Genomic DNA, 144,179 nt, shown 5'->3' with positions numbered 1-144,179 from the left:
AAACTGATACCTCTCGAGGAGCAGCGATTATGCGGGCCGGACTGCAACGCAATGACTACCTCCGACAATCAACACTCTCCCGCTGCTTTGCACCACATCAGGGTTTGCATTTCTCTGCTGCTTTCTTGTTCACCTCCCCCTTCAGTGGCTCACTCATAAAACAAGGAAAGAAGCAGATTGTAGTCACAATAAAGTCATGAGACAGAACCATCAGGTGTGACCCACACAGGGGTCTCTCACTCAGTGGATGGAGTCTGAGGACGGAGGGGGTATTTCACCCACACAGGGGTCTCTCACTCAGTGGATGGGGTCTGAGGACGGAGGGGGTATTTCACCCACACAGGGGTTTCTCACTCAGTGGATGGGGTCTGAGGTCAGAAGGGGTATTTCACCCACACAGGGGTCTCTCACTCAGTGGATGGGGTCTGATGGAGAGGGTATTTCACCCACAGAGGGGTTTCTCACTCAGTGGATGGGGTCTGAGGACAGAGAGGGTATTTCACCCACAGAGGGGTCTCTCACTCAGTGGATAGGGTCTGAGGACGGAGGGGGTATTTCACCCACACAGGGGTCTCTCCCTCAGTGGATGGGGTGCTGAGGACGGAGGGGGTATTTCACCCACACAGGGGTTTCTCACTCAGTGGATGGGGTCTGAGGAAAGAGGGGGTATTTCACCCACACAGGGGTCTCTCACTCAGTGGATGGGGTCTGATGGAGAGGGTATTTCACCCACACAGGGGTCTCTCACTCAGTGGATGGGGTCTGAGGACAGACGGGGTATTTCACCCACACAGGGGTCTCTCACTCAGTGGATGAGGTCTGAGGACGGAGGGGGTATTTTACCCACACAGGGCCTCTCACTCAATGGATGGGGTCTAAAGGAGGGGGTATTTCACCCATACAGGGGTATCTCACTCAGTGGATGGGGTCTGATGGAGGGGTTAATTCACCCACAAAGGGGTCTCTCACTCAGTGGAGGGGGTCTGAGGATGGAGGGGGTATTTCACCCACACAGGGGTCTCTCACTCAATGGATGGGGTCTGAAGGAGGGGGTATTTCACCCTCACAGGGGTATCTCACTCAGTGGATGGGGTCTGAGGACGGAGGGGGTATTTCACCCACACAGGGGTCTCTCACTCAGTGGACGGGGTCTGAGGACGGAGGGGGTATTTCACCCACAAAGGGGTCTCTCACTCAGTGGATGGGGTCTGAGGACGGAGGGGGTATTTCACCCACACAGGGGTCTCTCACTCACTGGATGGGGTCTGAGGACGGAGGGGGTATTTCACACACACAGGGGTCTCTCACTCAGTGGATGGGGTCTGAGGATGGAGGGGGTATTCCATCAACACAGGGGTCTCTCACTCAGTGGATGGGATCTGAGGAAGGAGGGGGTATTTCACCCACACAGGGGCCTCTCACTCAATGGATGGGATCTGAAGGAGGGGGTATTTCACCCTCACAGGGGTCTCTCACTCAGTGGATGGGGTCTGAGGACGGAGAGGGTATTTCACCCACACACGGGTCTCTCACTCAGTGGATGGGGTTTGAGGACGGAGGAGGTGTTTCACCCAAACAGGGGTCTCTCACTCAGTGGATGGGGTCTGATGGAGGGGATATTTCACCCACAGGGGTCTCTCACTCAGTGGATGGGGTCTGATGGATGGGGTTTTTCACCCACAGTGTTCTCTCGCTCAGATGGGGTGGGGTTTGAGGACGGAGGAGGTGTTTCACCCAAACAGGGGTCTCTCGCTCAGAGGATGAGGTGTGATGGAGGGGGTATTTCACCCACACAGGGGTCTCTCTCTCTCAGTGGATGGGGTCTGAGGAAGGAGGGGTTATTTCACCCACAGGGGTCTCTCACTCAGTGGATGGGGTCTGATGGAGGGGGTAATTCACCCACACAGGGGTCTCTCACTCAGTGCATGGGGTCTGAGGACAGAGGGGGTATTTCACCCACACAGGGGCCTCTGACTCAGTGGATGGGGTCTGATGGAGGGGGTATTTCACCCACACAGGGGTCTCTCACTTAGTGGATCGGGTCTGAGGACGGAGGGGGTATTTCACCCACACAGGGGTCTCTCACTCAATGGATGGGGTCTAAAGGAGGGGGTATTTCACCCACACAGGGATCTCTCACTCAGTGGATGGGGTCTGAGGATGAGGGGGTATTTCACCCACACAGGGGTCTCTCACTCAGTGCATGGGGTCTGAGGACGGAGGGGGTATTTCACCCACACAGGGGTCTCTCACTCAGTGGATGGGGTCTGAGGACGGAGGGGGTATTTCACCCACACAGCGGGCTCTCACTCAGTGCATGGGGTCTGAGGACAGAGGGGATATTTCACCCACACAGCGGTCTCTCACTCAGTGCATGGGGTCTGAGGACAGAGGGGATATTTCACCCACACAGGGGTCTCTCACTCAGTGCATGGGGTCTGAGGATGGAGGGGTTGTTTCACCCACACAGGGGTCTCTCACTCAATGGAGGGGGTGTGAGGACAGAGGGAGTATTTCACCCACACAGGGGTCTCTCACTCAGTGCATGGGGTCTGAGGACGGAGGGTGTGTTTCACCCACACAGGGGTCTCTCACTCAGTGCATGGGGTCTGAGGATGGAGGGTGTGTTTCACCCACACAGGGGTCTCACTCAGTGGATGGGGTCTGAGGACGGAGAGGGTATTTCACCCACACAGCGGTCTCTCACTCAGTGAATGGGGTCTGAGGATAGAGGGGTGTTCCACCCACACAGGGGTCTCTCACTCAGTGGATGGGGTCTGAGGACAGAGGGGGTATTTCACCCACACAGGGGTCTCTCACTCAGTACATGGGGTATGAGGACAGAGGGGGTATTTCACCCACACAGGGGTCTCTCACTCAGTGGATGGGGTCTGAGGATGGAGGGGGTGTTTCACCCACACAGGGGTCTCTCACTCAGTGGATGGGGTCTGAGGATGGAGGGAGTATTTCACCCACACAGGGGTCTCTCACTCAGTGGATGGGGTCTGAGGACCGAGGGTGTTAGACCTGGCACCTTGGCGTGAGTCTCCCTTCCACTTTTTGCTGATGTGCCTCAGAGGTTATGCTGGTATTCGATGCTCAGGGCACTGCGCCACGGCCAATCCGTGCCGCAGTGCAAGTGCTCCCAATGTAAAGTGTATCCGTAATTGAATTCCACGATTGGCTTATTTGGTTTACTGTCAGTCCCCAGTAACGTGCACGAGGAGTGCCGGGGCTTGTAGATACAAATGCCGCTAGTGGGCTTGCAGCGCTGGTTGCTCCCCCCACAGAAGCGGCCTTGTAACATGTGTCTCGGGTCCGCCATTGCAGACCCTGCGTACAGTCTGGTACTGTCACGCTGACTGTGCAAGTGCCCACACTTGCCAGTCCCTAAACCTTCCCTAACCTTCATATCAGTCACCCCTATGGTAGGCCTACGGGCAGGGTGCATTGTAAGTGTAAGGTAGGACAAGCCTAGTGTGTGGCATGTCCTAGTAGTGAATTACTGCCCTTTTCATTCTTCACTATTGGAGGGCTGCCTGTTCTCTTAGGCCAAGATGGGCTGCCGCAATTATTACACGCTATAGTCCCAGCAGGCTCAGGGAACACGGTGGCACGGCGAGTTTAGTATGCTTGAACTCAGAATAATAAAATACTTCCTTTAGTAAGGTTTATTTTAATATCCTGTGTTTGCAAATGCTACTTTTAGAAAGTTAGCATTTGCTCGCCTAACTATTTCAGCCCGCCTCTGCCAGGATGTGTATCTGCTGTCTGGGATTGTGTGAGTGACAGGGCTGGGAGATTCCCGGGGACAGTCGGGGTTACCAGGTGGTGAATGGGGTGCTTGCACCAGGATGGGTGGGCGGAGTAGTCCTTGACTCTGAATAGGGTTGTGCTCCACCACCACAATGCTGGCTCCACCTCCTACGGAGTATCTGATGTCTCTGCCCTGCACCCTGAAAGAAGACGGCAGCTTCCTGTAAACAGAGTACTCCAAAACCGGGTTGAACTAGGCTCAGGCCCCCTGGCCTACAAAGACAAAAGAAATGCAGTATAAATATAGGAGCTCCGCTCCTTACAAAACAGATCCAGTTTTGACCACAATGAACCTCTGCCTGACTAGAAGGACCAAGAGAAGCTGAAGGACGGAAACCAGTCTGTATCCTGTAAGACTGTCCTGCAGTGGTCCCTTGCTGAGAACGGAGAGGAAAAGACCAGAGAGGACTTTGTAGACTTGTGCCTGAAACGATCTCCAAGGGCTTGATCATGAGCTTGCCCCCTGACCGGAACCCCAGGACCATTGGGTTCCATTCTGCCTGTGCCCGTCTCCTGTTGGGCCTTAAGTTCTTATTCCCTCGCTGGAGTTGTGACTCGGGTGCCTTCGCCCCTCCTAAGGTCGTGACAGCTCGGAGCCTGGTCGCCCCGCCGCAGAGAGCCCCGCACATCCCTGAGTCGCTCTTCGCTTCAGTACTGGGCCGCCCGCTCTACTGTCACCTCGCCTGCTACGGAGCACATTTTGCGCCTCTCATCTTCTCCCGCCCAAATCTGCACGGAATGCATCTGATAGCCTCGGACGGTCCGTACGTCGTAACGTACCCGACTGTCTCGCTTTGCCCTCCTGTATACCAAGGCTCGTGCCGCACCTCAAGAAAGGCCTCCCCGTACAGTGGTACTGGAAGCCTGGTGCTGCATCCGTCTGCCCGAGAACGCGAGGCCCCTCACAGATCCACAGGTATGACTTGGCATGCTAAGAAGTAGTACGCCCCGCAGGCCTGAACGGCGCCTCACCCCGTGAGCTGCATCAGACCCCGGATCGCCACAACCCTCCACAGTCCTGCTCACCCGCCTCGCACCTCGAGGGGGCTCCGAGCCGGAGAGATCCTCTGGAGAACCGTCGGCCTTGTCCCGGGCCCGCCTTCACCAGTAGCTGCGCCTGAAACGCCTCGGACATCCACAAGCAAGGTACACTTGAACTCTGTCTCAAGTTCATATCGGATCCAGGGTCCGCAACGTTCTGTTTTCCCTGTCATCGTACCTTGCTGAACAACGAACATTTAAAGAACAATTGCCTATTTAAATCTGGTGGCCCTCAAATCGCTAAACGTTATATGGTCTTGTGATAACTCTGCATCTGAAGTATTTTTTATATAAAGTCTATGTATTTTTGATACAACTTAAATAACTGGTGTCCATTTGTGGTGGGTCAGTGGGTTTACTGTATGTGATCATAAATGCTTAACTAACTATCGCCCTGAAGATTAGCCTTGTCTGCTCGCGCCACGCAACCTAGAGGGTGAGCAGGGGTTATTCGAAGGAGTAGTTCCCTTGCCCACACTAGAGGAGGAGGCCTCTGCTTGTCGCAAGTGCATACCTGTGCCAACCAGAGACCTCTGATTCTAACAGAGGGGGTATTTCATCCACACAGGGGTCTCTCAATAAGTTTATGGGGTCTGAGGATGGATGGGGTGTTTCACCCACACAGGGGTCTCTCACTCAGTGGAGGGGGTCTGAGGGCAGAGGGGGTATTTCACCCACACAGGGGTCTCTCACTCAGTGGATGGGGTCTGAGGACAGAGGGGGTATTTCACCCATACAGGGGCCTCTCACTCAGTGGATGGGGTCTGAGGACGGAGGGGGTATTTCACCCACACAGACAATCTTGGCTCCTTTATCTCACTCTTGATTCCACCTCGTGGCTGTTTAATCCACCCCCAGACACTCTCAGCTCCTTTATCTCACTCTTGATTCCACCTCGTGGCTCTTTAATCCACCCCAGACACTCCCGGCTCCTTTATCTCAATCTTGATTCCACCTCATGGCTCTTCAATCCAGCCCCAGACACTCTGGACTCCTTTATCTCACTCTTGATTCCACCTCATGGCTCTTTAATCCACCGCCAGCCACTCTCGGCTCCTTTATCTCACTCTTAATTCCACGTCATGGCTCTTTAATCCACCCCAGACAATCTCGGCTCCTTTATCTCACTCTTGATCCCACCTCATGGCTCTTTAATCCACCCCTGACACTCTTGGCTCCTTTATCTCACTCTTGATTCCACCCCATGGCTCTTTAATCCACCCCCAGACACTCTTGGCTCCTTTATCTCACTCTTGATTCCACCCCATGGCTCTTTAATCCACCCCCAGACACTCTTGGCTCCTTTATCTCACTCTTGATTCCACCCCATGGCTCTTTCATCCACCCCTGACACTCTTGGCTCCTTTATCTCACTCCTGTAAGTCCCTACTTTCGGCTTTTGTCACTTTTTTCATCTTTCTCTTCCTCTTTCTTCCCGCTCGTGTGTTTTTCACTCCCTTGTTATGGGTAAAAGTCTGATGAGGGAAAATAAGTGCCGGCCTCAAAAACGAGAGTGCAGATGGGCCCCACCTGCAACCACCGGCTCAAATTAAGCTCTAATCAACATTATACCCCTTCTTTGATAAATTAAAGAATTTAGGACCATCGGGCCGGGTGGGGAAAGAAAAAAAACAGACTGGAAGGAGAGAAATGAAAAGAAAGAAAACACAAAAAAGAGAATGCTAGAGGAAGAGGATACGCGTGAGTCACTCCATGACCGCATCTCCTCGACCCACCACTGTGGACTTCTGATACAGCGAATGTCTGCGTCTTAGCTGTTGTTTCTTGCTCAAACGCTATGGAGGTCTCATGATCCTACGGGTGGTCTGGCTCATGGTGGTCTCATGATCCTACGGGTGGTCTGGCTCATGGTGGTCTCATGATCCTACGGGTGGTCTGGCTCATGGTGGTCTCATGATCCTACGGGTGGTCTGGCTCATGGTGGTCTCATGCTCCTACGGGTGATCTGGCTCATGGTGGTCTCATGATCCTACGGGTGGTCTGGCTCATGGTGGTCTCATGATCCTACGGGTGGTCTGGCTCATGGTGGTCTCATGCTCCTACGGGTGGTCTGGCTCATGGTGGTCTCATGATCCTACGGGTGGTCTGGCTCAGGGTGGTCTCATGATCCTACGGGTGGTCTGGCTCATGGTGGTCTCATGATCCTACGGGTGGTCTGGCTCATGGTGGTCTCATGATCCTACGGGTGGTCTGGCTCAGGGTGGTCTCATGATCCTACGGGTGGTCTGGCTCACGGTGGTCTCATGATCCTACGGGTGCTCTGGCTCATGGTGGTCTCATGATCCTAGGGGTGGTCTGGATCATGGTGGTCTCATGATCCTACGGGTGGTCTGGCTCATGGTGGTCTCATGATCCTACCGGTGGTCTGGCTCATGGTGGTCTCATGATCCTACGGGTGGCCTGGCTCATGGTGGTCTCATGATCCTACGGGTGGTCTGGCTCATGGTGGTCTCATGATCCTACGGGTGGTCTGGCTCATGGTGGTCTCAGGATCCTAGGGGTGGTCTGGTTCATGGTGGTCTCATGATCCTACGGGTGGCTCACGGTGGGCTCATGATCCTACGGGTGGTCTGGCTCATGGTGGTCTCATGATCCTAGGGGTGGTCTGGTTCATGGTGGTCTCATGATCCTACGGGTGGTCTGGCTCATGGTGGTCTCATGATCCTACGGGTGGCCTGGCTCATGGTGGTCTCATGATCCTACGGGTGGTCTGGCTCATGGTGGTCTCATGATCCTACGGGTGGTCTGGCTCATGGTGGTCTCATGATCCTACGGGTGGTCTGGCTCATGGTGGTCTCAGGATCCTAGGGGTGGTCTGGTTCATGGTGGTCTCATGATCCTACGGGTGGTCTGGCTCATGGTGGTCTCATGATCCTAGGGGTGGTCTGGCTCAGGGTGGTCTCATGATCCTACGGGTGGTCTGGCTCAGGGTGGTCTCATGATCCTACGGGTGGTCTGGCTCATGGTGGTCTCATGATCCTACGGGTGGTCGGGCTCAGGATGGTCTCATGATCCTACGGGTGGTCTGGCTCATGGTGGTCTCATGATCCTACGGGTGGTCTGGCTCATGGTGGTCTCATTATCCTACGGGTGGTCTGGCTCATGGTGCGCTCATGATCCTACGGGTGGTCTGGCTCATGGTGGTCTCATGATCCTACGGGTGGTCTGGCTCATGGTGGTCTCATGATCCTACGGGTGGTCTGGCTCATGGTGGTCTCATTATCCTACGGGTGGTCTGGCTCATGGTGCGCTCATGATCCTACGGGTGGTCTGGCTCATGGTGCGCTCATGATCCTACGGGTGGTCTGGCTCGTAGTGGTCTCATGATCCTACGGGTGGTCTGGCTCATGGTGGTCTCATGATCCTACGGGTGGTCTGGCTCAGGGTGGTCTCATGATCCTATGGGTGGTCTGGCTCATGGTGGTCTGAAGATCCTACGGCTCGTCTAGCTCATGGTGGTCTCATGATCCTATGGGTGGTCCGGCTCATGGTGGTCTCCTGATCCTGCGGGTGGTCTGGCTCATGGTGGTCTCATGATCCTACGGGTGGTCTGGCTCATGGTGGTCTGAAGATCCTACGGGTCGTCTAGCTCATGGTGATCTCATGATCCTAGGGTTGGTCTGGCTCATGGTGGTCTCATGATCCTACGGGTGGTCTGGCTCATGGTGGTCTGAAGATCCTACGGGTCGTCTAGCTCATGGTTGTCTCATGATCCTATAGGTGGTCCGGCTCATGGTGGTCTCATGATCCTACGTGTAGCCTGGCTCATGGTGGTCTCATGATCCTACGGGTGGTCTGGCTCATGGTCGTCTCATGATCCTCTGGGTGGTCTGGCTCATGGTGGTCTCATGATCCTACGGGTGGTCTGGCTCATGGTGGTCTCATGATCCTATGGGTGGTCTGGCTCATGGTGGTCTCATGATCCTACGGGTGGTCTGGCTCATGGTGGTCTCATGGTCCTATGGGCGGGGGGTAATCTGGTCTGGCTCATCGTGGTCTCATGATCCTACGGGTGGTCTGGCTCATGGTGGTCTCATGATCCTGCGGGTGGTCTGGCTCATGGTGGTCATTGATCCTACGGGTGGTCTGGCTCATGGTGGGCTCATGATCCTGCGGGTGGTCTGGCTCATGGTGGTCATTGATCCTATGGGTGGTCTGTCTCACGGTGGTCTCATGATCCTACGGGTGGTCTGGCTCATGGTGGTCTCATGATCCTGCGGGTGGTCTGGCTCATGGTGGTCATTGATCCTACGGGTGGTCTGGCTCATGGTGGTCTCATGATCCTACGGGTGGTCTGGCTCATGGTGGTCTCATTATCCTACGGGTGGTCTGGCTCATGGTGCGCTCATGATCCTACGGGTGGTCTGGCTCATGGTGGTCTCATGATCCTACGGGTGGTCTGGCTCATGGTGGTCTCATGATCCTACGGGTGGTCTGGCTCATGGTGGTCTCATTATCCTACGGGTGGTCTGGCTCATGGTGCGCTCATGATCCTACGGGTGGTCTGGCTCATGGTGCGCTCATGATCCTACGGGTGGTCTGGCTCGTAGTGGTCTCATGATCCTACGGGTGGTCTGGCTCATGGTGGTCTCATGATCCTACGGGTGGTCTGGCTCAGGGTGGTCTCATGATCCTATGGGTGGTCTGGCTCATGGTGGTCTGAAGATCCTACGGCTCGTCTAGCTCATGGTGGTCTCATGATCCTATGGGTGGTCCGGCTCATGGTGGTCTCATGATCCTGCGGGTGGTCTGGCTCATGGTGGTCTCATGATCCTACGGGTGGTCTGGCTCATGGTGGTCTGAAGATCCTACGGGTCGTCTAGCTCATGGTGATCTCATGATCCTAGGGTTGGTCTGGCTCATGGTGGTCTCATGATCCTACGGGTGGTCTGGCTCATGGTGGTCTGAAGATCCTACGGGTCGTCTAGCTCATGGTTGTCTCATGATCCTATAGGTGGTCCGGCTCATGGTGGTCTCATGATCCTACGTGTAGCCTGGCTCATGGTGGTCTCATGATCCTACGGGTGGTCTGGCTCATGGTCGTCTCATGATCCTCTGGGTGGTCTGGCTCATGGTGGTCTCATGATCCTACGGGTGGTCTGGCTCATGGTGGTCTCATGATCCTATGGGTGGTCTGGCTCATGGTGGTCTCATGATCCTACGGGTGGTCTGGCTCATGGTGGTCTCATGGTCCTATGGGCGGGGGGTAATCTGGTCTGGCTCATCGTGGTCTCATGATCCTACGGGTGGTCTGGCTCATGGTGGTCTCATGATCCTGCGGGTGGTCTGGCTCATGGTGGTCATTGATCCTACGGGTGGTCTGGCTCATGGTGGGCTCATGATCCTGTGGGTGGTCTGGCTCATGGTGGTCATTGATCCTATGGGTGGTCTGTCTCACGGTGGTCTCATGATCCTACGGGTGGTCTGGCTCATGGTGGTCTCATGATCCTGCGGGTGGTCTGGCTCATGGTGGTCATTGATCCTACGGGTGGTCTGGCTCATGGTGGTCTCATGATCCTGCGGGTGGTCTGGCTCATGGTGGTCATTGATCCTACAGGTGGTCTGTCTCACGGTGGTCTCATGATCCTACGGGTGGTCTGGCTCATGGTGGTCTCATGATCCTACGGGTGGTCTGGCTCATGGTGGTCTCATGATTCTACGGGTGGTCTGGCTCACGGTGGTCTCATGATCCTACGGGTGGTCTGGCTCAGGGTGGTCTCATGATCCTAGGGGTGGTCTGGCTCATGGTGGTCTCATGATCCTACGGGTGGTCCGGCTCATGGTGGTCTCATGATCCTACGGGTGGTCTGGCTCATGGTGGTCTCATGATCCTATGGGTGGTCTGGCTCATGGCGGTCTCATGATCCTACGGGTGGTCTGGCTCATGGTGGTCTCATGATCCTACGGGTGGTCCGGCTCATGGTGGTCTGAAGATCCTACAGGTCGTCTAGCTCATGGTGGTCTCATGATCCTATGGGTGGTCCGGCTCATGGTGGTCTCATGATCCTACGGGTGGTCTGGCTCATGGTCGTCTCATGATTCTACGGGTAGTCGGGCTCTTTCTTCCAAACATCTTGTGTCGGTGTAAATGTGGCCAAAGAATGTGATCTCTTCTTTTTCTAGTTCACGCTTGACTGGATTCAGTCGATCCAACGCCGTCCTGCTGGAGGTCTCTCCTCTTCAGCCAGGAAGCTCAGAGACTCTGGGCCTCATTTATGAGGTTTTGGGTAGGGCAGCACCACAAGGAATCTTGCTGCATTGCTCGACGTCAGAACAAAAGGGCAGGAATGCGCGTATCTATGTGATACAGCGCATTCCTGTCCTTTTCCCCAGCGCAGGCGCACAGTGGGCTGCCGTGCGCCAATACAGGCAGCCTTTCACCATGGTGCAATGCAAGGGTGCCTGCGTTGCAGGGTTGATTGATTTTGTGCAGGAAGGGAGACCTTCCTGCACAAAGTCAATCACAAAAGGCAATTTCCATTTTTCTGTGTGTGCAGCAGAATGCAACACTAATAGAAAAAGAAAAGCACAGGGAGAAATAAAAATAAATCTCCTTGTTGTGCCTCCCTAATGCACCCCCTGGGGTGGCTTTAGATTCTGACGTATTCCCAGGTTCACAATTTCTCGTAAATCTGAGAATGCGTCAGGTTCCATGAGTGTTGTGTGGGAGCACCCACAGTAACACCCACGGAACTCACGTTTCATGCAGTGTTCAGCGTGGAAGGGGCACATATATTTATAAGGCCATGAAAAGCTTCACGTGGCCTTATAAATATTCAGTGGTACATTGTGCCGCTGGAACATCAAAAAAGTGAAATTCTTGAGGCACAAAAGTGTCAGTCTCTGGGTTCTACTTGCACCAGCACGGGACCTGGCTAGGTGCCAACCATCTGGTCAGCTCTCAGCCTGAGTTGGCTTCATCTTGCCAACCACGAGCAGCATCTCCTTTTGGATTCTGGTGAAGAACGTGTTAGCCCTGTGGATCCTCCTCAGGTGGACCGATTTGCAACTTGTGATAACGCCCATTGTCCACAATTCTGTGCCCTCCAGTTTACACTATGGGAAATGTTGGGGGACACATTTCGGTTGAGGTAGAGTTTTCCACTTCACTACACCTTTCTTCCTATATCCTTAATTCCCCCAGTTTTCAGGAACATTCACCATGACTGGTGCAAAGCAATTCTTACCACCCATGACTGGTCAAAAGGCTGTTGTATGTGGACCATCTGCGCCTCTCTTTGTGCCACCCTCTACAGAGTGGAGCTTCTTTCTCAAGGTCCACTCTGAAAGGCAGATTGGAAAGTCTGGAGATGGAGAGGGGCAGGACCCGCACCTCCCCCTGCAGAGCCTCCATCTTCATGTCTGCAGATTGAAAGGGGCATCGGAGCTCCTTCCAGCTGCCAATGGAGGTGGTCGATATAATTTTATCAGCTTGTTGCCCCTCCACCTAGTCAGTCTATTCTGGAAGGTAAAACTCATACATCGTCTGACCTGTCAATCATAACGTGGACCCTTCGAAGGCTCTTCTTTCTCTCCGTCGCTGGTCCTGGAGAGATGTGCAGTAGACGATGTGCATGCAATCTCCAATCATAGTCAGATTTGGAAGGGACTGGCACATATCTTTGCACCTATTCCCTTTCTTATGCGTCAATGGACTTGTCTTCACATTTCTGAGCCCTTCCACAAATGCCAGCTATGGTTATTGATCCTGTACACCGTATTTTATTGCTATTATTTTGGTGATATACAACAAACAACAATGCTTCGCTGTAAACTTATTATGAACGAAGACAGTTTGCAAACCACAGAATGAAAATGGAGTGTCTATAGCGCCTGTAAGTCACTCGGGGAGTCGAGTCATACGTTTTCACTTTGTCTCAATGTACCCCTCACTTCTTTATTCACATGAGCACCTGCTCACATCTTGAGCACTTTATTTCACTATTATAGCTGATTTAATTTGCTAAATTCTGTGAATAGATTGAATCAAGTGTGATTGTTCTATCATTGCTTTTGAACTGTATTTTCCAAATTGTCGAAGTCAAATCAGCAAATGCTAAAACTGTACATTTCTGGTAAATTGACCACTCGTGGAGAGCGGCGTCATTCACACAGTCATCGGGTTGGTATTTTTCAGAAATCAGTCTACAGCGAAGCCTTGCTACTTGTTATCTGCTGTTCCCCCATGTTCCTGGTCTAGCAGTTTGGGTATACCTTTGTTCTCTTTATAGCATCACTCCGTTGCAGCGCATCAGTGAGTTACAGGCACTGAACGTGCAGCCACCCTTCACATGCTTCTTCCTGGAGGAATTATTCCTCAGAACTGTATCGCCTCTCCTTCCCAAGGTGGTGACCTCTTTCCATCTGAGGTGATCTGTCACCCTTCCCACCTTCTACCTCCAAAGGAGGCGAAATCAGATCAGATCGGAATACGCTTTATTTGATTTAAGAAGATGTTAAACCATAAAAGCACAATACATAATAATAAAACATGCATTTCATGTATATATACAAAATAAAAATTCAAACGAAATTTTAAGAAGGAGTGGGACCATCCATTGTCAGCCGTTGTCTAACCACCCCTTTCAAGTATGTAACAATGTGATCAGTCACAGATCTGTCATTCAAATATTGCAGCTTTAGAAGGGCGGGCGGCATTGTCTCAAGCCATAACTCGTTAAAATTGGTAAAATCAATTTTTTCCTGGGCATAGAGCAAAACTTGCAAAAAAAATAACATGAATTGTCGACTGAGCAGAGATGTTATCACACGGGCATAAACATAGGGTGCGGGACCAGTCATTCGTTTTTGGGAAGGTAACCCTAGTGTGAAAGCTGCCAAGGCGTAGGCAGGTCAATAACAATCTATCATAGGCTCCTGCAGTGTTTAATAAGTATGGTTGTATTCCTGGTTGAGTCAAGAGTAGTTGGTGTGCACTCACTGACGGTTTTACAATGTTGCTAGATAGATTAATGGACTCCAAATAGTCCAGACATAGTGATTTTGAACTATTTCTAGTAACATTGTCCAAGCTGTCAGGGTTGGAGAAATACTCAGGATCGCCTAGACTCTCTAAAAAATGTTTGACATAGGTCAACCAGGAAATTCGATCGGCCCCATCAAGGGACAGACAATCATTGATCAGGTCCCTGTTCAAGCCAGTAGAAGTGCCAGTCCAAACTTTATGCCACAACAAGATGGGCTGCAGTTTAATCGAGTCTAGGAGATAAGGCAACCCCAGCTCAGCATGGCATACGAATGCGGCTGTATTACTGGGTCCAGCTAAAAGATATCTCAGGAACCTATTTTCAACTATTTGCAGGCACTCAGCATTGGCATGACCCCAGATGCCTGCTCCATACATGGCAACAGGAATGCATTTGGCTTTATAGATTGTTATTAAATCTGCAACTGGGCACCTCCCCAATTTCCTGGCAAAATTAATTATGGCACCAGTGGCTTTACAAAATAATAACTTCCTGGATTCAATAGCTTTAGACCACAGACCCCTTTTTTCAAATACATTGCCCAAGTAGGAAAAATGAGCCGTGAATTCGAGTTTCCTGTCTTCAAAAAAAGAATTCACAGGCACTTGGTACTGGGCTTACAGCATTTCATTGTAAATGTTTTATTTATATTGACACGAAGGTCAAGATCTAGCATATAGGCAGAAAAGCTGGTAATTACATTTTGTTGGCCAATGGGGGTACGAGCCAATAGGACGGCATCATCTGCATATAATAAAGCTCTTATTGGCCGTCCGTTTATGCATGGCAAGTCCTGATAATCACTACATAATTTTGCTCCCAGGTTATTAATATAAAGAGTGAACAGGAGGGGTGCCAACACGCACCCCTGCCTCACCCCCTTCTTTACCAATAGGGTCTTACTGAGTTCACCACCCCTTCCATAGCGCACCCGGGCCCTAGCATCTAAATAAGACTGTTTTAAAAAGTTAAGAATGGGTTGATCAACCCCCATGGCGCCTAAATGCTCCATAGCTTCTGATGGTTAACACAGTCAAAGGCTGAACTCAAATCAACAAAGCATAAAAATAAATTCCCCCTTTTAGCCTTTTTAAATACTTTCCAACCAGTAAGTTCAGGTTTAAGCATTGTTCGATGGTTCCCACACCTTGGCAGGAAGGCATACTGTAATTCAGAAATGATACAGTTTTCCTCTGCCCATAACTGGAGGCGGTTTAAAACAACACGCCCAGCCACCTTTGCAAAAGAATCTAGTAATGAGATTGGTCTATTGCAGGACAGATCGTCACGATTCCCCTTCTTGTAAATAGGGACCAGTATCGATTTCGTCCAAGTGGCTGTAAATCCCAGGGCCAAGCAAGCTTTTAAGACCAGGGCTAACAGGGGTCCCCATTTCAGTGGATCTGATTTAAATAAGTCCACTGGTATGCTATTGGGGCCTGGGGCTTTGCCCTCCATACTTTCGTTGATTTCAATAGGAAGATGGTTTGGAGGGATTAAACGTATGGCCGCCTCGTTCTGCTGATCCACCTGATTATTATAAAGGCCAGAAAAATGGGACACCCATTTATCCATCTCTATTTCGATACTAAGCAGGTTACCCGAGGCAAGGAAAGGGGCATTCACTGCCTTCCAGAAACCTTTTGTTTCTTTCAAGGCTGATGCTCGTTTTAGATCTTGCCATAATTCGGACTTTATGTTTGCCTTGCGTTCCTTAAGAGATGTCTTATAGGCTAATCTTGCCCTTTTTATATCTGCTCGATCTTTTATGGGTTTATGTAAGGAGGTTATCAAGGCTGCATGGGTTTGGGAACATTTGGCATCAAACCAACCGCTTCTCTTGTCAGCCCATTCCTTACTTTTTGCCTGTAGTCTATTTTGTATAGTCTGAATTATTTTCCCAAAAGAACTAAGAATATCTGTTTTGTTAGTGTTTTCATCGAGATAAGCTGTAAAATCATCTTTGCAGATGGTTAAGAGGTGCTTACAAAGTTCAGATTGATTTACAGCCGCCCATTTGACTGTGTAACCATTTTGTCTATCAATAGCAACATCTCCTGCCAGGTGTGCTGCCAGTGTTTTACTTGTTAATGCTTTGGCAGGGAGTTTTAAAAGGACGCTAATCGGTTAATGATCGCTAAAAGCAACAGGATGTACTTTAAAATAGTGTAGTCTGTCCGCATATCTATTTGATACCAGTATATGGTCTATGGCTGAAAACAAGCCACGTCCGTTAAAGGTACTATTAAAAGGAATTAGGGACGAACACACACTATTTGCAAATCCCAAATCCATAGAATATTTTAGCAAATTAAATGATTCTCCAGAAGCAGTGTGCAAGAAATGGGACGCATCATTTGCATCATCTGGGTCTATACCACAAACATCTCCCATTGTATGTGGGCACGGTCCACAATTAAAATCCCCGCCAAGATTTGTCTTGTGTCCGCAATTGGTATATTATTATCAAAATTTGACAAGACTAAATAATACTTATTATCTAAGTTGATTTTTAACACCTGATAACAGGTTTTAGACTTCATGAGGTCTATCTTGTGAGCATTTTACCTGTAGGACACATAGATGCAAAGGCCGCCCTTATTCCTTCCCTTACTTGATGGCAGCGCTGAACTGGAAAATGTCTTAAAACCATTAATATGTAAGATGTTATCAGACCAAGTTTCTTAAATACTTATAAGGTCAAAATTATGGATGAATTCCAGCCAGGCAGCATTGGACAGTTTAGCTTTAAGACCTGCCACATTCCAGAACAGGATCTCTATTTCTTTCAGTCTAGGGCCAGACTGTGATATACAATCAGTGGGGGCAGGGACTACGTTGGGGCCACCAGAGCTATTTGGTGTTTCACTATAAGAAATGCTGGCCTTCGACTGAGTTATTTCACTCTGAGTATTACAGTTGTTACAATGATTAGCGGCATTTCTTTCCCTAATGTCGGGTTGTTCAGTATTTACAAGTAAAGCTGTACATTGCGAGATTGTTCCTATTGATTGACATTGTACCCTATTGCTATTAATGTTACTGAGTCAATCTTTATCTTCCAGGGAAGAAAGGGCCTCAAATCTATTAGTCAAAGGTATGCTAAATTGAGTGTGGTGCATGTTATTCATGAAATGGGCTGGGAGTTGCATCTTCTGTCCTGCATGTCGGAGGTAGTTAGTGGGGGGATACAAGTAACCCAACGGGAGTACATTTATTCCATGATTGGTCACATAGAGGGAACCCTGTAGGCTCAAAATTTCTTGTGTTAAACTTGGTGTTCTAAAAGTGAGGACTATGCAATCACCCGGGAGTCTCTTATCACATTTCCCCGCCCATCCCACTCTCCTTGCCATTTTAAATTCGCTAAATAGGGCATCAGTTAAGCCAATTTTAGACCCGAGCCTGCAAAGAGACTAATTATCTAAAGTCTCCCAGGATTCAATGGATTTGAATGTGGATTGTGGTACATTTGCCAATATTATTGTATATGGTGTGGCTTCTGGAGGTAGATTCAAGGTCAGGCCTTCTTCATTTACCCTGCCCCTTACTCTATATGTGATCTCGGGGTTGGGCAGTCTTTGATTAATAACGGGTGCTATATCAGATGGTGCTTTATTATAATCTAAATTAAGATGACTCGTATGTCCAACACCCCTCCCAGATTGTACGGCTGGTTGTGAGATGTCCGCCATATGGGGGTTGGCTTTATTTCCACCATTTGATGTGCTCCCTAGACACCCTAAGCAACTGGGCGGTATGTTATTTGTGCCTACACCCTGTATTTTGCTCAACAGTTCCTCGATCGCCAGGGTCATTGCCATTGCCAGCAGTTTCTCTGATGTGGCCGAGGCCGATAGTGAAAGTTGATGGTATGGGGCATTGCCAGAGCTCTGCCCCTCACTGGGCACCAAAGAGATCTCGGAAATGGAACAAGACTCCAGGCGCCCAGACAAATCAATCAATGTACCTTCCAGAAGCTTTAAACGGCCGTCCAATGAAGCAACATTTTTGTCTATAGATTGCCTGATCCGACCAAGGGCAGTGTCCAATACTGTCATATTAATGGCTGTGCCGTCCTCCTTGGGGCAGAATTGTGTAGACAATGAAACATCCATGGTCTGAGTACCTACAGAGCAACTCTTTACCGCTGTATTGGTCTGGGAGTCACACTCGGATTCCTTTTGAAGTTATTGTTTTGATGGACCCTTACCCTTCTTACGGTTCACGGATGCCTTTGCCTTCGGCTTAGCCTTTGTACCCCCAATAGAAGAATTGGAAGTCCGGGTTCTAGAGGCTATGCTTGACCCGTTAGAGATATCCATTTGTAGTGCTGGCGGCTCATCATGTACAAGGGCCAACACATCTGTCCCCAAGTTATAAGGCGATGAGCAGCATTGGGTTAAGTTTTGGGCGATACCTGCTGGAATATGTAATCCTAATGAGGTTCGCCTTGAATGAGATAGGGGGTCTAGAGACAGACGCCTCTCTGTTAGTTCTATCTCATGGCATAGTAATGATTCTTCCCTCGTTATAAATGCGTCAGATAATCACTCCACCACGACGTTAAGTACCAATCCCGCTTCACACGAATCAACAGAAAGTTATAATTAAAATCTGTACCTGAAGGTCGTTATAGAGGTGGTATAATGTAGGGCCACTTGTTAGAGGGGGGGCCCAGCCCAGCCTCCTCCGTGCTTCGACGGGCAAGGACGGGCCCGCCCTTGGCCCACACGCGTCCCGCGCTGTTGGATCCCCCCAGAGAGTTTTATAGACCCGGTGACTGGCTGGCGCTGCTCCTCACGCGAGATCGCACTGCCCTGTGGGACATGGAGTCCAGGCAGTCCGCGGTCCGTGTTCAGGAGCAGAGAAGAAATAATACGGGGTCCTGTGGTGGTGCCACAATATCCCAACAAGGGCCCAGGCAGCAGCACAAACAGCAGAGCAGCAATGCGGGCACGTAAGGGCATGAACATCTCAGTAAGAGCCCCAAAAGGAAGTCTATTTTTATATTGACCCTAGGTGTGGACTGTAGAGGCTGCAAGAAGGGCACCTCTGCCCAGAAGAGGACCTTATGTCATTGCATCATCTTGTGCATCACAAAGGAACTGACTGAGAGAATCTGCGCTCAGTCCCCAAGAGCAGAGTCCTCTGCAGCAGCACTTGTCAGGGGTGTTCCTGTGGCTGAGATTTACTGTGAGGTAACATGGGCTTCCCTCCTCCACACCTTCACTAAGCGTTATTGCATGGATTCAGAGGAGAGCAGGGATAGCCAGTTCAGACGTTCAGTGCTTCAGGGTCTTTAACAGCGTTATTTTCCATCGTAATGACTCTTGGTGTGGTTCCAGAATCATGAAAGTCTTCCATAACTGTGGTGATTCACAAGAAAGGGGGGAAGGGGCCTGTATCGAAGGCTATCCGGGGGCTTGAGTTTCCGAGGTACCCAGGTGGCAAGTGAACAACAATGGCTGGAGAGATACTTCCACTGCCCCTGTGGTACTTTCGGTTTCGCTCTTGGTCATTGTTGGCGCCGACTCGCTGCTGATCGACACTGCTGCCCTGGTCTAGTCGTCAATCCCACACTGGCCGTTGATCCTCGACATCTCGAATCTCTGCAGGCCTGCCACGGAGGGAATCATTCTGACCAGATCTCAAAGGTCCCGCCGGAGCTCGTTGCTCATCATGGCGGGCAGGGCGGATGCCGAGAAGCGCAACACCAGAGGCCCGAACCGAGGAGGGGTTGCCCACTCTCAGACCATAGATCGCTTTACTCGCCCAAAGGGATCCACAGGCCGAGCAAGCAAGATCCCTGAGGAGACCGTTGACGGTCCTCCCGCGACTGATGATCCGACTTTACAGGATGTTATGGGCGCCATTGCCAGTGTCCGGACTGCTATGGGCCAGCAGTATGAAACTTTAGCTACTAAGTTAGACATGGTGGCAATCGAGGTCAACCTTATCAGGACGGACTTGGGGAAAACCAATGAGCGGGTCAAATCCCTGGACATCAAGACCGCAAGCTTGACTTCGGACGTCTCGGATCTCCAAGCCGAAGTCCGCAATCTTCGAACGGCCAGAGACTTGTTTGCCCGTCGGCTGGATGATTTCGAGAGCCGTACCTGACGCAACAACATTCGCATCGTAGGTGTTCCGGAGAACTCCACAGACGTGCCTGCGGATCTTCTGGTGGAAGACCTTGTTCGGAACCATTTGGTACCAAAGGGTCTTAGTAATCTTTTTGCGGTGGAACGTGCTCATAGAATTCCAGGTGGGAAGCCCAAGCTTGGAGCCGCTCCGAGGCCTATAATAGCCAGGATTTTTAATTTCCGAGACAGAGACGCTATCCTGCAGGCCTCGCGTGCCAATGGTCCCACTAAGTTTGAGAATGTGTTGATCAGTTTTTACCCGGACTTTACACAGGTGGTACAGAAGCAACGTATGGGCTTTACGGGGGTGAAAAGAGGTCTCAGGGATATGGGACTGAAGTGCGCCATGCTTTTTCCAGCCCGCCTGAGGATTGAACATAACGAACGTACATTCTTTTTCGACCGCCCTGAGGGGTCCAGTGACTGGTTGGACACTTTGACGACGCACCTTGCCAGCCCGGAGAGTTCGAGGGGCGCCGAGGGTGGCTTGGAAGAACAGGAGTAGTGAGTCTGCGCCGGCGAGCCAGTTTATGGACGCTCTGCAGTGGCTCTGTGATAGCTATGTTTATATGGTGTTGATACCCGGGGGTAGGGGGATTCGGGACTCTTCCTCCTCAGGGGACTTCTTTCTCTCTCTTCTTGTAGGTTAGTTAAATGGGGCGACAGGCACACTGCAAGTTGGGGTGGCTTTGTGGTCTACCGCAGGGGTGCAGGGTGGGGGGATGTGTGTTGAGGGGTTCTTGGGGGGTGGTGGAGGGGTCTTTTCTTGTTTGTTTGTTTCAAGGCTACGATTTGGTCAGTATTTTATCCTATGTGCCTGTTTCGTGGCGGGGGGACTGTTTGTTCATTTCTGGGATGGGGGGTAGGGGGCTGAGGGTGCTGAGCTGGAACGTTAATGGTCTCGGGGATAGGATAAAACGGGGGATAGTTTTGCAGTATTTGAAGCGACACTCCCCGGATATCGTTTTACTCCAGGAGACTCATCTCGTAGGAAATACGTGCCATGCGTTGAATAGACGGGGCTACCGTTTGGTGGCCCACTCTGGCTTTACTACTGGGTCGAGGGGGGCGGGTATCCTGGATAGAAACTCCCTCCCCCTCGAAATAGATGACATGGTTTTGGATGATAGGGGCCGCTATGCCGCTGTTGTGGGCCGTTGGGAGGGGAAGACGATCTCCATTTTGTCTGTGTATGTTCCCCCTGGTCTACAATCCACCACGTTTTCTGATTTGGGCGGGGTGGTCCTGGGGCTCCCCGATGGTCTGTTGGTAGTGGGTGGCGATTTTAATTCAGTTGTCAGTGCGGAAGAGGATCGTAGCCCTCGCAGAACCCTCCCCACGTCGCAGCTATGGCTGGGGAATTTTTTGTACACGTTGGGTTTAGCAGATTGTTGGAGGCAGCTGCACCCTGGACAGCTCCAGTATAACTTCTATTCGGAGCGCATGGTAGTCTCTCGAGACTCGATTACATACTTGTACCAGCGGCACAGATGGTCTCTGTGAGGGAAATTAGGCATTTGGCTAGAGGGATCTCAGACCACTCCCCACTCTGGCTCACTATTGACGTGCGGCTAGAGTCCGGGGGTCGGGTCGCTCCAATTAATCCATGGCATCTTCGCAACCCCAACATTGGTACGGAAGTGGTTAAGTGTATGGATCTCTACTTTGCCGAAAATGTAGGGTGGGTGTCCTCCCCTGTTTCTTTATGGGAGGCATACAACACTGTGGTCCGGGGTCAGACTCTATCTTTGCTTGCCAGCGAGAGGAAGCGCAGAACTATGGAAGTGGTGGGCCTGGAAAATGACATCACTGAGTTGGAGGAACGGATGGGGTCTGGGACTACGCCTGAGGACTTGCACTCCTTGGTACTTAAACAGTCTGAATACAGAGCTCTGGTGACTGATGCGGCTAGGGCAATGAATCGTGAGCAGCAAGGTCGTCTGTGCTATGTGGGTGACAAGGCGGGAAAATTGATTGCTTGGCTGGACAAGAGGGATAGATTGAGTCGGGTGGTGCCTGTTATTGAGAGAGTGGATGGCGTGCGAGTGGTGGACCCGGTCGAGATAGTGGAGGTCTTTGCCCAGCACTTTCAGAAGGTTTACGCGCCGGTCTCTGGCAGACCGGAGGAGGATTCGCACTTGTTGCTCCGCGATATAGCGTTGCCTAGTCTGTCGGACTCAGACAAGGAGGCAGATTTTTCCACCGATGAAGTAGCGCTCGCTATCCGTTCGCTTCGTTCGGGCAAGGCTTCAGGCCCGAACGGCATACCGGTCGAGCTGTATAAGCTGAGCCCTGACAAAATGGCGCCGTATCTTCGCCGGATGTTCTTGGCATCGCGAGATCTCGGGCTTCTTCCCCGGGACCAGAGACTGGCGTCCATTGTGGTCATCCACAAGGATGGCAAGCCTCGTGAACTCTGTTCGTCATATCGGCCGATCTCGCTTTTTAATGTGGAGCCCAAGATCCTTGCAAAGCTCTTGGCGAGCCGGCTGATTACGGTGATCGGCGATTTGGTACACCTGGATCAGTCTGGTTTTATACCCCACCGCAATACCGCGTTGAATCTTCGACGTCTTCATGGTGTCTTGGCAAGGGCGGGGTCTCTTGAGGAGGCGGCCATCTTGGTCTCACTTGACGCCTCGGTGGCCTTCGACACGGTGGAATGGCCATATCTGTGGGCTGCCCTTGCCAAGTTTGGCTTTGGCCCTAAGTTCATTGGGTGGGTTAGACTTTTATATGAGCAACCGCTGGCTCAGGTGGTGGTCAACGGAAGGGCCTCGGAACCTTTTGTTCTTGGGCGCGGCACGAGGCAGGGCTGCCCTTTGTTGCCTCTCCTTTTTGCACTTTCTTTTGAACCCCTTGGAATCCGTTGGGAGCCCTCGCTCAAGGGCATACGGTGGTCCCCCGCCTTCGAGGATTGTGTGTCGCTTTATGCCGATGATATATTGTTGTATCTCACTTCTCCCCGTAAGTCGTTGGGTGTTCTGTTTGACATCCTGAGTTCTTTCGGGAGGAACTCTGGTTTGGTTATCAATTGGGCTAAGTCCTGCATTTACCCACTTAGGGCTGGACAACCTTCTCTGCCCCGCATTTGCCCTATACCTGTTTCCGAAGTTGGCTTCAAGTACTTGGGGATCTACATTTCGATGGACCCCACGGTGCGCTATGAGCGGAATTTACTACCTCCGCTTGTCCGGCTTAGGTCGGATGCTGCAGTGTGGTGTGGATTGCCTCTGTCCCCTTTGGGAAGAGCGGCCTTGTTTAAAATGATGTCTCTTCCCCGGTTCCTGAATGCCATTCAGAATACGCTCGATCTGGTTCCGGCCAGCTATTTCCGTGAAATTGAGGGCCTCCCGAGGAAGTTGGTTTGGGGCGGGCGGCCCCGCATAGCATTGGCAAAATTGACTTTGCCGTGGTATGACGGTGGTATAGCTTTGCCTGATGTCAAACGTTATTACTGGGCATCTCAGTTGAGTGCTATCAATCACGCCATGTATGGTCCTGTCCCGAATCCCGAATCCCACCTATGAGATGGACAGGTGGCAACTGCCGGGGGGTGATTACAATAGAGCGCTCTATTCCAGAACCGCCAGGAGGAATCTGACAGGCCCCACTGCTGTGGCGGTACGGGTATGGGGCAGTGCAACATCGGCCACGGGCTGGACGGATAAACTGACTAGGGCAACTCCCCTGTATGCTGCTGAGAGATTGGGTGGTCTGTGGTCATCGAAGGGATTCGATAGTTGGGACCTTATCGGTATCAGCAAAGTAGGCGATCTTTGGGCCACCAGCAGAGTCAAAACTTTTGACGAACTGAAACGGGAGTATAAGTTGAGTGACAGGGAATATTTTCGATATCTTCAGGTCCGCCACGCACTCGATTCGGTCTTCCCTGTTGGGACTACGATTCCTGAGTCTTCACCCCTGGAGGATAGAGTGCTGGATGGGCATGTCCCTGACAGCACCATCTCTCTCATATATAAAAAAAACTTATTAATGCCCGTTCGGACCTCCTTATACAGCTAAGAGATGCGTGGATTGGTGATGGTCTGGAGTTGGAGACGAGGACTGGCAAGCTGCAATATCCTCCCCTAAAGAAGTTGCGATTCCGGCGCGTCTCCGACTGGTGCAGCTGAAGATTCTGCATCGTGTCTATGTCACGGGTCCACGGTTGGTGCATTTGGGTTATTCTGTGGATGTGTCATGTCGGCGTGGCTGTGGTATGCTTGCTACCTTCCTCCACATTATATGGGAATGCCCGGAGGTAGTGGTTTTCTGGAATCGAGTGCATGCGGTCATGGGTGAAGTGACGGGTGTTGAGCAGCTCCCTGAGGCCAGACGCTGTTTGTTGAATGTATGGGAACCGAATGACTGTACGGTTGCTCAGACTCAGTGGGTCACGCTGGGTAACATGATTGCGAAGAGAGATATTGCTCAATTGTGGGGATCTCATAGGGCACCGTCGGTCTCGACCTGGGAGGAGAACATGGACTGGTGCATGTTTAGAGAAAAAATCGTGTACATATCTCGTGGTAGGCCCAAGAAGTGGGGCAAGATATGGGGTCAATGGAATTCATATCGAGGAGAGATCTGTGCTCCTCCCCTTGCTGAGCCCCCTGACATTCCACGATCTCCTTGACTGTACGTTCTGGTACTTTGATTTCCTGTTGTATGTGATGCACTGCTCACTCTCGGTCCCCACTCCCCTCTCCCGTGATTTCTTGATGCCTGATACTCATTTGTCTCCCCCTACCGTACGTAACAGTCCTTATATTGCTTGGTTTTGCCTCGACTCTTTTTCGTGTTTTTCTTTGTGGTGTTTATACATTGTAAAAAATGGAAACCTTTATTTATCCTCTCTTGCCATGGGCTCCGGATAGCATCGTGCTTCTACGCTGCCGGACCCTCGGGCTGTCGGCTGATGAGCTGTGTATAGAGTTGTTATTGTTATTGCATGTAACTGACCGGCCTCTGTGGTTGTAGGTCTGTAACTGTACTCTTTTTTATGAAATAAAGGTTTTTAAAAAAAAAGAAAGGGGGGAGAGATGACCCCCCAACTATCGGCTAATTTCCCAACTAGGCAACATCTGGAAAATCTTTGGGAAACCCTTACAGTCACGACTCGAGACCAGGACAGAGGAGGACAATATTGCCTCTAACTCTCAGGCTGGATCCTGAAAAGGCTAAAGTAGAATCGACCAGGCTCGGAGGTTGCACATGATCTGTATGAAGTTTGTGTCCCTGGAAACTACCTGCTCTACTTGGTCTTAAGAGACCTAAAAACAGCATTCGATTCTGTCGCCGCTCCGTCCTTCGGAGTCTTCTGGAGGAAGGAGGTTCCCAAGCAACTATTTGAGTACCCGTAAGGATCTGCCCGTGGCAATCATTCCAGAGTAAGATTTAGTGTTAAAGGAGAATGCACAGAGAAGTTTGAAATAAACATTGGCGTTGGGCAGGGTTGCGTACTTGCCCCAGCTTTATTCAACATTCACATCAATGGAACTGATTCTCTCGGGAATCTTCATCTTGATGTTCCGATATTGGAGAAGGAGAATATTCCGATCCCGGGGGTTGCAGATGATGCAGTAATATTAGCGCGAACTGAAAAATCAGTGCATCAACTTTTGGAAGGCTTCGAGCTATTCTGTAAGGTACAGAAGTTAATAATCAATAAAGAGGAAAATATATGATAATTATTCCTAAATCAAAGGTATTGTTGACATTCAGGATTAATGGTAAACCAACTAAGCGACTTAAAACATGACTACCTCTGCATACGAATGGATGACCATTTATATTGGAAAGCTCATGTGGCGAAGGCGGAAACAAACTTGACGCCACTATTCTACATTTTGCTAACTCAAGCAGCAAGAGACCAATAAAACTAGCACTGATGCATTCAAGACAAATGCACGTGTGGCCTGCCCTTATGGTGCTGAACTGTGGGATTTTACAAAAGTTCAGGCTCTTCTTAAACTGGGAAACATCTTCTTGTAACATGTACTAAACCTGGGTCCTGGAATCCCACTGACAGTATTAAGAGCTGAGCTGGGGTTCACTGGAGGATCTCACCCCGTATGATAATGGATGCGAGTGTGGTCAAATCTATCCTTTGCATCATATAGTATGGTTCCGCAGGAACTGCAACGATGCAGGATTACAATAATTTACTCCGGTTCAAGCACGCTGAGAACATTCCAACATACACTAGTTGAGTAGAGAAATAGAATCATCTGGAACTGATGAATAAGGCAACACTAGAACTGGTTAAAAAGAAATATTGTGCATTCATGTGGAGCTCGCAAGAAGCAAGGAAAGGCATCCTTCTGAGTAATTACCAGAAAGTAAAATGTGAACCGAGCCTGGAGCAGTTCATGGACTTGCTGTTCCCTGCTGAGAAAATGGCTTTATATCTCATGTTCAGATTAGGGACTCTTCAGGTACGAACCTTAACTAAATCATGGGTAAAGCCCCTGGAGGCGGATCTGACACGTGTCCCCGAACATAAGGGGGCCCGAGTCATTTATGCATTTTATGCTGCTGTGTGATATGTCGCATAAAATCCGTAGGTACTACTTACGTCCACTTTTTCTAAAATGTAACCTGATATGCTGCAGGGCAGCACTTTTCTTATGTTATAGAACTGATCGTATGGAGATTTGCCAGGCAGTTGCTTCGTATATGCAGACCTGCCATAGACAGCAGCGAAGGAAGTGGGTTCAAACCATAAACCAACAGTAGTGGTGGTTTTATAATTTTCCGTTTATCTCTGGGGGCTGTGGTCGTCCTTTGACATATTTGCCCTCATAAACTGGGGCGTAGCTCGACTCCAACATGAAAGGCACTGGAGAACCTTATGAACTGGACAGAGCATCGAGAGGTATTGTTGCACATTTCTACTTATACCTGCACTTTATAAAATGCTCGCTTAGGTGTTGGCCGTCTATTGGCCCATATCTGAGGGTTTAATTCCTGCCCGGCTGTCAGCAAAACTAACTATTTGGACAATCCTCGTTTTTTTAACACACTAGGTAACGTCTGCGCAGCAGGCTTGTGCTCTTCTTTTATTTCTGATGTTTATAAGACAGCTGTCAGGCTTGCTAGGGGTTGACTTGCTCTGAGTAGGCAACAAGCAGACGGAGACGCCGGTATCTGCACCTATGTACGTGCTTGTTAGCTGGTACGCTTTGTAAGATCTAATGACCGCTCTAATTGATTGGTTTTAAAAGTGATATACGTCATCCATTTGCACTAGCATTTTACGTCAGATCATGGATTATGCGCAAAGTGTAGTATTTGTATGAACTGTGCTTAAGTCGTTTTAAATCGACAAGAATTGTGATTGTTTTATTATCTGCTGTAAATAACGCTGACAATAAACCTTTGCTATCAAGTACCACACCTGCAGGAATGCTCAGTGGGTTGGGTGAAGCTAGATTTAACATGGTCATCTGTGGAAGTGTGTCCCTCCAGAAATCATAGTAGATCATACGGTGGGGGTCAAGAAAGGTTTATTTAAGTATCACAGATGCAGAGACCCCATCCATCATCAAGCTAAGACCAACGGACAAATGTCTCTATTCCAGCTCACGGCCTAGCAACCATCCCCACATTCCAGAATATCATGACACAGGACGTCACACCTTCTCCCCTCTTACATATAGGGAGGAGTCACTTTAGTCTGGTGCTCAATTACATGTGTAGATGTGTCTGGTGGTGCCTGATAACTGAAAGGCACGCATTTGTTTACATACAATTTCAAATATGTCTGATTTATTATTCCTATTACCGCGCTTTCTACCTTGAGAAGGCCCATCCGAGACCAGTGTGTGGACAAAACACATGGTGACAAATCGAGGACAAAGGGATTGGGACATGGTCTAGGGAAACTGACAACAAATCCTACATCAAACCTCACGTTTAACTGATGAAGCGCAAAGAGCGATATAAAGCGATATACTGAGAAAAAGTAACCTTGAGAATTGCTGCAAACTAAAGTAAATTAAAAAAACTAATAAAAGAACTACATATCCACAGCTGTGAGACCTGGAAACCGATTATTTCTCAATATAGCCCTAGTTTATGATTACCTTACAGTGCTCACATTATCATCCGCGCTAGAAGAGATGGGAGCCTGGGGTGTCTGGTCACAGAAGTTCATTTACATACAAAGGGGGTGACAGCCTGTTCACAACGCACAGCACAACTTGTACACAGAAAAGGGTAAAGTCTTGTGTCTATTTTTTCATTTTCTTTAATATATCCTGCACCTCGCTCTCTTCTTCTCTTTCTCTCATTTCAATTCATCATAAATTAGTCAAATTCACTATTGCTTTATCAGCACGGCACAAGTCGGGGGTAGCCACAGTTTGAAGGGCCCCCCCCCACTATTATCTAGAAACTTGACTCAGTTCCACCTAGCTCCTTAGCCTGCGACTGATAATTGTTACTTTGTGCCCCAGCTCTGCAGACACAGGCCTCTGAGTGTTTGTGTGAGTGGCGCAAGAGAGGAACAGAGAACTTGACAAAATTAGCCCTTCTATTGCTTAATACATTGTAAATGTGAAACACTTTGGAGCTTAGGGGCTGGATAAAGAATAACGTCAGGAAACAAACGCAAATTAAAAGCACATTTTATTTATACTCTGAAAACTGTTTAAAAATGTAATTTCCAAGTTCCACATTTCTGTTTAAAAATATTTACACTTTCAGTCATTTCCGAGTTTAGTTACAAACTAATAGTGGAAAAAATTACATGATGTATAAAAACTGAAACCAAAAACGTATTTTTACATTATTTTATGTTTCTTGTTTTGTGTTTTTTTTTTTTTTTTTTTTTGTGATGTCACTACATGTGACGTCACTGTGATTTGCATATGATAATGGGCTCCTTCACTATTTTCCTTACTTGTGCGCTGTTTATTGGCATGACATGGGTCTATAGGTATTAAAAATAAACATATAAATTCACAGGTGTTCAGTCCATTTCTCTGGTGATGTCACACTTTGGCATGTATTTGGCTGCTTCTTCTATTTTTAGGTGAGTACAAATAATGTGCCGTTCCCCATCCTTCCATTTCTCTCTTTTTCTTCCCCTTTCTTTGTCTCTCTCGCTCTCTTTATCTCTCCCCCTCTCTATCTCCCACACACTCCTGTTAGCGTTAGCTTCATGAATGTCACTGCCACTTCTGGCATTCATACGACAAATCCTTCAGAACATTTGAGGACAAAGGACAATCAAGCGTGGAAGACGAGTTGCTGGGAGTGCAACGGACTGTTCTGGCACATATATGCTTTTGATGTGAGATTTTGCTATTTCACCACATTCTTCAAACAGAGTCTGCTGCGTACAATGGCTCAATTCTGGTAAAATATAGATTTTGGAAAGTGACAAAATGAATAGGGAGAGCCAAGTCGGAGAGGAGCCGCGGGTCGCACTTAGTAATAATGCGCGAGGCAAGAGCTGAACCATCAACCAATAACAGTGTGTAAAAGATGCACCAAACGTTACTTAAAAACAAGGTATATGCTCTTTTATATCTGAAAATAGGTTATTTCTTGAACACCTGTGCTTCGCTTTAGTTCATTACATATACTGCAGTGGCATTTGTTAATAGTAATACATACATTTTACCAATGAAGCTTCCATCTCCAGAGCCCTGACAACATGTCCACTCTGGGTGTGTTGAGTTTATAGGTTTTATAACTAATCCGACAAGTTAGCTGAAAATACTGCTGTTAGTCCCAGTATTGTTCAGTGTTGCTTTTACAGGTAGTGTGGCCAGGTGCGATTGAATGTTTTTCTTTGTATCTCTTCTTCACCAAGTAAAAATCAACAATGTTTCTTTTCTTTTAATCCACATTGTGCTTGTCTTCCACTGTGTATCCTGGTACATCATGTCACTTTGCTATGTGTACGAAAGTGAACAATCACTGGAAACAAACACTTTTATAATTCTGCAAATACTGTTATCTGTTTTTCTTCTTTACTGCTATTCAGGTCTTCTATCAGTGGTATTTTAATGTCATACATAATTTGAATTTGATCTTTTTCCGTAATTCATTTCTCTCACAATAACTGCACTGTTCTGCTTTTGTCTATGTCCTTAGACGGGTCAATATTATTTTTGATGTTCTTAAATTCTTTCCGGAATCTCTGCATCGCTAGGATTATTTCCATGTGAGTTAAATAAAGGAGTGTATTCACTGAGGGCTGTGTGGGATCGAAAATTCACAGAAGCCATTCTCACTTTCAGTGCCCTTCTATGTTTTCCCCCTGTGTGTTCGCTGATGACTTTGTAGCTCTGATCGTCGACTAAAGCTCTTCCCACATTCATTGCGTTTGACTGGCTTTCCCCCTGTGTGTGTTTGTTGATGTTTTCGTAGGGTTGATAACTGACTAAAGCTCTTCCCACAGTCATTGCACTTGAATGGTTTTTCCCCCGTGTGTGTTCGCTGATGACTTTGAATGTGTGATAACCGACTAAAGCTCTTTGCACATTCACTGCACTTGAATGGTTTTTTCCCTGTGTGTGTTCGCTGATGTCTTTGAAGGTGTGATAACAGACTAAAGCACTTTGCACATTCACTGCACTTGAATGGTTTTTCTCCTGTGTGTGTTCGCTGATGACACCTTAATGCTGTAGAGTAACTAAAACTACTGTCACATTCACCACAATGATAGCATTTTCCCCTGTGTGTGTTCGCTGATGAATTTGTTGGACTCTTCCCACATTCACTGCAGTTGAATGGTTTTTCCCCTGTGTGTGTTTGCTGATGTGTTTGAAGGCTTGATAAATGACTAAAGCACTTTGCACATTCACTGCACTTGAATGGTTTTTCCCCTGTGTGTGTTTGCTGATGTGTTTGAAGGCTTGATAACTGACTAAAGCACTTTGCACATTCACTGCACTTGAATGGTTTTTCCCCTGTGTGTGTTCGCTGATGACATTTTAGGTATGATAACCTACTAAAGCTCTGCACACATTCACTGCACTTGAATGGCTTTTCCCCTGTGTGTGTTCGATTATGTCTTTGAAGGATTGATAACCTACTAAAGCTCTGCACACATTCACTGCACTTGAATGGTTTTTCCCCTGCGTGTGTTCGCTGATGACATTTTAGGTATGATAACCTACTAAAGCTCTGCACACATTCACTGCACTTGAATGGCTTTTCCCCTGTGTGTGTTCGATTATGTCTTTGAAGGATTGATAACCTACTAAAGCTCTGCACACATTCGCTGCACTTGAATGGTTTTTCCCCTGTGTGTGTTCGCTGGTGTCTTTGTAGTTCTGATAACCTACTAAAGCTCTTGACACATTCACTGCACTTGAATGGCTTTTCCCCTGGGTGTATTCGCTGATGACTTTGGAGGTTTGATAACTGACTAAAGCACTTCCCACATTCACTGCACTTGAATGGTTTTCCCCCCGTGTGTGTTCGCTGATGACTTTGGAGGTTTGATAACTGACTAAAGCACTTCCCACATTCACTGCACTTGAATGGTTTTTCCCCTGTGTGTGTTCGCTGATGTGTTTGAAGGTGTGATAACTGACTAAAGCACTTCCCACATTCACTGCACTTGAATGGTTTTTCCCCTGTGTGTGTTCGCTGATGTGTTTGAAGGTGTGATAACTGACTAAAGCACTTCCCACTTTCACTGCACTTGAATGGTTTTTCCCCTGTGTGTGTTCGCTGGTGTCTTTGGAGGTTTGATAACTGACTAAAGCACTTCCCACATTCACTGCACTTGAATGGTTTTTCCCCTGTGTGTGTTCGCTGGTGTCTTTGTAGTACTGACAACCTACTAAAGCTCTTGACACATTCACTGCACTTGAATGGCTTTTCCCCTGTGTGTGTTCGCTGATGCATTTGTAGTCTTGATAATTGGCATGACATGGGTCTATAGGTATTAAAAATAAACATATAAATTCACAGGTGTTCAGTCTACAGGTTCTGCAATGGCAATCCTTAGACATATTTTAAAAGGCTGCTTCTGTGAGTGGCGCAACCAGCGCTGCAGGCCCACTAGCAGTATTGGCATTCACAAACCCTGGCACTCCTGGTGTACTTTACTGGGGACTGACAGTAAATCCAATGACATGTGGGTATCTTCCTAGACAATTTACAATGCGATAGACATTAAAAGAATATGTAGCACAGATAGTAGAAAATTTCAAACTAACAAAAACATGTTAAATGTATTTTTTTGTAAAGTATCTATCTCAATAACTATAATAAAAATATTTTCCCGTACATGTTTTTGTTAGTTTGAAATGTTCTACTATCTGTACTACACATTCTTTTATTGTCTATCGCATTGTAAATTGTCTAGGAAGATACCCACATATTGTTTTTCCCTGTCCTAGAAGACTCTAATTGTCAGGGGGCCCTTATTTTCTCATTTAGTAAATCAAATGAGCCAATCATGGAAATCAATCATAAGTACACTTTACATTGGGAGCACTTGCACTGCGGCACGGATTGGCCGTGGTGCAGTGCCCTGAGCAGCTAACACCAGCAAAACATCTGAGGCACATCAGTAAAAAGTGGAAGGGAGACTCACGCCAAGGAGCCAGGTCTATCACTAGCACTGACACATTCAAGACAAATGCACGGGTGGCCTACTCTTATGGTGCGAACTGTGGGATTTTACGAAAGTTCAGGCCTTTCATAAACTGGGAAACATCTTCATGTGACATGTACTAATCCTGAGTCCTGGCACCCAATGACAGTATTAACAGCTGAGCTGGGGTTCACCAGAGGATCTCATCCCGTATGATAATGGGTGCGAGTGTGGTCGACTCCGGCTCTTGCCTCACATAGAATGGAGCTACAGGAACTGCAACTATGCAGGATTACAATAGTTTACCCTGGTTCAGGCACGTTAAGCACATTCTAACATACACTTGTAGGGTAGAGCAATAGAATAATCTGGAACTGATAAATAAGGCAACCGTAGAACTGGTTAACAAGAAATATTGGCCATTCATGTGAAGCAAGCAAGATGCCAGGAAAGGCACCCTTGCGACTAATTACCTGAAAGTAAAATGTGAACGTCGCTGGGGACCGTTCTTGGACCTGCTGTTGCCTGCTGAGAAAAGGGCTTTATATCTCATGTTCAGATTAGGAACTCTTCAGGTGCGGCCTTTACTAAATTATGGGTAAAGCCCCTGGAGGTGGGCCGGACACGTGTCTCCATACATAACGGGGCCCTGAGTCATTTATGCATTTGATGCTGCTGTGAGATATGCTGCTTAAAATCCGAAGGTACTACTTATGTTCACTTTTTCTAACACGTAATCTGAGATGCTGCAGTGCAGCACTTTTCTTATGTTATAAAACTGATCGTAAGGAGATTTGCCAGGCAGTTGCTTCGTATATGCAGACCTACTACTAACAGCAGCGAAGGAAGTGGGTGCAAACCATAAACCAACTGTAGTGATGGTTTTGCCATTTTCCATTTTTCTCTGGGAGCTGTGGTCTTCCTTTGATATATCTGCCCTCATAAACTGGAGTGTGGCTCGACTCCGATATTTAAGGCACTAGGGCACAATGGACGATCTGGAGAAACTTATGGACTGGACAGAGTCAGAATCCTAACTTAAGTCTGTCTTAAGTCTGTCTTAAGTCTGTTTTAAGACAAAATCCTAACTTCTGTGAATACCAAAAGTAGTAAGTTTAGGATTTTGTCTTAAGTTAGTTCTGTGAATCGGGCCCAGTGATTTTTTTTTAATGTGCTGTAAATATCAATGTTTTAGGCGTTATGGCATAAACCGCTGACAATAAACCTTTGCCACCAAGTACCACACCTGCAGGAATGCTCAGTGGGTTGTGCACTGCTAGATTTAACATGGACATCTGTGGAAGTGTGTCCCTCCAGAAAGCACAGTAGATCATACGGAGGTCAAGAAATATTTATTCAAGCATTAAAGCTACAGAGACCCCATCCATCATCATGCTAAGATCGACTGGCAAATGTCTCTATTCCAGCCCACCGCCTAGCAACCATCCCCACATTCCAGAGTATCATGACACAGTACATCACATCTCCTCCCCCTTACACATTCTAAACTTAAAGAAAATAAAAGGAAACTTAACTATGAATGCAAAGGATACAAAGAACATAATAGAGAATGCAGTTATGATTTTTGAAGAACTCAACAAAGCGATTTTTTGGGCAAAGAGAAAACTGGGGTGCATGGGAAATGGAAAAGAGCTCACTTTAAGAAACACAATTGTGCAAATGTTAGGGAATACATTTCAAGCAAAGTGGCCCAGATCCCCTTTCTCGTGCAACAGGCTCTTCCACCTCAGAGCCCGAATCAGGACCACCAGTTGCGGTGCTAGTATCAAAACTGGCACTAGCCTGACACTTGACCACTCAACTTAAATTCCAAATTCTATAGTCACTCGTCTTTATTGCATTTTTGAAAACCTTGATAACCTTAAACGGAAGACTGAATTTGGAACTGGGAGACTTGATCTTGACCCAGTCTCCCACGTTGACCACTGGTCTCTTCACAGCCCTCCTTTTATCATACAAGATCTTTCTTTTTTATCACCTCTTTCTCTCTTTCTAGTCCTCAATACTACCCACTGTTAGACCTGGTAGCATTGGCGTGAGTCTCCCTTCCATTTCTCGCTGTTGCCTCCTCTGTTTTTGATATGTTTTTGCTGGTCAGATGCTTTGGGCACTGTGCCACTGCTATTCAGTGCCACAGTGAAAGTGCTCCCTATGTTAAATTGATGTAATGGATTAGTGTCTCAATGATTGGCTTATTTGATTTACTTGTCAGTCCCTAGTACAGTGCACTGCGTGTGCCCAGGGCCTGTAAGTCAAATGCTGCTGGTGAGCTTGCAGCACTGATTGCGCCACCCGCAGAAGCAGCTTGTAAAGTGTGTCTCAGGCCTAACCATTTTCGTTTTTCACTATTGCAAAGCTAACTGTTCTCCATAGGCCAGAATAGGAAGTTTTATTATTATATTTTATAATCCTAACTGACTCAGAGAACATGGTAGAAATTTGAGTTTAGTATGCCTGAACTCAGAATGATCAAATACATCTTTTAGTGAAGTTGGTTTTAACATTCTGTGTTTGAAAATACCACTTTTGGAAAGTAGGTATTTTCTTGCCTAACTATCCAAGCCTTCTTCTGCTATGTTGTGTATTCCATGCCTGGTTTGTGAGTGACAGGGGCTGGGGTGGCTCAAGGAGGCAGGGTGAGTCAGCACACGGCTGAATAGACCTATCTGCATTGGGAGTGGTGGGAGGAGTAGCACCTGTTCCTAAATAGGGCTGTGCCTGCCTTCCACAATGCTGGCTCCACCTCCTGTGGTGCGTTTGATGACTATGGCCCACACGGACAAAGGAAGAAGTTTTACACGGGCAGGGTGCACCCAGAACTGGTTTGGACTAGGTACAGACACTCTTCAGAGACAAAGGATTTGTGTGTATAAAAAGAGGAACCCAGACCCCAGAATTTTAGATCACTTCTGGGAATCAAGATGGACCTTTTGCCAAGGAGAAGAACCAGAGAGTCAGCAGGAGTTTTTGACTTCCCCTTTGCCAGTGTGTTGTTTGTTGGGGATGGCCTGCAGTGGTTTCTTTATTGCCAAGGAAAGGAGTAAAGACTTTTATTGAAACTTTCATCATCTTGCAGAAAATCTCCAAGGGCTTGAATTTGAGCTTGCCTCCTGTCTGAAGTATCAGGGATACAAAGACGTCACCCCTTCTGCTTACCTGCATCTGGAACTTGCTATTCTGGCTGCTACAGAAGGAAATTGAATCACCGACGCCAGTGAGCGACGCCATACAACGTAGACCCGACGCCGGCCACGGTGCCACATAGACACCAGCGAGCGACATCGTAACCTGCCACAAGCCCTGAGCGCTGCTCCGACTTTGTGACATAGGCCCAACGCCAGCTGCTGTGCAGCATCGACTCCAAAGCTGACATCATTGTGGAGCCGATCCTCGACATGGGTGGTCAAGAACCCATCGACATCGTTAAATCGTACGGATCCGTGGTTTCGCCGCCATTGTGATGTCACCTCCTCTCCGGTAAGGAACCAAAGCCTCCCTTGCTTTGCGCAAGCATCACAAGCATCGAGGACCCTCCTCCGAAGCAAGGAACCAATGCCACACAGGGCCAACTATGCTGCATCTCCTCGACTCCATCAGCTGTCTTTGTTTTCGCTTTTCCAAGGTACTGTTCTTTGTGGGTCTGTTTTGAGTCCACACCCAAAGCCGCGCACCTCGCGGTCAACGCCGTACTTTGGGATTTCTTTGACCTCGACGTTGTGATAACTCCAGTTAGGATTATTTGTTGCTAAAAACTGCGTTTTAGTGAATAACCTATTTTTGAGCTACTTCTACTATCTTATTGCTGATTACGGTATTGTGGATGTTTGTTGTTTGAGTCTTGTGTTAAGTCTATATAAAGAATACTTATTTTTATAAAACCTGTCCATCTGTAGTTCTTTTCACTGTATAACTGTATGTGTTCACAAATGCTTTACACACTGCCTCTGAGATAAACCTTCCTGCTGTGGAAGTAGTGTGGTGCAGCTGCCAGGGTGCCTAACTCCAGAATACGGGGTTCACGGTTTGATCCCAGGCACCGGCGGCAGGTTAGCCCAGCACCATGTGAATCTGGGCAATAGCTCACTTAATCTTCCAGAGGACCCCAGAGCCGGTACACCACTTCGAAGGTAGCTGTGTGCTTTACAAATACTGGTATTTCATTTCATTTCGTGCCAAGCTACCACAGGGTTGAGCAGGGGTTATTTTAGGAGTGCAGCCCCCTTACTCTGACTAGAAGCAAGGGTCCCTTTTTGGACAAAGGTGCAAGCCATTGCCAACTAGAGACCCCCAGTTCTAAAACCCACCTACTAAGGTTCTTTCAGCCGTTAGCCACAATGGAGTGACCTCCATGTTGGGGACCCTTCCTTTAAATAAACGAAAGGGAGTTTCACCAGTGGACGAACTATACTCTGTAACCTTCTTCCTCATGGCCAACTCCCAACTTTCACCACAGGCAACAGTTTGTTGCAGAGTCTCTTTAACAAACTTGACAAACCTTTCCACCACATCATTGCTTTGTGAATGGTACAGGGATGCCTTCTTATGCTTGATCACCCGGGAACTCCGAAACTCTTCCATGACTAAGGTCGTGAACTGAACACCATTCTCTGACAAGAGTGTTAACTGGAAACCCTCACGTTCAAATAACTCTTCTAGAAACTCTATCACTCACATTCAGCACATTCACGCACCAACCTCTCTACAGGTACATCCATGGCAGGCCACCAATATGCTTACTTAATCCTTTCCTTTGTCATGACAATGCCCATGTGCGAGGTGTGAGCAGTCTTTACTAGTGTATCCCTTAATGCAAGGGGTGCAACCAACTTACTTCCGCGCATGAGGAGACCATCCTCCACCGTCAGATCTTCCCTAACTCGCCAAAAGCCTTCAAGGACCTCTTCACACTCCTTCTCCCACCAGCCACCTGTGATCATGGTGAGGACTTTCCGCAAGTCTAACTCTGTGCTGTTCCCTCCACTCTCTCTCGGAAATCAACCCTTCACTAATCACACACACATTAATTCCTTCCTCCAGTTCTTTACCTCCAAACCACTCAACATAATCTGTCGTTTCACACTCCTCACCCCCGAGTCTTGACAGACAGTCTGCCAGAACTGTAGAGCCACAACGCACTTCCGTATCCTACGGGAGACAAAGTCAATGCCTTTCGTGGAAAAGACCTCCTTGAGAGGTTTGTGGTCAGTAAGAATTCTGAACCTTTTCCCCCACAAAACCTTTCTCAGCTTGCGCACTGCCCAGAAAACACCCAGAGCTTCTTTCTCTACAACAGAACAGTTGCATTCAGCATCCCTCAAGGGCCTAGAGAAGAAAAGAATCGTTTTAACCTCCACATCAACCTTCTGCAAAAGAACTGCTCCTAACCCCTTCAAGCTGACATCAGTCATGAGATAAGATACCTTTGTGAGGTCAAAACTTCCTAGAAAAGGTGTTTCATTCAGATGTTTCTTAATGAACTCAACCTCTTCCACTCAGCACTTGGACCAAACAAATGTGCTTCCCTTCTGGAGGAGAGACCTCAAACAAGAGGTTTTCCCTGCAAAGTTAGGAACAAACTTGTGATAAAATTCAGCTATGCCCAGAAAGTTCACAAACTCTTCTTTGTACAATGGGGTGCGCAAATTACAAAAGGTGCTTACCAATGACTCTTTGGATGTGATGCCTGCAGCGGACTCAAAATGCCCTAGATACTATTTCTTTGACATCAAATTTGCACTGGTCATTCCTAAGGGTGAGGTCAGCATTGCGTAACTTTTTCAATACTGACCTCACCCCCCCCCGTCATGCTGCTCAAGATCCACACCAAAGATGAGCACATCATCTGGGTACACCTTGACACCCTGAAGGCCTCCAAGCATGCCCTTCATCGCCCTCTGAAAAAATGAGGCTGCAAAAATCAGTCCAAAAGGCATTCTTAGAAATCTAAAGGTACCAACGGTTGTTACACAGGAGGTTAGGTCCTGGGAAGAGGAGTGAATATTCTGAATGTTCTGAAGAGGAGTGAAGGCTGGCCTGGTGATAGGCGGAGGTCAGGTGCAAGGAAGAAAAATGCCTTGCCCCTCAAGAGAACACAGCATTTTAGTTACGTTGGGTAAAGAGTAATGATCAACAATAACTGCTTTGTTGAGCTCCCTTGATCTGACACAGAGCCTGGCCTCCCCATTGGCTTTGTGGGCCATAACAACAGGAGAGACCCACTCCATTGCTTTAACTTCTTGAATGATGCACTTGTCTAAGAGAGTGTCTAATTCAACTTTCATGCTCTCCCTTACTTACAGAGGTGCATTCCTGACCTTAACTGTTTTTGGAACAGTGATAGATTTGACCTTTATCCAATGTATATAGTTTTTGAGACAAACCCAGTTCACCAGCAAAGACCTCTGCAGATTACGCTCATAAAATGTTTTTGTAACTAGAGTTATCTTGGCCCCAGAGTCGAGTCACTGGAGCATCATTGATCAAAACTAGCTCCTGAGGGCCATCACTAGCATTCCCTGTGACCGGGAGAATATTGATTCCTTCCAATTCTTCTTAATATAGATCTACTTCCCTTATTTTTTTATGCTCATTGCCCGTTCTGCAGCTTTTTGAGATGTGACCTTTTCTCTCACAAGTTTTGCACATGGCCTTCCAGCCTGGGTAGTCTTTTACCTGTTGACTGCGGCACGAATTTCGCTGAGGTGCTGGCATAATAATGAGTGGGCGTGGTTCGGACGCCCCCGGCAATCCTCCGCACATGCTCACTCTGACGTCAGATGGCCGGGGGCCGTCCGACGCACGCAACGGGTTAAAGTTGGCCATAAGGCCAGAGTTGCCACACCTGAAGCACTTCCCCTGAAAATTCTTTGTCTTAAAGGGCTTTGAAGTGGTGCTCGATTTGGGTTTAACGAATCTATCCACTAGCACTTTGACATCAATGTTCTCCTTTTTATCACCTGAACTGTCTTTGCGTATAATATCAACACACGCTTTTGAATGCTCATGACTTTTGGCTATGGTCTAAACTAAATACAATGATGCCTATGGTATTATTTTTACAAACTTCCTAATTTAGGACCGATACCAAAAATTATCTATGCTCTGCTTTTTTAAATTACTTATTGACTAAATCTCCATTTTCACTTAATTTTTATTCATCTAGTAGCTATCAGAACTCTTCAATGAATCAACACAAACAAAAAAAGGTGGTTTGCATAACTTTTTTTAGTAAACCAAGTCTTTTTTATAAGGACAAATTATTTTTCTCTCACTTATTCCACTTTTTTCATTTTATACATATATATATGCACATTTATATACATTTGGCATGTATCTTTCCACAATATTTACAATGTGCAGACAAACATAAGCATGAACAAAATAACAAAACTTTCTCCAGAACACTTTTTATGGTTCAAATGCCCAACAATTTGAACGAGGAAATCATGGTATTTTGTTATATGACCTTAGTTCCTTCATCTGGATCACCACATTCAATAATGGAGCCTAGGCAGCTGAAAATACTTTATGCTTCATTTTTCAAGGCTCTCGTCAAGTTTTTCGAATTCTATTTCAACGTTTTTTTAGGTGTCAGATTACAATAACAGTCAACGCGTTTCAGCCTATAAACTATTTAGGCCTCTTCAGGACTTTGGGCAAGGATTACACATTTACCTGCATATGAATGCAGTCAGGGTCGTTGTGCATAAGTGGCAAAGCGGCAACGCACCAACCCAATAATTGGCGCTTTCAATACCGGGAAGACGGCCCCATATCCTGTATTTCTTGAAATCACTGCATGTGGCTTAGAATCGTCCTGGAAACGTCCAAATCATTCTCCCAACTGTAACAACCTACACGCAATAACCGGGGCAGCACTTCATATAATTCAACACGAATGGGAAGGATCCAGTAGTTAAAAAGGATTCCCTCTCTCCCAGCAAACTCCGTACAGCACTTCTTGAAGCGATGGCATTTCTTTTTGCCACAGGGCGTTTCTCGTTTTGTCTATGGCGCATCCTAACATAAACTGATCTCTTAAGCGATCCTCTAAAGCTGCACTAACATTGCACGTGGAAGCCAATTTGCGCAAGGTAGTTATGTATTGTTCCACCGACTTATCCTGCCTTTGCATTCTTCTCCCAAAGTGATATCGTTCAAGGACAGTACTCACTTTGGGGAGGTAGTGCAAGTCTAACTTTTTGATGCAGATCTCGTATTCATTATGAGTGTCAGAGTCACTATTCAATGTTCAAAGAATTCTTGTCCCTCAAAGCCCAACCAATGCATTAACCATGAGGCTTTCCTCTCTGCACTTAAGGAAGTGCCACAGACACGAGCATAATATGTGAAAACCTTCTTACACATTAGAGGAGAAACTCCTGGAGATGTCAAAAAGAAGGGAGGGGCAGTGACATTTTGCCTGATATATGTACTATGTTTTGACCTAGTTACTACTTAAGGGTGATCTTGAGTGATCTGCCTACAGTGCGCAATATCCACAAACCTTATAAGCTGTGCGCATCAGCGAAACTGCGTGAAACTTCAGCAATAAAAATTTAGGCCAATGCGTACAGTCCCAGAAATTGTATTTGTTTTGCGCATCAGCGGAACCATCAGCCTGATTACTGATGGCACATATTTATATAGGGAGAATTCACTTTAGTCTGGTGCTCAATTACATGTGTAGACGGGGGTCTGGTGGTGCCTGATAACTGAAAAGCACATATTTGTTTACATACAATTTCATATATGTCGGATTTATTATTCCTATTACAGCTCCTTCTACTTTGAGAAGGCCTGTCCTAGACCAGTGTGTGGACAAAACCCATGCCGACAAATCAAGGACAACGGGATTGGGACATGGTCTAGGGACACTAACAACAAATCCTACATCAAACCTCACGTTTAACTGATGGAGAGCTATGAGCGACCTGAAGCGCAATACTGAGAAAAAGTAACCAGAATTGCTGCAAATTAAAGTAAATGTAAAAAAAAAACTAATAATGAACTACATAACCACAGCTGTGTGACCTGGAAGCCGATTGTTTCTTAATATAGCCCTTGTTTGTGATAACCTTGCAGTGCTCACATTATCATCCGCGCTAGAAGAGATGGGAGCCTGGGGTGTCTGGTTACAGAAGCTCATTTACATAGAAAGGGGGGTGACAGCCTGTTCACATCACACAGCACAACTTGTTTACGTAAAATGCTTGTACACAGAACAGGGTAAAGTCTTGTGTCTATTTTTTTCATTTTATTTAATATATCCTGCACCTCTCTCTCTTCTTCTCTTCCTCGCATTTCAATTCATCGTAAATTACACAAATTCACTATTGCTTTATCAGCACGGTACAAGTCGGGGGTGGACACAGTTTGATGGGGTCCCAGTTCCACCTAGCTCCTTAGCTTGCGAATGGGAATTGTTACTTTGTTTCTTGCATCTACAGACACAGGCCTCAGAGTGTTTGCAACTATCCGTCCCAATAGCAGAGTCCCCTTTATTTATTTGTGTGAGTGGCGCAAGAGAGGAACAAAGAACTAGACAAAATTAGCCCTTCTATTGCTTAATACACTGTAAATGTGAAACACGTTGGGGCTTAGGGGCTGGATAAAGAACATCAGGAAACAAACGCAAATTAAAAGCACATTTTATTTATTTGCTGAAAATTGTTTAAAAATGTAATTTTCAAGTTCCACATAGCCCTTTAAAAATATTTACACTTTCAGTCCTTTCCTAGTTTAATTAAAAACTGATAGTGGGAAAAACACATGATGTATAAAAACTGAGAACAAAAACTTATTTTTACATTATTTTATGTTTCTTGTTTTTAAAACAGGTTGTCGACATTTCACATGAACATTATTATAAGGGCCTGACATCACTTCTTGTGACGTCACTACATGTGACGTCATTGTGATTTGCATTTGATAATGGGCTCTTTCACTATTTTCCTTATTTGTGCCCTGTTTATTCCATGACATCAGTCTATAGCAGTGGTTCCCAAACTTTTTCAACCCATGGCTCCCTTGGCTTATTGATCGTTGGCCGCGACTCCCTATTATTATGTGACATTTTTTAGTGACCGGGCAGAGGCCCTTCAGGAGCGCTGAAGAGTTTCTAAGGCGTGTCTAGACCATCACAGTGATCTAGACACTGCCTTAGTAAAACTGGCTTTATAAAATTAAATAGTTAAATATAGCATAGCTGCTAATTTTTCTGTAAATGTAGGAGACATTTCGATGTTTTTAGGGTACTCCTTATGTGTGACACTACAAATGTGCGACACTTTATAGGGAGTAGAATGAAGCAGTTATGATAACCTACTAAAGCTTTTTACACATTCATTGCACTTGAATAGTTTTTCCCCTGTGTGTATTCGCTGATGTGTTTGTAGGTTTGACAGGTGACTAAAACACTTTGCACATTCACTGCACTTTGGTTTTTCCCCCGTGTGTGTTCGAATATATTTTTAAGGTTTGATAACTGACTAAAGCACTTTGCACATTCATTGCACTTGAATAGTTTTTCTCCTGAGTGTGTTGGATGATGCATTTGTAGGTTTGACAGGTGACTAAAGCTTTTTCCAAATTCACTGTACTTGAATAGTGTTTCCCCTATGTGTGTTCGCTGGTGTCTTCGTAGGTATAATAACCTACTAAAGCTTTTTACACATTCACTGCACTTGAATCGTTTTCCCCGTGTGTATTCGCTGATGAGTTTGTAGGTTTGACAGGTGACTAAAGCACTTTGCACATTCACTGCACTTTAATGTTTTTTCCCCCGTGTGTGTTCGCTGATGACTTTGAAGGCTTGATAAGTGACTAAAGCACTTTGCACATTCACTGCACATGAATGGCGTTTCCCCTGTGTGTGTTTTCTGATGACGTTGAAGGTTTGATAACCTACTAAAGCACTTTACACATTCAGTGCACTTGAATGGCTTTTCCCCCCCGTATGTTCTCGCTGAGGACGTTGAAGGCTTGATAACTGACTAAAGCCAGGGGAATGGCTTTTCCCCTGTGTGTTTTCTCTGGTGTCTTCATAGTTCTGATAACCGAATAAAGCTCTTTACACATTCAATGCACTTGAATGGTTTTTCTCCTGTGTGAGTTCGCTGATGATACCTTAATGCTGAAGTGTAACTGAAACTACTGTCACATTCACTACAATGATAGGGTTTTTCCCCTGTGTGTGTTCGCTGATGAATTTGTAGGGATGATAATCGACTAAAGCTCCTCCCACATTCACTGCAGTTGAATGGCTTTTCCCCTGTGTGTATTCGCTGATGTGTTTGGAGGACTGATAAGTGTCTAAAGCACTTTGCACATTCACTGCACTTGAATGGCTTTTCCCCTGTGTGTGTTTGCTGATGACTTTGTAGTTCTGATAATTGACTAAAGCTCTTCCCACATTCATTGCACTTGAATGGCTCTTCCCCCGTGTGTGTTCGCTGATGTCTTTGTAGCCCTGTTAGTCGACTAAAGCTCTTCACACATTCAGTGCAATGGTATGGCTTTTCTCCTGTGTGTGTTCGCAGATGACTTTGAAGGTGTGATAACCTACTAAAGCTCTTTACACATTCGCTGCACTTGAATGGTTTTTCCCCTGTGTGTGTTCGCTGATGACGTTTTAGGTCTGGTAACTGACTAAAGCACTTTGCACATTCACTGCACTTAAATGGCTTTTCCCCAGTGTGTGTTCGCAGATGTGTTTGGAGGCCTAATAAATAACTAAAGCTCTTTAGACATTCAATGCACTTGAATGGTTTTTCCCCAGAGTGTATTCGCTGATGTGTTTGGAGGCTTCTTAAATGACTAAAGTTCTTTACACAATCATTGCACTGGAATGGTTTTTCTCCTGTGTGAGTTTGCTGATGAATTTGAAGGCTTGATAACTGACTAAAGCACTTTGCACATTCACTGCACTTGAATGGTTTTTCTCCAGTGTGTGTTTGCTGATGTCCTTGAAGGTGTGATAACCGACTAAAGCTCTTCCCACATTCACTGCACTTGAATGGTTTTTCCCCTGTGTGTGTTCGCTGATGTGTTTGTAGGTTTGACAGGTGACTAAATCTCTTCCCACATTCACTGCACTCGAATGGCTTTTCCCCTGTGTGTTTTCGCTGGTGCCTTCGTAGTTCTGATAACAGACCAAAGCTCTTTACACATTCACTGCACTTGAATGGTTTTTCTCCTGTGTGAGTTCGCTGATGAGACCTTAATGCTGAATTGTAACTGAAACTTCTGTCACATTCACTACAATGATAGGGTTTTTCCCCCGTGTGTGTTCGTTGATGACTTTGAAGGTGTGATAATCGTCTAAAGCTCTTCCCACATTCACTGCAGTTGAATGGCTTTTCCCCTGTGTGTGTTCGCTGATGTGTTTGGAGGACCGAAAAGTATCTAAAGCACTTTGCACATTCACTGCAATGGTATGTATATGTTCGCTGGTGTATTTGTAGTTCTGATAACCTACTAAAGCTCTTTACACATTCACTGCACTTGAATGGTTTTTCTCCTGTGTACGTGTGCTGATGAAGCTTGAGTAGTGATGACAAACTAAAGCTCTTGCTGCATGTGTATGATTCTTCTTTCTTGGTTAGTGTCTGCGGGTCAAGTTTATATTTGTCTACATCCCATGTCTGTATTTCCTGATGGGCCAACATGGCTGATAAAGCACTCTTGTTTTTCTCACACACTTTATATGTGTGCAGTATTTTGCATGATAGATTTCTGCTTTAACAATAAAAGTCAATAGCCACCAAACATTTGCCACACTCCGAATAGGTAGACGGTGTCTTTGTAGGCGATTGTGCCTTTAGATTGCATTATGGCTATGCACGCTTGCAGGTAAAGATGTATCTTCCTTCTGCCCAGTGCAAATTGGAACAGTCTGTTGTATTGTAGGTAGAAGAACTCCTCTTTCCTTTACCCGTCAGTTGTCCGGCGCTGCTCTGTTGTGCTTTTCTCTGGTTACTGTGGTTTGGCCAGAAAGAGTTTACAATTCACCTAGAGGATGGAATGATGGCTTATCATCATATTATAAAACAGAGCACTGCAGTAATCACATCATACCGATCCGATGATCAAAGCTGCTGTTGGACACTTGTTTATACAGGACGCGGTTTGTTATTGGTGTTGCCTTAATTTTCCTAAGGTCATTTCTTCGTCTTGTGGTGTGGAGGTGCACAGCTCAGCCTCTTGCAATCACTGAACTGCCCTTGATGCTTCATCCGGGATCTGTCAGTTTGTGTGCAGGCTCCTCTGTCGCTGACTGCGCTGATGTTTTCTTGAACACTGTAGCTCATTATTTCTGCTATTCTTGAAGATTTACAGTATTTGCTTCATTATTGATGGTCATTTCATACATTCAAGGCTTGTTTCTGTTGGATGTAAAGATATTTAAAATTACTAAATTGAAACATAATGGAATGAGAATTCACAACGTTTAACTGGTTGTAAAAGACATTTCAGGGGAGATTTACCAAATCTCCACGCAATGCAGCGCAGTCCCCCCCAGAGGCTGCGCTGTGCGACGGGGGAGCAGGAGAGCACCATATTTTCAAAGATATGGCTCTCTCCTTCCCTTTCCCTTGCGCCGGCACTGATTACAGCGGCCCTGCGCCATGCACACACCTTAGCAACAGAGCGCTAGCGTGTGTGAGTCCAGCATAGGTTTTGTACAGGAAGGACACCCTTCCTGTACAAATTACGATGCCTAGACACGAGGGAAAGCTTTTACCATATTGTATACGTGTTGCACAGTGCAGCACGCATGCAAAGTCTCCTTGCACCTAGTTTTGTGGTTGCACGGGGCGCCCTTGCACCACCCTGGTCAGGCACCCATGGCACAAAGTAATGCGAAACAATGCTATGCGCAGTGTCACATTACTTTAACGTTATTTCCAGCGCTAAACAAGTTTAGCGCTGGAAAGTTAATGAGGAAAAAAAGATTTTGCACCATTTTGTGCCACTTTTCTGCCGCAAATACAGCAGAAATTCTTAGTAAATCTCCCCCTTCTTCTTTATCGCTTTTGAAACTTAGCAAGGAATATGTCATCATACACAGATATTTAACTAAAAGTTCGGTTGATCAGGTGACATCTTAATACATTTACAGAGTATGGGCGCTCACGGAGCACCCAAGTGCTTGAGGTATAGCTTAAGATAGAGGCATATGGTGAAGATTTCATTTAAACAACAATAGAGTTTAGAAAAAGAGATGGATCAGGCTGGGCTGCAAAATTTCCAGTAACTCTTCACGAAGTATACAACAAAAGTAACTCCATTCACACACTTCTTCTCGTTCTTCCCTATTCACTTAAGATCATCTCAGATACCAACTCCTGTCTTTACCTCACTGTTCATAAGTCACCTTTGACACTTTCAACAGCTCCCTTGGTTCAAGCATTTCTGGTTTATTCTAACCTGGAAGATTGGAACATTATTGTGGGTTGAGGGCGGTTTCCTATCGCCATAACATCTGTCCATCGTCCTGAAACTAGTGCAGCTTACAGCACCCGGTTCTGGCCCTGAAAGTTAACTTTAAAAAGCAAGTCTTTAGTTCTTACTAAGGTGGATAAAGTTCTGTAAGATGCACCTCCTTCCAGAGCTTATGTGTAAAACAGAGCGAGGGGTTCACTGTAAGGCCCGTCCTTTACATTATAAGCGCAGATAAGGTAAACAAATATTGATTCATATAATTTAATATTCAATGATATCAGTTATTTAGTACTTATAGAGAATCCATCACAACCAATAATTTACCTGACATATCCCTGCAGTAGATGTGCGCCTATTACTCTGTTTCCCCCCTTTTCCAACATTACAGGGCATCTGGCATGATGTTGTCCTTTTGGGGCCCAGGATGCCATTTGTGACCGGATGGGCATTTGGAAGAGCGGGAGGAGGTGTCAGTTATCCACAGGTGATGCAGCATTTCTACCTTTCCATATTTCTCATATTCAAGTTTACCTAATTTCATGGCCTTCGACCCCCCTACTGCCCTCTGGCTGCACACTCTGTGGTGTTCATCAGAAGTCAGATAACTGCCTCATGCTCACAAGGCCATGGATCTCACTTCTTCTACAACACTTATTGCAGACATAGGGCCTTGTTAGGAGTTTGTACAACAGATTATTGCCTCAAAACTAGGGGTGGGTGAAGAATTCCGCTCTGCCAGCGGAGCTCGTGAAGTTTTGCCCACTCTGCTCCAAAAAACTCCATGCAGAACGGAGCTTTTTTCTCCAGCGGTTCGCCAACAGTAAAGTGGCGAGCACTTGTGAGAAAATATAATGCGCTAGACCGCCTACTGGCGAGATTTCTCATTGCAGGAGGTATCAGCAGGTCGCGACCACTCGAGTGTTAAAATCTGCCATTCTCGTTGATGAAGCTACCATTCGATTAGAATATCAATTAGAGCGGCAAAAAGCAGCATCGCCCTCGGACACGACGCGTAGTGCTGTTCGTGCTGATTTTACAGTGGGGGTTAAACTGTGGTATATAAATAAATAATACCGGATCTATTTTTGAATGAATGAATGAATAACAGATAGCTCAATAAAATAAGAGTCAAGATTCGAGGTAGTAGGAGTTTCTGCAGGTTTATTACAGCATAAGGACAGGATCAGGACAACCTGCATAGAACGGGGGTAACAGGGCCCGGCAGCTGCCGGGGCTGGGTCAGGAATGAGCGCGCTAACTTTTAATAACAATACATGAACTTATATACATAGCGCAAACACATAGCATTACATTGCAGTAGGCGTAACAGTGGGTGGAGCAGAAGGCGTGACGCGTAGCAGTCGCGAAAGATAACAGTAAAAAGAGGTGTAACTGGGAGTTTACTTAGACATGTGATGCAAACGTAACAGAATATGTCATGAATGGGCGGAAATATTGGAGGGGGCTACCTAAGGAGCCGGGACCTCTAACCTAATGGTGCGCGAAAACTGGCAATGACGTATCACTAGGAGAAGCTGGGGGCTATGAACTCTGTGCTAGGAGCAGAGACTAAAGTCTGGAGGGTCGGAGCGACATGTACCTAAACCCTATCTAGTATCTGATGTTTTAGGGAACATGTTGATATAAACTAGAAGTCATGAGGGGAAAGGCTAACTGACTCTAAGACTGGACCATGCATTATTCTACATGTAGTGCGTGATGAAGAATATGAAATGACCATTAAATACAGTATTTTCTCTAACGTGGAGCCCTAAAGGCTAGACAATGACGGAAACTATTGATGCAGTTCAGTAGCTTAGGAATGCAGAGAAGGAGGACTGAACTGATAGCTGGAACTATAACATACTTTTGGCAGACTCAGAGGCAGAGCCGGGCTGCACCGGGCACTGCGAGGCAGGAAGTAAGTGAAAGGTCGAGGATACAGGTGGGGGCTGTATCGCTCCTTAGCGAGGCTTTCAGGAGACAGGAGCTGAATCTGATGTCCGGGCCCTTTTTGAGGCCTAGGAACGGGGACTTTATAATGGAATAACGTGCACACTGGGAAACGTAACAACGTAACTTTACATAGGCCTGATATTCGTAGTATTCACGAGGACTGGAAAATGACATACTAGAGGTGGACACAACTGTACTTGCGTCTTTAATCAGAAATGGGGAATAACATATGCATATTGATCATGCACACATAACATATGATGGATGAAGCGTAGGGACACAGAACATGGCAAAATTTACTTTTCCACATTCCCTCCTTGTCACTACGTTTCCATCAGGAAACATCAATTTTCATGATACCATCTATCATTTCATACAGTATCATTTGCTCGTCTCGAATTGTCTTGGAACGGGATTTAGAACGGGGCTTGGGACTAGGAATACAAGAGGTAGCACACATGCTGCAAATCGCAGGGCCACATTGTATACAGAGGCAGCAGCTGAATATGATCGCTACTGCAATACCTAGAAAGGACAGGACTTTCCATCCCCATGCGGAAATTATATTCCAGAACCAACCGGACCATGTCCAGGTGCCTGGATCTTGGTGTAACAGATGGGCAATTTTATGGAGTCTGGTTATAGCTGAATAAATAGACGGCGCGTTATTTGGAATGAAAATGCAGCAACTAGATCCGATGACTCTACAGGCCCCGCCCCTATCGGCCAGTATGACGTCAAGGACGAGACGATTTTGCAAAACGACAAATCTCATAGCAGATTGTTCTTCGGTTAAGTTACCTAGAGCGGAGGCAGTCTCATTAACTACAGCTTCAAGGGTTCTTGTTAACCTACGGATCAGTTTACTATTCTGGACAGGTCCTACAAAGAAGAAGAAACCTTTATTGAAATCTGTATACTGTTCTAGAGTAGTTTCAGTATAATCGACAATTGGGGACTCCCTTCTATGTCTAATGTGTACTAGATGTGTGTTTCTGTGATAATCAGATGGGGCTAGGAAAACAGGTGGCAGTAGGAAAGCAATGTAACAGGTTCCCTCCCAATCGAGGGGCAGACGGACATATGCGGTTTGACCACAAATAAAATAAGAATGACGTGAAGCTTTGAAAACAGATTTCCCACTGTCACTATACTGGATAACAGTAGTACAATCACTATGACCTACGTGTACAGAACCATAACTACGGACACATAATTCGCCTTTGACTGGTAGTACTGAAATAGCAGGTAAGTCTGGAGTAGTATCAGACTGAACATTCAGGACCATGAAATTCGACGAATAATTACCTAAATTATATACTTCATTTTCTAGATCTAAACCTGTTCTGTGGGGGAGACCTTGCTTGTCTGGAAAACATGTGCTGTTAACGTGGACCATGCTCTACATGAACCATTATGTGAGAATGGATAAGGAAAGAGTGGCAGAACTCCCTTCGGTGTCTGGAAAGGGGGGAGTCGACCACACACCCAACAATTAGTGGCATTGCTGGTCTGGTGTGAGTAATGTAACATACGGATAAATGAGTTGTTGCGCATAGCGAGGCGGTAAGAATATTCGTGGGAAGGCAGATCACTAAACGTGTGCTCTACTGTAGCATTAGCAGACATATTTACATGAGGAACTGGAAAATACAGATAGAACGCATAGCTGGTGCAGGAAATCAAAATACTGATGAATAATACGAAACTTAGAAAAACGATACATTGAATTGAGCCTCGACTAACTCTCTCACTATGGGGGTCTATTTTATACATGTCAGAAACAATCTAACCGTTTCACCTAGGGGAGGACTTATACAATCAAACTGACTGACTTATTTTACTAGACCTGAGCTTTAACTTATACTCCTGTTGCGGAGTTTTCTCTAACAAGGGAGGGGTTGTAACAATGTCTTTTGCGGGACAGTCCTTTAGAACAATGTCTTGGCAGTTTTTAAAATCCGGGGAATCCTTGGAAATGTTCTTGGAAACGGGTTTCAATCCATTGAAAAGTTTTACATGAGAAAGATGGACCCACCCCTTCCTGCCTTCCAGCTTGACGGCAGTACGGGTGGTCAAGAGGACCTGACGTGGCTCCTTCCAACGTGGTTCCAGCGGACTTGATCTGTCAAAATTTCGGACCATCACAAGGGAACCTGGAACGATTTCATGCGGTGCCACCTCGGTATTGTCTGGAAATGCGGCGGCAACCTGTGAACGACATGAGTTGAGGGCAGACATCAAGGAAGCTAGGTAATCTGTCAGCATATTACATGAAACATCGGTAATACTTCGGGGTCTAGGAGTACCCCACATGTTAGGGGGGCGGCCGAATACGACCTCATACGGGGACAGACCTGATCTGGAATGTGCGACCATGCGCATATAAAACAAAGCGACTGGCAGAGCTACTAGCCAGTCCACACCTTTTTCTTTACAAACTTTGGCAATACGGATTTTCAGAGTCTGATTATGTCTCTCAACTAGACCAGCTGCTTCAGGATGGCGTACACAATGAAACTTCCACTGGTACCCTAACAACAGGGAAACGTGCTTCATTAACTCTGAGGAGAATGGCTGACCGTTATCAGAATATACGACTCTAGGGAGTCCATATCTAGGGAAGAATTCACGAACCAACTGCTTGGCAGTGGTCGCGGCTGTGTAATCTGGGACTGGATATGCTTCTGTCCACCTGGACAAAGCGCATACAACTACAAGGACATACTTGAAACCTCGACATCGCTCCATCTGAATATAATCCATCTGGAGGACCTCAAAAGGGTGGTCAGGGGGCTGGAAACCACCTTGTTCCACCGGGACACTTTTACCTGGATTAAACTGACAACATATCATACAGGTACGGACTTTCTGCTTGGCTGCAGCTCGTAAATGCTTGTTAAACCAAATGTTCTGGATACTGTCTAACATAGCTTTTTCTCCTAAATGTGCTGGACTATGTGCGGTATTGATAATGACTTGAACCATAGAATCGGGGAGAAACCATGTGGCTCTACCCTTCGTTAACCATCCTTGATCTGTCTGGACCCCTCCTTGTTCAGACCATTTCTTGATTTCATCGGGAGTAGCATGTAACTGGATACCTATGACATCTTGTGTAGGGTCCTTAACTGTCATACATGTAGTCGGGTCTGGAGTGTATGTCATGTTAACTGGAATGTCTGGAGTCTGTGCTGTAAGCTTGGCTGTGCGATCTGCCAGATCGTTACCTTGAGAAATAATGTCAGTAACTTTCGTATGTGCTTTGCATTTCATGATAGCAATAGATGTCGGTAAGTGTATGGCATCTAACAGGGCTTGAATAAGGAGACCATGCTGAATCTTGGTTCCATGAGAAGTCATGAAACCTCTCTCCTGCCAGAGCACTCCGAAGTCGTGTACAACTCCGAATGCGTAACGTGAATCTGTGTAAACATTAACTTTCAGGTTCTTGGCATGTATACAGGCTTGTGTCAGAGTGACTAGCTCTGCTGCTTGAGCGGACAGGGTATCAATACGGTGTGTTTCGATAACTTCAGTGTCAGTAGTCACTGCATACGCGGCGACTAATTCTCCTGTACTAGTTCTCATACATGAACCATCCACATAAAGTGTCAGGTCGGGATCTGGTAACGGAATATCTGTCAGGTCTTGTCTTGGCTTTGTCGTAATGTTAACTACTTCCACACAGTCATGTGTGTCTGGATTTGAATTAACTGATGGTAACAGTGTAGCAGGATTCAGAACGTTGCAGCGTCTGATTTCTATGTGTGGCTGGAACAGTGTCAATTCATAACCTGTTAAACGTGCTATTGTCAAGTGCTGAGTTTGTGTTCGGTTTAAAAGAACTTCTACTGAATGTGGGACTTGTACTGTCAAGGAATGTCCTAAAACTATGGAATCACTTTGTCTGATAGCTAGTGCTGTGGCTGCAACTGACTTGAGGCACGCAGGCAACGCCTGGGCGACTGGATCTAATGTGCTCGAAAAATAAGCACAGGGCTTGTATTGTCCTGCTTGATCTTGTGTAAGAACAGATAATGCTGTACCTTCGCGTTCTGTAACAAAAAGTGTAAAAAGCTTACTGTAGTTCGGTGCGGCTAGAACTGGAGCTTGACATAAAGCTTTCTTTAACTCGTTGAAACTAAGTGTATGGTCAGATGTCCAAGGGAGGACAGTCGATACGGCTGCCTCCTGTGTCGTTAACTGTATCAGTGGCTTGGCTAGAAATGCATACTGGGGAATCCATTGTCTACAATAAGAAGTAAGGCCGATAAAAGCACGTACCTCCTTCTGGGTTCTGGGCTGGGGAAGACTCGCTATTAACTGGATACGGTCGGGTGTCAACTGCCTACCCCTCTTGGACAGCAAGTGTCCTAAGTATACCACTTGCTGGACACAGAATTGAAGCTTCGAAGGGGACACCTTGTGCCCCATCTCGGCTAGGAAATACAGAACTGTCAGTGACGCTCGCTCGCAGTCACGTTCAGAACGGGCTGTGATCAGTAGATCATCGACATATTGGAGCAGGGCAGTGTCAGTTGGCATATGAATGTTGTCTAATTGTCTCTTAAGTGCTTGACTGTAAATACTAGGACTTTCTGTGAAACCTTGAGGAGCGCGTGTAAACATATAGCTCCTTCCATTTAAACAAAATCCGAAAAGAAACTGGCTGTCTGGATGAATCGGAACACTAAAAAATGCATTCTTAAGGTCTATGACAGTGAAAAACGTGGCTTCGGAATCAATAGCAGTTAACAGGGAAGAAATATCTGGGACAACTGGGTACTGAGGAATAATACATTTATTAAGCTCTCGTAAATCAATCACTAAACGATATACTGGGGGTGCATTCGGATCAGTACGTTTCATGACTGGAATGATCGGAGAATTGCATACATTGGAGTCAGTTTCTACAACTACTCCTTGAGCCATGAGCTCGTCAATAATTTTGGATAAGGCTGCTACAGCCTCAGGTGGCAGTCTGTACTGTCTGATTCGTGGTAACACTACACCTGGTTTGAGAGTCACACGATGCGGTGTGATTTGCATGTAACCTACATCAGTTGGACCTTGCGCCCATAAATGCTGCGGAACATTAGACAATCTTGAATCAAAATCTCGTAATACATAGTGACCCTTAAAGTCACGTAGGAACAGACGTATTCCCTCTGGGGAACAGCAAATAACTGCACCTAATTCTTTCAGTGTCTTAATGCCTAATAGATTTTCTGGACATGACTTAGTAAGTAACAGATCAGTAGTACGGGACAATGGACCTACTTCTAGAGTAACTGGCTTAGATATCTCATTAACTATGGGCTTTCCTGAAAATCCAAGGGAAACATTTCTTGAGCCTGAGAGCGGAGCCCCTGGAACTTCGGCATGACTAATTGTGGTCCTACTTGCCCCTGTATCGATCAAAAACTTTCTGTCTTTCCCTAATACTTGACTGTGAACATAGGGACCTTCTTGATCTACAGGTATCTCGATGAGAGGCAAGCCTACCTCCCTCTCTAGGCTATTTCATGAATATGGCTGGTACTCTGGATACTCAGACTGTGCATACTGGTACATCTGCTGTGTAACATGCTGTGTTGCAGCGATAGGCTGCGGTGCTGTAACTGTCTGTTGTGCATTCTGTGGCTGAGGAATCTGTGAAACTTGTTCTTGTCTAGGCGGACGTGGTCTTTCTTTAGTCTTACCAGTAGCTATGTTGTGTTTCAGAACCGCACACTCGTTTATAAAATGACCTGGCTGTTTACAATAATTGCAGTTCCCTTTAACGGGAGCTGCAGGATGACTGGCTTGATTCGGACCCCTCTTCTGGCTGTCTTGAGGAACAGATTGTGCAACTAGCACTTTCATTTTCGTGTCTTTCATACGTTTTCTTTCGTGTTCTTGCTCTTCCCTGATTCTATTCTGGTGGTACTGGAGCATCTGGAGCATCTGGGACGGAGTATTTGCTTGCCAGGTGCTTTCGACTTTCAAAACTCGATTTTTAATTTGTGAACTTGAATTCTCGACTAATTTGGTGACGAAAAGGTGAGGGTATGACTCACTACTTGTCTTGAGACCACTATTAATACTGAAACATTTTTCAAACCTAGAATAAAAATCACTAATATCTTCATCTTGTTTCTGTTTACAGGCTGAGATTGCATCCCAGTCTTCCTTCCTAGTTGTCAATAATCTTGGTAAAACTTGAATCAATAATTCTGGTAATTCTTTACATTTATCTCCAAGACCGGTACCTGGTACTCGTGCCTTGTCTTCTACTTCTAGGACTGCCCAATCGATCTTTTTCTCTCCCACCTCCCATTCTTTTTCTTTTAACTTTTCATATACCCCCGCGGGCAGCAGGACCTTTAACATTTTAATGATATCTGGGTAAGTGTATTCTCCCATACGGAGCATGTCTTTTAATTCTCTATGGAACCCTGCTGGATCTTTGTCATGACAGGGAATTAATTTCTTCATTTCAAGAAGTTCCATCTTTGTAATTGGAGTGTATACAAACACTCGTTGCATTTCGCCACCCGTCCCTCTGACTGGGTGGACTTCTCGTAACGGATTCTGTCTGTCTATGTAGAATGATTTACTTTCTGGGGGTGAGACATGAACAAAGTGCGGGTTCAGAAACGTTCTATATTTATGACGCTGTTCTAGAATGACACTAATTAAATCGGTACCTAGACCTCTCCATCTATACTGGAGTAACTCGTTCAGGATATCATGTAACGGACCTGGATCAGTATGTTGACCCTCATACAGAGTAATTAGGTGCTGAATCATATACATACCCACCAGTCGCTGCTCGGCTGGGGGCAATTTCAGAAATATTTGTGCCACTATTTCGTCTGGAAAAGTGGTAGAGTCAGTAATCCATCGGACTGCTGATCGGGCTAGTTCTTGTTCATGCATGGTACTTAACTCACTGTAACCAACTCGTGATTTCAGAATGTGATCGGTAGCTTGAAATACTTGTTCTAGGGAACCTTGTTCTGGTGCTAGATGATGAAAAATAGACTTGTGTTCTAGACGTAAATGGCGATCTGGAAATCTGGATTTTCCTACATACGCTATTCTGGCGGGGTTCTCGTTCTCTTCCTCTTCAGGATCAGAGATACTTTCTTTCTCGCTTACTTGTGCGGCTTTACGCTGTTCGTGTAACTTTATTATTTCTTTACGGATTTTCTTGTACATACTCTCTATAGCACCGACGGTCTTGTGCTTACCCTCGGCTATATTATCACTCCACCTTGTCAGGATTCTCATTTCGGCGGGATCTTTAGACGGGTAATCTTGTTCTCTTATTAGACAATTGATCAGGAACTTTAATATCATGAGCTGGATCTCGGCTTTCCTTTGAGACATAATCTCGCCAATGCTTTCTGGATCATCCCCTGTACGGATGAAACGATATATTCTGTCTAGATCTTCTTTCATATTCGGTAAGGTGACTAGATACTCGGTCACCCTCCTTACGCGTACGGAATATAAAACCATATTATACTCGCCTGGGACTGGGTCATAGACACATTCGCCAAGGGCTTGTCTGATTTCTGTGACAGACTTATTACTTTTAGGAGTACGCTGTGATGCTTGAGCATGTAATTCGAGTGCTGATAAACGCTTGTGTGGCGGCGGGGTTTGAGGAGTAGCTCCTCCTGCGGCCCCTAGACTGGAATCGTCTACTGAGGCTCTACGTCCTGGCAGGGTGGGAAATGGAACTGTAGGCTGGACTTGTATGGCGGGCTGGACCGGGGGTACCGTAACAGGTACTCCGGTGTCTGGAGGAGCGGGAAGTGCCTGATTTACAGGGACTGGCGGAGCGCGAACGGGATTTGCATATTCAGGGACGGTGTCGTCCAAATAGGACGAGATAAAAATATCAGCTGCGGTCGGTTTATGACGTAACTTGGTCGGAACTAATGGTGGCGGAAAATTACTGGATGCCTCCGGGGTCGCTTTTGGCAAGCCTTCAGCAAGAAGAGGATACATACCCTTAATAAGGGCATGCCTCTGTCTGTCTGACTATTCGGCTTTGACTTGTTCACCTATCTCGATTAATTCTCTTTCTTGGGCTCGTTCTTGGGATTCCCTACTTAACTCTGACTTTCTGACTTCTTTCTCGGTCCTTCTATGGGCTTCCTTACGCCATAACTCGATGGCATCTTTCTGTGACTGTCTGGCTTTCTTTTTCCATAATGCTTCTTCTACTCGCATGATACATTCGGCATCCCATGTACCCGATACGGGCCATCTATACTTTTCTTCTAACTGTTTGGTATACTCTACCCATAAATCTAGATACAGTATGGCGCTTATGCCATGTTTCTGATACATAAAATGACCTGGACTGTCCCTAGGTGGGACAGGAATTGCTTCTTCTAATACACCCTTTCTGGTTTTTAACTGACGTAACTTGGAAAAGAGCGGCATGACTGGACTATAATCTGGACACAATACAATACACAATGAAAACACGAAATCACGTCGCACTCATACCACAACATTAAAATACATGAAGAACATTGTAAATAACAGTTCGGACAGAATATTACCTGGAATACTGAGAACAGAACAGAACAGAATGTCTCGAGAACGGAACAGACTAGAATTACTGGATGCACTGCTGTAACAGTACGGAACATACCGGTCCCATAAAGGGACGCATCAAGACCCGTATCCACCTAGGTGAACACTTCGTTTGTGAGTCTGGGCACCACCAACCCACGGACCAGGAGTCAATTTAGACTGACCCTGTCTAGATACTACCCCAGCAATGGTACTCACCGGGCAGCATGGAACGGAAGGCCTCGGACGGGACTGGACTGCTACGACGACGGACTTCGGACTTCAGTTACGGGTGGGCCTCCGGATACCTCGGACCTTGGACTCTCGGCTTGGGCTCTGGTCGGGACTCGCCGCGTTCCTCCACCGTCTCGTTTGGATGCTGGACCGCCTCCTCCGTCTCCTCCGTGGGCCTGAGGGATACTTGAAGCAGAAATATCTGCCGGTGCACGGTATGGTTCCGTCACGGCTGCAGAGGGTCAGGGGGTCGGCGTGGCTTCACCGACGCGTGGGGAAAGGGCAAGTCCCTGTTCGGGCGCCATTATGTGGTATATAAATAAATAATACCGGATCTATTTTTGAATGAATGAATGAATAACAGATAGCTCAATAAAATAAGAGTCAAGATTCGAGGTAGTAGGAGTTTCTGCAGGTTTATTACAGCATAAGGACAGGATCAGGACAACCTGCATAGAACGGGGGTAACAGGGCCCGGCAGCTGCCGGGGCTGGGTCAGGAATGAGCGCGCTAACTTTTAATAACAATACATGAACTTATATACATAGCGCAAACACATAGCATTACATTGCAGTAGGCGTAACAGTGGGTGGAGCAGAAGGCGTGACGCGTAGCAGTCGCGAAAGATAACAGTAAAAAGAGGTGTAACTGGGAGTTTACTTAGACATGTGATGCAAACGTAACAGAATATGTCATGAATGGGCGGAAATATTGGAGGGGGCTACCTAAGGAGCCGGGACCTCTAACCTAATGGTGCGCGAAAACTGGCAATGACGTATCACTAGGAGAAGCTGGGGGCTATGAACTCTGTGCTAGGAGCAGAGACTAAAGTCTGGAGGGTCGGAGCGACATGTACCTAAACCCTATCTAGTATCTGATGTTTTAGGGAACATGTTGATATAAACTAGAAGTCATGAGGGGAAAGGCTAACTGACTCTAAGACTGGACCATGCATTATTCTACATGTAGTGCGTGATGAAGAATATGAAATGACCATTAAATACAGTATTTTCTCTAACGTGGAGCCCTAAAGGCTAGACAATGACGGAAACTATTGATGCAGTTCAGTAGCTTAGGAATGCAGAGAAGGAGGACTGAACTGATAGCTGGAACTATAACATACTTTTGGCAGACTCAGAGGCAGAGCCGGGCTGCACCGGGCACTGCGAGGCAGGAAGTAAGTGAAAGGTCGAGGATACAGGTGGGGGCTGTATCGCTCCTTAGCGAGGCTTTCAGGAGACAGGAGCTGAATCTGATGTCCGGGCCCTTTTTGAGGCCTAGGAACGGGGACTTTATAATGGAATAACGTGCACACTGGGAAACGTGACAACGTAACTTTACATAGGCCTGATATTCGTAGTATTCACGAGGACTGGAAAATGACATACTAGAGGTGGACACAACTGTACTTGCGTCTTTAATCAGAAATGGGGAATAACATATGCATATTGATCATGCACACATAACATATGATGGATGAAGCGTAGGGACACAGAACATGGCAAAATTTACTTTTCCACAAAACTCCTGGCACTAAAAATCAGTCAGTGCAGTGCAACTTAACAAACTCTGCCACTTGTGGAAGTCTGCAGAGTGTGCCAGAGTTTCCCTGGTGCTTTGTTGAGTTCAGCGGAGTAAAACTCTGCAAACTGCACCAAGGCATTATCAAAACGTGGCAGATATCCTGTCTGCCTTATTATAGTTGCCGCAGGATGCAATGCATTTTTAATGGGGCGGGCAGGATACCTGTCACATTTGTGATGGAATAAACCATTTGCTGAAATCTAAATCAGGCCTTTGGTGTACATTGCGTCCAGTGTGGCAAGCTGGGCTTGACGGATCTTGTAGTTTGTTGGTCTCTCACTGCTTTGAGGTCACCGCCAGGCAGAGCTTCTGTCAGCTGTGCCCTGTGCAGATCTTCCTTCCAGGCTGGACTTCTGTCAGCTGTGCCCTTTGCAGATCTTCCTGCAGGCAGGACCTTTGTCAGCTGCACCTTGTGCAGATCTTCCTTCCAGGCAGGGGCTTCAGTTACCTGCACCCTGTGCAGATCTTCCTTTCAGGCTGCGGCTTCTGCCCGCCGTGCCTTGTGCAGATCTTACTTCCAGACAGGGGCTCCTTTCAGCTGTGCCCTGTGCAGATCTTCCTTCCGGGCAGTACTTCAGTCAGCTGTGCCTTGTGCAGATATTCTTTCCAGGATGGACTTCTGTCGGCTGTGCCGTGTGCAGATCTTCCTTCCAGTCAGGAATTCTGTCAGTCGTCCTCGTGCAGATCTTCCTTCCAGGCTGGACGTCTGTCAGAGGTGCCCTGTGCAGATCTTCCTTCGAGGCAGGACTTCTGTCAGCTGAGTTTTGTGCAGATCTTCATTTCAGTCAGGACCTTTGTCAGCTGCGCCTCGTGCAGATCTTCCTTCCAGGTAGGGCTTCTGCAGCTGCACCTTGTGTAGATCTGCTTTCCTCAATGATCAGTTCAAAGGTTAGGAGAGGTAGGACTGGTCTAGGTCATCTTCTTTATTACAGTTCTACTGGTCAAGCCACAGACCTCGTGCTCTGAGAGTCTGGATTTTCTGAGCTTCGTGGAACAGGAATACAGTTCTACCGCACCCAGCACATACTACAAGACTCCAAGAGTCAACGCTACAAGTGCTGCTCCAAGGTTTAATTCAACCACTGTATCTGAACATGCCTTGGCCAATGCCAACTAGAGAATAAACATCCTGCCTGCACCAGCAGAGTGCAGGAAGCTTTTCAAGAATATCGAGGTACCTTGACTTTCTCTGTCTGTCGTAACTGAAGATGTTAAACCTTGGTAACATCAATCCCCTTTGGACAAGGTCCTCCATTTTGCTATCAGAATGTAACTCATCCTGCGCAGACACAAATCCTCTAGTCCGTATTGCATGAAGCTGGGTGGTTCTCACCCAAAAGAAGGCCCTCCACAAATTGCTGACATTTCTTACACCCTCTGGACAGCCGTGGCAACACACAGACTAACTACACCCCTTCAGGGATCACCAGTCCATCTGCCAGGATCAAGACTCAGATCTTTCAACCTTCTCTGTTACCGTCTTTGGAACGGCCTGTCTCTGGGATTTGTGGAAGCTCCACACTCTGAGCTCAGAGTTCCCTTGTAAAACCATCTCATGAGAGTGGAAGAAAAGAACATTAAGTGACACGCTCTGCACAGATGTGTAAATAAATCTACTATTATGGTTCCATGTACCGTTGTCCTACTGCTGTTGTTTTGACATGGATGTTTTGCCGTCTATCACAGCAGCTTTTTCCTTTAAAATCGTACTCAGTTTGTTTTGCATCATACCTACTTACCTATGTAGTGTTTCTGACCCTACGACATCTCTGGCTGACATGCTGTGCTGTCTGTTGCTACATAAATAGGAAGTAGATTGCCACTGCAGGGAGAGTGCAGTGTCCTTTCAGTCAGATGCACTTGATTGGGATAAAAGGTACCATGTTTGTTAGAAAAGCTGCAACTATTAGAATAATAAAATACCAAAAGCAGCACATATAATGCAATAACAGACCAGGTACTAGAAAAACGTGATGCAAACACAGGCCAGGCATTAGGAGAATCTGGTGCAAACAATGCAATAACACAGGTCAGGCGGGGCGGAGCTAGCTCGCAACCAAGATGGCTGCTTGAGCCGTGAGCTCCCCCGTCTCGTGTAACTACCCTACATCAATTCTGCGTGCTATTCCACTATCAGCTGCCCTGACTAGACGGACCGAGCCCCAGGACTGCTGTGGTCCACGAATGGCGTGGGTCCGGATCCCGCCCACCCCCTTCACGCTGAGCGAGCCGTGTGGGCCTGGCACGCCGGCTGCAGCGGGAGCTGCAGGGTGGAATTAACTTCAAGGGGCGGATGCTCTGACTAGGCCACTGTCCTGGCAGCTGTATAGTGGCGGCGGTCGATCCAGCGTTTGGCGGGAAAGGTGAGGAGCGATACACCCCGCCTCTTGAGATCATGAGTCAGCCCGAGTGGTGTGTGGACTGAGGAGCAGTGCAGGAGGCGGCGTTACCAGGCGGGGAGGTGAGTACGCACCAGTGAGGCCTTCAGAGCAGCCTCTGGCGCGGAGGCTGAGCCCGGGGCCACGAGCGCCAACACCTTGACTGCGGGGGAGGGGGGGCAGAGTGTGCTGTGTAGCGGCAGAGGTTGATTCCGCTATCGGCAGGAAAAGTGAGGAGCGAATGCCCCCCTTGCTGCTGGAGACCGCAAGACTGCCCGTGTAGAGCGTGGTCCCGAGGAGCGGCGCGGGAGACGGCGGAACCAGGCGGGGAGGTGAGGGCAGCCCGGTGGGGCCTAAAGAGCGGCCCCCGGCGGGGACTGGGCCCGGGCCGTGAGAGCCAACACAGAAACTGAGGGGGGGCAGAGTGTGCTGTGTAGCGGCGGAGGTCGATCGATCTGGGGTCGGCTGGAGACCCTGGCGAAAAAGCTTAAAGAGCTGGCGGCTCGGCGCCTAACAGACTGTAGTGATGCCCTCACGCAGGAACTTGCCCGAACACTGCGTGGAGAAGTGTGGCTCAGGGGTTAGAGGCAGCAGACCCGGAAGCTGAGATCGGTCCTGGACCAGGGTTCAATTCCCCGCCTCGGCGTGTCTTGGGGTAAAAATTCCACGGACTCGATAATTCTCGCCCCGGTGCCTCCTCGACTCACGGGTTCACACTCTGCGACTCTGGGCAATAGCTTGCTTGATCTCCACAACGGCCCCTCGCGGCGGGATGCCTGACTTTCACCTTGTGGATACCCTGCTATCTCACAGGGGAATACCAGGAAGGGTTCCCTAAGCAAGCGCCGAGAAACACACTGCGGGTAGCTGTGCGCTATATAAGCTCAACTACATTTACATTTACATCACGAAGAGGTGGACTCTGAAGTAAAACACCTGGGAAAGTACGCCATTGCAAGAACCTACGGTGGGGGGGAGCGCCCCGGGTCGGTTCCGCGCAGTTAGCCAAACAACGCAGGAACAGAGTAGTGATACCGGACATGAGGTTCTCACCGACAGACGACCCGCTCTCTGAGGATCAGGTAGCAGAAAAGCTCCGTGAGTATTACGCAGCTCTGTATGCCTCCCGAGGACCCGCCCCGGAGGAATGCATACTAGATTATCTTTCCCACATTGAACTGCCTTGGCTGTCTAACCTACACTTGGAATTTTTGGTGCGTCCGATCGAGCAGGAGGAAGTCGTATGGGCTCCGTCTCCTTCTATAAGGCATTTGCGGAGCTTTTGATACCTCGGTTGCTCACGCTGTTTGAGGACATAGCGGACTCCGGAGCAATACCGCCCACTGTGAGCGAGGCAATACTAGTTGCCATTATTAAAGCGGGGAAACCCCCGGGAGATTGCGCCTCGGTCGTTACTGAACGTCGATGTGAAGATATTCGCCAAGTTGATAGCAAACCGTCTCAGTCCCATGGTTAACTTGGTGGTTGCCCCTGAACAGGCAGGCTTCGTGCCCAGTAGCAACCTCGCTTATAATCTCAGGACGGTGTTCGCAGCTCTCCAACATACGTGCCCGGAGGTCTCTGTAGTAGCAGTATTTTTAGATAGCGAAAAGGCCTTCGACTCTGTCGAGTGGCCTTTCATGAGACAGGTCTTAAGCCGAATGGGTGTGGGTGCGCTGTTCCTTCAGCTTTTAGCGACACTGTACACTTCACCCACGGCCCGAATCCGGATTGGAACGTTGACCACAGACCCTATACAAATCACCTGGGGCACGAGACAAGGATGCCCCATATCCCCTATACTTTATGCACTCACGGCCGAGCCTCTTGCATGCGCCCTACGGGAATACCACAGGCACAGGGGCATACGATTCCCCACATACAATCTGATTGTGTCCACGTATGCAGACGATACCTTCTTATATGTTCGGGACCCGGAGACGCACCTTTCTGCAGTGCTACGCGAGGTGGTCTTGTTCAGATCTCTTTCGGGTATCCATATGAATTGGAACAAATCTATTATGTTCCCACTAACACCGGCCACAAGGAGGGTGGTTCCGGAATACCCACTTCAGTGGACTACTGAAGCGGTGCGATACCTAGGGATTCGTCTGCATACGGACTCGGGGTAGACTGAGGGAGAACTACGGCGTGGTCATCTCCAAACTGGAGGATCATATTGAAAAGTGGATCGCTCTGCCATTGTCACTGATGGGACGGGTCTCTCATGAAAATTATGGTATTACCTCGCTTCCTGTTCCTGTTTAGCAATATTCCTATGGTGCTGTCCAATTCATTTTTCCAGCAACTACACTCGTTAATGATTCGTCTGGCTTGGGCCGGGTACACAGCCAAGGGTGGCATGGAAAATTCTCACTCGGCCGTATGCGGAGGGCGGCCTGAATGCCCCGGACCTGGAACTTTATTATCGGGCTGCACAAAGCACGCACGCCTACCACTGGATCCATGGCCCAGTGGACATCGCGCATATACGCATAGAATCTATTGTTGCGGCCCCTGTCCCCCTCCCTGCGTTGCGATCCTGACCTCGGGATCGCCGTACTGGTATTCTAGACTCGCTGAATACGGTCACACACGCTTGGCACCATATGATGGACGCACAGGCTTGCAGCCTGTTGTATGCCCCTAAGGCTCCCCTCGCCTGGTGCTCTTGGCTGGCCCCATGTAGGGACAAGGGGGTGCTGGCTGCGATGGGTTCATTGAATATACACAATATGGGGGATCTTTTCTCATAAGGCACCGCACGCTCATGGGAAGAGTTTGAGACGGGGGACATTCCCCATCAGCTGTTGCCGTGTTTTCAGTTCCACAGGGTGAGGCATGCGCTTAAGGACCTTCTAGGGGAGGATATGATGAAGCCCCGGGTGGTTACGGCATTAGCTTACATTATTAACGCTAAGTCCCCCGATAAATTGGTAACCGATCTGTATCGCATTGCCCCCTCAGAAAGGACGGCGGAATATGCTAAACCTCGCTTGGCATGGCAGAGCGACTTGGCTATATACCTGACAGACCAGAAATGGCAATACTGCTGCTCAAGCACGAAGAGAATATCACTCAACGGCCGTCACAGCTTGATACATTTTAAATCCCTAAGATACGAGAGAGCCCTCACTGTGATAGATGTAGAGCGCGGGTGGCGGATTTCCTACATGTGGCATGGTCTTGCCCGGGGATCTCATCCTTTTGGTGCAAGGTATATGAGGAAGTGAATAGGGTCACTGATTTAACTCTGTCTCCGGATCCCCTGTTGGCTATTCTGGGTTACTCTCAACCTCTCCAGAAGGATCGTAGAAGGCTGGTTGATATAGCCTTCCTCCTAGCCAGAAGGTGTGTAGCGCTCTCTTGGATGCGAGGCCCTGTACTGACACTGTCGCAATGGACTAACAAAATGATATATTGCAGCACGCAAACTGAACTATACAGCGAACTGTTGCCCCAACGCAACAGACATAAGAACTTTTGGTCACTGTTTCTAGACAAGAAGCCCACACAGGACACTTCAGATGAGGAGGGTGCAGACACATATACACGGGTGGAGGTTTTAACTGGGGACCCATAATTCCTTTCGAGGAGGAACTACACCAAGTGCTCCATACGCCATGTGGACAGGCTGCATACTTGAGGATTGACTGTGCAGGCACCGGGTAGGGTCCAACGACAGAGATGCTCTCACCTCTGTGGGTCTTTCATTGCCATGCTATAATGGTCTACACTCTTACTGTGTTTATGCAATGGGTGTTATCTGTTGAAGGTTTGCTTTGATACTCAAACGATGTATGCATTATCCAATGTGTTGGACCCGGCCTCGTGGCGTGGTTTCCCCCAACCCTTAGCGACCCGACAGTTACCCCTGCGCAGCGAACACCCCCGGTCGTATTGTCCCCGGTCCGCCCCACTCCCTACATGACCCTACCAAAACGGACGACCACCCCCGCATCCCGCCATCTATCCTCCCGGTACCGGACGCCCAGAACCCACATCACCCTAGAGGGCCTACGGTAGCCATTACCCTTCCCTACAGATCCCTGACTCCATGGGCCTCTGCATGACCCCGGCCCCAGCGAAACCTAAGCTCCAGGCGCGCCATGCCTGGCTAGGGGGTAGAGGGCGTCCTCTGAGTGAGACAGGGCAGGTACTTTCGATCACACCTCCGGCCTCCCCCGGGAGACTGGTTTCCCTCACACCTATGGCCTTCCCTTGAGGACTGGTTTCGATGGCACCTCCGGCCTCCCCGAGCGCTGGCTCCAGGCCCTGCTGGGTGTCTGGAAAACCCCGGACTCATCTTCAACGGATCAAAGGGCCGGCCGGCAGGAAACACCAACAATCAGCCCGAGGCATCAGATACCCGCCTGCGAGGGCCCGGACTTCAATGGGAGAAAGGGCTATAACAAGGGCGGCCCGAGAACTAGCAGGCAGTTGAATCCTGGACTACGAGAGCCCTGCTGACCTGATCGCGGCTCAACCAGCTCGAAGAAGAACGCTACCCAGACTTTGGAACCTGTGCTTGAGCCCTGCTGATGAGGTTGCGGCTCCTTGAACCATCTTTGCCTGAGCTCCGCTGACGAGGTCGCGGCTCCTTGAACCATCTTTGCTTGAGCCCTGCTGACGAGGTCGCGGCTCCTTGAACCTTCTTTGCTTGAGCCCTGCTGACGAGGTCGCGGCTCCTTGAACAATCTTTGCTTGAGCCCTGTGGATGAGGTCGCGGCTCTCTGTAACCATCTTTGCTTGAGCCCTGCTGACGAGGTCGCAGCTCCCCAAGAACTACAAAACACTCCGCTCATTACTGCTCGAGCCCTGCTGACCTGGTCGCGGCTCGAGGGTACTCTGGTCCGGCTGGACCAACAGCACTACCGAAGCATCGTGGCTTGAGGAGGGTGAGTGGAACACCCAGTACCATCAACATCGACAGAAGATCCGTATCCCCCAGCTCGAGGATTGAGAGCTGTGCGCCGGATACGCTGGTGCTGGTCCCCCGTACTGAGACTGTCCCGCTTGTCACCCCCTCTATTATCAAAGACTTACGAACCTTTTTACCCGAATGTAAATATATGACCTTTTAACCTGCAACGAACGTAATAACTGCTGCTTGATAAAGAACTCGTTATCAGTACTCCATTGTGTGGTGTCCATTTATAACGCAGTAGAAGTCCTGCGCGTACGATCTCGAAGGTGAAGTCGCCTCCTGCGAGGGTTTCACGTCTGTGCTCGGCAGCGCTCCTGGGAGAGGTTTCCAACTTGTGCAAAAGATCTCCAAGGGCTTGTGAGTGAGCTTGCCTCCTGTACGAAGTCCCAGGACCATTGGACTTCATCCACCTCGCAAACCACTGCTGGAAATGCTGTTTTCAGTCGCCGCAGAGGCCGGGACCTGTGTACACCTTGTACGATCGAGTCGAAGCCTGACCGCAACGTACAAAGCATCGCCAACCACAAGCAAAGCGACTCTGTGTTCACCGACTTGCACAAGCGCCGTCAACGAGCCGCCGCTCGCACCATGACTGGGAAGCACCGCTGTGTACAACGCTCCATGCATCGACTCGCAACAGGTCAGGACGACGCGCACACTACTGCTGAGGTAGAGTCCGAGAATCGCACAGAGTTGGGTGCGCATCGCATGGCCCGACTCGCACCGCTTTCAAGGACTGTACGACTCTAGCTCCCAAAGTACGGCTCATACGTCGCAACGGAATAGTTCGCACCGCATAAGGCACCGTCCCCTCAAGAAACGTGACTCTGCGTTCACTGACCCGCAGAGGCGCTGTCAACGAGCCGTAGCTCGCACCGCGACAGGAGGACATCGCCGCGTACAACGCTTTCTTTTTCAACGCATCGTCTGTGACAAACTCATCAAAGCAAAGGTACTGTGTACGACTTGCACCGCATTTTGGTACGCATCGGACAGGAGTGTCCGCTGAGTTTGTTAGACTCTTTCTGGGTATTTTCATCATCGTGAGAGCCGGACGAAGGGTACGAAGCGCAGAGAACTCTAAAATACGCATTTCAACAAGAACTCTATATTGCTAAAAGTATTGAGGCTCATTTTGTCGGTATTTGGTCTTGTGCTAAGTCTCTATATAAAGATAACTATTTTTGATATAATACTAGTGTGGTGTCCATTTGTGGTGTTGTCACTGGGTTACTGTATGTGGTCACAAATGCTTAACTTGCAACGCCTCTGAAATAAATCTTGTCTGCTCGCGCCAAGCTACCTAGAGGGTGAGCAGGGGTTATTTTAAGAGGGTAATCCCCTTATCCTGACTAGAGGAGAGGGTCCCTGCCTGTCAGAAGTACTTACCTGTGCCAACCAGAGACACCCAAATCTAACAGTAGATTTAAGCTTAGTTCAGTTCAGTTCTTAGATGCGACACTCTGCGTCAATGTACCTTAGGTTGCGTTGCGCTTCCACATCAAGCAATTTTTTAACATTGTAAAACTGTGTTGGCACGTGTAGCATTATTTTAATTTCTGTCACGCTGCACAATTGATTTAATAATTGTATAGTCCGGATTTTAAAACGCACGCATTTTAGTTTATTTTGCGCCGTATTTCTGGACCAGTGTGACCCCTCTCAGCCTATTGCTAGCTAAGTGGTGTTGGTACGCGGAGGCGGCCATACTGGGTGAGGCAGGTCAGCGTTCTAGGGTGGGGAAGGAGGTAGGCGGAATTGTATAAATTGAGCCCTGTGAAACGCTCTGGTCAGACACTTGCACTAGTTCGCACCGCATAAGGCACCGTCCCCTCAAGAAACGTGACTCTGCGTTCACCGACCCGCATAGGCGCTGTCAAAGAGCCGTAGCTCGCACCGCGACAGGAGGACATCGCCGCGTACAACGCTTTCTTTTTCAACGCATCGTCTGTGACAAACTCATCAAAGCAAAGGTACTGTGTACGACTTGCACCGCATTTTGGTACGCATCGGACAGGAGTGTCCGCTGAGTTTGTTAGACTCTTTCTGGGTATTTTCATCACCGTGAGAGCTGGACGAAGGGTACGAAGCGCACAGAACTCTAAAATACAGATTTCAACAAGAACTCTATATTGCTAATAGTATTGCGGCTCATTTTGTCGGTATTTGGTCTTGTGCTAAGTCTCTATATAAAGATAACTATTTGTGATATAATACTAGTGTGGTGTCCATTTGTGGTGTTGTCACTGGGTTACTGTATGTGGTCACAAATGCTTAACTTGCAACGCCTCTGAAATAAATCTTGTCTGCTCGCGCCAAGCTACCTAGAGGGTGAGCAGGGGTTATTTTAAGAGGGTAATCCCCTTATCCTGACTAGAGGGGAGGGTCCCTGCCTGTCAGAAGTACTTACCTGTGCCAACCAGAGACACCCAAATCTAACAGTAGATTTAAGCTTAGTTCAGTTCAGTTCTTAGATGCGACACTCTGCGTCAATGAACCTTAGGTTGCGTTGCGCTTCCACAACAAGCAATTTTTTAACATTGTAAAACTGTGTAGGCACATGTAGCATTATTTTAATTTCTGTCACGCTGCACAATTGATTTAATAATTGTATAGTCCGGATTTTGAAAATGCACGCATTTTAGTTTATTTTGCGCCGTATTTCTGGACCAGTGTGACCCCTCTCAGCCTATTGCTAGCTGAGTGGTGTTGGTACGCGGAGGCAGCCATACTGGGTGAGGCAGGTCAGCGTTCTAGGGTGGGGAAGGAGGTAGGTGGAATTGTATAAATTGAGCCCTGTGAAACGCTCTGGTCAGACCCTTGCACTAGTTCGCACCGCATAAGGCACCGTCCCCTCAAGAAACGTGACTCTGCGTTCACCTACCCGCACAGGCGCTGTCAACGAGCCGTAGCTCACACCGTGACAGGAGGACATCGCCGCGTACAACGCTTTCTTTTTCAACGCATCGTCTGTGACAAACTCATCAAAGCAAAGGTACTGTGTACGACTTGCACCGCATTTTGGTACGCATCGGACAGCAGTGTCCGCTGAGTTTGTTAGACTCTTTCTGGGTATTTTCATCACCGTGAGAGCCGGACGAAGGGTACGAAGCGCACAGAACTCTAAAATACGCATTTCAACAAGAACTCTATAATGCTAATAGTATTGCGGCTCATTTTGTCGGTATTTGGTCTTGTGCTAAGTCTCTATATAAAGATAACTATTTTTGATATAATACTAGTGTGGTGTCCATTTGTGGTGTTGTCACTGGGTTACTGTATGTGGTCACAAATGCTTAACTTGCAACGCCTCTGAAATAAATCTTGTCTGCTCGCGCCAAGCTACCTAGAGGGTGAGCAGGGGTTATTTTAAGAGGGTAATCCCCTTATCCTGACTAGAGGAGAGGGTCCCTGCCTGTCAGAAGTACTTACCCGTGCCAACCAGAGACACCCAAATCTAACAGTAGATTTAAGCTTAGTTCAGTTCAGTTCTTAGATGCAACACTCTGCGTCAATGTACCTTAGGTTGCGTTGCGCTTCCACATCAAGCAATTTTTTAACATTGTAAAACTGTGTTGGCACGTGTAGCATTATTTTAATTTCTGTCACGCTGCACAATTGATTTAATAATTGTATAGTCCGGATTTTAAAACGCACGCATTTTAGTTTATTTTGCGCCGTATTTCTGGACCAGTGTGACCCCTCTCAGCCTATTGCTAGCTGAGTGGTGTTGGTACGCGGAGGCGGCCATACTGGGTGAGGCAGGTCAGCGTTCTAGGGTGGGGAAGGAGGTAGGCGGAATTGTATAAATTAAGATGGCTACTCGAGGTGTGGCGCCGCGGCCAGGGCGACTGACGCTGGAATCTGGGGACCACGGTTCGATCCCCGGCTCCGGCGGCAGGTTAGCCCAGCACCATGTGACTCTGGGCAATAGCTCGCTTAATCTTCCCGACGGCCCCCAGCGCCTAGAGACCCTTACGGGTGATTGTGCGCTTTACAAATGTGGACTTTACTTTACTTTACTCTGCGCAGCGGACGCGAGCAGCGGAGGCGCCGGTCCCGCGCCGAAGGAGCGCCCAAGGAAAGCCCGTCTGTGCCCGTCCGTGACAGGACGGGACCAGGGGCTAGGGAGACTGACATCAGGAGAAAAGATGACCTGTTATACGGTAGAGATCAACTGCTGGCACTTAGTGGGGGTTTGTTCTGCCCACTTATAACCCCATCTATCCCTCCACTGATTTCCTGTCCACACTGTGAAGACAAACAGGAGGGCCCTCTTTCATCTTCCACCTGTACTCCGATTACATACTCCCTAATGCTCCTGAACTGCCGTTCACTTCCTAAACATACCGTCAAAATCCACCTGCTGTTAGAGGAATATAGTCCTGATGTCCTGTTTCTTACTGAGACTTGGCTCTCAGAGGTCTCAGGCCCGGATATTGTTAGGGCCTTGCCCCATGGTTACGTGATAAGCAGGCTTGATTGTCCCAAGGGCAGGCCCCCCGCGGGGACTGGGCCCAGGCCGTGAGAGCCAACACAGAAACTGAGGGGGGGCAGAGTGTGCTGTGTAGCGGCGGAGGTCGATCGATCTGGGGTCGGCTGGAGACCCTGGCGAAAAAGCTTAAAGAGCTGGCGGCTCGGCGCCTAACAGACTGTAGTGATGCCCTCACGCAGGAACTTGCCCGAACACTGCGTGAATATCACGAAGAGGTGGACTCTGAAGTAAAACACCTGGGAAAGTACGCCATTGCAAGAACCTACGGTGGGGGGGAGCGCCCCGGGTCGGTTCCGCGCAGTTAGCCAAACAACGCAGGAACAGAGTAGTGATACCGGACATGAGGTCCTCACTGACAGACGACCCGCTCTCTGAGAATCAGGTAGCAGAAAAGCTCCGTGAGTATTACGCAGCTCTGTATGCCTCCCGAGGACCCGCCCTGGAGGAATGCATACTAGATTATCTTTCCCACATTGAACTGCCTTGGCTGTCTAACCTACACTTGGAATTTTTGGTGCGTCCGATCGAGCAGGAGGAAGTCGTATGGGCTCCGTCTCCTTCTATAAGGCATTTGCGGAGCTTTTGATACCTCGGTTGCTCACGCTGTTTGAGGACATAGCGGACTCCGGAGCAATACCGCCCACTGTGAGCGAGGCAATACTAGTTGCCATTCTTAAAGCGGGGAAACCCCCGGGAGATTGCGCCTCGGTCGTTACTGAACGTCGATGTGAAGATATTCGCCAAGTTGATAGCAAACCGTCTCAGTCCCATGGTTAACTTGGTGGTTGCCCCTGAACAGGCAGGCTTCGTGCCCAGTAGCAACCTCGCTTATAATCTCAGGACGGTGTTCGCAGCTCTCCAACATACGCTCCCGGAGGTCTCTGTAGTAGCAGTATTTTTAGATAGCGAAAAGGCCTTCGACTCTGTCGAGTGGCCTTTCATGAGACAGGTCTTAAGCCGAATGGGTGTGGGTGCGCTGTTCCTTCAGCTTTTAGCGACACTGTACACTTCACCCACGGCCCGAATCCGGATTGGAACGTTGACCACAGACCCTATACAAATCACCTGGGGCACGAGACAAGGATGCCCCATATCCCCTATACTTTATGCACTCACGGCCGAGCCTCTTGCATGCGCCCTACGGGAATACCACAGGCACAGGGGCATACGATTCCCCACATACAATCTGATTGTGTCCACGTATGCAGACGATACCTTCTTATATGTTCGGGACCCGGAGACGCACCTTTCTGCAGTGCTACGCGAGGTGGTCTTGTTCAGATCTCTTTCGGGTATCCATATGAATTGGAACAAATCTATTATGTTCCCACTAACACCGGCCACAAGGAGGGTGGTTCCGGAATACCCACTTCAGTGGACTACTGAAGCGGTGCGATACCTAGGGATTCGTCTGCATACGGACTCGGGGTAGACTGAGGGAGAACTACGGCGTGGTCATCTCCAAACTGGAGGATCATATTGAAAAGTGGATCGCTCTGCCATTGTCACTGATGGGACGGGTCTCTCATGAAAATTATGGTATTACCTCGCTTCCTGTTCCTGTTTAGCAATATTCCTATGGTGCTGTCCAATTCATTTTTCCAGCAACTACACTCGTTAATGATTCGTCTGGCTTGGGCCGGGTACACAGCCAAGGGTGGCATGGAAAATTCTCACTCGGCCGTATGCGGAGGGCGGCCTGAATGCCCCGGACCTGGAACTTTATTATCGGGCTGCACAAAGCACGCACGCCTACCACTGGATCCATGGCCCAGCGGACATCGCGCATATACGCATAGAATCTATTGTTGCGGCCCCTGTCCCCCTCCCTGCGTTGCGATCCTGACCTCGGGATCGCCGTACTGGTATTCTAGACTCACTGAATACGGTCACACACGCTTGGCACCATATGATGGACGCACAGGCTTGCAGCCTGTTGTATGCCCCGAAGGCTCCCCTCGCCTGGTGCTCTTGGCTGGCCCCATGTAGGGACAAGGGGGTGCTGGCTGCGATGGGTTCATTGAATATACACAATATGGGGGATCTTTTCTCATAAGGCACCGCACGCTCATGGGAAGAGTTTGAGACGGGGGACATTCCCCATCAGCTGTTGCCGTGTTTTCAGTTCCACAGGGTGAGGCATGCGCTTAAGGACCTTCTAGGGGAGGATATGATGAAGCCCCGGGTGGTTACGGCATTAGCTTACATTATTAACGCTAAGTCCCCCGATAAATTGGTAACCGATCTGTATCGCATTGCCCCCTCAGAAAGGACGGCGGAATATGCTAAACCTCGCTTGGCATGGCAGAGCGACTTGGCTATATACCTGACAGACCAGAAATGGCAATACTGCTGCTCAAGCACGAAGAGAATATCACTCAACGGCCGTCACAGCTTGATACATTTTAAATCCCTAAGATACGAGAGAGCCCTCACTGTGATAGATGTAGAGCGCGGGTGGCGGATTTCCTACATGTGGCATGGTCTTGCCCGGGGATCTCATCCTTTTGGTGCAAGGTATATGAGGAAGTGAATAGGGTCACTGATTTAACTCTGTCTCCGGATCCCCTGTTGGCTATTCTGGGTTACTCTCAACCTCTCCAGAAGGATCGTAGAAGGCTGGTTGATATAGCCTTCCTCCTAGCCAGAAGGTGTGTAGCGCTCTCTTGGATGCGAGGCCCTGTACTGACACTGTCGCAATGGACTAACAAAATGATATATTGCAGCACGCAAACTGAACTATACAGCGAACTGTTGCCCCAACGCAACAGACATAAGAACTTTTGGTCACTGTTTCTAGACAAGAAGCCCACACAGGACACTTCAGATGAGGAGGGTGCAGACACATATACACGGGTGGAGGTTTTAACTGGGGACCCATAATTCCTTTCGAGGAGGAACTACACCAAGTGCTCCATACGCCATGTGGACAGGCTGCATACTTGAGGATTGACTGTGCAGGCACCGGGTAGGGTCCAACGACAGAGATGCTCTCACCTCTGTGGGTCTTTCATTGCCATGCTATAATGGTCTACACTCTTACTGTGTTTATGCAATGGGTGTTATCTGTTGAAGGTTTGCTTTGATACTCAAACGATGTATGCATTATCCAATGTGTTGGACCCGGCCTCGTGGCGTGGTTTCCCCCAACCCTTAGCGACCCGACAGTTACCCCTGCGCAGCGAACACCCCCGGTCGTATTGTCCCCGGTCCGCCCCACTCCCTACATGACCCTACCAAAACGGACGACCACCCCCGCATCCCGCCATCTATCCTCCCGGTACCGGACGCCCAGAACCCACATCACCCTAGAGGGCCTACGGTAGCCATTACCCTTCCCTACAGATCCCTGACTCCATGGGCCTCTGCATGACCCCGGCCCCAGCGAAACCTAAGCTCCAGGCGCGCCATGCCTGGCTAGGGGGTAGAGGGCGTCCTCTGAGTGAGACAGGGCAGGTACTTTCGATCACACCTCCGGCCTCCCCCGGGAGACTGGTTTCCCTCACACCTATGGCCTTCCCTTGAGGACTGGTTTCGATGGCACCTCCGGCCTCCCCGAGCGCTGGCTCCAGGCCCTGCTGGGTGTCTGGAAAACCCCGGACTCATCTTCAACGGATCAAAGGGCCGGCCGGCAGGAAACACCAACAATCAGCCCGAGGCATCAGATACCCGCCTGCGAGGGCCCGGACTTCAATGGGAGAAAGGGCTATAACAAGGGCGGCCCGAGAACTAGCAGGCAGTTGAATCCTGGACTACGAGAGCCCTGCTGACCTGATCGCGGCTCAACCAGCTCGAAGAAGAACGCTACCCAGACTTTGGAACCTGTGCTTGAGCCCTGCTGATGAGGTTGCGGCTCCTTGAACCATCTTTGCCTGAGCTCCGCTGACGAGGTCGCGGCTCCTTGAACCATCTTTGCTTGAGCCCTGCTGACGAGGTCGCGGCTCCTTGAACCTTCTTTGCTTGAGCCCTGCTGACGAGGTCGCGGCTCCTTGAACAATCTTTGCTTGAGCCCTGTGGATGAGGTCGCGGCTCTCTGTAACCATCTTTGCTTGAGCCCTGCTGACGAGGTCGCAGCTCCCCAAGAACTACAAAACACTCCGCTCATTACTGCTCGAGCCCTGCTGACCTGGTCGCGGCTCGAGGGTACTCTGGTCCGGCTGGACCAACAGCACTACCGAAGCATCGTGGCTTGAGGAGGGTGAGTGGAACACCCAGTACCATCAACATCGACAGAAGATCCGTATCCCCCAGCTCGAGGATTGAGAGCTGTGCGCCGGATACGCTGGTGCTGGTCCCCCGTACTGAGACTGTCCCGCTTGTCACCCCCTCTATTATCAAAGACTTACGAACCTTTTTACCCGAATGTAAATATATGACCTTTTAACCTGCAACGAACGTAATAACTGCTGCTTGATAAAGAACTCGTTATCAGTACTCCATTGTGTGGTGTCCATTTATAACGCAGTAGAAGTCCTGCGCGTACGATCTCGAAGGTGAAGTCGCCTCCTGCGAGGGTTTCACGTCTGTGCTCGGCAGCGCTCCTGGGAGAGGTTTCCAACTTGTGCAAAAGATCTCCAAGGGCTTGTGAGTGAGCTTGCCTCCTGTACGAAGTCCCAGGACCATTGGACTTCATCCACCTCGCAAACCACTGCTGGAAATGCTGTTTTCAGTCGCCGCAGAGGCCGGGACCTGTGTACACCTTGTACGATCGAGTCGAAGCCTGACCGCAACGTACAAAGCATCGCCAACCACAAGCAAAGCGACTCTGTGTTCACCGACTTGCACAAGCGCCGTCAACGAGCCGCCGCTCGCACCATGACTGGGAAGCACCGCTGTGTACAACGCTCCATGCATCGACTCGCAACAGGTCAGGACGACGCGCACACTACTGCTGAGGTAGAGTCCGAGAATCGCACAGAGTTGGGTGCGCATCGCATGGCCCGACTCGCACCGCTTTCAAGGACTGTACGACTCTAGCTCCCAAAGTACGGCTCATACGTCGCAACGGAATAGTTCGCACCGCATAAGGCACCGTCCCCTCAAGAAACGTGACTCTGCGTTCACTGACCCGCAGAGGCGCTGTCAACGAGCCGTAGCTCGCACCGCGACAGGAGGACATCGCCGCGTACAACGCTTTCTTTTTCAACGCATCGTCTGTGACAAACTCATCAAAGCAAAGGTACTGTGTACGACTTGCACCGCATTTTGGTACGCATCGGACAGGAGTGTCCGCTGAGTTTGTTAGACTCTTTCTGGGTATTTTCATCATCGTGAGAGCCGGACGAAGGGTACGAAGCGCAGAGAACTCTAAAATACGCATTTCAACAAGAACTCTATATTGCTAAAAGTATTGAGGCTCATTTTGTCGGTATTTGGTCTTGTGCTAAGTCTCTATATAAAGATAACTATTTTTGATATAATACTAGTGTGGTGTCCATTTGTGGTGTTGTCACTGGGTTACTGTATGTGGTCACAAATGCTTAACTTGCAACGCCTCTGAAATAAATCTTGTCTGCTCGCGCCAAGCTACCTAGAGGGTGAGCAGGGGTTATTTTAAGAGGGTAATCCCCTTATCCTGACTAGAGGAGAGGGTCCCTGCCTGTCAGAAGTACTTACCTGTGCCAACCAGAGACACCCAAATCTAACAGTAGATTTAAGCTTAGTTCAGTTCAGTTCTTAGATGCGACACTCTGCGTCAATGTACCTTAGGTTGCGTTGCGCTTCCACATCAAGCAATTTTTTAACATTGTAAAACTGTGTTGGCACGTGTAGCATTATTTTAATTTCTGTCACGCTGCACAATTGATTTAATAATTGTATAGTCCGGATTTTAAAACGCACGCATTTTAGTTTATTTTGCGCCGTATTTCTGGACCAGTGTGACCCCTCTCAGCCTATTGCTAGCTAAGTGGTGTTGGTACGCGGAGGCGGCCATACTGGGTGAGGCAGGTCAGCGTTCTAGGGTGGGGAAGGAGGTAGGCGGAATTGTATAAATTGAGCCCTGTGAAACGCTCTGGTCAGACACTTGCACTAGTTCGCACCGCATAAGGCACCGTCCCCTCAAGAAACGTGACTCTGCGTTCACCGACCCGCATAGGCGCTGTCAAAGAGCCGTAGCTCGCACCGCGACAGGAGGACATCGCCGCGTACAACGCTTTCTTTTTCAACGCATCGTCTGTGACAAACTCATCAAAGCAAAGGTACTGTGTACGACTTGCACCGCATTTTGGTACGCATCGGACAGGAGTGTCCGCTGAGTTTGTTAGACTCTTTCTGGGTATTTTCATCACCGTGAGAGCTGGACGAAGGGTACGAAGCGCACAGAACTCTAAAATACAGATTTCAACAAGAACTCTATATTGCTAATAGTATTGCGGCTCATTTTGTCGGTATTTGGTCTTGTGCTAAGTCTCTATATAAAGATAACTATTTGTGATATAATACTAGTGTGGTGTCCATTTGTGGTGTTGTCACTGGGTTACTGTATGTGGTCACAAATGCTTAACTTGCAACGCCTCTGAAATAAATCTTGTCTGCTCGCGCCAAGCTACCTAGAGGGTGAGCAGGGGTTATTTTAAGAGGGTAATCCCCTTATCCTGACTAGAGGGGAGGGTCCCTGCCTGTCAGAAGTACTTACCTGTGCCAACCAGAGACACCCAAATCTAACAGTAGATTTAAGCTTAGTTCAGTTCAGTTCTTAGATGCGACACTCTGCGTCAATGAACCTTAGGTTGCGTTGCGCTTCCACAACAAGCAATTTTTTAACATTGTAAAACTGTGTAGGCACATGTAGCATTATTTTAATTTCTGTCACGCTGCACAATTGATTTAATAATTGTATAGTCCGGATTTTGAAAATGCACGCATTTTAGTTTATTTTGCGCCGTATTTCTGGACCAGTGTGACCCCTCTCAGCCTATTGCTAGCTGAGTGGTGTTGGTACGCGGAGGCAGCCATACTGGGTGAGGCAGGTCAGCGTTCTAGGGTGGGGAAGGAGGTAGGTGGAATTGTATAAATTGAGCCCTGTGAAACGCTCTGGTCAGACCCTTGCACTAGTTCGCACCGCATAAGGCACCGTCCCCTCAAGAAACGTGACTCTGCGTTCACCTACCCGCACAGGCGCTGTCAACGAGCCGTAGCTCACACCGTGACAGGAGGACATCGCCGCGTACAACGCTTTCTTTTTCAACGCATCGTCTGTGACAAACTCATCAAAGCAAAGGTACTGTGTACGACTTGCACCGCATTTTGGTACGCATCGGACAGCAGTGTCCGCTGAGTTTGTTAGACTCTTTCTGGGTATTTTCATCACCGTGAGAGCCGGACGAAGGGTACGAAGCGCACAGAACTCTAAAATACGCATTTCAACAAGAACTCTATAATGCTAATAGTATTGCGGCTCATTTTGTCGGTATTTGGTCTTGTGCTAAGTCTCTATATAAAGATAACTATTTTTGATATAATACTAGTGTGGTGTCCATTTGTGGTGTTGTCACTGGGTTACTGTATGTGGTCACAAATGCTTAACTTGCAACGCCTCTGAAATAAATCTTGTCTGCTCGCGCCAAGCTACCTAGAGGGTGAGCAGGGGTTATTTTAAGAGGGTAATCCCCTTATCCTGACTAGAGGAGAGGGTCCCTGCCTGTCAGAAGTACTTACCCGTGCCAACCAGAGACACCCAAATCTAACAGTAGATTTAAGCTTAGTTCAGTTCAGTTCTTAGATGCAACACTCTGCGTCAATGTACCTTAGGTTGCGTTGCGCTTCCACATCAAGCAATTTTTTAACATTGTAAAACTGTGTTGGCACGTGTAGCATTATTTTAATTTCTGTCACGCTGCACAATTGATTTAATAATTGTATAGTCCGGATTTTAAAACGCACGCATTTTAGTTTATTTTGCGCCGTATTTCTGGACCAGTGTGACCCCTCTCAGCCTATTGCTAGCTGAGTGGTGTTGGTACGCGGAGGCGGCCATACTGGGTGAGGCAGGTCAGCGTTCTAGGGTGGGGAAGGAGGTAGGCGGAATTGTATAAATTAAGATGGCTACTCGAGGTGTGGCGCCGCGGCCAGGGCGACTGACGCTGGAATCTGGGGACCACGGTTCGATCCCCGGCTCCGGCGGCAGGTTAGCCCAGCACCATGTGACTCTGGGCAATAGCTCGCTTAATCTTCCCGACGGCCCCCAGCGCCTAGAGACCCTTACGGGTGATTGTGCGCTTTACAAATGTGGACTTTACTTTACTTTACTCTGCGCAGCGGACGCGAGCAGCGGAGGCGCCGGTCCCGCGCCGAAGGAGCGCCCAAGGAAAGCCCGTCTGTGCCCGTCCGTGACAGGACGGGACCAGGGGCTAGGGAGACTGACATCAGGAGAAAAGATGACCTGTTATACGGTAGAGATCAACTGCTGGCACTTAGTGGGGGTTTGTTCTGCCCACTTATAACCCCATCTATCCCTCCACTGATTTCCTGTCCACACTGTGAAGACAAACAGGAGGGCCCTCTTTCATCTTCCACCTGTACTCCGATTACATACTCCCTAATGCTCCTGAACTGCCGTTCACTTCCTAAACATACCGTCAAAATCCACCTGCTGTTAGAGGAATATAGTCCTGATGTCCTGTTTCTTACTGAGACTTGGCTCTCAGAGGTCTCAGGCCCGGATATTGTTAGGGCCTTGCCCCATGGTTACGTGATAAGCAGGCTTGATTGTCCCAAGGGCAGGCCCCCCGCGGGGACTGGGCCCAGGCCGTGAGAGCCAACACAGAAACTGAGGGGGGGCAGAGTGTGCTGTGTAGCGGCGGAGGTCGATCGATCTGGGGTCGGCTGGAGACCCTGGCGAAAAAGCTTAAAGAGCTGGCGGCTCGGCGCCTAACAGACTGTAGTGATGCCCTCACGCAGGAACTTGCCCGAACACTGCGTGAATATCACGAAGAGGTGGACTCTGAAGTAAAACACCTGGGAAAGTACGCCATTGCAAGAACCTACGGTGGGGGGGAGCGCCCCGGGTCGGTTCCGCGCAGTTAGCCAAACAACGCAGGAACAGAGTAGTGATACCGGACATGAGGTCCTCACTGACAGACGACCCGCTCTCTGAGAATCAGGTAGCAGAAAAGCTCCGTGAGTATTACGCAGCTCTGTATGCCTCCCGAGGACCCGCCCTGGAGGAATGCATACTAGATTATCTTTCCCACATTGAACTGCCTTGGCTGTCTAACCTACACTTGGAATTTTTGGTGCGTCCGATCGAGCAGGAGGAAGTCGTATGGGCTCCGTCTCCTTCTATAAGGCATTTGCGGAGCTTTTGATACCTCGGTTGCTCACGCTGTTTGAGGACATAGCGGACTCCGGAGCAATACCGCCCACTGTGAGCGAGGCAATACTAGTTGCCATTCTTAAAGCGGGGAAACCCCCGGGAGATTGCGCCTCGGTCGTTACTGAACGTCGATGTGAAGATATTCGCCAAGTTGATAGCAAACCGTCTCAGTCCCATGGTTAACTTGGTGGTTGCCCCTGAACAGGCAGGCTTCGTGCCCAGTAGCAACCTCGCTTATAATCTCAGGACGGTGTTCGCAGCTCTCCAACATACGCGCCCGGAGGTCTCTGTAGTAGCAGTATTTTTAGATAGCGAAAAGGCCTTCGACTCTGTCGAGTGGCCTTTCATGAGACAGGTCTTAAGCCGAATGGGTGTGGGTGCGCTGTTCCTTCAGCTTTTAGCGACACTGTACACTTCACCCACGGCCCGAATCCGGATTGGAACGTTGACCACAGACCCTATACAAATCACCTGGGGCACGAGACAAGGATGCCCCATATCCCCTATACTTTATGCACTCACGGCCGAGCCTCTTGCATGCGCCCTACGGGAATACCACAGGCACAGGGGCATACGATTCCCCACATACAATCTGATTGTGTCCACGTATGCAGACGATACCTTCTTATATGTTCGGGACCCGGAGACGCACCTTTCTGCAGTGCTACGCGAGGTGGTCTTGTTCAGATCTCTTTCGGGTATCCATATGAATTGGAACAAATCTATTATGTTCCCACTAACACCGGCCACAAGGAGGGTGGTTCCGGAATACCCACTTCAGTGGACTACTGAAGCGGTGCGATACCTAGGGATTCGTCTGCATACGGACTCGGGGTAGACTGAGGGAGAACTACGGCGTGGTCATCTCCAAACTGGAGGATCATATTGAAAAGTGGATCGCTCTGCCATTGTCACTGATGGGACGGGTCTCTCATGAAAATTATGGTATTACCTCGCTTCCTGTTCCTGTTTAGCAATATTCCTATGGTGCTGTCCAATTCATTTTTCCAGCAACTACACTCGTTAATGATTCGTCTGGCTTGGGCCGGGTACACAGCCAAGGGTGGCATGGAAAATTCTCACTCGGCCGTATGCGGAGGGCGGCCTGAATGCCCCGGACCTGGAACTTTATTATCGGGCTGCACAAAGCACGCACGCCTACCACTGGATCCATGGCCCAGCGGACATCGCGCATATACGCATAGAATCTATTGTTGCGGCCCCTGTCCCCCTCCCTGCGTTGCGATCCTGACCTCGGGATCGCCGTACTGGTATTCTAGACTCGCTGAATACGGTCACACACGCTTGGCACCATATGATGGACGCACAGGCTTGCAGCCTGTTGTATGCCCCGAAGGCTCCCCTCGCCTGGTGCTCTTGGCTGGCCCCATGTAGGGACAAGGGGGTGCTGGCTGCGATGGGTTCATTGAATATACACAATATGGGGGATCTTTTCTCATAAGGCACCGCACGCTCATGGGAAGAGTTTGAGACGGGGGACATTCCCCATCAGCTGTTGCCGTGTTTTCAGTTCCACAGGGTGAGGCATGCGCTTAAGGACCTTCTAGGGGAGGATATGATGAAGCCCCGGGTGGTTACGGCATTAGCTTACATTATTAACGCTAAGTCCCCCGATAAATTGGTAACCGATCTGTATCGCATTGCCCCCTCAGAAAGGACGGCGGAATATGCTAAACCTCGCTTGGCATGGCAGAGCGACTTGGCTATATACCTGACAGACCAGAAATGGCAATACTGCTGCTCAAGCACGAAGAGAATATCACTCAACGGCCGTCACAGCTTGATACATTTTAAATTCCTAAGATACGAGAGAGCCCTCACTGTGATAGATGTAGAGCGCGGGTGGCGGATTTCCTACATGTGGCATGGTCTTGCCCGGGGATCTCATCCTTTTGGTGCAAGGTATATGAGAAAGTGAATAGGGTCACTGATTTAACTCTGTCTCCGGATCCCCTGTTGGCTATTCTGGGTTACTCTCAACCTCTCCAGAAGGATCGTAGAAGGCTGGTTGATATAGCCTTCCTCCTAGCCAGAAGGTGTGTAGCGCTCTCTTGGATGCGAGGCCCTGTACTGACACTGTCGCAATGGAGTAACAAAATGATATATTGCAGCCCGCAAACTGAACTATACAGCGAACTGTTGCCCCAACGCAACAGACATAAGAACTTTTGGTCACTGTTTCTAGACAAGAAGCCCACACAGAACACTTCAGATGAGGAGGGTGCAGACACATATACACGGGTGGAGGTTTTAACTGGGGACCCATAATTCCTTTCGAGGAGGAACTACACCAAGTGCTCCATACGCCATGTGGACAGGCTGCATACTTGAGGATTGACTGTGCAGGCCCCGGGTAGGGTCCAACGACCGAGATGCTCTCACCTCTGTGGGTCTTTCATTGCCATGCTATAATGGTCTACACTCTTACTGTGTTTATGCAATGGGTGTTATCTGTTGAAGGTTTGCTTTGATACTCAAACGATGTATGCATTATCCAATGTGTTGGACCCGGCCTCGTGGCGTGGTTTCCCCCAACCCTTAGCGACCCGACAGTTACCCCTGCGCAGCGAACACCCCCGGTCGTATTGTCCCCGGTCCGCCCCACTCCCTACATGACCCTACCACAACGGACGACCACCCCCGCATCCCGCCATCTATCCTCCCGGTACCGGACGCCCAGAACCCACATCACCCTAGAGGGCCTACGGTAGCCATTACCCTTCCCTACAGATCCCTGACTCCATGGGCCTCTGCATGACCCCGGCCCCAGCGAAACCTAAGCTCCAGGCGCGCCATGCCTGGCTAGGGGGTAGAGGGCGTCCTCTGAGTGAGACAGGGCAGGTACTTTCGATCACACCTCCGGCCTCCCCCGGGAGACTGGTTTCCCTCACACCTCTGGCCTTCCCTTGAGGACTGGTTTCGATGGCACCTCCGGCCTCCCCGAGCGCTGGCTCCAGGCCCTGCTGGGTGTCTGGAAAACCCCGGACTCATCTTCAACGGATCAAAGGGCCGGCCGGCAGGAAACACCAACAATCAGCCCCGAGGCATCAGATACCCGCCTGCGAGGGCCCGGACTTCAATGGGAGAAAGGGCTATAACAAGGGCGGCCCGAGAACTAGCAGGCAGTTGAATCCTGGACTACGAGAGCCCTGCTGACCTGATCGCGGCTCAACCAGCTCGAAGAAGAACGCTACCCGGACTTTGGAACCTGTGCTTGAGCCCTGCTGATGAGGTTGCGGCTCCTTGAACCATCTTTGCCTGAGCTCCGCTGACGAGGTCGCGGCTCCTTGAACCATCTTTGCTTGAGCCCTGCTGACGAGGTCGCGGCTCCTTGAACCTTCTTTGCTTGAGCCCTGCTGACGAGGTCGCGGCTCCTTGAACAATCTTTGCTTGAGCCCTGTGGATGAGGTCGCGGCTCTCTGTAACCATCTTTGCTTGAGCCCTGCTGACGAGGTCGCAGCTCCCCAAGAACTACAAAACACTCCGCTCATTACTGCTCGAGCCCTGCTGACCTGGTCGCGGCTCGAGGGTACTCTGGTCCGTCTGGACCAACAGCACTACCGAAGCATCGTGGCTTGAGGAGGGTGAGTGGAACACCCAGTACCATCAACATCGACAGCAGATCCGTATCCCCCGGCTCGAGGATTGAGAGCTGTGCGCCGGATACGCTGGTGCTGGTCCCCCGTACTGAGACTGTCCTACTTGTCACCCCCTCTATTATCAAAGACTTACGAACCTTTTTACCCGAATGTAAATATATGACCTTTTAACCTGCAACGAACGTAATAACTGCTGCTTGATAAAGAACTCGTTATCAGTACTCCATTGTGTGGTGTCCATTTATAACGCAGTAGAAGTCCTGCGCGTACGATCTCGAAGGTGAAGTCCCCTCCTGCGAGGGTTTCACGTCTGTGCTCGGCAGCGCTCCTGGGAGAGGTTTCCAACTTGTGCAAAAGATCTCCAAGGGCTTGTGAGTGAGCTTGCCTCCTGTACGAAGTCCCAGGACCATTGGACTTCATCCACCTCGCAAACCACTGCTGGAAATGCTGTTTTCAGTCGCCGCAGAGGCCGGGACCTGTGTACACCTTGTACGATCGAGTCGAAGCCTGACCGCAACGTACAAAGCATCGCCAACCACAAGCAAAGCGACTCTGTGTTCACCGACCTGCACAAGCGCCGTCAACGAGCCGCCGCTCGCACCATGACTGGGAAGCACCGCTGTGTACAACGCTCCATGCATCGACTCGCAACAGGTCAGGACGACGCGCACACTACTGCTGAGGTAGAGTCCGAGAATCGCACAGAGTTGGGTGCGCATCGCATGGCCCGACTCGCACCGCTTTCAAGGACTGTACGACTCCAGCTCCCAAAGTACGGCTCATACGTCGCAACAGAATAGTTCGCACCGCATAAGGCACCGTCCCCTCAAGAAACGTGACTCTGCGTTCACTGACCCGCAGAGGCGCTGTCAACGAGCCGTAGCTCGCACCGCGACAGGAGGACATCGCCGCGTACAACGCTTTCTTTTTCAACGCATCGTCTGTGACAAACTCATCAAAGCAAAGGTACTGTGTACGACTTGCACCGCATTTTGGTACGCATCGGACAGGAGTGTCCGCTGAGTTTGTTAGACTCTTTCTGGGTATTTTCATCACCGTGAGAGCCGGACGAAGGGTACGAAGCGCACAGAACTCTAAAATACAGATTTCAACAAGAACTCTATATTGCTAAAAGTATTGCGGCTCATTTTGTCGGTATTTGGTCTTGTGCTAAGTCTCTATATAAAGATAACTATTTTTGATATAATACTAATGTGGTGTCCATTTGTGGTGTTGTCACTGGGTTACTGTATGTGGTCACAAATGCTTAACTTGCAACGCCTCTGAAATAAATCTTGTCTGCTCGCGCCAAGCTACCTAGAGGGTGAGCAGGGGTTATTTTAAGAGGGTAATCCCCTTATCCTGACTAGAGGAGAGGGTCCCTGCCTGTCAGAAGTACTTACCTGTGCCAACCAGAGACACCCAAATCTAACAGTAGATTTAAGCTTAGTTCAGTTCAGTTCTTAGATGCGACACTCTGCGTCAATGTACCTTAGGTTGCGTTGCGCTTCCACAACAAGCAATTTTTTAACATTGTAAAACTGTGTTGGCACATGTAGCATTATTTTAATTTCTGTCACGCTGCACAATTGATTTAATAATTGTATAGTCCGGATTTTAAAATGCACGCATTTTAGTTTATTTTGCGCCGTATTTCTGGACCAGTGTGACCCCTCTCAGCCTATTGCTAGCTGAGTGGTGTTGGTACGCGGAGGCAGCCATACTGGGTGAGGCAGGTCAGCGTTCTAGGATGGGGAAGGAGGTAGGCGGAATTGTATAAATTGAGCCCTGTGAAACGCTCTGGTCAGACCCTTGCACTAGTTCGCGCCGCATAAGGCACCGTCCCCTCAAGAAACGTGACTCTGCGTTCACCTACCCGCACAGGCGCTGTCAACGAGCCGTAGCTCACACCGCGACAGGAGGACATCGCCGCGTACAACGCTTTCTTTTTCAACGCATCGTCTGTGACAAACTCATCAAAGCAAAGGTACTGTGTACGACTTGCACCACATTTTGGTACGCATCGGACAGGAGTTTCCGCTGAGTTTGTTAGACTCTTTCTGGGTATTTTCATCACCGTGAGAGCCGGACGAAGGGTACGAAGCGCAGAGAACTCTAAAATACGCATTTCAACAAGAACTCTATATTGCTAATAGTATTGCGGCTCATTTTGTCGGTATTTGGTCTTGTGCTAAGTCTCTATATAAAGATAACTATTTTTGATATAATACTAGTGTGGTGTCCATTTGTGGTGTTGTCACTGGGTTACTGTATGTGGTCACAAATGCTTAACTTGCAACGCCTCTGAAATAAATCTTGTCTGCTCGCGCCAAGCTACCTAGAGGGTGAGCAGGGGTTATTTTAAGAGGGTAATCCCCTTATCCTGACTAGAGGAGAGGGTCCCTGCCTGTCAGAAGTACTTACCCGTGCCAACCAGAGACACCCAAATCTAACAGTAGATTTAAGCTTAGTTCAGTTCAGTTCTTAGATGCAACACTCTGCGTCAATGTACCTTAGGTTGCGTTGCGCTTCCACAACAAGCAATTTTTTAATATTGTAAAACTGTGTTGGCACATGTAGCATTATTTTAATTTCTGTCACGCTGCACAATTGATTTAATAATTGTATAGTCCGGATTTTAAAACGCACGCATTTTAGTTTATTTTGCGCCGTATTTCTGGACCAGTGTGACCCCTCTCAGCCTATTGCTAGCTGAGTGGTGTTGGTACGCGGAGGCGGCCATACTGGGTGAGGCAGGTCAGCGTTCTAGGGTGGGGAAGGAGGTAGGCGGAATTGTATAAATTGAGCCCTGTGAAACGCTCTGGTCAGACCCTTGCACATCATCCCACTCCTGAGGCGGAAGCCGGGAGTTGTTCGTCTTTTTAACATTGTAAAACTGTGTTGGCACATGTAGCATTATTTTAATTTCGGTCACGCTGCACAATCGATTTAATAATTGTATAGTCCGGATTTTAAAACGCATGCATTTTAGTTTATTTTGCGCCGTATTTCTGGACCAGTGTGACCCCTCTCAGCCTATTGCTAGCTGAGTGGTGTTGGTACGCGGAGGCGGCCATACTGGGTGAGGCAGGTCAGCGTTCCAGGGTGGGGAAGGAGGTAGGCGGAATTGTATAAATTGAGCCCTGTGAAACGCTCTGGTCAGACCCTTGCACATCATGCCACTCCTGAGGCGGAAGCCGGGAGTTGTTCGTCTTTTTAACATTGTAAAACTGTGTTGGCACATGTAGCATTATTTTAATTTCTGTCTCGCTGCACAATTGATTAATAATTGTATAGTCCGGATTTTAAAACGCACGCATTTTAGTTTATTTTGCGCCGTATTTCTGGACCAGTGTGACCCCTCTCAGCCTATTGCTAGCTGAGTGGTGTTGGTACGCGGAGGCGGCCATACTGGGTGAGGCAGGTCAGCGTTCTAGGGTGGGGAAGGAGGTAGGCGGAATTGTATAAATTAAGATGGCTACTCCTCTGCGCAGCGGACGCGAGCAGCGGAGGCGCCGGTCCCGCGCCGAAGGAGCGCCCAAGGAAAGCCCGTCTGTGCCCGTCCGTGACAGGACGGGACCAGGGGCTAGGGAGACTGACATCAGGAGAAAAGATGACCTGTTATACGGTAGAGATCAACTGCTGGCACTTAGTGGGGGTTTGTTCTGCCCACTTATAACCCCATCTATCCCTCCACTGATTTCCTGTCCACACTGTGAAGACAAACAGGAGGGCCCTCTTTCATCTTCCACCTGTACTCCGATTACATACTCCCTAATGCTCCTGAACTGCCGTTCACTTCCTAAACATACTGTCGAAATCCACCTGCTGTTAGAGGAATATAGTCCTGATGTCCTGTTTCTTACTGAGACTTGGCTCTCAGAGGTCTCAGGCCCGGATATTGTTAGGGCCTTGCCCCATGGTTACGTGATAAGCAGGCTTGATCGTCCCAAGGGCAGGCCCCCGGCGGGGACTGGGCCCGGGCCGTGAGAGCCAACACAGAAACTGAGGGGGGGCAGAGTGTGCTGTGTAGCGGCGGAGGTCGATCGATCTGGGGTCGGCTGGAGACCCTGGCGAAAAAGCTTAAAGAGCTGGCGGCTCGGCGCCTAACAGACTGTAGTGATGCCCTCACGCAGGAACTTGCCCGAACACTGCGTGAATATCACGAAGAGGTGGACTCTGAAGTAAAACACCTGGGAAAGTACGCCATTGCAAGAACCTACGGTGGGGGGGAGCGCCCCGGGTCGGTTCCGCGCAGTTAGCCAAACAACGCATGAACAGAGTAGTGATACCGGACATGAGGTCCTCACCGACAGACGACCCGCTCTCTGAGGATCAGGTAGCAGAAAAGCTCCGTGAGTATTATGCAGCTCTGTATGCCTCCCGAGGACCCGCCCCGGAGGAATGCATACTAGATTATCTTTCCCACATTGAACTGCCTTGGCTGTCTAACCTACACTTGGAATTTTTGGTGCGTCCGATCGAGCAGGAGGAAGTCGTATGGGCTCCGTCTCCTTCTATAAGGCATTTGCGGATCTTTTGATACCTCGGTTGCTCACGCTGTTTGAGGACATAGCGGACTCCGGAGCAATACCGCCCACTGTGAGCGAGGCAATACTAGTTGCCATTCTTAAAGCGGGGAAACCCCCGGGAGATTGCGCCTCGGTCGTTACTGAACGTCGATGTGAAGATATTCGCCAAGTTGATAGCAAACCGTCTCAGTCCCATGGTTAACTTGGTGGTTGCCCCTGAACAGGCAGGCTTCGTGCCCAGTAGCAACCTCGCTTATAATCTCAGGACGGTGTTCGCAGCTCTCCAACATACGCGCCCGGAGGTCTCTGTAGTAGCAGTATTTTTAGATAGCGAAAAGGCCTTCGACTCTGTCGAGTGGCCTTTCATGAGACAGGTCTTAAGCCGAATGGGTGTGGGTACGCTGTTCCTTCAGCTTTTAGCGACACTGTACACTTCACCCACGGCCCGAATCCGGATTGGAACGTTGACCACAGACCCTATACAAATCACCTGGGGCACGAGACAAGGATGCCCCATATCCCCTATACTTTATGCACTCACGGCCGAGCCTCTTGCATGCGCCCTACGGGAATACCACAGGCACAGGGGCATACGATTCCCCACATACAATCTGATTGTGTCCACGTATGCAGACGATACCTTCTTATATGTTCGGGACCCGGAGACGCACCTTTCTGCAGTGCTACGCGAGGTGGTCTTGTTCAGATCTCTTTCGGGTATCCATATGAATTGGAACAAATCTATTATGTTCCCACTAACACCGGCTACAAGGAGGGTGGTTCCGGAATACCCACTTCAGTGGACTACTGAAGCGGTGCGATACCTAGGGATTCGTCTGCATACGGACTCGGGGTAGACTGAGGGAGAACTACGGCGTGGTCATCTCCAAACTGGAGGATCATATTGAAAAGTGGATCGCTCTGCCATTGCCACTGATGGGACGGGTCTCTCATGAAAATTATGGTATTACCTCGCTTCCTGTTCCTGTTTAGCAATATTCCTATGGTGCTGTCCAATTCATTTTTCCAGCAACTACACTCGTTAATGATTCGTCTGGCTTGGGCCGGGTACACAGCCAAGGGTGGCATGGAAAATTCTCACTCGGCCGTATGCGGAGGGCGGCCTGAATGCCCCGGACCTGGAACTTTATTATCGGGCTGCACAAAGCACGCACGCCTACCACTGGATCCATGGCCCAGCGGACATCGCGCATATACGCATAGAATCTATTGTTGCGGCCCCTGTCCCCCTCCCTGCGTTGCGATCCTGACCTCGGGATCGCCGTACTGGTATTCTAGACTCGCTGAATACGGTCACACACGCTTGGCACCATATGATGGACGCACAGGCTTGCAGCCTGTTGTATGCCCCGAAGGCTCCCCTCGCCTGGTGCTCTTGGCTGGCCCCATGTAGGGACAAGGGGGTGCTGGCTGCGATGGGTTCATTGAATATACACAATATGGGGGATCTTTTCTCATAAGGCACCGCACACTCATGGGAAGAGTTTGAGACGGGGGACATTCCCCATCAGCTGTTGCCGTGTTTTCAGTTCCACAGGGTGAGGCATGCGCTTAAGGACCTTCTAGGGGAGGATATGATGAAGCCCCGGGTGGTTACGGCATTAGCTTACATTATTAACGCTAAGTCCCCCGATAAATTGGTAACCGATCTGTATCGCATTGCCCTCTCAGAAAGGACGGCGGAATATGCTAAACCTCGCTTGGCATGGCAGAGCGACTTGGCTATATACCTGACAGACCAGAAATGGCAATACTGCTGCTCAAGCACGAAGAGAATATCACTCAACGGCCGTCACAGGTTGATACATTTTAAATTCCTAAGATACGAGAGAGCCCTCACTGTGATAGATGTAGAGCGCGGGTGGCGGATTTCCTACATGTGGCATGGTCTTGCCCGGGGATCTCATCCTTTTGGTGCAAGGTATATGAGGAAGTGAATAGGGTCACTGATTTAACTCTGTCTCCGGATCCCCTGTTGGCTATTCTGGGTTACTCTCAACCTCTCCAGAAGGATCGTAGAAGGCTGGTTGATATAGCCTTCCTCCTAGCCAGAAGGTGTGTAGCGCTCTCTTGGATGCGAGGCCCTGTACTGACACTGTCGCAATGGACTAACAAAATGATATATTGCAGCACGCAAACTGAACTATACAGCGAACTGTTGCCCCAACGCAACAGACATAAGAACTTTTGGTCACTGTTTCTAGACAAGAAGCCCACACAGGACACTTCAGATGAGGAGGGTGCAGACACATATACACGGGTGGAGGTTTTAACTGGGGACCCATAATTCCTTTCGAGGAGGAACTACACCAAGTGCTCCATACGCCATGTGGACAGGCTGCATACTTGAGGATTGACTGTGCAGGCCCCGGGTAGGGTCCAACGACCGAGATGCTCTCACCTCTGTGGGTCTTTCATTGCCATGCTATAATGGTCTACACTCTTACTGTGTTTATGCAATGGGTGTTATCTGTTGAAGGTTTGCTTTGATACTCAAACGATGTATGCATTATCCAATGTGTTGGACCTGGCCTCGTGGCGTGGTTTCCCCCAACCCTTAGCGACCCGACAGTTACCCCTGCGCAGCGAACACCCCCGGTCGTATTGTCCCCGGTCCGCCCCACTCCCTACATGACCCTACCAAAACGGACGACCACCCCCGCATCCCGCCATCTATCCTCCCGGTACCGGACGCCCAGAACCCACATCACCCTAGAGGGCCTACGGTAGCCATTACCCTTCCCTACAGATCCCTGACTCCATGGGCCTCTGCATGACCCCGGCCCCAGCGAAACCTAAGCTCCAGGCGCGCCATGCCTGGCTAGGGGGTAGAGGGCGTCCTCTGAGTGAGACAGGGCAGGTACTTTCGATCACACCTCCGGCCTCCCCCGGGAGACTGGTTTCCCTCACACCTCTGGCCTTCCCTTGAGGACTGGTTTCGATGGCACCTCCGGCCTCCCCGAGCGCTGGCTCCAGGCCCTGCTGGGTGTCTGGAAAACCCCGGACTCATCTTCAACGGGTCAAAGGGCCGGCCGGCAGGAAACACCAACAATCAGCCCCGAGGCATCAGATACCCGCCTGCGAGGGCCCGGACTTCAATGGGAGAAAGGGCTATAACAAGGGCGGCCCGAGAACTAGCAGGCAGTTGAATCCTGGACTACGAGAGCCCTGCTGACCTGATCGCGGCTCAACCAGCTCGAAGAAGAACGCTACCCGGACTTTGGAACCTGTGCTTGAGCCCTGCTGATGAGGTTGCGGCTCCTTGAACCATCTTTGCCTGAGCTCCGCTGACGAGGTCGCAGCTCCTTGAACCATCTTTGCTTGAGCCCTGCTGACGAGGTCGCGGCTCCTTGAACCTTCTTTGCTTGAGCCCTGCTGACGAGGTCGCGGCTCCTTGAACAATCTTTGCTTGAGCCCTGTGGATGAGGTCGCGGCTCTCTGTAACCATCTTTGCTTGAGCCCTGCTGACGAGGTCGCAGCTCCCCAAGAACTACAAAACACTCCGCTCATTACTGCTCGAGCCCTGCTGACCTGGTCGCGGCTCGAGGGTACTCTGGTCCGGCTGGACCAACAGCACTACCGAAGCATCGTGGCTTGAGGAGGGTGAGTGGAACACCCAGTACCATCAACATCGACAGCAGATCCGTATCCCCCGGCTCGAGGATTGAGAGCTGTGCGCCGGATACGCTGGTGCTGGTCCCCCGTACTGAGACTGTCCTACTTGTCACCCCCTCTATTATCAAAGACTTACGAACCTTTTTACCCGAATGTAAATATATGACCTTTTAACCTGCAACGAACGTAATAACTGCTGCTTGATAAAGAACTCGTTATCAGTACTCCATTGTGTGGTGTCCATTTATAACGCAGTAGAAGTCCTGCGCGTACGATCTCGAAGGTGAAGTCCCCTCCTGCGAGGGTTTCACGTCTGTGCTCGGCAGCGCTCCTGGGAGAGGTTTCCAACTTGTGCAAAAGATCTCCAAGGGCTTGTGAGTGAGCTTGCCTCCTGTACGAAGTCCCAGGACCATTGGACTTCATCCACCTCGCAAACCACCGCTGGAAATGCTGTTTTCAGTCGCCGCAGAGGCCGGGACCTGTGTACACCTTGTACGATCGAGTCGAAGCCTGACCGCAACGTACAAAGCATCGCCAACCACAAGCAAAGCGACTCTGTGTTCACCGACCTGCACAAGCGCCGTCAACGAGCCGCCGCTCGCACCATGACTGGGAAGCACCGCTGTGTACAACGCTCCATGCATCGACTCGCAACAGGTCAGGACGACGCGCACACTACTGCTGAGGTAGAGTCCGAGAATCGCACAGAGTTGGGTGCGCATCGCATGGCCCGACTCGCACCGCTTTCAAGGACTGTACGACTCCAGCTCCCAAAGTACGGCTCATACGTCGCAACGGAATAGTTCGCACCGCATAAGGCACCGTCCCCTCAAGAAACGTGACTCTGCGTTCACTGACCCGCAGAGGCGCTGTCAACGAGCCGTAGCTCGCACCGCGACAGGAGGACATCGCCGCGTACAACGCTTTCTTTTTCAACGCATCGTCTATGACAAACTCATCAAAGCAAAGGTACTGTGTACGACTTGCACCGCATTTTGGTACGCATCGGACAGGAGTGTCCGCTGAGTTTGTTAGACTCTTTCTGGGTATTTTCATCACCGTGAGAGCCGGACGAAGGGTACGAAGCGCAGAGAACTCTAAAATACGCATTTCAACAAGAACTCTATATTGCTAAAAGTATTGCGGCCCATTTTGTCGGTATTTGGTCTTGTGCTAAGTCTCTATATAAAGATAACTATTTTTGATATAATACTAGTGTGGTGTCCATTTGTGGTGTTGTCACTGGGTTACTGTATGTGGTCACAAATGCTTAACTTGCAACGCCTCTGAAATAAATCTTGTCTGCTCGCGCCAAGCTACCTAGAGGGTGAGCAGGGGTTATTTTAAGAGGGTAATCCCCTTATCCTGACTAGAGGAGAGGGTCCCTGCCTGTCAGAAGTACTTACCTGTGCCATCAGAGACACCCAAATCTAACAGTAGATTTAAGCTTAGTTCAGTTCAGTTCTTAGATGCGACACTCTGCGTCAATGTACCTTAGGTTGCGTTGCGCTTCCACATCAAGCAATTTTTTAACATTGTAAAACTGTGTTGGCACGTGTAGCATTATTTTAATTTCTGTCACGCTGCACAATTGATTTAATAATTGTATAGTCCGGATTTTAAAACGCATGCATTTTAGTTTATTTTGCGCCGTATTTCTGGACCAGTGTGACCCCTCTCAGCCTATTGCTAGCTGAGTGGTGTTGGTACGCGGAGGCGCTCATACTGGGTGAGGCAGGTCAGCGTTCTAGGGTGGGGAAGGAGGTAGGCGGAATTGTATAAATTGAGCCCTGTGAAACGCTCTGGTCAGACACTTGTACTAGTTCGCACCGCATAAGGCACCGTCCCCTCAAGAAACGTGACTCTGCGTTCACCTACCCGCACAGGCGCTGTCAACGAGCCGTAGCTCGCACCGCGACAGGAGGACATCGCCGCGTACAACGCTTTCTTTTTCAACGCATCGTCTGTGACAAACTCATCAAAGCAAAGGTACTGTGTACGACTTGCACCGCATTTTGGTACGCATCGGGCAGGAGTGTCCGCTGAGTTTGTTAGACTCTTTCTGGGTATTTTCATCACCGTGAGAGCCGGACGAAGGGTACGAAGCGCAGAGAACTCTAAAATACGCATTTCAACAAGAACTCTATATTGCTAATAGTATTGCGGCTCATTTTGTCGGTATTTGGTCTTGTGCTAAGTCTCTATATAAAGATAACTATTTTTGATATAATACTAGTGTGGTGTCCATTTGTGGTGTTGTCACTGGGTTACTGTATGTGGTCACAAATGCTTAACTTGCAACGCCTCTGAAATAAATCTTGTCTGCTCGCGCCAAGCTACCTAGAGGGTGAGCAGGGGTTATTTTAAGAGGGTAATCCCCTTATCCTGACTAGAGGAGAGGGTCCCTGCCTGTCAGAAGTACTTACCCGTGCCAACCAGAGACACCCAAATCTAACAGTAGATTTAAGCTTAGTTCAGTTCAGTTCTTAGATGCAACACTCTGCGTCAATGTACCTTAGGTTGCGTTGCGCTTCCACAACAAGCAATTTTTTAATATTGTAAAACTGTGTTGGCACATGTAGCATTATTTTAATTTCTGTCACGCTGCACAATTGATTTAATAATTGTATAGTCCGGATTTTAAAACGCACGCATTTTTGTTTATTTTGCGCCGTATTTCTGGACCAGTGTGACCCCTCTCAGCCTATTGCTAGCTGAGTGGTGTTGGTACGCGGAGGCGGCCATACTGGGTGAGGCAGGTCAGCGTTCTAGGGTGGGGAAGGAGGTAGGCGGAATTGTATAAATTGAGCCCTGTGAAACGCTCTGGTCAGACCCTTGCACATCATCCCACTCCTGAGGTGGAAGCCGGGAGTTGTTCGTCTTTTTAACATTGTAAAACTGTGTTGGCACATGTAGCATTATTTTAATTTCGGTCACGCTGCACAATCGATTTAATAATTGTATAGTCCGGATTTTAAAACGCACGCATTTTAGTTTATTTTGCGCCGTATTTCTGGACCAGTGTGACCCCTCTCAGCCTATTGCTAGCTGAGTGGTGTTGGTACGCGGAGGCGGCCATACTGGGTGAGGCAGGTCAGCGTTCCAGGGTGGGGAAGGAGGTAGGCGGAATTGTATAAATTGAGCCCTGTGAAACGCTCTGGTCAGACCCTTGCACATCATCCCACTCCTGAGGCGGAAGCCGGGAGTTGTTCGTCTTTTTAACATTGTAAAACTGTGTTGGCACATGTAGCATTATTTTAATTTCTGTCACGCTGCACAATTGATTTAATAATTGTATAGTCCGGATTTTAAAACGCACGCATTTTAGTTTATTTTGCGCCGTATTTCTGGACCAGTGTGACCCCTCTCAGCCTATTGCTAGCTGAGTGGTGTTGGTACGCGGAGGCGGCCATACTGGGTGAGGCAGGTCAGCATTCTAGGGTGGGGAAGGAGGTAGGCGGAATTGTATAAATTGAGCCCTGTGAAACGCTCTGGTCAGACCCTTGCACATCATGCCACTCCTGAGGCGGAAGCCGGGAGTTGTTCGTCTTTTTAACATTGTAAAACTGTGTTGGCACATGTAGCATTATTTTAATTTCTGTCACGCTGCACAATTGATTAATAATTGTATAGTCCGGATTTTAAAACGCACGCATTTTAGTTTATTTTGCGCCGTATTTCTGGACCAGTGTGACCCCTCTCAGCCTATTGCTAGCTGAGTGGTGTTGGTACGCGGAGGCGGCCATACTGGGTGAGGCAGGTCAGCGTTCTAGGGTGGGGAAGGAGGTAGGCGGAATTGTATAAATTAAGATGGCTACTCCTCTGCGCAGCGGACGCGAGCAGCGGAGGCGCCGGTCCCGCGCCGAAGGAGCGCCCAAGGAAAGCCCGTCTGTGCCCGTCCGTGACAGGACGGGACCAGGGGCTAGGGAGACTGACATCAGGAGAAAAGATGACCTGTTATACGGTAGAGATCAACTGCTGGCACTTAGTGGGGGTTTGTTCTGCCCACTTATAACCCCATCTATCCCTCCACTGATTTCCTGTCCACACTGTGAAGACAAACAGGAGGGCCCTCTTTCATCTTCCACCTGTACTCCGATTACATACTCCCTAATGCTCCTGAACTGCCGTTCACTTCCTAAACATACCGTCGAAATCCACCTGCTGTTAGAGGAATATAGTCCTGATGTCCTGTTTCTTACTGAGACTTGGCTCTCAGAGGTCTCAGGCCCGGATATTGTTAGGGCCTTGCCCCATGGTTACGTGATAAGCAGGCTTGATCGTCCCAAGGGCAGGGGCAGAGGCATAGCTATTATTTGTAAGGACTTATTTAAGTGTCGCACTGTGGATAACCCACTGTCAGACTGCGAAAGTCTGGAATTCGCTATTTCCTTCTCGCCTACCTGTACACTTTCGGGTATCCTACTGTATCGTCCACCAGGCTCTTACAATGGCTTTTGTAATGCCCTCCTTGAAAAAATTTCTCATCCTAGCAGTACCTCTTCAGATTTCTCTATTATTGGGGATTTTAACATTCATATTGATGACCCTGAAGCACTGACTTCGCAAAATGTTTTAGAGGGAATGGGGGCTTTAGCATTGAAACAAATTGTGGAGGGAGCCACTCATTCTGCTGGCCATTTGATTGACCATTTTTACACCAATCTCACGGACATGCAATGGAAGGAGTCGCTATCTATTCCATGGTCAGATCATGCACTACTTTCATTTGCATGGACGCCTACGGTTGCTGTCCAGCCTTCTATAACTACCGCTAAGACAGGTCGGACTTGGTCAAAACTGCCTGTGGCGAAGTTGGCATCATCCCTAAAGGACTCCCTTCCGTTAATTAGGGAGGATAATCCTCCCTAAACGCAAAATAGTGCACCGTGGAGGCTTCAATAAAATGCCTTGGTACACCGCAGAATTGAAATGTCTCAAACTGAACTGTAAGAGGCTAGAGAGGAAGTTGAGAAAGAATTTCACCTTAGAGGATAAATCGGAATACAGAGCTATTCTTAGGACTTACAAGACCCAATTAAAATTAGCCCAAGCCTCTTTTTACCAGCTTGAGATATCTAAAGCCGCTAACTCCCCCAGGGAAATGTATAAAATCTTCAAGTCTCTGGTTACTCCGCCTAGTCCCCTGAATGAAGTGGCCGATCCTCTAAAACGGTGCGAAGAGTAAGCTAATTTTTTTAGCTCCAAGGTTGCTACCATCTACTCCTCCTTCTGTTTGAAGGAAGCTACAAATAATCTTGGACACCCCATTGAGCTCACGACTCGATTGGTCTCTTCACCTACTCTGGATGCTCTGCCCTTGATAGATCATTCCACAGTAGAAAAACTTTTGGAGAATCTTAAATCGGGCTCTCCATCGGACATGGCCCAGCCCTCCGCCCTAAAACAAGTCTCTGAGGTGGTAGTACCTATCATGAGGGATGTTATCAACTCCTCCCTTTCCACTGGAGTGGTTCCCCCACTGTGGAAACAGGCCAGAGTCAAAGCTTTATTGAAGAAAGCCAATCTTGATCCTGAGGACTGGTCAAACTATCGCCCTATCTCCCTGTTGCCAGGGATGAGTAAAATCACTGAAAAGCATGTAAATCTAGCTTTATCCGCCTTTATTGAAAATGAGGCAGTGCTGCATCCAACTCAGACTGGTTTTAGAACAAAACAGAGCACTGAGACCGCCCTGGTGGTTGTAGTGGAGGAAGCTAGGAATATTGAAGATGCAGGAGGCTGCGCTGCCTTCGATACGGTCAATCACTCCTTGTTGATCAGCCGCCTCGGCGAGGCTGGTATTTCCGGTGTTGCCCTTAAATGGCTCCAATCTTTCCTAGCAGAAAGAACATTTTCTATTTTTGATGGGGAGTATACATCAAGACAGTTCCCCTTTCACTATGGCGTTCCCCAGGGATCCTCATTAAGCCCCACCTTATTTAATATTTATATGAGGCCCCTGGCCGAGGTGGTACTTCCCTGGGGAATAAAATTGGTCACCTACGCCGATGACACCCAGCTGGTGGTCTCACTTATGAGGTCTGAAGACGGGACTTCTGGATCAAACAATCTGTCCCCCTGTCTCACTAAGGTCTGTGACTGGATGGAAACCTCATTTCTGAAACTTAACGGGACTAAAACCGAGATCATGATCATGGGTTACAAGGCTCCTCTGAACCTCAATCCATGGTGGCCGAGTTGCCTGGGTCCCCCCCCCGACCCCAAAGAAACATATCAAGAGTCTGGGAGTCTGGCTTGACCCCTCCCTCGGCTTTCAAGTGCAGGCAAGGAAGGTGGCCGCAACATGCTTTGGCCTGATTAGGGTATTAAGGAAGGTTTTGAACCTCCTTCCTCCCGATTCCAGACGACTCCTGGTCCAGTCCTTGATCATCTCCCGATTGGATTATTCTAACGCACTCTATCTTGGCGCTCCGATAGGCACTATCAAAATTCTGCAGTCAGTTCAGAACTGCGCTGCTCGACTTCTGGTTAAAGTCCCCAGACACAGTTCGGTTAAGCCTGCTCTGCGTGCTCTACACTGGCTACCGATCCAGGAGAGGATAGGTTTCAAGGCCATGTGTATGGTCCACAAATCCATCACAAATAACGGTCCTGATATTCTTGGCCCTCTAGAACCCTTAGGTCTAGTGAACCCAATCTCCTGACAGTCCCTAGGATCGAAAGATCCCGTACGGGGGGTCGGCGGTTTTCTCTGCAAGCGGCCAAATTCTGGAATAATCTTCCTGAGAGCACCCGACTCCTACCGAACCATCTCATGTTCCGGAAACAACTAAAAACCTTCCTTTTCCGATGAGTGATGGTGATTTGTCCTGGGTCAAAGCGCTGGGATGCCTTAGGGTAGCCATGCGCTATACCAAGTATATATTCATTCATATTCATTCATTCATGTCGCAGCGATGGGAAATGCGGCAAAGTTTAGATACAAAGAAATAAAGACGTGAAGATCTCCCAGATGCGGCACACTTCTCGGGGATGCGAGAAGTCCTCGGTTCGATGCGTGGACTGTAGCGGCGACACCCATACGTTACGACGGCAACAGCTCCAGCGGCGACGCTCTTCTCCCACGATGCGTGAAGCTTCTGCTTGATGCGACAACTACAGCAGCGACATCCAAGATGCGACGGCAGCAGCTCCGATGGCGGCGCGCTTCTCGGAGATGCAAGGTGCTCTCGGTCAATGCGGTACAAAGCGACAGTTCCAGCGGCGACCCTTCGGAGTTGCAACAGCAGGCACAGCGACGGCGACACGCTCCGACCTCGTTGCGAGATTCTTCTCCTGATGCGGTGCGACAACTACAGCGGCGACACCCTCCTTCGGAGTTGTGAGGGCAGCGACGGCGACACGCTTCCTCTTCGTTGTGTGTGAACATTTATACAGATAGCCGCTATGCTTTTGGAGTGGTGCATGATTTTGGCCTGCTCTGGAAGGAAAGAGGTGTTCTGACATCACATGGGATGCAGATAATGCACAGAGAATTAGTGCATAACCTTTTGACTGCGTTGACATACCCAAAAAGAATAGCTATTGTGAAATGTAGTGCTCACAAGAAAGTTACAGAGAAGGTGGGACAAGGAAATGCCTTTGCAGATCGAGTGGCACGTGAGACTGCGAAACAGCCCAGCACTACTTCCATGTATGTAGTGAAGTCGCAAGCTGAGCGGTGGCACGATGCTAGGCAAGAAGTATTAGAGATACAGAGAGCCGCTTCTGAGAAAGAACAAGAGCAATGGTCTAAAGATGGAGGATTGGATGATGAAGGTTGTTGGCGAAATAAGCAAATGGATAAATGGAAGTTGCCCATAGCTTTTGTACAACCTATGGTTCAGATGGCACATGGGCTGGCACATGTTGGAGCTTCAGCAATAGTGAAATTGCTTACGCAAGTTTGGGAGCATCCAGAAATTGCGTAATCACAGCTAAGAGAGTAGTACAATCATGTATGATTTGTTTGCAATTTAATCCTGGAAAATAATAAATAATAATAATCCACATTTGTAAAGCGCACAATCACCCGTAAGGGTCTCTAGGCGCTGGGGGCCGTCTGGAAGATTAAGCAAGCTATTGCCCAGAGTCACATGGTGCTGGGCTAATCTGCTGCCGGAGCCGGGGATCGAACCGTGATCCCCAGATTCCGGAGTCAGTCGCCCTGGCCGCGGCGCCACACCTCTTCCACGAAAAGGGACACGTAATCCTGCAGGAGGTTTTGCTACACCAACTGCACCTTTTGAAGTTTTGCAAATGGATTATATTCAGCTTGAACGCTGCAATAATCTGAAGTATGTCTTGGTGGTGGTATGTGCCTTTAGTAAGTGTATTGAGGCGTACCCCACAAAGGACAACACTGCTATTACTACGGCAAAGGTGCTTTTGAAGGAATTCTTTCCTAGATATGGTGTTTGTAGACTTTTGTGGAGTGATAACGGACCTCACTTTATAGGGAATGTTATCAAGTATGTCCTGAAAGGATTAAGGATCAAACAGAAGTTCCATGCGGCGTTCCACTAATCCTGCTGATTGCGGGTGGAAAGATACAATGCTACTCTGAAGTTGAAATTAGCGAAAATACAGGCTTCTACTTCTTTGACTTGGCCAGGTACGTTGCCACTGAAATTGTTGTCTATTAGATCAGTGCCGCATTCCTGGACAGGTCTCACTCCCTACGAGATTGTGTTCGGGAGGCCAATGAATATCTGGGGAGTTCCTAAACCATGTTCTGTATATGATGTACCTTGTGTCTTAATGAATGACTATTTGGCACAATTAACTGATAACTTGGTTTCTATTCATCAACAGGTTCGAGAAGCACTACCTGATAGATCTACAGGTGAAGGCCATGAACTCCGACCGGGTGACTTTGTCATGGTGAAGTCATTCGAGAGGTCGAGCAGTCTGGAGCAGAGGTGGCACGGACCAGAGCAAGTATTACTTGCTACGAGGACAGCAGTTCGAGTCACGAATCGGAAGAACTGGGTCCACAGTACTCACTGCCGGAGAGTACTTCCTGCCTTGGTGGAGCCTGCTGTGTTGACCGACCATCGAGAGGTTTTGACTGCGGAGAAAGGCCATGCCATGACACCTGACGGATCCGAGGAGTTTTTCCCGGACCCGACAATCCCTGGAGCATCGAGATATAATTTGAGGCCGAGGAAGGAGTTTGCAGTACCTGTGAAAGTTGTCTGAGAATTCCCTGGGTCAGTGAAACGGAGAGCCGATGTGGCATGGGGGGGGGGTCAGCCATGCATTAGAGTAGTGACACCCGTCTTGGCCCGTGGTGAAGAAATCAACGGCTACCCAGGGGTAAGAGCTCTGACGACTACTTTAGTTTCTGGAAGAATTGTCTAGTGCAGTTATTGAAATGGAGAGAAAGAAGATTTTTTGTGCTTTAGGGTTTATTGCTGCTTTGGTGATTATGGCGACAATCACTTGGTCTGTTGAGAAGACAACTCCTGCTCGTGAGTTGTTTGTTACAACTACGCCAATACCGGAGGAGCACTTCTTCTTTACGCTCCTGTATCAGGAGCAGAAGCATCGTCAATCTTATCTCAACAATACTCATAATGCCACAAACACAACCAATTGTTGGGTATGCGGGATGATGCCAGCTCATCAAAAGAAAGAACACCTTTTATACCTCTTCCTTTCTCACATAATGGCTCTTGTCGAGCCTGGTTCACTCTCTCGTTTGCAACCAAAAGCCTACAGTAGGTGGACTTCTTTTCCGTTTAAATAAAGAGTGTTATCAAGACAAAGATGGGTATCCTCAAGCTAATGGAACTAAACGGGAATGGGAGGAATACCGACCGGACAATATTTCAACGCCATATGTCTTCACCAACACAAGAGACTCTGCCGAAAGTGAACGCTTTGTGATTTTTGTTACAAAGACTAAAGCAAACTTATGTGTACAAAGTGTTAGACAGATTCCTGTTGTAATAAGTGACTGCATTACCGTTTTGAATATAGATGGAATAAATGATAGTTCTTTCCTAGCTTCACATAACACATACTTTGTATGTGGCAGTTATGGGTATTACCGACTACCAGCTGGGTGGTCGGGTGTATGTTATGTATCGTTTTTATTGCCCCCTGTATTTTTAGTACCTGCATCACATCATCGAGATCTTAAATTGTTAAGTAATATTACCATGAATCTGTATAAAAGGACATTAAGTACAGATGATGTCGATCAAACAGATACTAGTTTACAGCAATATGTGGACTTTAATCTAGGACTGTTCTTTTTTGTAGGTGCTGCATTAAATAGTAGGAAAGTGCGACGATTGACTAGGGTTGTGGAAGCTGTTACAAATCAGGCAGCTATAGCACTTGGAAATATTACTGAAGAACTGAAAATTGCAAGAGTTGTTGCACTCCAGAACAGGATGGTGCTAGATGTTATGCTTGCTGACCGAGGTGGTGCATGTCGCATCATTGGTAGTAGTTGTTGTGTGTTCATCCCTGATCACACACCGTCAGTGTATAATGCGATAAATAAACTCCATAGGATTGCTGCAGAAATTCATACAGAAAATGGTACTTGGACTTTTGCGGGATGGTTTTGGACTCAAGTTTCTGCTTGGGGCTGGAAAATATTGACTGTCCTGTGTATTATAATTGCGATCATCTTTACATGTTGTATATGTGTGCAATGTGGTCCAATATTATGCTCTATGTGCATTATTGCTTGTATACCAGCTAGGAGAAATACTGCAGATATGAAAGTACAAAGTATTTTAGACAAAGAAGTAGCTGAAATTATGAAAATTGATATACAGGATGAATATTTAGACTATCCCAGGAAGTCGAATGTCTTCAGCTAATGCTGAAAGGGTCGTATGTTGTAATTTGACAGCGATTAGATTAAGCATTAGCAGAAGACATGCTGTATTTGGCAACTATCGTAACAATTCAGTCGACTCCATTTTGTATTTGCGGCAGCCATTTTGTCTGTCATATGCTGCCATGTGCTCACCGTGTGTTTTGTCCTACTTCCTGGTTATCTGCGCTCGAAATCTGGCCAGCAACAGGCTATATTTAGTATCTCCTGTTTTAGCGCATGCCCAGAGTCTGCAGATGTTAGTAATTAGTTCCAGATAGGAATGTGTTTTCGAAGGTCTCGAAGGTCTCGAGAACCATTAACTCCGCCCACTCATCGATTGTGCTTCTAAAATGTCCTTATATGTATGTAAAACTCATTCGTGTGTTTTGTACCACCTTCTTTGAGCCCCCTCTTTGTGTATAAAAGGGGCCATGTGCTTTAGTTCGGTGTGCTACTCCATACAATACTGAAGGGTGTTGTGTGGACTGTAGTACCACCTCCGGAGGTTAATAAACTATACTTATCTATTTTCCAGGTCTGTGCCAACTTCTTCCTATGGTCTGAGGACTTTGTGCAGAGAAGGGCGAACCCCTTGCACTGGTGGGCCTTGCTGAGGTTTACTTCTACACTGGATAGGCCGCACCTCCACTGCACCCCCAGCCCAGGACAGGTCTCTCCTCCTTAGCACAGTACAAACCTCACCTCTTCTGCACCCCCTGAACAGGTGTCAGGGTGCATCAAAAAGTAATTAAAGCTCTTCTTTGTCTCGCAGTATCTGCCATTGAACCGGCATTGCAAAGATCACCCACTCGGAAAAGGTCGCGGGCGATTATAGTGCGGAACCGGGCCTTCTCCCCTACACTACCAACAGGGAGGACCGCAGTGGAAGTTTCCGGTCTAGTCCTGAGTTCCTGGACACGGGCGCGAGGTCTAGACCAGCTGTGAAGTGCGCCGGTTGATTTTAGAACCGAGGCACCAATGGATTTTCAGAGATTAGTTATGTTCTTTCTGTAGTCTAGTTAGATAGAAATAGCGCAATTTTGTGCCAGGCTTAGGCGCATGTTCGAGCGCTTCGGTGCGTCGGTTAGTTAGTTCGGTAATTTAGAACTGGAGAGAAATACCAATTTAAAGTGAATAGGAAAAAAGAAATATAAAGAGAAGAATTAACCCTTACCCATTGAATACTTCAGTTCCTGATTTCTTCGTTGCTTGGTTGATGACGGAGGATCCAGAAGGTTTCTAAGGGAGAAGTAAGAAGAATTCAGAAGATAAGAAAGTAAGGCAGTGAGTGAATGAACGAATGAGTGAAAAAGATGATTGATGATTCACTTCCGGGTGCAGACGCCAGTTGGAGCGAGGGCGATTCGGCCGCAGAGTGAGTATAAACACACGCACCCGTGTGTTTATTAAGGATGCTTATTTGACCACATGAATGGGAAACACTGATTAATTTTGCCCAGAAGTGCGGACAACTGGTACCTACGAAGCCTATTATACTTTATCGGAGTGCGATATACCGTTACCTTCCTAATACAAAGTTACCCTGCCGGGTCGGAATTATCACCGGACTTGGGCCTTTAAGACTTAGGATTCAGCCAATGAGCCCTGAAGAGTTGTAGCATCTGTGAATGTACAGACCTACAACGAAACACGTGTCGGCTGGCTGTAAATTGTCTGTGATTTGATGACCGAATAAAAGGAGACATATAAGAAACTCCAAGAAACGGCGTTGGACATATTGTTATTAATGCCTTTCTGGGCTTACCTGCTTTCTGTGAGGAGCCAGACTCGTGCTGTGTGTTTTCTGCCATCTCCTGCAACTGTTCGCGACACCCGCTCCGCGGGTGCCGCTCATCGTTCCTTTTGCCTCGTCCTCCCTGGTGTGAGCGGATCCACAGTCCGTGGTGAGTAACGCGCTCCCAGGTTGAGGATTTAATCTACAGACTGTGCGTGGAGCCTACCGGGGGACTGCGAGGTCCAGCAGCCTCAGCGGCACACAGCTGCTGCCTCTTCCCCCGGCGGCCACGCCCCCAGCCTTCGCTTTAACACCACCTGGTTTCCCTGGTCAACTGGCGCTTTCTGGGCTTACCTGCTTTCTGTGAGGAGCCAGACTCGTGCTGTGTGTTTTCTGCCATCTCCTGCAACTGTTCGCGACACCCGCTCCGCGGGTGCCGCTCATCGTTCCTTTTGCCTCGTCCTCCCTGGTGTGAGCGGATCCACAGTCCGTGGTGAGTAACGCGCTCCCAGGTTGAGGATTTAATCTACAGACTGTGCGTGGAGCCTACCGGGGGACTGCGAGGTCCAGCAGCCTCAGCGGCACACAGCTGCTGCCTCTTCCCCCGGCGGCCACGCCCCCAACCTTCGCCTTCATCACTGGCTTCAGTTCTACCGCGACGCGGGACGCGCGCGGGGCGACGACCGGGCAAAGAGCGGGCCGTTTAAGGCCGTTCAAGGACGGCAAAGGACGGCCCTGGCCCAGTACCCCTGTTTCTTTCTTTGTCCTTGACAATTATAACACCCAAGATGTCGACTATACGCAACAGAACTCGAAGTCGCGCGAAAAAAGCCATGGCTGTAGCACAGGTGACTGGACCTATTGATCTTTTTATTTCACGAGTCCATGAGACCATTGACCAAAGTATTGTTTTATTGGAAAAAAGAGTCTCTATGGACCTGGCAAACGCTAGGCGTTCATCTTTGGGTCCTTTGGCAAAGGTTAAATCACCTGCTCTGCAGACTATGAATAATTGCTCCTTACCCATAAACATGCCTATCAGTAGTGTTACGACTGTACCTAATACTGTCGATCTTTCGGTTGCCCCATCAGACTCGGACCCGTCCTCTGAAGACCTGGAAGTCACACCAGACCTAGTAACTTGTCAGTCTCCTGACAAAGCGGGGCTGAGTCTGAGCGGGTTTAGCGATGCGGAAACAGTTCCCGTACCTATTGTTCCCCGGGGAAGGGCTCCTAACCCCCCGAAGGTTACATTGAAGGGTAAAAATAAAAACAAAGTAAAAGCACCAGTTAGGAATCACAATTTGATTTCCCCTACTCCACAAATGACATCAGGCATCCCATGCTGGGTACAAAACATGGTAATAGATTTAAAACTAGACCTTGAAGCCACTTTAGCAGCACAAATTAAGCCTCTAATTTCTAAAGTGGACAGGCTTACTTCGTTAATACATTCTAAATGGCCACACAAAAAGCAGGGACAAGGGCCTGATCAGCTACAAGGATCCACAGACTTAGCCCCTGAATGTTTATCGAGCACACAGCCTCCTAAAGATGAATTAAACAAGGGTCAAGTTACTGCAGTCCCTGGGAACTCAGTTATATCCCTTGTATCGCAAGCAGGGAATAATTTTGACCAACCAACAACTGTACTGGCTTCTAAGGAGAAGGCTCCGGTTCAGGCGAATCAACACCCTGTTACTGATAGTATTAACGCCTCTTTTATCCAAGCTAAAGATGTTGCTGGAAAACCTAATCCTAAATCTGCACCCCTCCCTATAAATAAACCAGAAGGGTCTAAGCAAAAGCAGGCGCGTTTTAGGTCCATTAATCTACCACCAGAGGTTTCCCCTTTTGTCGTTGTGTTGACAGCTGTTCCTCCATTGAAGGAGGGAGTAAAAGAAACGTTTACTGAGCTTAGAAATAAATGTGCTCAATGGCTCCATCTACACAAACCCCTTCCTAATAACATGAACGGTGAAATTCTCACCGTGCGCAGAGGGGACTGGGTGGGCAGAAGCAAGAAAACAATAGTAGGGGATGTAATCACAGTTAATTTTAGGGATGTAGGGGCAGCAAGCTACATATGTAACGCACCCAATAGTGGTCCTGCGACTCAAATCAATCCACTTCCTTTGTCTTATTTCTTATCAAAGCCAGCACGACCCAACCCTCCTTGTCCTACTTTTCAAAATAATAGAGGACCTGGGTATTTTCCACAGCAAGCTGCCAAACCTTGGCCGCAACCTCCTTATCCACCTCCTTATTTTCCACATTATGTTAATTTACAACAGCAATTACCAAACGCCATACCTTTTCCTATGCACCAAGTTAAAGCCCCCTGGCAACAGCCATTTCATTTTCCGTCACCTTTACTCCAGTCTGCTTACCAATGGCAGCAACCTTTCCCGCCACCACAATTAGATAAACAACCGTGGCAACAACCATGGCAGGACCTGCCCCACTCCCAAGATCCTATGTCCTCTCAATTTGCCCATCCAAATAGATATGCTGTGTTAGATGAGGTAGACTGACTCAGCTCTCCAGAAGCATTGGATTCAAATATTTCTACGCCCTTTCTTGATATGGGGAGTTCTCTCCCCCTTGTCACCCCACCAGCCGAACTTACTATATTGACATCCTTAACACCTCCTCAGCATACAGGTAATCGGGGTAGCCCCGACACATGCATAACTACCGCTAGTCACAGCATAAGCCCAGTCACCATCTTTCGGGAAGATAGTCCTGCTTTATTTCCACCAGCAAATCAGTCGGAGTTGTCTGTTGTTGGTGACTATGGTAAACCAGCAGGAATTTCTCTTATTTCCTGGAACATTGCTGGCCTTTCCGGCAAATTAGGTACACCTTTTTGGACCAGCTTTTTAGGCGAGGGATTTGACCTAATCCTATTACAGGAAACATGGTGTCCAGACCCTATCTATGTCGAAGGGTATGCATCCTTTTGCCTTAGAGCAACTAAATCCAGCTCGGGCAGGGCTAAGGGGGGCCTTTTATTGCTTGTGTCCACCAAGCTGCGTGACTGTACGGTCAAATATAGTTCGACCGTGGGGACACACAGCCAAGTAATAAGGATGGAGTGTAGAAAGAACATTGATTTAGTTATTGTTAATTTTTACAACAATATTTTTGATGCTACTAGGGGGGATATTTTACTGCCTCTGGAAAGGGAAATTATTAAGGCCCTTGATATTTCGAAGGGAAGGGCTGAGGTGGTTTGGGCTGGTGATTTTAATTTGCAGCCCTGCCACCTGTCTAATGGGAACATCTGTGGCTTTGATGCAGCATCAAATAGCCACTGGGGAGACCTGGGGGTGAGGGATGATTCTCCCCACTTCCAACACTGCAGTTATGGTTCCAAGTTAAATAATATACTAGTCACGCTGGACATGACCCTGTTAAACTGCAACGTTGATAAACGGGCAATAATATGCCCTACATTTACGGGCAGAGATGCAGGTTCATTCATAGATCACATTTTGCTGTCTAGCAGTGGAAACTATACTGATTTGTACGTAAATGAGGAAAGCCTTAGTGACCACAATAGCCTACGCGTTACCCTTCTGGGGCATGGTACCTCATTAGTTCCAGATGGTAAATGTACAATTGACATAGTGCCTACCAGACCAAAGGGCTTAAGGATCAAATGGACTGGTTTAAATTCTAAAGCTAAGCAGAAGGAGGTCCTTCTTCAATGTAAGAAACAAATTAGCTATTGCCTGGACGATGACTATGATTCTGGCTGCTTAATAGATCACTTTGTATCTATGAACAGTATTATCGACGGTATTTTTACCAAGATCCCGTCAGCCAATAGTGGTCTTAAGCTGGGGTGGTTTGACAAGACCTGTATAGTTGCCCTCCGTGACTTAAAGAGGGCTCTTGGCACCAAACCACGTGTTAAGGCGGACATACAATACCTCAGGGCCAGTTACAAAACAGTTATCAATAAAAGGAAAAGGGTATTACAGACCGAAGCGTGGGATAAGTTGAGGGAGGCTGCTGAGACTAAGAATAGTAAACTCTATTGGGAAACAATTAATAGTCCGTTTCTCAATAAAGAGAATGTCCCAGAACTGACCTCATATGTGGCATGTAACGATTGGGTTAACCATTTTTCTAAAATATTTAACCCAGAAGGGTTGACCTCTGAGTTACCACCATCAGATATAAATCCATGGTTGCCCCTTCCAATGGCCATAACACTGGAAGAATGCCATGAAGCAATCTCTTTAAGTAAAGGAGGCAAGGCCCCTGGTCCCGATGGGGTTCCGTTGGATTTATATAAAGATGAAACAGTTTTATGGGCTCCCATTTTGATGAGAATTTTTAATTGTGCGGCTGAAAGTGATTTTCCATCCACGTGGGGTCAATCGACTATCATTCCTTTACATAAGAAAGGTGACAAATCAGAGGCCTCTAATTATCGTCCAATTTCACTTTTGGACGCCTCTGTAAAGGTGATGAGCAGGATATTGCTGAAGAGGCTAGAAGACTGGGCAACTGATTTTAATATCTTAACTAGAGTCCAATATGGCTTTCGCAAAGGCCTGGGTACACTGGACCAATGCGTAAATCTGGACCTTTTAATTAGTAAATATACTGTGGCTAAAAGTGGCAATCTCTTTTTATGTTTTGCTGATTTGAGCAGCGCTTTTGACTTGGTTAACCATAATATTTTATGGGAGGTTCTGCTCGATGCAGGGGCACCAAGGGAAATAGTTTATTTTTTAGCCAGACTGTACGAGAAACTTTCATGCAAAGTCCGCTATGGGACCCTTGGTGAATGTACCCCGTTTTTTAGAGTGTCTCGGGGTATACGCCAGGGTTGTGTTTTAGCTCCGCTTCTATTTTCCCTATTTATTAATGGTGTCGATCGAACCCTGATTGACATCCCAGCAGATGCCCCCCTGATTGGTGGTAAACCTGTTCCGCTGTTACTTTATGCGGATGACGCTGTTCTTCTATCTCGAACACAGATGGGCTTACAACGTCTAATTGATAATTTCATGCAGTTCATCCAAGCTAGGCGGCTTTGTGTAAATAAAGCAAAGACGTATGTAATGTCATGTGGCCAGGCAACCAAGCAGGTAAAACATACCTTTTTCCTAGATAAGACAAAGTTGACCTATGTTAAATCCTTTTGCTATCTGGGAATAACATATAATAATAGTGGGTCCTGGAACGAGGAATTTGATGCTGTAAAATTAAGGATGCTACGGTCTACTAGTAGCATATTTCGCTTTGCCTCTAAACTTGGCTCACGAAGTATTTTTGATATGATGAACATTTACAATGTATGTTGTGTTTCCTCTGCTCTGTATGGGGCAGGGGTGTGGGGACACTGTGAGGGTATCTCCCTGCAGAAGGAGGAAAACAAGTTTTTAAGGAGATTGTTATGTGTTCCCCCCTCTGCTTCCATCCAATTGATCCATAAAGAAGTTGAGATCGAGTATATCTCTGACTTAGCAGCAGTTCGGCCACTCTTATTGTGGCGTTCTATTTGGGCTAAGCCAGAGACTCGATTCACCCAGGATATTATCCTTGACTGTATAGGTTTGGATCACTCCTCACGTATATCCTGGTTAAGATACATCCATCGCTGGTATCTTCTTCTTTTTAACATTGATGTGCTCCGTGAGCCCGAAAGGGTTGTCTCCATTTCAAAAAAAGAAGTTAAGACAACATTTTTAAACTTTCGTAAAGCTGAGCGAGATAAAGCCGTTGGCAACCTTGTTACCGTGAAATTCTACAAAGATTTAAATTTAGCTCCTGGACTCCAATCTTATCTTGTATATGTGACACGCCCCTCTCACCAGTATGTTTTAACACGGGTTAGATTGGGCATTGTTCATCACTTGGTTGCTTTTCCAAACACAAAAACCAGTTCAAACATGCCATGTCCGTGTGATAGTATCTCTCGGCAGAGTAGTTGCCATTTTTTACTTTTTTGTAAATTTTTTCAGTCCCTTAGGATAAAGTACCTTAAACCAATTTTTATCAAATATAATATTTATACCACACATACAGCACTGATATTTTTATCTTCACTAGAGAACGAGGAGATCTGTTTCTTCTTGGCCACTTTTATCTTAAAATGTACAGCTGCCAGGAAAAGTATTGTACTATAAAAATGTTTACCTACCTGTCTGTACTTATGTTATACAGCTGCCAGGAACTGTTTATGACATTACCGTTTACACTCCTGTCTGTATATATATGTTCTTAAATTTGTAAATTTTATATCAATTTCTGTAATTAAGGTATCATTATATATGTAGAGGTCCACAGTATTGAATGATTATCTAATAATTTTAATGTACAAGTTCCCAGGAAATGCCTAGTGAGTAACCCCTTTTGATCCCCAGATTGTCCATATAAGAATGCTTCGTATCTCATAATAATAGGCTGACCTAAAGAGGCATGATTATTTATCACTTTCTGCACTTTAAGCCTTTGCCCCTTTTAGGAGAGATTATATTGCGATTTTAATATTTCAATTATGTATTTTGCTTGTATGATTTGTATGTGCAAATCGAATAAAAGCTTTTGAATTGAATTGAGTGAAAAAGAATAAATTGACTCACGAGTCAAAGGGTGCGAAAATGTTGTTTATAATGCAGGTTACCAAAGAATAAAATAGTTATATTGAAGAATAAATTAGGAGCAAAAGCCATAGGCTCTCTGGGTAAGGAAATATATATATATATATAGAGAGAGAGAGTGAGAGAGTAAGAAAGTGGAGAAGGATTTGAAGGAAATTTGTAATGGTGTGCCTTTCTGTTACATCGATTTCCACTCATGCTTGAAGAGAGAGAGGGAGTAAGAAAGGCATAAAACGGAGTACGGCAGAAAGGAAGAAGTAGAGTGGAAGAGCCAGATGGTCAGGCAGTCTCTTCTCTGTTCCATTCCCCTTTTTCCCGGCTGTGTTCACACGGCTACTAGTACACTCTTCAGTTGGTGGCTGTGGGAAAACCAGTGGTGGACTTTGGAAAATCTCATAGTTCTGCTCCGAATTTGGAAAATCTCATAGTTCTGCTCCTGGGAGTGTTGGCACTGTGAGTAACCACGACCCTTAACAGAGTGAAGTGCCCACGTCAATACTCACCTGAGCAGAATGGCTAAAGGGTTCAATTAAAAAAAATTAGGACATTTAAGGAGATTCAACAAGAGTTGATAGGAGTCAAGGAGAAACATATGGTAATCAAATTTTAAATGAAGGCCCACATTTCTTAACTCAGTGCTCATTGTACTTCATGTGTCGACCCACTGTCTTCCCAGATGCACAATCTTGTAGAGCTTCCATCTTGTTGTATCTCAATGGAGACGCAGCTTCATGGTCAATGCCCCTGGTCACCCAAGACTCCCCAATTTTATAGAACTTCGAGGAATTCAAGAAAGTGTTTTTGTGAATTTTTGATAGTTGGATAATGAATTACTGGAGTTGAGGCAAGGGAATCGAGAGCGTGTCACTTACCTGGCCCAATTTAACAAACTTGTAGAAACTGAATGGCCGGAGGCCAAAAGGGCAGTCTTGTTCTATTGGGGTTTGAAAGATGACTTAAAGGATGCGGTGTCACAGATCCCAAATCGCCCTACAGAAGTTTCAGCTTTGATTGATTTCGTTTTTGAGATAGACTATCAACAAACGGAAAGAAGGGGTGAAAGACAATGCAAATTTCGACCCAGTGTACCACGCTTTGACCGGGTCAGCACAGAGGTTGTTAAATCTGGTGATAAAGAACTTGCAGTCGAACCTATGCAAATTGGAACTATTAGAGGCCCCCTTTCCAAAGAAGAGAATGCAAAGCGTTGACAGAATAATCTATGGCTTTATTGTGGTATCAGTGAACATTTTGTAAAGAAATGTCCCAAGAAACCAAAAACCTTCAAGAAGGAAAACTCTCTGCACCACTAGTAGAAGGAGTTGGGCTGGTGGTTGCTAACAAGGATACAACTCCAATTTCTCATCAGGTGGCCAATATTCTACAATCTTCCGCTCCACACCTTATTCTGACGAGGACCCTAAGATATCAAGACCGAGTTCTTTCAGGAGTGGCCGTGATGCTGGACTCCGGTGCTACGGGGAACTTTTGTGACCTCAAATATGCCTCGAAAATTGGTCTGAGGCATTACCTAAAAAGAGAAGTGAGGCAGTTAGGGCTGTTGAGGGTACAAATGTATCTTCCGGCCCAATAACCAGTCACACAGAAGTTGTGGAACTTGTCTCTGTTGAAGGTCAGAAGGAAGAGATTCAATTTAACTTGATCGATGCTCCGCAGTTTGGAATCATCCTGGGTTTGCCTTGGTTAACTGAACACAACCAAGTTATTGGTTGGAGAATTGCTTCGGAGAAAAGCAGAACGAGCAAGATGGAAATCTAGCAGCTTTATTATGCAAGCAAAAGATGATGGTGTTTGAGGTGCAAACTGAGTCTTCCGGTAGAATAGCAATAGTTTGCGGAAGTTTTCAGTGTTTTGGAATTAAAAACAGTTGCCCCCAAATCACTGGTATGACTGCAAAATTTGATTTGGAACCTGGATCTAACCTTCCTTGTAGCCGAATGTATGCGCTTACTGAAGCTGAAAACCGTCATCCTAAGAAATACTTAGAAAACGGGTTCATACGACCTTCACAGTCCCCCGTTTCTTCACCGTTATTTTTCATTCCAAAATGTGACGGAGATCTGAAAATGTGTATAGATTATCGTGCCTTGAACAAGATTACAATAAAGAATCGTTAGCCTCTTCCCCTGATCTCAGTTCTTCTAGATCAGGGGTACTCAAAGTACGGCCCGGCAAGCCTTCAGTGGCAGCCCGCGGAGCTTGAGACACATCGCACCTGTGTGTTTGTTTTTTTAACTTCAGCAAACACCTCGGGGAGCAGCAGTGCGTAATCAGAGAGCCTGCTCTGTGGGGGCCCCGGGCGATTCCAGCCACAGTCAAGAGTGGAGCTGCAGGGGCACTAAGAGGTGAACAAAGCCTCATTAACAAACAAATGGCCGTTTAAAGACCTGTGAAGTACTGGGGTGCCCGGGAGGCTGTGTCAGCCAGGCTGACACACAGGGGAGAGGGGGTGGGAGGGGGGAGGACAGCTGGAACTGAGAGCCGGTGAGTTGGGAGGGCAGAGCAGGGAGTGAGAGCCCGGGTGAGGGAGGTGGAGGGCAGAGCAGGGAGTGAGAGTCCGGGTGAGGGAGGTGGAGGGCACAGCAGGGAGTGAGAGCCCGGGTGAGGGAGGTGGAGGGCAGCAGGGAGTGAGAGCCCGGGTGAGGGAGGTGGAGGGCAGAACAGGGAGTGAGAGCCCTGTGAGGTGGGAGGGCAGAGCAGGGAGTGAGAGCCCGGGTGAGGGAGGTGGAGGGCAGAGCAGGGAGTGAGAGTCCGGGTGAGGGAGGTGGAGGGCACAGCAGGGAGTGAGAGCCCGGGTGAGGGAGGTGGAGGGCAGCAGGGAGTGAGAGCCCGGGTGACGGAGGTGGAGGGCAGAACAGGGAGTGAGAGCCCTGTGAGGTGGGAGGGCAGAGCAGGGAGTGAGAGCCCGGGTGAGGGAGGTGGAGGGCAGAGCAGGGAGTGAGAGTCCGGGTGAGGGAGGTGGAGGGCACAGCAGGGAGTGAGAGCCCGGGTGAGGGAGGTGGAGGGCAGCAGGGAGTGAGAGACCGGGTGAGGGAGGTGGAGGGCAGCAGGGAGTGAGAGCCCGGGTGAGGGAGGTGGAGGGCAGAGCAGGGAGTGAGAGCCGGGAGCGGTGACAGAGGGCAGCAGGGAGTTAGAGCCGGGTGAGGTGACAGAGGGCAGCAGGGAGTGAGAGCCGGGTGAGGTGAGACAGATAGAGATAGAGACAGATAAAGACATATAGAGACAGAGGCAGAGACAGATAGAGACTGGGACAGATAGAGACAGGGACAGACGGAGCTAGATAGGGTCAGAGACAGATGGAGGCAGAGACAGATAGAGGTAGAGACAGACAGCGATAGAGACAGACAGCGATAGAGACAGACAGCGATAGAGACAGACAGAGAGACAGACAGAGAGAGACAGGGGGAGACAGACACAGACAGACAGACAGATGGAGACAGACAGACAGAGGGAGGGAGACAGACAGACAGAGGGAGGCAGAAAGACAGAGGGAGACAGACAGAGGGAGGGAGACAGACAGAGGGAGGGAGGGAGACAGAAAGACATAGTGAGACAGACATAGTGAGACAGACATAGTGAGACAGACAGAGAGAGGGAGGGAAACAGAGGGAGGGAGACAGACAGAGGGTAGACGAGGGAGGGAGACAGATGGAGATGGACAGTGGGACACAGATAGAGGGAGACAGATGGAGGGAGACGGAGAGAGGGAAGGAAATAGAGGGAGGGAGAGAGAGAGAGAGAGAGAGAGAGAGAGAAAGAGAGATGTGTGTGTATGCTGGTCTGTTGGCTCAGTGGATGAACGCGTCAGCTGCAGGGGCCTGTGTTCAACTTCATGGTCACAGTTTCACAGTTTTTTTCGTTCTAGCCCCTTCCCCCTCCCCCACTGACTCCGCCTCCACCCATGTGGCCCTCGGCCACAAACCACACTGTAAATTTGGCCCCCGAGAGAAAGTTTGTGAGTACCCATGTTCTAGATGAACTAAAAGATGAAAAAATCTTCAGGAAGTTAGATTTACATGGGGAGTGACATTTAATTTGAGTGAGAAGTGGAGAGGAATGGAAAACAGCATTCAGAACAAAGTATGGATTATATGAGTACCAAGTGATGCCCTACAGTTTGAGCAACGCTCCTGCAGCGTTCCAGTACTTCATTAATGATGTCCTGAAGGAGTTCATTGATCAATGCACGATTGTTTACATCGACAATATTTTGATTTATTCCTCATCAGAAGAAGATCAGCAACAGGTCAAAGGAGTTTTGCATTGCCTGAAGGAAAGCAAGCTTTACATAAAACTTGAAAAATGCGCTTTTGGAGTGAAACCTGTGGATTTCTTGGGATTTGTAATTGTGCCAGAAGGTCTTACCATGGATATTAAAAACATTGAGGCAGTCTTAAATTGGCCTCCTCCAACCTCTGTGAAAGAAATACAGAGCTTCATCGGGTTTGCAAATTTCTATCGGAGATTCATTCAAGATTTTTCCCTGAAGGTACCACCAATTACTAAATTGCTACGGAAAGGAGTAGCTTTTTAATCGTCTGCTGAGGCAGAAGATGCTTTCCAGTTCTTGAAGAAGAGTTTGACCACTGCACCAATTCTGCTGCATGCGCATCCTATTCAACCGTTTTACCTGGAGACTGATGCTTCTAAACAGGCCATCGGAGAGGTACTTTCAGAGAGACACAAAGATACCGAACAGTTGCATCTTGTGGCATATTACTCTAGAAAATTGCAACCAGTGGAAATAACGTATACTATTTCAGATAAAAAACTCCTCGCTATCAAAGATGCGTTCCAAGAATGGCGACATTACCATGTCAGAGCAAAACATGTGGTGACGGTATTCACCGATCACCGGAATCTTCAGTTTCTGAAGTCTGCCAGAACGCTCACACCATGCCAACTTAGGTGGTCCCTGTATTTCGCCAATTATGACTTTGTAATAACTTATCGGCCAGGAAGAAATAATGGAAAGGTAGATGCCAAGTCTCGCAATGACACGGATGGAAGAAAGAGTCCCATTAGTGATCAAAAGATAATTCCTGAAACTAAGATCGTTGGAGCCACTAGTGAGAAAACTCTTGTAGACAAGGTCAAAGAAGCCTTACCTTCTGAAGGAATACGCAGCTGGGCAGAGAAGGAGTCAACTAAAGAAATTGTCGATGGATTACCGTTTCATTCCAAGGCCTTGTACTTCGCAATCAAAGAACTTCAACAACAAGCGATGATCGACTGTCATGACAGTCCATTGGCTGGTCACCCTGGAATCCATTGAACGGAGGAGTTGTTAAGGAGACAGTTTTGGTGGCCAGGGTTGTCCAAAGATGTTCGAGTTTATGTGGAAGGCTGTGAGATTTGTCCAATGGGGAAGACAAATAAGCTGGCTTCTCGGGGTCTATTGAGACCTTTGCCTACCCCTCCATTTTCCTGGCACACTGTGACTATGGATTTGATTGTTAAATTGCCTTCTAGTCAGAGATTCAGTTCAGTATTACTCATGGAAGATTCGTTCTCAAAAATGGCGCATTTTGGTGCCCTGAAAGGGAAGTCATCTGCAAAACAAATAGCCACACAATTCAATTAACGTGTTGTAAGATACATGGTATTCCAAAGGTTTTGATCACAGATCGTGGATCTCAATTTCTATCCCATTGTTGGAAGGTTTGTACAAGGGGTTTGGGAATTGAGACACGTTACCCAGTGAGTTTTCATCCACAAACAGATGGTCAAACTGAAAGGGCCAATCAAGAGTTAGAAAAGTATCTCAGACTGTTTCTTTTGGATCAAGAGGGAGAGTGGCTTGATCTTCTTTGGACTGCAGAGTTTGCACATAATAATGCTAAGAATGCCTCTACTGGTTTTCCCCCTTTCTACTTGAATTATGGAAGGCATCCGAATTCTGAGGTTTCCTCTCAAGAAGTGTTGGTGCCTGCAGCACAAAACTTTGTACAGCATCTTAGCAAGGTACACGAGTCTGCCACCAAGAACTTAATGAAAGCTAAGGAACGCTACAAGCAAAGTGCAGATGAAAAAGAAGACCTGAACCAGATTTGAGTACAGGGGACAGGGTATGGTTAAGCACAAGAAACCTAAAGCTTAAAGGAAATAGAAAGTTTCAACCCCGATTTATAGGTCCATTTCCTGTGGAGCAAGTAGTAAATCCAGTGACTTTCAAACTAAAACTACCACCACAGCTACAAATACACCCAGTGTTTCATGTTTCTCTTCTTAAAAAGGTTTCACCTCATTTGAAAGAATTGAGGAACACACAACCTATTTTAGTGAAAGGACGAGAAGAAATTTAAGTTAAAAGAATCTTAGTTTCAAAGTCCATTCGAGCGAAAATCTTCTATCTTGTAGACTGGAAGGGTTTTGGCCCAGAGGATAGGTCGTGGGTGGAACAATCAGATGTTCATGCTCCTCGATTAACCAACATTTTTCACTTGCAAAATCCTTACAAACCTCAGCCCGGAGGCTTAACCTTGCGAAGGGGTACTGTCATGGTGCAGGAAAAAGAAATCAAAGCTCTTCTTTGTCCCGCAGTATCTGCCATTAAATGGGCATTGCAAAGATTACCCGCTCGCAAATGGTCGTGAGTGATTATACTGCGGAACTGGGTATTCTCCCCTGTACTACCAACAGGGAGGACCGCGGTAGAAATTGTCGGACTAGTCCTGCGCTCCTGGACACGGGTGCGAGGTCTAGACAAGCTGTGAAGAGCGCCGGTTGATTTTAGAACCACGCACTTCACCAACGGATTTTCAGAGATTAGTCACGTTCTTTCTGTAGTCTAGTTAGAAATACCAATTTAAAGTAAACAGGAAAAAAATATATAAAGAGAAGAATTAATACTTACTCATTGAATACTTCAGTTCCTGATTTCTTCGTCGCTTGGTTGAGGGCCGATGCTCCTGAAGGTTCCTAAGGGAGAAGTAAGAAGAATTCAGAAGATAAGAAAGTAAGGCAGAGAGTGAACGAACAAATGAGTGAAAAAGAATAAATGAACTCACACGAGTTAAAGGGTGCTAAAAAGTTGTTTATAATGCAGTTTACCAAAGAATAGAATACTTATATTGCAGAATAGAAGAGGAGCCAAAGCCATAGGCACTTTGGGTAAGGAAATAGCGAGAGAGTAAGAAAGTGGAGAAGGAAATTAGTAATGGTGTGCTTTTCTGTTACAGCGATTTCCACTCATGCTTAAAGATAGAGAGGGAATAAGAAAGGCATAAAACGGAGTACGGCATAAAGGAAGAAGTAGAGTGGAAGAGCCAGAAGGTCAGATAGTCTCTTCTCTGTCCCATTCCCCTTGCCCCCGGCTGGGTTTGCTTACTACTCCACCTACATCCATTGCCTTGCTTTTACTACTTTTCACAGCCACCCAGGTACTTGATATTTGAGTTTAAACAGGCAAGCCTTTAGAGGCCGTAGAGAAGGAAGTTCTCTAACACTCATATTTTATCTTTATAGAAATTCATCTACATAACATATTTATGAAATATCCCTGTTACCACTGCCGTAATTGAGATACTTTCGGCATAAAGGTAATTATTAAAAAATTAGTCATGGATACTATATCTTGAATGTTATCGATATATATGTAATCGTTGGTAAGAATTTATCAGTGCATCGAAAACGGCAATTATTCCCATTTTGGGATGCACCTCCATGTTATCTATTCTGTATATGAATTTATTGGCAACACCGATTTTTCATATCTAATTATAGTGTTTACCTCTGATTTATTTTATCTAAGAGCCTGAGGCCTACGTTTTTGAAACGGAATCATCAGTACTTTCACTAGTTCTACACTATTTTTAGAATAGGTGAGTATAATTGCGAAATTAAAGGTTCATATACCCTGGTTGTCGTAGATGGTATCGTGACATACAAACGTATCACCAATCCTATAAATTGACTTTGTATACATATCTACTATATTGTATTCAGAATGTACCGTACTAAAGCCTTTCCGTGTGCAATCAATTGAAGGCATTGATCCAAGCGATTGCTTAGCAAGTGATTAACGCACATTGACATAATATAATCAAAATTATTATTATGTTCTAAAAATTGAGTATTGGCCTTAAAATTGCCCTTCTAATCATAATGATTTTTAAGACACCCTGTCCCATCTGTATCCTTTTTAATACTACCTATGTCTCTAAGGGTCCCTTGTCCAATTATTGATTTGTTTCTCCACGCAGCCTTCCCCAGAACTGGGTTTTCTGCCCAGTGTAAAAATGAACAAGGAAATGGAAAACCCGTAATCGGGTTTATATTATTGATGTATATTTGCTAAACATAAGAGGTTATTAGGATGTTATAGGTTCAGGTTATTTTTATATGTCGTAACAATTGTATTCTCCCCTTTTTTTCTATTATGTTTAGATAATAAATTCATTTTCTTTGTTTGTAGAATATATTGTGGCTCCTCCAGAAGAAGGCGCTGGTCGCCGAAACGCGCGTTGAGAAAAGCATTAACTTTGCCTCTTGTTTTTATTTGTGAATTCTGTGATAATAATAACTGTGTTATATTTTTTTGATAATTGTGAATTTTGTGTAATTGAAATTATTATGTATTGGTAATTGATTCATTTTTATGTATTATCATGTATTTGTTTGAATTTTTAACCCAGATCCATCTGCTGAAAGCTTTGTTTGTTTTTAATATGAATATTATTAAATGTTAGATACTGAACCTTTGTAGTTTCACCTCTTTATCACGTTCTAAAAGTTTGTCAATTCATAATACCCTGCCTAGGTTGTTTTATCTCACTTACTTTTACTACTGCCAGAGGCCCAAACATTAAAGATAACCCCTTTGGATAATGGGAACACTGGACAGTTTTTAAACTTCACTTTCACATCACTATCACTGCACACTCAGTAAATATACATGCTCCGCTGTAATACAGGCCTTGTAGCACAGCAGGGACACACTTGGTGTCACCAGGTGGGCCCGATGATGAAGCATGCCACCAACTAGGTTGGTGGGTGGGGGCTTCAAAAAAAGAAAGAAGCCTTTTCTTTTTATCACTAACAACATACAGTTTTGAGTCTCATATCACGTCTTGACAGACTAGTTCTCATTGATTTAACATGCCTTTGACATGAGCCATCTGGGGCTCAATGGTAACTCCGGATACTTTTCAAAAACTCGGATTACAAGCTCTTACAATAAAATACATTGCCTGGAAAGGAGCATCTCTGGGCGGTGAGAGAAGCGGCTGAGGCGGTCCACACTCCTCATACACAGAGGACACGATAGGCCTCAACTCCTATCCCTACCGAGCAGGTTTCATCCCAGCAGGGGACAGGTCTCCACTTCTCTGCATCTCCCTGGATAGCCCTCAACCACTCTGCATCCCCCTGGACAGGCTTCACCTCCTCTGCACCCCTCCCGGATCAGCCTCAGCTCCTCTGCACCCCCAGCCCAGGACAGGCACCACCTCCTCTGCAACCCCTGTGCATGCCTGACCTCCTCTGCACCCCAGGACAGGCCTTGCTTCCTCTGCACCCGTAAAGACGGGCCTCAACTCCTCTGCACCATGGGGCAGGCTGCAGCTCCTCTGCACCCCCTGCACAGGCCTCACCTCCTCTGAAATCCCAGCCCAGGAACCTCCTCCTCTTCATCCCTGGACATGCCTCACCTACTCTTAACCCCCTAAACGGGATATGCCTCACCTTCTCTGAACCCTGGACATGCCTCACCAGCACTGCACCCCCTGTTCAAGCATTACATCCTATGCACCACTGGACAGGCCTTGCCTCCTCTGCTTCCCCTGGAAAGCATTCTCCTCTGCACCCCTCAGGACAGGTCTCCCCTCCTCTGTACCCCTGGACAGGCCTCGCCTCTTCTTCATCCCTCTGGACAGGCCTCAACCACTCTGCATCCCCCTGGAGAGGCTTCACCTCCTCTGCCCCACTCCCAGATACGCCGCACCTCCTCTGCACCCCCAGCCCAGGACAGGCACCACCTGCTCTTAACACCCTGGACAGGACATGCCTCACCTCCTCTGTACCCTCGGACAAGCATCACCTGCTGTTAACCCCCTGGACTGGACATGCCTCACCTCCTCTGAACCCTGGGCCTCACCTGCTCTGTACCCCCATGGACAAGACATGCCTCACCTCCTCTGCACCCCCTGGATAGGCCTCGCCTCCTCTGCTCCTCCTGAACAGTTATCTCCTCTGCACCCCTCATGACCCGCCTCACCTCCTCCTCTCCCCCTGGACAGGTCTCACCTGCTCTCTTCCCCATGGACAGGACTTACCTCCTCTGCACCCCTAGGACAGGCCTCGCCTCCTTCGCAACCACAACACCCCTGAAAAGGACATGCTTCACCTCCTATGCACCCTTTGGACAAGCCTCAAATCTTCTGTACACCCCCCGGACAAGCCTCACCTCCTCTGCAACCCCTGGACATGCCTCACCTCTTCTGACCCCTGGACAGGCCTCCCCTCCTCTGCACCCTTGACAGGCCTCACTTCCTCTGCACCCCATGGACAGGCCTCACTTCCTCTGCACCCCATGGACAGGCCTCACCTCCTCTGCCCTCCTGGAGAGGCCCCACCTCCTCTGCCACCTGGACATGCCTCCCCCCTCTTCTCCCCCTGGACAGGCCTCACCTCCTCTTCACCACTCTGGACTGGCCTCACCTCCTCTGCACCCCTGGACAGGCCTCACCTGCTCTCCTCCCCATGGACAGGACTCACCTCCTCTGCACCCCTTGGACAGGCCTCAACTCCTCTGCTCCCCCTGGACAGGCCTCACCTCTGCACTCCTGGACAGGCCTCACCTCCTCTGCACCCTCTGGACAGGCCTCACCTCTTCTGCCCCACTGGAGAGGCTCCACCTCCTCTACCACCTGGACATGCCTCCACTCCTCTTCTCCCCCTGGACAGGTCTCACCTCCTCGGCCCCCTGGAGAGGCCTCACCTCCTCTGCCCCCCTGGACAGGCCTCTTCTCCTCTTCACCCCTCTGGACTGGCCTCACCTCCTCTGCACCCCATGGACAGGTTCACTTCCTCTGCACCCCCTGGACAGGCCTCACCTCCTCTGCACCATCTGGACAGGCCTCACCTCCTCTGCACCATCTGGACAGGCCTCACCTCTTCTGCACCCGTGGAGAGACCTCACCTCCTCTGCACCCCTCAGGACAGGCCTCCCCTCCTCTGTACCCCTGGACAGGCCTTGCCTCTTCTGCATCCCAGTGGACAGGCCTCAACCCCTCTGCATCCCCCTGGAGAGGCTTCACCCCCTCTGCACCACTCCCAGATATGCCTCACCTCCTCTGCACCACCAAGCCCAGGACAGGTACCACCTCCTCTGCACCACTGGACAGGCCTCACCTGCTCTTAACCCCCTGGACAGGACATGCCTCACCTCCTCTGTACCCCCGGACAGGCATCACCTGCTGTTAACCCCCTGGTCTGGACATGCCTCACCTCCTCTGAACCCTGGACAGGCCTCATGCGCTCTGTACCCCCATGGACAAGACATGCCTCACCTCCTCTGCACCCCCTGGATAGGTCTCGCCTCCTCTGCTCCCCCTGAACAGGCATCTCCTCTGCACCCCTCATGACCCGCCTCACCTCCTCTTCTTCCCCTGGACAGGTCTCACCTGCTCTCCTCCCCATGGACAGGACTCACCTCCTCTGCACCCCTAGGACAGGTCTTGCCTCCTTCGTAACCACTCCACCCCGTAAAAGGACATGCTTCACCTCCTTTGCACCCTTTGGACAAGCCTCAAATCCTCTGTACACCCCCCCACCCCCCGGACAAGCCTCATCCCCTCTGCACCCCTGAGAAAATCAACTCCTCAGTACACGTATTTAAGTAAGATGTGGTTTCCCTCTAAGTTAAAAAAAAGTACAGTAAATGAGTCACAGAATATACACAATTCTTTCTTTCTTTTGTCTTGTTTGCGTTTTATTCTGGTGTTCTCGGCCACAACCAACACGTGTTTCGTCGCTACAGAGTGTGATCCCACGACTTTCTCAAGACTGTGTAAAAAATAAAGGTACAGAACCATGGTCTAAATAGAAGTCACATCCTTCTCAGTCATTGGTATTATTTTTTGTAAAATTAAAAACGGCCACAGCGCATATAAACTAAGGGGGTTGTCTATGTTAGGTATACAAACAATAGTAACCTAACCTTGTTGAGAAGATACAAGTAAAGAAAGCATTCTAAGATACAGTATACGATGGAGAGAGCGAATCTAGATAAAACTCCAATGGCAAAATTACCTCTTTATAGCCCTTGTGCACAAAATCCTTTGTAATTTCAAGTGTGAAAACCCAGTCTGTGATTTGATCCGAATGATGGCTATCATGTCGCGTGCTCTAGTCTAAGGGTAATAAGTCCCAAACCTTATAGCTCCAAGTGTATCAAGCATGAAGCTGAGAAATAAATACCTATACTGTCCCAGTATAACTTTCTGTAAATAAAGAAGGGATATTTTTAACACCTTCGCTGCGGAGGCTATTCCGCCACAGCGCTAAGGGGGCGGGGGGACCGTGCGACGCTCACACGCTGGTGACGGAACCGCTCAGTTACCAGCCTTGGGTGAGCTGTGCTGATGATGGAGCAGTTCCGTCATGACCCCGTCCGCTCAATAGAAGGCCATGACGGAACCACTCCCTCATCAGCACAGTGCCACCGCGGCTGATGACGGAGCGGTTCCGTCATCAGCGTCGAAAAGGTTAACCGTCTGTAAATCCATATCTGTAAAGAGTTATTGATATTTGAAAGAAACCTACTTTCAATGTGGTGTTAATCCCGACCCACACAGGGTTCTGTTAAGTATCAACGACGAGTCCAAATGATGGGTCCTCTGATTCGTGTGTTCTTGTTTTCTTCCAAGAATCAGGCTATATCTGTAAATCAAATGCTCTGGTCATGTTCTAGTGTGTTAAGCGTCCGAATAAACCAAATGTCTGATAGTGCTCTTAATCCGTAAATTAGCTATCAAAGCACTGCTTTAAAACGCTCTGTTATCAAGGGATCCCCTCTCAGCCGAGATCCGGCTCTATTCTGTAACTCACAGCAGAGGCATCCCCCAGAAGGTCGCACCGCCCGAATCCCAATAACTTCAGACCACACCAGTTTGTTTTATGGAAGAATTAAGGCCGCAGTTTATTAGGCATTGTCACTTACAAGCGATCCTTTACACGCCATTATTTCCATCTGGCGACCCTGTGTCCTTACACCATCAGCTCTGCACTGTACCCTACATTCAGTGCAGCTCTCTTTTTCAAAGTGACTTGTCCCCGTCCTTAACCACCATTGCCTCTGCACTGTGCCCTACATTCAGTGCAGCTATCGTTGCCAATGTAACCCCCTCCCTGGGACACCCCTTTTCCTTTCTCTCCGGGCAAGCTTCTGCTTCCGGCCCGACCGGGTAACCTTTTACCTCCGGTTTCCAAACACTCCTTGGGTAAGCGTCTGCTTTAACCCAACCGGACGGCCCCTTTTGCATCCGGTGTCCACTCACTCCCGGGTAACCAGCCGGTTCCCACCCGGCCGGGTGACCTTTTCACTTCCGGGGCCCACACATTCCCTTCCGGGTTGGCGTTTGTCCCTGCCCCCGCCCAAGTTGCGCCATTAATTGTTTACTTCCGGTGCCAAATTCCCCGGAGAAAGAGGGCTTTGTGCCCGGTGTCCATCCTTAAATAGCCCTTATCATCCCTACCACATTCCTACCTTAAATTTATGGCTGAGCTGACCCAGCCCTAATGCTTGGTGGGCCTGCTCTTTCTCTTTCCCTGCCTTTGCACCCCTTATCTCCCGCCAATCATTGGTGCCCGGGCTCTGCCTCCCGGGGGCGGCCTCCACTGAGACCCCCGGTCCAGCCACTGTCCCCCTCCCCCTGGGGAGTGGGGGGCCGAACCAAGGGGCATTCTCTCGGTTGCTTCAGTACGAGGCACAGAAACAGCTCCATAAAGTGAGAGGTGAACCAGGGTTCATGGGAAAGCCGAGTTTACCCGAGCCCGGCCACACACTGTTGAAGTCTATCAAGGCCTCACTCTTAATGCAAACGCTGACAGTCACACGCGCCTGCTGTGTATAAGGAAGGGTCCTTGGGTCTGTGGTCAGCCTGGATCTCACCTCGAGAGCCGTTCTGGTATTAAACGTTCATCCTCATGTCTCGCTCGTGCTCCCTCCGGGTCTTTGGAGCCTGATGACCCGGAAGCTATCAAAGTACATGAAGCCTGTGACCTCAATCTTACCTTTCTACCGTCGCAGAGTCCAGCAGAGGATCAAAACATCAGCACAGGAGCCGGTGTGTCCAAACCCGCAGCCCGAACGCGGTGCGCGGGATCCAGAGCTGTGCGGCATCAGCAGAGGAACCGGCCGTCGTTTTGGGTGACTTCCGGTATCCCGACACAGCAATAAACGAAGGACTACGGTCGTGGAAGGGGCGACATCTTGGAATGGGGAATCTGTCAAATGCTCGTGTTCTGTGCACGTCACAGCTGCGCATGTGCAGGGCGAAGACACTACTTCCTATCGCCGATTTAGGACCTTGCACGGGGTACAGACTGAACTGCCCTGAACAGATGACGCTCCGTGTCACTGCGGCTGCGCAGAGAAAGGACACTGCCCCCTCCCCATAGACGAGCCGAACCGAGGAGCTTTGCACTTAAATACACCTCCGCGGGTGCTGTGGCAGCTGTTGTCTCTCATTCATTGTGTCCCCCGCGCGGCCCTGTGCTGGCGCTGAGCTGTCGCCCTTTACTGTGCTGTGAACGAAAGAAAGAAATCTTTCTTACATGCATCTGTCCTCCGCGCATGCGCAGTTGTTCATCCATCAGTACCTCTTTAATCCGCGTTCCCCGGCGGGAGGCAGTATCTGTCCTCAGCGCATGCGCAGTTAATCCAATGTCTCCTTACTCTGCACTGTGGGAAGCGGTGTCTATCCCCAGCGCATGCGCAGTTGTCCATGAACAGGCCCCCCCCCTTTTAACCCCGCGCTCATGGTGCAGTCCTGGCCTCAGCTCAGCAGGGAGCACAGCACCCAAACCACCCAGGAGAGGCCCGACCCACAGCAGGGAGCACAAGACCCACATTGAACCCCAGGTGAGGTCCAGAGATACAAAGATTGTCCCAGGCAGCACCGACTGCGCCTCATTGTACCTGGGCTGGGCCTGCACAGCATCATCTGATGAGGCTAAAACTCCCCCAAATATGACTCAACCTCACTAGGGCCTCAGTGACCAGGCAGCGGTAAGCCAATGCCCATCAGGTAAACAAGCATTGGCATCGCCAGTAGGTCTGGGCCTGCACAGCATTACTGATGAGGCTAAAACTCCCCCAAATATGACTCAACCTCACTAGGGCCTCAGTGACCAGGCAGCGGTAAGCCAATGCCCATCAGGTAAACAAGCATTGGCATCGCCAGTAGGTCGCGCCTCTGGGACCTTATAAGTGTTTAGTTAGCCAGCACAATATCCTTGGTGCAACAACATCAACTGTTGCATGGCTAAACACTTATAAGGTCCCAAAGGCGAGACCTATTGGCTATGCCAATGCTTGTTTTCATTGGTTCCTGTTTGTGCCTTTTAGAGATGCATGCTTCTGTTTCGTCCTCGTGTCTAACTACTCCCACCTTTTGTTGATCTAGATCACGGCTACTCACATTTTCCCGGGGCCTGCTAAGTTTGGTCTATGATGTGACCGAGGGCCGCCCTGATGCCAGCGGGGTGTTAAGTCTGGGTAGGAGAAACCCGAGTAGGACCCTAAGGTCATCAGAGGATCTTCTTATGCAACACGGCAGAATAAAAAGAGCAAGATGGGGAGGAAGGTCCTTCAAGCACTTGGTTCCTAAAATGTAGAACACACTACCCAGGGACAGGCGCATGATAACCAACAAATTAGCATTCAGGAAAAGACTCAAAACATTGCTCTTTCCCTAAAAACTCCAGATCTGAGGCAACTTGACTTAGTCCACCGTAGTTATGTTTCTCTTAGCGCTGGGAAGCCTACGGGCAGCTATGCACTTTACAAATACATAAACATCTTATCTGAGCCTCTTGTTCAGATAAATTGGATAGCCATCTAGGTTCGCGGACTACTGTACAAATGGGTTTAGACAGCAAGGATTTAATTGCTCCACTGAGTTCGGTAAAGGCGCTGATAGCCACTGGGTGTGGAACAGGGCCTCTAAGCAGATTTTAATAAGATTCATGTTTCCCCTAACCATAGAACTGAATCGGTCTGCGTTATTAATGCATCGCCATACCAGTCTGAGGTTATCTATGGACGGTGATAGATCTCCAGCACCATATTCTGTCTGAGGCGTTGGAACTGGAGACACCCGTAACGTTACTTGTATTGGGTTATGGTCCCTAAAGATTGTGCCCATAATTTCTTCTTTAAGCAAGCTTGCTTCAAAAGCGGGGGAGATAAGAAACATTATCAATTGTAGATGAACAGCCCCTTCCTCTGAATGTCGGTTCAGGGGGTGCATTATCTTTTGTAGTTGCATCAATTTCCATAACATTAATTAAGTTAAAGGTGTTCAAATGGTCCATTAGCTCTCTACCCCTATTGCATGTTTGTCTGCTGCTGTGTGAATATTCACTTGACCATGAGTAAGATAGCTTAGCATTAAAATCGCCCCAGACAGATTCCTACTGACTTGAAAGAGTCTTTGGATTTTCCAATAGATGCAATAAAATTAATCACATTTATAAAAATGCATATTTGGAACAGAATGAAAATCATTGTTGTAAAAATAAATTATCCAAAAGGAAATTCCCCTATTAAATAATATGCCTAGAAAATTATTGTTATCTGTATGTACAGTTGTTATGCATCCCCCTGTCTTAATATTGACCCAGATTGATGAAGGCCCCCCCCCTGCTTGAGGGTTGTTGCTAGGATATTATGGCATTCAAACCCCTCAATATGCAATTCTTGAGTGGCCCATGTTAACTGAAATAAAAGGATATCTTGGTCTTTAATAAGTTGTACCCAATCTGGCTGGTGAAGTTTAGAGAACAACCTTGCAACATTCCAGCTTAAGATACGGAAGCCTGAACTTGCTGAGGCCTTCGTTTGCATAGGAGGGATAAGTGGGTTGTGGGAATAGTACACTCAGTTACTGGCAGGGCATGAGGTAACCTAATAGCAGGATCAGTATTTTCCCCAAAAGTTGATAGTCAGTCTTGGGTCTCAAATCCAGACACGGTCTGGAATCTATTAGGGGTAGTAATTCAAGAGGGATTGTTGGTGAAAGGAGCATGACTTGGTTTGTAGAAATAACCACGTGATAGTGCGCATATGTTAGTGCTATTATGTGTTATGAATTTGCAACCCCTTAGTAGGTGTCTCACCAAAGAAGGTCTGCGAAAGTTAATTAGAATACTGTGCCCTTCGATATTTTTTGTAGATGCACTGACTCACCCAACCCTGCGTGCCATAATAATATCCTTTATTTCGGATACATGGAAGCTTCTATGCCTTGATAGCCAGTCCGCACATTTATTGCGTAGCTGGTCCCATGACTCATGCTGATCCCTCTTTAAAGTAGGTACTCCTGCCAGTACCAACACATAAGGGCAAGCAGCGGGCGGCAGACTCAGGACATCCTGATTAGCCATTCATACTTGGGGCGGCAGGAACATTAATGCACGAGGTACTAGACAACCTGTTCTGATTCGAGCCCCTGGGCCTGTTTAACCTATTAGCACCATCCCTGGTGGGGTTGGTATTTGAAATGGTTATTGGTATAGGGGGGTGAGGGAGCTGACCCGTTTCTATCTATAGGCAATTGAGGCAGCCCCTGGATTGATCGTATATATCGGGTGAAGGGTGATTGCGGGAGCAGTAACTCTGGCGGTTTGCGACCCAATTTTGGCATCTAAAATACTCATACCAACACCTACACTAATGATGGCCCTTCTCCCATCAACCCCTTTGATTTCGGCCACCTTTTCCCCCATTCTCCCCTTAAAACGCTTGGCTACTAAAATAGCCACCCGCCCTCTTATCATGGGTAGATGAAAAGAACTGCTGGGGAAAGAGTTGTGACCTCATTCTATGCCAATCTTTGGAGAGGAGCTGTGTCTCCTGGAGGAGGCACACATCTGCCTCCATATTATCCAGGTAGGAAAGGATGGACCTCCTTTTATTGGGATTGTTGAGACCTCTTACATTTAGAGTGAGAATTTTCAGTGAGGGCTGGGAAATAGCGTGTCATAGTGAGTGCACCAGCTTTAGCCTGTATTTGGGTCCCTGTGATCCCTTTCCCCCCTGAGCCCCCAACGTCTGCCCGGCCTTCATTGCCCTTTGATCCTCTCTTCAACGTCTTGAACCTACATACCAGTTCTCCACCCTCCCCTTCCTAACTCCAACTTCGAAACCCATTAACCTCAAATTGTCCAGGGCCCGCCTTTCGTGCGTGCGCGTCCTTGGAAATCGGAATAGTTGGGAACGTGTGCGGCCTGTTCCCCGTGTCTCTACACTCCCCGTGTCTCTACGCTCCCAGCAGATTTGTTCGCCGCCCACCCAGCCTTGCAAATGTCACTTATCTGTCCCTCAGTCGTTCACGGTGTCACCATAGGGGAATGTCTCTTTCGACAATGTCTCCAGCACTGCCAGAATTTATCATGCCATGGTCTTGGGGTCCGGTCTTGTTGCTCGCTCTGTGCTACGCCTCCCGTAGACCTTATGCCATCTTTCTCGAGTAGTTTTGATCTGTGGGCCCTCTGTCTCCTCCTGGATTGGATTCTCAATGCCCAGCCCCTGGCAAGTTTCCTGCATGGATATGAGCTGAAGGAGTTTGCCCTGCCATATGAAAATCAGCCGGAAAGGGTGACCCAAAGAATACAGTATTCCTTGAAGACACATGGTTGCCACTCGGAGCTCTCTACACTTTTGAAGGGGTATAAGAGCCAGGTCCTGGTACAAAGCTATGGAGTGGTCCTGATATCTTAGTGGTTGCTTGTCCCTGGCAGCACGTAGCATACACTCTTTTAGTTGAAAGTCTGAAATGTAAGCCAAAATATCCGGTGGGGGTGCCCAGTATGCTCCTGAAGAGACCCTGCAGGTATTGTGTGATGTCTGGCCCTTCTTCTTTAGGTGGAACTCCCTTAACACGGATGTTGTTTTGCCGAGACCGATTCTCCAGGTCTTCTCTGTGTGCCTGGAGATCGATCTGTTGAGCCTTGAGCCGGACTATCACTTGCTGTAGATGCTCCACCTCCTTTTCCTGGGCTTGCTCCTGATCCTCGATGGAGGCCATACGGTTCCCAACGGCATCGACGTCCCGCCTTATCAAAAGGCGGGACGTTGATGCCGTTTGGGAACGTGTGGCCTCCATCGGTTATCTCCTTCATCTCCCCCGCTATTTCCCTTTTCAGCGTCTGCAAGTCGCCTTGTAATGCACCGAATAGAGACTCTAAAAAGGTGTGGGTAACTGGGGCTTCAGAGGTGTCCGCATCTTGGCTGATTTGTGTCATTGGGGAGAGCATCCCTTCTCCGCTGCCGGTCATCGGGAGCTTGGTCAGCATCTTTTTTAGATTCTGATGCTTCTTGCTTCTCGCTGAGGACATGGCTGCTATATCTCTTACCACATCACCAGACCGGCCTGCCTTGTCGTGGGGGTCCCAGCTCCAGTGGGTGGCAGTCACCAGGTTGTCCTCCCGCTGAGCTCCACTACCCTGTTGCATGATGGTGACGGCCATAGTTGTCACTCCCTTTCAGTCTCGTCCGGGCCCTGCTGCCTTCAACCGTCTGCTATTGCCCTGCTGGGCATCTGATGCTTGTTCTCAATACTCTAAGCACTTTGCGCCCGAACCTGCAGTGAATCCCCCTATAGGCCAGCAGCCCTATCTGATCCTGGAGCACTAGATGTCTTTTTGGACCACTGTGGCTAATTCCTGCACTATGTGCTTGCAGGCCGTGGCCTCCGGTTTCCTCTGACTTGGCAGTCCGCTCCAGAGAGACTACTCCATGCCCGGGCCCCTCATCCATTGGCACCTTGTGATTCTTACAGCGTTACAGTTCATATCTCATTACCCTTATTGGATTTTGTCATTTTAGTGTCATTTTGTTCAATACATTTTCCTTTATTTTTCTATTTCGGTTTGGGTTTTTTATTGTTTTGCATTTTGACTTTTACTTGTTTGGTTTCTGCATAAATGTTTTACATATTACCTTAAGTTAAGCCTGCCTGTTTGGTGCTTAGGTACCAGGGGGTTGATCCTAGGTTAATTGAATGGCTTTGAAAGTTCACTCTGACAACGGTTGTGATTGGTCCTCATCTACCGCAAATAAAAATTCAGTTTCTTACAGAAACGATCTGAAATTATCTGCAACACAGGCAGTTGATAACCTACCAGGGTTGAAGCACCATGTGGACAAATTGGAATATGGGAACGGTATTGTGTGGCAATAGAACCTCTAAAAAAAGTCAGCTTGCAGATGAACCAAGATTCACGCTTGAATGTCACAACTTTTTAAAACAAGGTAGTCAGGAAAGTGTGACGAATATATTGCAGCTCTTTGCATTTTGACAGCCCCAAGCAAATTTGAGAACAGAATGGATGTATGTAGCAGAGATGAGTCTGTTCACCCAATGTGAGTGGTGATATCCGCATTGCTGGTCTGCCTGAAGTTATGATGCTGCTGACAGTAGCATGTCTGCTAAAAGCGATGACGTGACTGTGGGAACTATAAAGCCAAATAAGAGAAAGTTATCTTCCGACACCGCAGTCTTCATGACTGAGACCAGTAACACTGAAGACTCTGAGACTCACATCAGTAATTTCTCCTTTCAGAGCGTTATTGCTGCAGATGGAGTGAAGCCAAGAAGTAAGCACTTTACTAAGGTACCAACAAAGTTTAATATTATTAATTTGTATTAACTTTTTCTCTTTTGCAGCATTTGGAAATGCATTTTCTAGTTTTGTTGCTTTTTGGTTAGTTTTTTTATTTTAGGCTCTTATCTTCGGTTTAAAGGGAATAATGTTGTAGTGTGTGACCCTAATGCTGCAGTTTGCATTTCATTACCATCATTTGCTTATCCTGGAAAATCTCCAGGGTGTAGGAGGTTTGCTGTTCCAGAGTTCTTTCTCCAGCTTCTGGGCAGTTGTTGCTCTGTGGCGATCTATGGTCCTGTTTTTCTGCTCTCCTTGTAATAGCTCCTATCAGAGCTCTATCCTCCCGCCAATTATAATAAGATGCCAGGCATCACCCAGCACACAACAGCCTATGATGGGCTACGTCTGTCTGCTCGGCGCAGTTAGAGTGAGGATAAAGTTCTCCGGACCCATCAGGCTGAGAATGTAACCTAAGGGCTTAAGATGAAATGAAGAGCTTACCTCCTTCCTGAGTGGCTCCAGACTGCTGTGTGCAGACCCGATAGCTGGCAGCACCCTGCCGTATGTATGTATAAATCAGATTATGTTGGAAGTAACCTGCAATATAGTGGTAGGCAGCACCCTGCAATAGAGTAGGATTTCTCATAGTATTTTATTTCCTGACACATTAATGGAGATTGTCTTTTAACTGGCAGAAGAACAACACTGACCATACATTTTCCTGGGTTTGTCTTTAAAATGACGTACACATTAGGAATGGCATTTCGTTCTGCTGGAATAATAACACAAGTTATCTTGCACTCTATGTTGTTGCATGAATTTTTGGCTGCAATGCATTCCATGTTTCATTCAAACAAGCTTTCTACAGGGCGCATACATGATTTGCTGCTGTATAGAAATAATGCTCCTGTGTACTGTGGCAGACTCAGAAATATTGAAAAACTTCATGATTTCTCTTTCAGCACTTCATAGTAAAACCTTTCAATTTTTGACTCAATCATTTGGCAGAAACATAACTTAGTACCATTAAAATAGTTGTGATGGGGAACATTCATTTGGGGTTAGGACTGGTTCGACCAGAGTGCTTGCTGACTTGGAGGAGTATGGAGTTCACCACATTGCCTGGTCCGGTGTGGAACCAAGCCAGCAATGCTTTGCTGCAGGCTCATTTGCCCTGATAGCTGGTCAACAGTTTGAGGAGGAGGAGGTGAAGAGCTGGCTAAGTGTGACATGAGGCTGGCATTTCAGTACATCCCTGAGAAATGAGCTTTGAGTCGATGTACTGTTCCTCTTATACCACGTGCAATTCACCCTCTCCAAAGCCTCAAGAATTCCTGGGTGTGAAGGACGGCTGATTCTGATTGGGGGCTTGATAGTTTTCCAGAAACTCATGTTCTTGATTGTTCATGTTTGTCAGCAGTTAATGAAACACGCCCAGGTGTTTTATCTCTTCAGTTGACAGAAGCTACAATAAAAGTTTTGTTGCAAAAAAATATGAATGGCCAACGAGCCTCCGTAGGTCAAAGAATGGAAGGGCTGGGGAACTGTCATTCATCATCTCACTGCTAAGCAGAGCAGTGTCATCCTTCACCCTCACTCAGGCCTCTGATTTTAACCAACATCGCTTAGAAATCTGGGACTTTTAATGAGAAAAACAAAACTACAAGTCCCATAAGCAATAGTGGTGGAAGGTGTCACACATGACCTGGGGCAACATCTGATTCAGCACATCCAGTTCCATTTTTTAAGTATTTGACACAATATTGAATTTATAACCTTTGTTTTTTATGGTCATGAGTCACCAGAATACTAAAAACGTGTCTTTTATTTTCAAGGTCAATTAAGTAATGGTCACCAACTTGGAAGCTCTGTTAATTCTTCAATATTTGTTACTGATCTCCACATGTGGCTGGTTTGGGTCTGCCCCCTGCATCGTTCACGCTAACTCGCACAGGTAAGGAGCTTGTAGCAGCAACATGATAACCCCATACTATTCTGTAAGAAGTGCGCTCTGAGGCAGGTATCCGATAATTTTTGTGAAACAAGCAGGCGCCAATATCTGCTATGTACATTTGTTAAAATAAAACACAATCAAATCACAGTATACTGTTCCGGAGGTTCAGTCCCAGAGTCATTATCTGTAACTGAATGCAGACACCCTAGGAAGCAGGTGCTTTTAAGACAAGTTGCGTTTACTCACCTGATGGTGACATGCTTCATCATTGAGCTATACTCCTCACCAGGCCGGCGCTACAATGCCTGGCGGGCACCACCAGAGGGCACTTTGTCGGAGATCTTTTATTAATTATGCCGGATGAGCATAGTAGGACAGAGGATGTTGTGTCATAAGATGTGAGATTGGTGAAAGCCTGAATATAAGATCAACTATCGACCAGTTGCCGCAATATAGTTAATGCGATCATCCTGATCCATGTTGAGATTAAAAACAGTGGCAGAGAAATTGAGGAACTAACGGCCCCTATCACTGTGTGAAAGTGTCGATCACCTGTGGACCTGCTGGTAAGCTGGGGTCTATACTTCAGGTCAACTTTTTTTATGCCTTGTGTAGTCATGGAGCAATCTGTTGGCATTTCATCAGGACCAAATATGGGAAAATGGGTAAATGTGACCTAATCTTCTCCACAGCATGAGGAGCTCTGTAACTCAAAGCCCTGCACCGTGCATAGGTGATAAGGTGCCATTTAACATTTTACTGCCACAGGTGAGCGCTGCCTAACAGGGTGCACTAGATACGGTAACCCTCCTAAAATTCAGGACATATTGACTTATCAAATAACGAGGACGGCGCCGCATCAGAGGGCAACTGGTTTGACAAGTACATGCTTCCTAGGGTTCCTGCGTTCAGTTAGAGATAATGTCTGTGGGACTGAACCTCCAGAACAGTATACTGTGAGTTGATTTATATGAAGAATGTGTATACTGGACTGTCATTTTCCACAGCATCTCTTGTACTATGTAAAAATAAAACACAACACACCGGGAGGCCAACAAATCTATCATACATTTAATGCAAAAATAGCAAAATGCCAAGCAAACTAACAAGTGACAATTGTCTTTGCAATGGACGAGAGCATCCACCCTAAAGCAAGTTGGAGTATATAATGCTACAATGTATTTTTATACACTTTTCTCCTAATACAAGTCAATGAAACATGAACACGTGATAGAAACTGTTACTGAAACAACACTAATGAGTAGGAGGCAGGATCTTCTCTCGAGAGGAATGTGAGGAGTCCGTGAGGTGCATATCAAAGATACACAGGCAAGCTTTAGAATTCACTGTTTCTGAAAATAACACTTCTGTTTGTCAATATTCAATTTACTACAAGATGCAGTAGAAGTGTGCAGATGGACGTCACTAAATGAAATGGTTCTGGGCCCTAATAGAATCATATAACGTTGCATGCATATTAAGGCGAACAGACACATCAAATTAATATAAGAATATTGTAATTTGGTAATGTAATATATCAATGCACGTTGTGGCATTCATGTGTAAACAATTATCGGTATTAAAGTAACCAGTATATCCAGTTTTGCTTTCTCAATTCCTTCTTCCTAGAGGCCACCACTGCTGCTATCCAGCTGCATTCAGCGGTGCCTCCTGTGACCTGGAATCCTGTATTTAATCAATACCAAAGGTCGGCAATGCTTCTAGCCAACTCCGGTCCCTGGTGCCACTCGCACCTCCACCACCCTTGGGCCTGTTATTCTTTTAGCCAGCTCCAGTCAGTAGTGGCCCCATGGGCCTGTATGTAAGCCTACTAGCCAGCTCCAGTCAGTAGTGGCCCCTTGGACCTGTCTGTAAGCCTACTAGTCAGCTCCTGTTAGTACTGCCCCCTGGGACCTGTTATCATTCTAGCCAACTTGAGTCTTTAGTAGCACCTTGGGACTAGTGATCATACTAACCAGCTTCAGTCAGTATTGGCCCCCTGAGACCTATTATCCTGCTAAGTAACTCCAGTCAGTAGTGACCCCTGTACCTTAAATCCTGCAAATATTCAAAACCAGAGGTTAACTCTACTGCCCACCAGTTTCAGTCAATATTGACATGTTTGTTACCCTGCCTGTAATGAATACCAGAGGCTAGCGTTGTTGCTAGCCAGCTCCGGTCACCAGTGCCCGTCACATATTATCCTCAATAGGATCAATGCCCAAGACCTGTGCAGCTGCTAACCTCCTCTAGTCAGCAGTGACCTCCCAGACCTGGTATTCTGCATATAATCAGCAAGGCTTCGGCCCTAATAGCACTCACCCCACATCAGTATGGTATCTTAGCAATGTAATTTATTTACATCATACCGTAGGTACTGCACTATATCACAAGATCCCAAAAACAAAGAAAATCAAAATTTGCCTAACCATTCAGCACTCCACCTTGTCAAAAATGACCAAATCACACCAAGCACTATAGCCTGCCACATCACATGGCACACTCAGCCACAGCATGACAAGATACCACGGCAGGGATTTGGGGCCATTAATCCTCAGGCATGTATGCTGTAGATGCACATGCTTTGCATACTCCTGCCATCTTGTGTTGGGTCCGGATGTTTGCAAGTTGTTTCAATATTACCCCTAGATTTATATTCCATCGCAAAAATTACCTGCACCACTCCTTCTTTTTGAGCTGGGTTATTTAATTTTATTTGTTGCAGGCTATTTTCACCTTGAGCATGCTCAATTAACTTTCCATTATGATTACTAACAGTTTGAGACCATGATTGTCGATGTTTATGTAACTGCTTCGTTTCGGTTCCCAGATCTTGTGGTAATTTAATATCCTTCCAGGTTTTTAACAAATCTCTATTTGTTGCATCCCCTCTGATACTCTCCCTCTTTGCTCTATTTGTTTCCAATTGTGATGGCTTAATTCCACTTGCAGCATTTCTAAGGACTGAATTCTCCCATTCTCTATCATTTTTATACTATCACCTTGATTGTTTAGGCAATTATTTTTCATAACTGCTCGTACCTCCGATAGATCCTTATTAAATAGAGGGTACAAGGGTTTTGTTGGAGATATTTGTTTACCCTCACCTTCACAATATGATATTTGGTCATGGTTGTTTCCAGTGTTCAATCTCACTATATCTGATGCATTTGTAGTTTTATAAATACTTTTAGAAGCTTTATTTCTTGCTTTCCGTTGTTTTTTCCTCTGTCTTTTTGATAGATGATCCCTCATACCCATTGTTAATGAAAAACTTGGAATTGACCATAAATAATTTTTCCATTGTATTTCAACATCTCTATCGTAAGACCATAGCATATTCATGTTATAATCACCGGTAATAATAATCTCAGGTTGGATGTCATTGTCCAGTTGCTGCAATATCATAATTATCAAATTGGTCGCCATTGTTCTTCGTAATTATATACGTTGATTACTACAAGAGATTTAATTATATTTTGTTCTTTGTATCATATTTTGACAATTAGATAATCCTTTTGACTTGGGACGTCCATTTCACTTTCCATATTTAGCTCAGTTGATATAAAAATAGCCAAACCCCCACAAGGTCTGCCATAATTACTTGTTCTCTTAGCTAATGAGTAATAACACTATACCCTTCCAATCTAAAAGGAACTAAAGCCCAAGTCTCTTGTAAACAAATGATTTGAAAACAGCACAAAGTAGCTAGTTGGTTATTCTGAATCTTAGCTTGAACACCATTTATATTCCACAAACATAATCTGACACTTTCATTCATAATTGTTGGCCCCCTTAAAGGAACTTCAGATTGTAGATGTCAATCCTGCCTGACATTATGGAGGGCTGCTGTTAGCCAACCTAATTTGACAGTGTCAAATAATAGGTCTCCTATTTTTTCCTCTAATGATTGTAAAAGATGCCCGTTGGTCATACCTATGTTTTTTTTAATATTGAGTATTTCTTATTATTCTCGGTTCTCATTTGGTTATGATTTTTTAATTTTGTTGAAACAAAAGGACGTTGCAGGGGAGTTGTTATTTTTATTCCCAAGTCCTGAAAGCGATTATGTTCTTGCATAATAAGGCTGGCGGCAGTAGAAGATGTCCAAATTACTAATATCGATTCGCGATTATTCTTGATTGTGAGGAATTCAATTGATTCTATGTCGGTACATTTAATTTCCTTTAATGAGGGTACTGCATTACACAATTTTAATATGTTCCCACGAGTCAAGATATCATTATTACCCCTAGATTTATATTCCATCGCAAAAATTACCTGCACCACTCCTTTTTGATCTGGGTTATTTAATTTAATTTGTTCCAGGCTATTTTCACCTTGAGCATGCTCAATTAACCTTCCATTATGATTACTAACAGTTTGAGACCATGATTGTCGATGTTTATGTAACTGCTTCGTTTCGGTTCCCAGATCTTGTGGTAATTTAATATCCTTCCAGGTTTTTAACAAATCTCTATTTGTTTCATCCCCTCTGATACTCTCCCTCTTTGCTCTTTTTGTTTCCAATTGTTATGGCTTATTCTCCACCTGTTTATTACATTCCTCCACTTGCAGCTTTTCTAAGGACTGAATATTCCCATTCTCTATCATTTTTATACTATCAGCTTGCTTGTTTAGGCATTTATTTTTCATAACTGCTTGTACCTCCGATAGATCCTTATTAAATAGAGGGTAGAAGGGTTTTGTTGGAGACATTTGTTTACCCTTACCTTCACAAGGTGGAGAAGCGTGGCTCAGTGGTTAGAGGCGGCAGACCCAGAAGCTGAGATCGACCGTGGACCAGGGTTCGATTCCCCGCCTCGGCGGGTCTCGGGCTCAAAAATTCCACGGACTTGACAATTCTCGCTCTGGTGCCTACTCAACTCACGGGGTCACACTCTGCGACTCTGGGCAATAGCTTGCTTAATCTCCACTACGGCCCCTCGCGGCGGGATGCCTGGCTTTCACCTTGTGGACACCCTGCCGGGGTGTCTCACAGGGGAATACCAGGACGGGTTCCCTAAGCAAGCGCCGGGACGCTTACGGGCAGCCGTGCGCTTTACAAATCCAGCACATTTACAATATGATATTTAGTCATGGTTGTTTCCAGTGTTCAATCTCACTATATCTGATGCATTAGTTTTTTTAAATACTTTTAGAAGCTTTATTTCTTGCTTTCTGTTGTTTTTTCCTCTGTCTTTTTGATAGATGAACTTCCGGAGCCGCGTCTGTCATTGTTGATTGTGTCGAGCATAGGTTTATCACTTCTTGATCTTTTGTTTTATCATCTTTTTTTTATTTAACAACAACTTGTTTTTACATTTTATTGTATCTTTAGAGGGGCAGTCGGTCTTGATGGGTTGAATTCCCGCATCAGGAAAATTCCCTTTAACATCGTCAATTATTGTTTTTAAAATATCCGGAATGGTATCCAGTTTAATTAGTGGGGCACAACTACACTCTGCATACGTAGATATTGGCTGAGATTGTGCCCTTACTATTAGATTATTTTGTGGTGTTATCTTCTGCTCAGTTCCGGCAACAGAGGATGCCGTAGCGCTCAAGAGATCTATTTGGACCTCCTTTTTGTTGGACTGATATGTTAAAGCTTCCAGAGTTAATTGCGAGGTTTTGAAGAATAAATCCCAAATTGCTCCCGCGTTCCCACTTCCTGGTACCTAAGTACCTTGGCTATGGTGTTTCCCATTTATGAATGATAGGTCCTTATACTCCTCTTTTAGCGGTCCTTGAAAATCATGTTCCTCGTCATGAATGAATTATGGACTACTATTCAAACCATCTTTTTGATACGGAGTACTCCAACGCTGCAGAGTTTCTGGGTTGCTGGTGTATTCATCCTTATTAATTTGAGATCCGTTATTTTGATTACATTTCGGCTGGTGCTGTTTTTGAACTGAATTTATTTTAGACAGAGTAAGATCCGATTTCAGTGGGGTATTTGCTTCCCTTATGATTTTCACCCCACTATTTAGTTCATTTGGAGCTTCTTGGTCTGATTGATTTATTTGGCCCAAATTAGATGGTTCCCCTATACCGTTAGCTTTTCTGATTTTTACTTGCACTTCTATTGGCATTGGCTGCCTAAGTTGGTAGTAATTGCTGAGTATCTCCCATTGTTAGATTTGTGCATTTTGGGTCCTTTTGTTGTGAACGACCAGTAAGTGGAATAGTTAACATCTCTATGTCCGTTATTTGACCCCAATGGTTGACTTGGTCCTTAGTTCAATTTGACATTCGTTCGACTTCAGCTTTAGACTCAGGGTGGCCTGGTTCACTTACTCCTTGCTTAGGGGATATAATATTTGTTCTACTCAGTGGTTTAATTGGAGTTTGAAGATCACATGAGTTAGTTAGCAATGTTAGCATAGCACCAGTTGGATCTTTCATAAAGTCAAACTTTGACAGCGCAGCGACTTTCCCAGTTTCCCAAATGTATGGACCTTAGATGATTTAAAGGACTATATGTCACCTGCCTGTTCTATTTTAAACGTATCTAATATTGGTGTTTGTTGTATTTTTCTTTTCCTTTTGATAGGAGGGAAAGGTGGCTGCTCCTTTCCTGAGCTCATAATACACCCTTCAAGGTGAAGAAGTCTTGCTTCTGTCAGAGAATCAAACGGGCCAGTGACAAGACCATAGGACAAAAACACCACCAAACACCTCCAAGGGAAAACACCCAAAAATCACACCTCCGTACAGAATCTGCCGGTACTGCTGGTTACTTAATTAATTAATTAATTAACCGATTGATTAACATCCGGGCACCGGGTAGGGCTGTAGTCTAGGCATGCGGAGTAATTCAGGGGCCGAGGGGTGCTTCAAGAGGGTCTAAGTCTATTGTCACTTTCCTCTTTCTATAATTTCTCAGATTTTGTATTACAGACTTATTACAGACTCCAATGGCTCAGCGACTTAGGGACCGATCAATCTTAGCTACTCGCCACACGCCACACACCTCTTGCCACTTGTCACTCACCACTCACTGTTCATTGCTTGTTCGTTGCTATTCATCTCTGACAAGAGTACAAGGGAGAATGCTGGCAATCGTTCAGGAGCAAGAGCGGAATCCAGAGCTAGTCCCACTACAGACGGCAGATGTGGGCACTTCCCTCCACTCCTCGGCTCAGCTCTGTCTGCTCTGCTCAATGCTTAGTAAATACGTAAAATCAGGAGGCAGGCCAAGGCTCCTCTGTGCTCCTCTGTTCTCCTCTGTGCCCTGCTACAGCCGCCGCACCAGCAGCACCGCAGGCAAAGGCTCCTTTGACCTCTGCAGCGGCCGCGGTCCCGGCAGCGGCCGTTCCTGCCCCCACAGCAGATCCGTAGAACTTAAAGCGCCCGTATAACAGGACGCAGATGAAGCGGAAGAAACCTTCGGGAGCGGGAACCGGTCACAAAACAAGCGCGGGCAGTCGTCCCAGGCTCCGCTCCGCTTGCTCGTCAACTCCTCCTCGGCTCGGCCCCTCAGCTCTACTCTGTACGCTTTGCACTCAATGGCGAATCACAGGCCGACAACGACTGTGAACACCGACAGAGGGAAGAATTGTGTGTTTACCCCAGTTAGTAAAAAAACACAGCATAAGTCTTGGCTGCTTCTGCTGCACCCAGAGTCTTATGCGTCTTTGCAGTCTAATTTTTCTGTCTGGAAAAAAATTGTGTCCTGGTTTTCTGCACCCAGTAAATCCAGGTGCAGAAAAACCTAACAACTGATAATCAGGTGGAATAAAATGAACACATGAAAGTATGCCTTCATTTCATTGCCCTTGATTCATACTCTGGACCATAGTTGAGGGATAGGTCTAGGCATAGTCCTCGCAGCACACAATAGATTTGCTTGAGGCAGAGGCCAAAACTCAAGTCAGGATGCCAGATACAAGTAGGTGGTAACTCAGGGCAGGGGAATACACCTGTTGTCCGTGGGGGAGTCATTCCCGTCCCAGAAATCTGCATTACAAATTAATTAATAGTATATATTTTTATATTATCTGTTTGGTACCAGTCCATATGACTTTTATATCTGCCTTTGGGATTCTATGTTACAACTCCATAGGGTACATGTATCCTTTGTGAGCTTAATAAAATGTTGAAAATTCTACAAATCCTCCCTCCTACATCCAAGTACTCTCATGCTACCATTCTACGCTCTGTCTGGAAAAACAGCTCAACATATTCCAAATTCTGCATTAATTTGGCTAGTAAATTATATTTTTGGAAATGTACATGTATTAACTATTTCATTTTAATACTATAGGTGATTGAAATTACGGACGAAGAAAGCAAGATTTAGCAATAAGCAACTGAATGTCAGTGCCATAAGAAGGATTATTTTGAAAAACTGAAGAACATCCAGCATTCTACGTTTAAACAATTTTCAAAAATCTAGGTTTGGCGAGGAAAGTACTATACCTGTAAGTGAAGTCTCTAATTTTGCATTTCATTAACCCAGAGCAAAACCATATCTGTGCACACAGCATCAGAAATAATGTAGAAAGACCACTTCAGCATCCTCATCTGAAATATTATCAGAAAGACAAATTGCCTCATCATGACAGAAAAACATTCATCTAAAGCATCATGTAATTCCAGAGAGGAAGCACACACTGCATAAAAGAAAGTTATAACAAAAGGTATCTTCTGCATACCATCAAAGAAAAGACACATTGGCAAGCAAAAGATTGAAAAATCACCTTTGTTCAACAACCATTTTTAACCAGTTACACAAGTTTGAGACTATCTGCCTCTGGATAGAACACCACGGCCCACTCTGCTCACTCTGGCGAAAAATCTTAAAAATTCACCACTTTATTGTGTTCATGACCATCTCAGATTGTTTCCTTTTTATTGTGTACTGTTCTGTAATTCTATGTAAATCGCCTCAACATTATCTGCTGTGCATGAGTGATATGTAAAACTGTTAATTATAAAAATGGATTAGATGAGCACCGTTAGGCTATAGGTAATGTAAATAAATCCTCGCCTTCGGAACTACAAACCTTAACCTTACACCAAACATAGAAAGGATAAAAGGAACTGATGTTCTGCGACTGATGATCCACAATAGTACTGTGCACGTTCTAACACCCTCAGTTACTGCCTTTACGTCAGTGCAAAAAGGTACTTATCAGTTTAATCATTAAATATCAGACCAAAACTTCATTACTGCAGTGCTAAGAACCTATATAAATAGATTGGAGAAAAACGTCAGTCACAAAATAATTTACTGCCAGAGAGGCTATTACCTAAAGACTATTATCTACTAGAACAATTTCAACAGGTGTTACAGGGCTGCTTCCAGACATATTTTGCTCAATTCAAGTGTTAAGAAGATTACACACAATTTCTTTTAGAGATAAATGCTGAACAATATCTAAACAAGCCAGACTCTAAAATCAGGTTCACTCTTACTGTGGCATAATAGCAAGAGAAAACTAAACATAGAGATATTAACCCTAGGAATACACCTTATAAAAACACAGACTGTGAGAACAAATTCAGTGTTCAAACCCGCCTCAATCAAGGCAAACTAACTGAAATTGGGGAAAAAAGTTACTTGTGCCAAAAAAGATACAGCTATAAATCTTATCTCACAGAATTTGACAGAATGCACACTGGGGGAAACCACTCTCAGTGCAATGTATGCCAAAAAAGTTTCAGGCGTAAAGCTTATCTCACTGAGCATATGAGAATCCACACTGGGGGAAACCACTCTCCGTGCAAAGTATGCCATAAAAGTTTCAGGCGTAAATCTTATCTCACTGAGCATATGAGAATCCACACTGGGGAAAAACCTTATCAGTGCTCTGAATGCCAGAAAAGGTTTAGTATCAAAGCGAGTCTAGATCTACAT

The 144,179-nt window shown here is 47.6% G+C and overlaps 1 protein-coding gene and 1 long non-coding RNA gene across 4 annotated transcripts; one reads left to right on the top strand and one right to left on the bottom strand.

The window, feature by feature from the left end:
* Positions 1–42,366: 42,366 nt before the first annotated feature.
* On the bottom strand, positions 42,367–125,897 carry LOC144807637 (uncharacterized). Of its 3 annotated transcripts, none has more exons than XM_078673258.1 (2): positions 125,761–125,897; positions 42,367–45,985 (listed from the first exon to the last, which is right to left on the bottom strand). In XM_078673258.1, the coding sequence occupies exon 2, from the start codon at positions 45,266–45,268 to the stop codon at positions 43,643–43,645; it is 1,626 nt and encodes a 541-aa protein (XP_078529384.1). In that variant the 5' UTR covers positions 45,269–45,985; positions 125,761–125,897; the 3' UTR covers positions 42,367–43,642. The 3 variants fall into 3 exon arrangements, with proteins under 3 accessions (XP_078529384.1, XP_078529385.1, XP_078529383.1); XM_078673259.1 differs by lacking the exon at positions 125,761–125,897 and adding an exon at positions 124,291–124,382; XM_078673257.1 differs by lacking the exon at positions 125,761–125,897 and adding an exon at positions 104,321–104,371.
* A 604-nt stretch (positions 125,898–126,501) lies between these two features.
* Positions 126,502–143,216, top strand: LOC144808002 (uncharacterized). Its single transcript, XR_013606561.1, has 4 exons — positions 126,502–126,610; positions 132,316–132,366; positions 134,193–134,311; positions 142,584–143,216. It is a non-coding gene; the product is annotated as an uncharacterized LOC144808002 (long non-coding RNA).
* The last annotated feature ends 963 nt before the right edge of the window (positions 143,217–144,179 follow it).

Source organism: Lissotriton helveticus, chromosome 1_2 (genome assembly GCF_964261635.1).
Source record: "Lissotriton helveticus chromosome 1_2, aLisHel1.1, whole genome shotgun sequence".
NCBI lineage: Eukaryota > Metazoa > Chordata > Amphibia > Caudata > Salamandridae > Lissotriton > Lissotriton helveticus.
Note: the sequence above shows the minus strand (reverse complement) of the source record. Positions and strands in the feature narration are given on the sequence as shown.

Bases quoted from the DNA above. Each gene is read 5' to 3' on its own strand.
- LOC144807637 (XM_078673258.1), bottom strand. From the start codon at position 45,268: ATGTTGGCCCATCAGGAAATACAGACATGGGATGTAGACAAATATAAA.